The sequence below is a fragment of the Microtus oregoni genome, unplaced genomic scaffold (genome assembly GCF_018167655.1).
Source record: "Microtus oregoni isolate MIOR12 unplaced genomic scaffold, Mior012 000010F_ref0000083, whole genome shotgun sequence".
Classification (NCBI taxonomy): Eukaryota; Metazoa; Chordata; class Mammalia; order Rodentia; family Cricetidae; genus Microtus; species Microtus oregoni.
The window spans coordinates 42606326-42748718 of record NW_024543069.1 but is presented as its reverse complement, the minus strand read 5'-3'; the positions used below and the strand labels follow the sequence as shown (position 1 = coordinate 42748718).

The following is a 142393-nucleotide window of genomic DNA, read 5'->3' as shown; positions in this document are numbered from 1 at the left end:
TGCTCGCCCTGCTCAGCTGTGTACTGCTAGGTTGTTGGTTGACGTGCAAGCAGGAGCAAGTTGATCTGATAGATCACTTTGTGAATTAGAAAGGAAAGCGGTGCTGGGAAGTTATGCGTGCTCACAAAGTGTGCCTGCGTGAAACTGAACCAACTCTTAGACTTCCTGTGTCTCTGAATGTTTCATCGCGTATTTATAAGGACCCCCTCCAGGGTGGGTTTCTTTTTTTGGTGTTATTGTTACCTTAAACTTTAAATAATATGGTTTATATTGGATGCTGAGATGTTTTGATAAGAGTTTATCAAATTTGATAATGTAATGATAAATGTTTTTAAATGTGAACTATTTATCATAAATAACTGAATTGTGGTTTTTATATAACAGATGATGAACAGGGTCAAATTATGGCTCATCATTTAATTGATTATAAACTTGAGTGTATTTCCAACCCTTTTATTGCTTCAATTTTTATCATCATAGCAATAATTTTTATTTCTTAGGACTTTAGTGGAGTTAACGTCTGGTTTCCATTTATTCAACGTGGTTAATGTACTCAGTTTGTCCCACACTTTGGAGGCAGATGCAGGCGGGCAGAACAAGTGTTTCCCTCCCAGCGCTCTTGGCAGCCTCTGCATTATCTGTCTGGAAACACATTTCCTGCAGACCAGCTCTGATAGCTGTGCCCTGGGCTCAGTAGTTGGTGCTAGTGCAGGTCTTGACTTCTCTTTGGTTGACTTTTTTTTTCATTTTTAATTATGTGACTGTGGGGAATGTACTCGTGGGTGCAGGTGCTGGTTGAGGCCAAAAGAAGGCATTGGATCCTTAGGAGCTGGAGTTGCAGGCAGCGAGGAAGCCACCCAATATGACTGCTGAGAACTGACAGGACCAGTAAGCGTGCTTTAATCTCTCCAGCCCCAGGTTAATTTAAAAAAAAAATCTCATAAATAAGTAAATTATGGTGGGAAAAAAACACAGCCTTCATCACCACCTAAAAGGTAATGGTTCTATCTAGTTTGATTTAAAGAGAATTACTTTGTAGATATTCATTTTTGCTTTTGTTACTGTTTTGACATGGGGGTCTCAGGTACTCCTGGCTTTTCTCAAAACCACTATGTAGCCAAGGAGATCCTTGAACTTCCTGTCATCAGCCCCATCTCCTGGGTGCTGCAATTACAAGTGTGTACAACACACCAGGTATATTTGGGGCTGGGGATCAAAGCTGGGCCTTGTGTGTGCTAGGCAAGCCCTGTACCAACTACTGAGCTCTACCCTACTCTTTGATCCCGAGATTTCTAATATATGTTTAAGTGTATGATTTCTCTTCATTCACAAGCAAGTTGTATCAGTTACTTTGAGTTTTTGCAGTGATACTGTTCCAAGATCACCAAATAGTTCATACTTAGACCTTGCTTTGTATGCGATAATGTAAGGTGTTTGAGCCATCAGATACAGGTGTCCCTGCTTAATTTGGAGATTACACTTAACTTTATCTTTTGTTGTTGTTGTTGTTGCTGTTAGTATGGGTTCTGTTCTGAGACTGGGTCTCCCTGTGTAGACCAGGCTGCCCAGGAACTCAGAGATCCACCTGCCTCAGCATCCTGACTGCTGGGATAAAGGTGTCTGCCCACCTGCTGCTTTTCTCTTTCATAAGTGCTTCGTATGAGATTTGTTAGGATTGGATTTTTTAACTTTGTTTTGGCTTTGTGTTTTTGGAAATGGGTCACTGCTATAGCCCAGTGTTGCCGCAAACTTTTAATTCTGTCTCTCAGCTTCCCACATGCTGGGAGTAAAGGTAGGTGGTCCCATGCCTAGTTTGGGTTGTTTTTCTTCCCCCCTTTTATTTTTTGTATGTGGTGTTTTGCTTTTATGTGTGCCATATGCAAGAAGGCAGAAGAGGGTGTTGGACCCCGTGAGATTGCAGTCAGGTGCTTTTGAGCCACCACGTAGCATCCACGAATGGCGCTCAGATTCTAGGGAAGAGCAACCAGTGCTCTTAACTGCCCGGCCGTCCCTCTAGCTTTTGGTTGGTTTTACTATGTGTGTTTTAAAATGTTTTGATTTTGCTTTTGAGTTGGTTTCATGTAACCCAGACAGGCCTTGAACCTACTGTGTAACTGAGGATGATCTTGAACTCCTGAGCCTCCATAGTGCTGGGATCACAGGCATCAACCCCCATGTCTGGTATGCAGTGCTGGAGAAGGATCCCAGGGCCTCCTGAAGCTGGACCACCTGAGCTACACATCCTGTCCCTATGATGTGTTCTCGGTTGGCTGTAGGGAAAAGTATCTCTACCTCTTTGACAAAGCTGCCAACCAGGGGAAAGACATGAGACTAAAGGAAAGCGGCCTCTGGAAGAAAGAATCTGTCCAGTTCAAGGAAATAGAAGAGTTTTGAACCAAACTAGTGAAAACGAAGTTTGATTTGAAGCAAGTATTTGAGGCAAACATGGAACAGCCTAATTAGCCCACATAGAGGAAGGAAGAACAGTTGCTTTACATCGAGAAAGTATGTTTGCATTTAAAGGCATTTTCGATATAGATATTAAAATTTTGTTTTGGTTTATGAAATACTCAGAAAGCTTTTTGTCTAGTGAAAAAATTGGGTGATATTAAACAAGACATTTTTCAAAAGAAAATAGCGATAATGATTGGGGATGAATTTTAGAGCGGTACAGTAGAGGAAAATGGCCGCGGGAAACGCTGTGCTGTTATGAAGGCTGGAGCAGGGTCTATCGGCTGCCCTGTGGCTCAGCGGACGGTAACCAACACCATGAAGGACGTAGAGACGGGCCCTTTACGGGCAGCGTGCTTTCAAGCAACTGTGCTTGTTTCCTGCGGTCCTTAGAATTCATGCGGCCAGCCAGAACTGTGACAGTCTTCCCACGCTTTTCTTTTCTCAGCTCTTCAGCCAGTGGTGCCGACACCAGAAATGGCTCCGTCAACGCATGATCCACACGTTGTAAAACTCAGTCACTTGTGGGTTGTAGGCCTCGGCATCGTCCTTGTGGTGTGCTGCTTCCGGACCATGTGTGTGGTTCGCTCCTCAGACTGCTGTAGGCTTCCACTGTGGAGCAGACTGGCCTCCGTCTTTGTACTCGTTTGTAGTAGACGTGATGTGTCTACTGTTTAAAGAGTGATGATACTGTAGATGGCCCTCTGTTCTTGTGTGGATCCATTTTCACCCCTCACTTTTAGCCTTGGAATTGTTCTACACTGCATAAATATTGCTGTTTCCGCACACCCTCGTCAGTCCACACACGCCCATACGGGGGGATATTTTTCAAATGAGCATTCTTATCTACCAGATGTGCTATCCGGGTGACTTCAGATGCCCGGAAATTGCCCTGAATTGTCTGGGCTCTGCTCCTCCTCCACGAAGCAGGTGTCATCTGAAACCAGTGCAGGACAGTGTTTGGGGAGAGGAGTTCAGTGAGCGTTGGTGCTGGTGGCTGCTGTGGCTGACGGGTGTAAGGGGTCTGACTGGTGAGGAACATTAAAATGACATGAGGACTGCAATCATCATTAAGGTTTTCGGATCTTTTACTTTTGAGGTAACAGATTTTTGTTAAATTCTTAAAGATTTATCATTTTGTTTCAGCTGCAGGGCAGCCACAAAAGTTTGCTTCAGCCTAAAGTGGTCCCTGGTTACAGGTTGGAGGGCAGTGTAGCAGTGGGGACGAAGCCTAGCCTGCAGACAGTCCTTGTCAAGCGTGTGAGGCCCTGAGTTCAGTGCCGCTACTACTAATGAGCTTTTCTATGCAGTTGTGTCTTTTAAATTTTTAATGAAATTTTTCCGAAAACAGATAGTGTAACAAGTCCATTTCAACATGTTTGGGTCATGGGCAGTCCTAACATGGGCATGCCACCTATGTTTGGACCTTGATTTATTTTAAAGCAAATTATTTAGCTGGTAGTTATTTCAGGGTAAGGAATTTTAAAATATCACCACCTTCTACTTTTCCATTAGTAGTTTCTTAGTGTTGGTAACCAGTCAGTGTATAAACTACATTCCCTACACGTTTCAAGTCAGTATGTAGATAAACTACATATCTGTGCAAATCTCTTCACCTACACCTTAGGAAGGTGTTTGAGAAAGCTACCATGGCTTTAGTTTTTTATGTGCAGTTTCAAATTTATGGTAAAATTCTGATGTATAAAATATGTATCTGAATTTGGACATACTTGGAAAATTAATGAAATGTAACATAAGAAGCTAGCGTAAGAAGCTACTGTAAAGCAAAGGACAGGGTCAACAAGACAAAACAGCAGCCTACAGAATGGGAGAAGATCTTCACCGACCCCACATTGGACAGGGGGCTGATGTTTAAAATATACGAAGAACTTAAAAAATTGGTCATCAAAAGAACAAATAATCCAATAAAAAAGTGGGATACAGAACAAAACCAGAGAACTCTCAACAGATGAATCTAAAATGACTGAAAGACACTCAAGGAAATGTTCAATATCCTTAGCCATCAGAGAAATGCAAATCAAAACAACTCTGAGATTCCATTTTACACCTATCAGAATGGCCAAGATCAAAAACACTGATGACAGCCTATGCTGGAGAGGATGTGAGGTAAAGAGAACACTCCTGCCTTGCTGGTGGGAGTGCAAACTGGTGCAGCTGCTTTGGAAGTCAGTATGGCCATTTCTCAGAAAATTAGGAATCTATCTACCTCAAGACTTAGCAATACCACTTTTGGATATTCACAAAGGATGCTCAATCGTACCACAAGGACATGTGCTCAACTATGTTCATAGCAGCGTTGTTTGTCATAGCCAGAACCTGGAAACAACCTAAATGCGAACAAAGAATGGATAAAGAAGATGTGATAAACATTTATACAATGGGGTACTACATAGAAAAGAAAATAATAATGACATCTTGAAATTTGCAGGCAAATGGACGGATCTAGAAAACATATTGAGTGAGGTAACCCAGACTCAGAAAGACAAATATCATATATACTCACTCAATATGGATGTTAGATATAACGCAAAGAAAAACAAGCCTACAATTCACAATCCCAGAGAACCTAGACAACTAGGAGGACCCTGAAAGAGATAATCATGGCTCTAATCTATGTGGGAAGTAGAAAAAGACAAGATTTCCTGAGTAAATTGGGAGCATGGGGACCATGGGAGGAGAGAGGAGAAAAATATATAGCTCAATAAAAATAAAAATGCTTATGTGCAAAAAAAATCATAAATATGTGGTTTAAAAAAGTGTAATAGGTCAGCAAGCTTTGAACAAACAATATAATAGATCCAGAAAATAGAAAAGACTCTTAGATCCTTAGAATATTGTTTATGTGTGCACTATGTATGTGTGTGGGGAGGGTATGCATGCTGTGGCATATACCTGGAGGTCAGAGTACAACCGTGGAGAGTAAACTCAGGTCATCGGGCTTCTATCAAGAGCACCTCCACTCACTGAGCCCTGTTGCCGGCCCAGGGACTCTTAGATCTTAATAACCCAGTTTCTGCCAGGTGGTGGTGGTGTAAACCTTTAATCCCAATTCTCAGGAGGCAGAGGCAGGTGGTTTTTTATGAGTTCAAGACCAGCCTGGTCTGCAAGAGCTAGTTCCAGGACAGCCAGGGCTATTACACAGAGAAACCCTGTCTCAAAAAACCAAAAGAAAACAAATAAACAAACAAAAACCCAGTTTCCAAATAAATGAAGCGGACATTTCTCTAATGTTCTTTAGTCTCTAAGTGTCGAATTAGCCTAAGGAAAGTATTCATTAATATTATAATGTAAGCACGTCTGTGGAGAGCCTGCTTCCTTCCCAGCACTGCTCCTATCAGAGGAGGACAGGAGCTGAGTTTGGAGCTCAGTGACAGTACTTCACACATGTGTAGCCCTGGGTGTGATTCTGCTTTGAAAAGGGAGAAGGAGGAGAAGGAAAAGGACCATTGTTGCTGAGGCCATGTAGAAGTGAACCTCTGGACACTGGGGTGGGATTGTGAACTCTTATTGCACTGGCTTGAGGAAAAAGATGAGTTTCTCCTGAACACTGAAATACAGAATTAGCATGTAATCTAAGAATCAAGGAATACTCAAGAGCATGGAAAGCAACTGTTTCTCTAAAACCATATGGAAATACTATCACAGTAACTACAAAAGCAGAAGCAACGCAGGTATTAACTGACTGATGACAAGATACGTACCTACAGCGTTCAGTGGTGTTTGTCAACAGAAAGGAATGAAGTATATAAGACGCTAGTAACAAATTTCAAAGTCTTCTTTAAAAAAACCCTTAGCCTTCAGAGAGATGGAAAGTAAAGTTACTTTGAGCTTCTCACCCCCGTTCAAACCCCATCATAAAACAAACTGCAGTAAGTGTTGGTGAGGTGGTGGGGAAGCAAGAAAAGAACCCTTGTTCACTATTGGTGGGAGCGTCAGCTAGCACAGCCATTATGGAAATGTGTACAGAGGGTCCTCTAAAAAGCGAAAACAGAACTACCATGTGAGCTGTGTGCGTACCCTAGATACATACCCAAAGGACTCCATCCTACCACAGGAACCACCACAGTGTCTATTACAACAACAAGTCAACGGAGCCAGCCTAGACACACTGCACATATCACAGATGAATGGATAGCACTAGAAAGGGGACCATGAGAGGGCAACGGGAAGAGGGTGATAGACCATGTGATGTGACAAAGAAAAGGAACTACAGGGGCGGGATCGAGATGCTGTAATTACACTAACTACTTGGTGTGCGAATTAAAACAATGGAATTGTCTCCATGGGTGATCTTGAAAACATGGTAGGTGAGAAGAGCCAGTCTTAAAGGGGGGGAAAGACATGTTAGAGTAGGCAACGCCATGGAGAAGGATGTTGGCCTGGCACGCGTGGTGGAGAGTGAAGACCATCTGCTAACGGGCACAGGCTTATTTGGAGGATGGCGACATTCTGAAATTAGATAAATGTCCACCCTGAATTGTATGCTTTAGAAGGGCATGTAAATTGAATATCATTAGCTTTTTTTAAATGACAATATGTAGGATTGACGCACAAGGGGCCTCAATTTCCCCTTCAGAATGTTTCCTTTAAAAAAGACCTGACATTGTGATCTGAAGAAAGGAACTTGGTTGGTAAACGCCTGCAGTGGGAACCAGCTGATGAGCTCAAGTCTGGTACAGTACTTGTCTTCCGGTCTTTGGAAGAGGCTGGCCTGGGACAGGCTACAAGGAGCTGCCCAGTAGATGAGAGCCACTGCCCAGACATTTACCTGCACTCCGCTTAGGGGTCTCCCGGCTGCATCGCTATCGAACAACAAGGGAAGTGGTTGGTATTTCCTATGTCCTACTATTACCTGGGATTGAATGATAAACTGTCTTGATACCCTACAGTGTCTCCAAGAGAAGCCGTGAGGTCTGCATTAAGAGAGTTCTTTGAATTAACTTTGAATTTTCACGGCATTGTGATGTCTATGCGGGAGGGTTGATTCTGTATACTTCCAGAGCACAGCGTGGTAAATTAGAGTCCAGTCCGTTTTCTCTGCTGTAGGCAGGCCAGTCTGGCTGGCTCTATGCCAGCAAAAACCTGTACTCAAAAGCCGAGTGTCTTGTGGGAGTGAAGTACCCTTGAGTTCTAATTACTGAAAGGCAGCATTTCAACAAATTAGTTACATAATCCAACAGGGTTTTGTTTGCGCTTTAGGAATGGGTAGCATCTCGTGCAATAGGAGCAGCCTTGGGCCTGGCAGCACAGCTGGGTTTGTAAGGTGATGAACAGGCGGGAGCAAAGGAAGCACTGGAGCGGGAGCAGGCGGCTGAGCAGAGAGTTCTTTCAGGCCGCTCAGAGACCTCTCAAAGGCAGGCTGAAGCCGGTCAGTCTGTACGGCCTGCTGACTCAGACGCTCACTTGAACAATGCAGTGTGGGTTTGGTCTGGGGGTTGATTGTCGGGGCTGAGTGCAGAAGCCCAGAGCCAGAACTTTCAGGTGTCCTCTGTTCTACAAAAGCAGTGTTTTACAGCCATGGCAAAGATTCTGTTTCACTGCAGAGGAATGAGAAAATCACCGCAGTCAGTACTAAGGTTGGTTTCTACATTTCCCCAGATCCGTTCAGAAAGCCTGTTTCACTTGCGCACAGAGACAACAAACGGCTCAGGTTTTGATGACGCCTGGAGCCTTCTTCTGAGTTTCCTCGTTGGCACGGCACATTTAAGAATCTTTGGTTCTGAATGAGATCTCCACTTTGGCGAACATTTCCATAAAATAACAATGCATCCAGAGTTGGGTCCTTTTGAGACGATTTCTGCCGCTGAAAGCCTCTGGCTCTGCATTTCGCACGGGCAGATCTTCACGTCAGCACCCTCCCTGGCGACTTCTAAGGGGTGCAACAGCTCGCAGGGCTTTGCAGATAACTTCAAACTTTTGTTGAGATAGGTTCTTGCTTTGTGGCCCAAGCTGACATTGAATTTTCTATCTTCTTGCTTTATTTCTTAGTTAAGTTATAAGAGACTTTTAAAATAGGTTCTGGCTGAAGTCCTTTAAACAGATGTATTTTGTACGTAACGTTCGCATCTGATGTCCTTATGTGTGTGTACTGCTGGAATATCTACACTTTCTTCCTCTCTCCCACCCCTCACTCCTTCATTCCTTCCCTCTCTTCCTTCTCCCTCCCCCACTCCCTCCCCTGACCAAAAACTGATATAGTTCAATTGATAAGTTTTGTGATTTATAAGAAACTTTGGGCTAATTGAAGGTCGCTAAGACTCCCTCCTACTTTTCTATGTATTTTATAGTTTAGATCATTTGAGTTTCATAGCTCAATTTAAATTTGAATGTGATGTAAGGGTCTAGATTCCAGTTCCAGTTGATCAGGCTACCCCTCCATCTAATTATATTAATACCTCTGCCAATAGGACAGCAGCCCACTATGTGGGGTTTATTGTCCAACTCTCTGGTGTCTTATGATTCTGTCACGTTAAATAAGAACAGAAGTGGAGGCTGGGGAGATGGCTCGGTGGTTAAGAGCACTGACTGCTTTCCCAGAGGACCCATGTTCAATTCCCAGCACCCTCACAGCTGTCTGTAACGCCTTTTTAAGGGGGTCCGTCACTCTCACACAGACGCACATGCAGGCAAAACACCAATGCACATGAAATCAAAAGAAATAAGTCATAAAATAAGCAGAGATGTCTTTCCATACACTCTACTACAACCAGAGAGCAGCGTGTGCCTAACACCGAGTGGACAAGGGCAGGCGCACAGCGCTGTGTCTTATAACGAGGCGCTATCTGGTGCCTGGTATCAAAGTAATGCTGTTCCAGAAGCCCTGCAGTAAATCTATACATTTATATGAAGACCATTATCATTTTAGGAATAAAGAGAATTTTATCTCAGAAGCGTAACATGTATAACTTGCTTAGATCTTTACATTCTGCTAGCTGCAAATTTTATGACTCCCCTTATAAATACTGCACTGTTTCAAAATTATTTTTGTTGTCATTGTGAATGTTTTAATTTCATGTATGATTGTTTGTGAATAGTATGTAAAAATAAAACAGGTTTTCTCCACTTATCTTGGATCCTGTGATGTTGCTAAACACCTTTATACACCCTAGTCTTCAATGAATCCTTTACAATATATTACAGACGTCATTTTGCATTTGTGAAAGAAGACAGCTTCTTTTTAATTCATGTGGGTTTATCTTTTATTGTCTTATTTTACTAGCTAGTATAATGTTGAATAGGGGTGGTAAAGGGGCCTACCTTTTACCCAAAAGAGAAAACATCTATTTTTACTATTAAGTATGACAAGTACTTTGAATGCCAATTTTTCCTAGTTAATGAAAGATTTTTTTTCCCTGAGTGAGTTTTTAATGTCTATTTAGATAATTATTTCATCTGTTCTTTTTTTTTTCATATGTACCACACTGATGGACTGTTTTGGTTATCAAAACACTTGCATTCCTGGACCAAACACACTTGGTTGTGGTATCTTTTTTGTATATCTTATCAGTTTGCAAATATTTTTATTATTATATAATTTAATAAGATTCATTTTCTTAAAGTGTACAATTTCAACAGCTTTCCATATTTTCTTGAGGCCGCACAGTTATCTCTGCGGTTGAAATCTTTGAGCATTTCCTCGCAGGAAATGCTGCCTACTGTCCATCCCTCCACTGCCTTTCCCTCCGTTCCTAACAATGACTAATGCATTGTCTCTGCAGGTCCCTCATTCATGAACATTTCACATGAATGAGATCATAAACACGTGGTCTTTGGGAATTAGTTTATTTTGCTTAGTACAATGATGCTAAGGCTTATAGTGTTCTGTGGTAACATCAGTACTTCATTCTCTTTGATGACTAAATTATATTTCACTACAGATCTATATTGTTTATTTATCTGTCAACTGATCGATAATCTGAATTTTATTTTTGATATTGGAATGAATAATAGTGTGATCTACATTTATGTACAAGTGTTTGTTTAAATGTTTAGAAATATATTTAGGATTCTGTAGTCTAGTAAACATGTTCAACTTTTTAACTTTATTATTATTATTATTATTATTGGATTTTTGAGAAAGGGTTTCTCCATAGCTTTTTTGGTTCCTGTCCTGGAACTAGCTCTTGTAGTCCAGGCTGACCTCGAACTCACAGAGATCCTGCCTCTGCCTCCTGAGTGCTGGGATTAAAGGCGTGAGCCACCACCGCCCGGCTCTTTAACTTATTATTTTATATTTCATGTGCATTGGTGCTTTGCTTATGTGTGCCTGTCTGAGGATGTCACATCCCCTAGAACTGGAGGAACAGACAATTATGAGCTGCCGTGAGGGTGCTGGGTATTGAACGCGGGTCGTCTGAAAGAGCAGCCAGTGCTCCTTTCCACTGAGCCACCTCTCCAGCCTCTGTGTTCAGACTGTTTGTGACTCATGATGAAGCCACTAGTTTCATTGGACAACAGCCTTTCATGTGTAGGAGCCAGAGGCTGTAGATGCCAAGCTCCTTGTCCAGGGACTTGCTGTCTCTCTCTCGGAACTTTCTAAAGAACATCTCCAGCTTTCCTCTTAGCACTGCTTTCATGGTGTCCCAAAAGTTTGTGTCTGTTGTGTATTCATTTTCATTGAATTCTAGGAAGTCTTTTATTTCTTTCTTAATTTCTTCCTTGTCCCAGTGGTGATTCAGTTGAGATATACTCAGTTTCCATGAGATTGTAGGGTTTCTGTGTTTTGTGTTGCTGTTGAATTCTATCTAACTTTAAGTCATGATGATCTACTAACATACAGGTGCTTATTCCAGTTTTTTTTTTAATCTGTTGAGATTTGCTTTGTGACTGAGTATGTGGTCAATTTTAGGGAAGGTTTCATGAAGTGTTGAGAAGAAGGTATATCCTTTTGTGTTTGGGTGGAATGTTCAGTAGATCTTGGTTAAGCCCAGTTGAGTCATAACTTGTGTTAGTTCCTTTATTTCTCTGTTAATGTTCTGTCTGGCGAACCTGTCAACTAGTGAGAGTGGAGTGTTGAAGTCTCCCACTATTAGTGTGGTGTTCTATGTGTGATTTAAGCTTTTGTAGTGTTTATTTTTACATTTGTGGGTGCCCTTGTATTTGGGGCATAAATGTTTAGGATTGAGAATTCATCTTGATGATTTTTCCTGTGGAAAAAATATGAAATGTCCTTCTTCAATTTGAAACACTTCTAGTCCTAAGAACTTCAGGGGCTAGCTATCCTTTATAAAAGTTTCTAACGCAATGTGGTAGGTCCAGATGTATGGGAAATGAATGAGGTGCTCTGTTATTGAAAACTTTCTAGGTATTAGGCAGATACTTTATTATATGGTTTCATTTGGTCTATAAAACTTCTCTAAAGCATTTGTTCTAGAGGTTTCCCCATACGACAGAAGAAATTGATGCTTAAAAGAAACGAAACATTTAAAGGAGTGGGGGATGGCCCAAGCAGTAAGTGCTTGCTGTGTAAGCATTAGCGTCAGTCTTAGCACCTGAGTTTAGTTCCCCAGCAACCCACATAAAAAGCCAGGACTGGAGAAGTGGACACAGAGGTATCTTTGGGAGTTACTACCTAGGAGTCCAGTCAAATCTTTGTTGTCCAGATTCAGTGGAATACTTTAGTTTCCAAAAGTAAGGAAGAGGAAAAAACCTTGATAAAGACATCCAACCTTAATCCTCTGGCTTCTCCATGCATATGCCTGCACATTTGTGATGGTATATCTCCACACCCAAATAAGTGAGAAGTTTCAAATCGAAATCAGTATAGCCCTAGGAGTCCAAAGTACTTCAGTGAAAGATGAATAGTTTCATCAATGTATTGTTTTGAATGAGAAGCTTCCCCCATAGGTTTAGATGTTTGAATACTTGGTCTCCAGTTGATGGTGCTGTCTGAGTGGTTTATGAAGTATGAACTTTCTGGAAGAAGGCTCTGAGGTTTCAACAACTCAATTATTTTCCAAATTAGCTCTCTCTGCCTAATGTTTGTGGGTTAATATGTGAGCTCCCAGCTTGCTGGTTTGCTCCCATGCCTGCTGTCGGCTGCTGTGCTGTTTCTACCATCATGGACTCTTGCTTTGTAACTAAAACCAAAATAAACTCTTTTTCTGGGAAAAAAAAGGAATAAATGTCCTTCTTCATCTCTTTTGATTAATTTAATTTGAAATCTGTTTTGTTATATATTAGGATAGTTATACCTGCTTGCTTCTTTTGTCTATTTGATTGGATAGTCTTTTCCCAACACTTTATTCTGAGGTTATATGTATCTTTGAAGTTGAGGTATGTTTCTTATATGTAGCAGAAAGTTGGCTCCTGATATCATAAACATTCTGTTAGACTGTGCCTTTTTATAGGCAAATTGAGTCCATTGATATTAAGAAATATTAATGATCAGTGGTTGTTAATTCCTGGGTTTTTTTTGTTGTTGTTTTGTTTTGTTCTTGTTGTTGGTAGTGTGTGTGTTTCTCTTCTTTGGGATTTGTTGATAGGGGAGTATCTATTGTCTGTGTTTTTGTGAGTTCAGCTAACTTTCTTAAGTTGGAATTTCCTTTCTAGCACTTTCTGTAGGACTGGATTTGTGGATAGGTATTGTTTAAATCTAGTTTTGTCATGGAATATCTTGTTTTGTGTCTATGGTGATGGAAAGTTTTGCAGGTTGTAGTAGTCTGGCCTGGCATCCATGGTCTCTTAATGTCTGCATAATGTCTGTCCAAGACCTTTCGACCTTCAGAGTCTCCATTAAAAACTGGGATGTTATTCTGATAGGTCTACCTTTTATGTTACTTGACCTTTTTCCTTTGTAGTTCTTAATGTTTTTTCTTTATTCTGTGTATTTAGTGTTTTGATTATTATGTGCTGAGGGGACTTTTTTGGGTCTAGTCTATTTGGTGTTCTGTAAGTTTCTTATATCTTCATAGGCATTTCCTTCTTTAGGTTGGGAAAGTTTTCTTCTATGATTTAGTTGAATATATTTTCTGTGCCTTTGATCTGGTCTTCTTCTATCTCTACTATTCTTAGGTTTGGTCTTTTCATAGTATCTCAAATTTCCTAATGTTTTGTGTTATGACTTTGTTGGCTTTAACACTTTCTTTGACCACTGAATTAATTTCCTCTATCATACCTTCAATGCCAGAGATTCTCCTTCCATCTCTTGCATTCTGTTTATTATGCTTGCATCTGTAGTTTCTGTTCATTTACCCAGATATTCTATTTCCAGAATTCCCTTGGTTTGCATTTTCTTCATTGCCTCTAGTTCAGTTTTCAAGTCTTGATCTGTTCTCTTCACATGTTTGTGTCTTCTTAGTTTTCTTGGCTTACTTGACATTGATTTCTTCCAATTTTTGGTTTGTCTTTTCCTCGATTTCTTTAAGATATTTTTTCATTTCCTCCTTAAGGGCCTGTATCATCTTCATAAAGTTAGTTTTAAGTGTTGGGATGCTCAGGTCTTGCTGTTGTTAAATCACTACGTTCTTACGGTGCCATATTGCTCTTTGTTATTGAATGTCTTCTTGCGCTGTTGTCTACCCACCCCTTCTTCCAATTGGTGCAGGGAGCGCCTATGTGCAGGGAGCCAGTCCTGGGTTGGTGGACCAGTTCTGAGAACACGCAAAGAGTACGCAAGGAATGAGTGAGCCAGGCTTGATGGTCAGGAGAATCTTGCAGCTTGACTGACTAACAACCAGAGTGCTTCTTTATTTATACAGAATTCAGTAAACAGGGACAGATTCATGTTGTTCTAAAACATAGATTATATCATTTTTGTTATTGGACGTGTGTTTCACTTCCTCTTGCATAGTTTTTAGTCATCACTGATAAACCATGACAGAACAGAGTTACATTTCCAATCACTTTCCCTCAAGTTTTGACATCATTAATGAACAGAGTTATCATTTTTATTCATTGAGGCACATGATAGCCTGCTCTCAGGCTAGTAGCTGTTGTGGCTATAAGGACATTAGACCAAAACAAAATATTCAAGCCAACCCGGACATACTGCCATGTCCAAAGCAGTGTATTATTAACTCTTAATGGTTAGAGTGTCCAAGAAATATCCTCAGGCCAAAGCTGCTGCAGTATTATTCAAATTCTGGCATAATACAATGTTCATATTTATATCTTTATAAAATCTGTTTATAAGTCTAATCCTGGTTATTCTGTTATTCCTTGGTCATATGATACCATAGTGGTCTGTATGAGATAACTTTTCGAAGAAAGGAAGGTCCTGATGTCTCATGCTTTTATCATAATTTTTCTACATAATTCTTTGCCCATCAGTATAAGTCTCTGTGTAGGGCAGAGGTAACTTTAGCTAATCTTAATTTTGTTGCCTGAGTATGTAGTGGGAAGAGGCTTGCATGATTTGTGGCCAACTCCTCCAGCCCACTGAGTTTTGTTGACCTCTTAAAGTTTAGTTTTAATTATCTTGTTCCTCAGTAAGTACATGGACAGATGGAGAGATGGCTCAGCGGTTAAGAGCACTGGCTGCTCTTCCAGAGGTCCTGAGTTTACTTCCCAGCAACCACATGGTGGCTCACAACCATCTGTAATGAGATCTGGTGCCTCTTCTGGCCTGCAGGCATACATGGAGGCAGAACATTGTATACACAAGAAATAAATAAAATCTTAAAAAAAAGAATATCTCACAGCCTCATAAAGAGATCTCTGGCTTCTTTACACGTGTCACAACCTCCAAGGCCTTCAAGTAGATAAGGATATCTTTCTAAAAGCAGGTGGGGGGTAGTATGTTCAGGAATTTTCTCGTGAAGCTTATAAGCAGTACTTCTGGGAGAAGGCAAAAATGATTCATAAGTAATTTCCATCCATCCAAACTCCCCAAATTGTACAAATATTAAAAGATCCCCAAGTATGTAACAGGCGGAGATGAAAACCAAAGGTGGCATGGCAGCCATGATGCCGCTCGGCTTTGCTGGATCTTTGTCAAACAGCTTGCTTTTATGGCTTTTGCTGTTACCATCAGATATGGCTCTGCCACTTATGCCTCCAGGGGCCTCTCTTTGTCCAGTTGGTTCAGGAAGTGTCTGTCCTCTGGGAGTCAATGATAACCCCGTGTGTGGTTGGGTTTGGGGGGTGGGGTGGGACTTGTAGATTACAGGGTCCAATGGGAGTGGGTGGCGGTGGAGCAGTCTGCCAGCAAGGAATCTTACTTGTCTGGCTAGTGGGGCTGCAGTGGGTGGGTGGGGCACGAGATGTGCCCTGGGGCCTAGGGCCTAGGGATGGGGCTGTCCAGCCAGAAGACCAGTCACTCAATTCTTTGTCCAGTTGGTGCAGGCAGTGTCTGTTCCTTTGAGGGGTCACTGATGCTGTGGGGGGATGGTTGGGTTTATGGAGCAGAGTGGAGTGGAACTTGTAGATGACAGGGACCAATCAGGTGTTTTAGATAGGCAAAGTATCCAGCTTCACAGAGTTAAACAAATGCAACATAAAATAATACAACACATCTTTGCACCATTCAACAAATATTCCACAGCATAAATGAACATAACACATCTTAAAATAATATTCCACAAAATAGATTGATCCCCATATTCCTGAGGAACTGTCACACTGATTTCCATGGTGGCCGTTACAAGTTTGCATTCCATATTCTTGCCAGTATTTGTTGTTACAGATAAAGTTTGTAAGTAATTTTTATTTGCATTTTCCTGATGACTAAGGATGTTGGACATTTCTTTGTTTCTCAGCCATTTAAGTTCCTCTATGAAGAATTCTGTTTAGATCTGAACCCCATTTTAAAAAATATTTATTTTTATTTGCTTTTGTGTTTTGTCTGCATGTATATGAGGGTGTCAGATCATGGAGTTACAGACAGATGTGAGTTGTTATGTGGGTGCTGGGAATTGAACCCAGGTCTTCTGAAGGAGTAGTCAGTGCTCTCAACCTCTGAACCATCTCTTCAGTCCCCAGTTTTTAAATTGGGTAGTTTTCTTGATGTCTAGCTGAAAGACCCCAGTGGTGGGCAGTCTTTCAGGCTGAGGAGACCCTCCCAAGGAGCAGCGAGTCACTCTTCGGATGCAAATAGCAAGAGGCTTTATTAAGTACTTAAGTACACAGGTACCTGGGGCGACTTAGTCTCTCGGAAGACAAGCGCGCGCCTGCAGACTGGGGGAAGGTCTTTTTATAGGAAAGAGGGCAGCAGAAGCAGATTACAGAAGCAAATGCATCGTTAGTGGTCAGTTGGAATGAGGCAAGGGGCACAGGTGGTTTTTCCTCTCCCAGCACAGATGTATGGGAATAGATATCCTGTTAATTGATGTCCTGTCCTAATCTATGGATATAAAGATCCTGTCTTGCAGCCAGGGACCCTGACCTTACTCTGCACTTACAGTTGTTCGTCAAAAGCTTTGTGAAATGACGTTACAGCAGATAAGCTGGGATCTTTCATAGGGGGAGTTGTCTTCTTCTGTGAATTACTGACATTCTAAGTTGGGCACATGTGCTGACTATGCAAACGGGAGGTTCTCATTAGAGCAGGCCAGCTGCGGGTTCCTTATCGCTTGGGGCCAGGTGGCTGACCGGCTGACCGCAGATATCTCGCCTGGCTTCTCCGCCCTTGTTTTCAAGTCGAACTTCCCTGCTCTAATTACTTGCGTTGCTCCAAAGTTTAAGCCTTGCAAAATGGCATTACAGCTGCTTAGTGAGTGGGGGTCTTTCATAGCTTTTTGACTTCCTAATATATTTCAGATGTATAGCAGATGATAATCTTTTCACATTTGGTATGCTGCTGCTTTGTCCAAATGACAATGTCCTTTTTCATACAGAAGCTTTTCAGCTTCACGAGGTCCCATTTATTAATTACGTTAGTGCCTGCACTATCAGTGCTCTGTTCAGAAAGTCTTTTCCTGTGCCAATGGGCCCAAGGATATTCATCACTTTCCCTTCTATCAGGTTCAGTGTATGTGGTTTACGGTGAGTCTTTGGTACATTTAGAGTTGAGTTGTGTGCAGAGTGATAAGTATAAACCTATTTAGAGTCTTCTACATCAGCTATTTGTTGAAGAAGTTGTCTTTTATTTTCCCCAGTGTATATTTCTGGCTTATCAAAAATCAGGCGTCCACAGGGATTTATGTCTGGGTCTTCAGTTTGATAGACATGCCCGTTTTTGTGTCAATACCATGTTGCTTTTATTACTATAGCTCCATAGAGCAATTTGAATTAGAGATGGTTCAAGTTCCTACAATAGTTCTTTTGTTGTTTAGGATTTTTAAAAAATTCTTCTCTAATACAGTGCATCCTGATCATAGTTTCCTTTTCTCTCCCAGATTTATTCCTCCACTTCCCTTTAGATAAGAGTAGGCTCCCCAGGGATAGCAACTGAACACAGCATAGCAGGTTAAGACTAGGCACAATATCAGGGCTGGGTGAAGCAATCCAGCAGGAGGAAAACATCCCAAGTGCAGGTTAAAGAGTCAGAGACACACTCCATTCCCAGGGTTAGGAGTCCCACAAAAATACCAAGCTAACAATCATAACATATTCGCAGAGGACCTACCTAATGTAGACCCACGTAAGCTCTGTAGTTGCCTTTTCACTCTCTTGTGGGCCCCATGAGCCCAACTTTGTTGATTCCGTGGGCTGTTTGCCCCTGGTGTTCTCAATCCTCTGGCTCCTATAGTTCATCCTTCTGGGTGGAGGGGTTCCCAGAGTTCTGAGGGAAGGGACCCAATGGAGCTCCCCAATTTGGGATCTCTCTCCACATGTTTTTCTCTGTATCTGCTCCCATCAGCGGCCAGAGGAAGAATTTCTGATGAGCAGACAAGGCACGGATCTATGAGTACAGCAGGATGTCACCAGGAAACATTTTGTTGACTTTTTTCCTATCTTAGGTCTCTGGGATATCCAGCCTTTGTTACCTGGTCATCCAGGCAGTTTCAGGCCTGGGACTCAAATTAGACCAGTGATTTGTTTGGTCACTTCTACAAGTTCTGTGCCTCCATTGTCCTGAAACATCTCACAGGCAGGATAAATTGTAGGTCAAAGGTTTTGTGACTGGGTTAGTCTCACCATTGAAAGTTGTGTGCGTAGAGAATATGGCTGCCTGGTTCAGGTTCAGTATCCTTCATTAGTAGGAGTTCTCATGAGGGTGACCTTAATAGAATCCTGGGAGTTTTGACTGCCCTAGGTCTCTTCATTGACCACCAAATGTCCTCCAATTCCACTTCCCTCTCCCAGTCACTTCTCTCTCCATCCCTTCCCTCCCTGATGCCTCCTATTCCCATTCCTACCAGCCCCCAGTCCACCAATATATTTCCTCTTCCCAGAGAGATCCATACATCCTCCTCCTAGAGCCTTCTTGTTACTCAGCCTCTCTGGGTCTGTGGGTTGTAGCATCGTTATCATTTACCTAATAACTAGTATCTAGTACAAATTCTAATTGGTCTTATCTGGAGTCAGATATCAGGGTAAGTGCTGAATGAACAGAGAAGTAAAGGAGCCGGCAACTAGAGAGCCCTTTTACTTCTACCAAATCTTCAGACCAAAGTGAGCAAGATCCTGTCTCCAGAAGTGCTCCTGTCTCCTCCCACCTTATATTCCTTTCTCTTCCCAGTCATATCCCTTCCTGTGTCTACCTCCTTAGTGCTGGGAATAAAGGCATGTTGATGTGGGATTCCCTTCTGTATACTGTGAATACCATTTGCTAATAAAGGACTGCTTTGAACCAATAGCAGAGCAGAACTTAGGTAGGTGGGGAAAACTAAACAGAATGCTGGGAGAAAGGAGGTGGAGTCAGAGAGAAGCCATGGAGCCACAGCCAGAGACAGATGCTGGGAAACTTTACCCAGTAAACCACAGCCATGTGGCAATACACAGATTAATAGAAATGGGTTAAATTAATATGTAAGAGTTAACCAATAAGAAGCTAGAGCTAATGAAGCAAGAAGTGATTTAAATTATATGGTTTCTGTGTGATTATTTCAGGAATATGGGTGGCCAGGAACCAACAAGTGGCCTCCTTACTACAGCATATGCCTCCCAAGTACTGGGATTAAAGGTGTGAGCCATCGCTGCCACCAGTCTGTTTCTCTTTTAGACTGGATCAGCCTCGTGTAGCCCAGGGTGGCCTTGATCTCAAAGAGATCTATTTGCCTCTGCTTCCCAAATGCTGGGATTAAAAGGTGAGTACCACTACTGCCTGGCCTCTATGGCGAACCGGTGGCTACGTCTGCACTCTGATCTTCAGGAAAGTTTTATTTGTTAGATCACAAACAAAATATCCCTTATAAGTGAGTACATACCATGTTTATCTTTCTGAGTCTGGGTTGTCTCACTCAAGATTTGCCCCTCCAAGTTCCATTCATTTGCCTTCAAATTTCCTGGTGTCCTTGTTTCTAAGAGCTGAGTAATACTCCATTGTGTAAATATACCACAATTTCTTTATCTATTTCTCCATTGAGGGACATTTAGGTTGTTTCCAGGTTTTGCCTACTACAAATAAAGTGGCTAGGAACATAGTTGAGTAAGTGTCCTTGTGGTATGAATGATCATTTTTTGGGTATATGCCCAAAAGTGGTATAGCTGGGTCTTAAGGTAGATCAAGTCCCAATTTTCTGAGAACCCACCACATTGATTTCTGAAGTGGCAGTATAATTTTATATTCCCACCAACAATGGAGGAGTGTTCCCCTTGCTCCGGGCTCCACATCCTCTTCATCATGATCTGTCACTTGTGTTTTTGATCTTAGCCATTCTGACATGTTTAAGATGGAATCTCAGTGTTCCTTTACATTTCCATGAAGGCTAAGAGTATTGAATATTTCTTTAATATTCTTCTTTTGATATTTCTCTGTTGAGAATTCTTTGTTTAGGTCTGTACTTTATTTTTTATTTGAATTATTTAGTTTGTTGCTGTCTAGTTTTTGAGTTCTTTATATATTTTCGATATTAGCCCTCTGTCAGATGCGGGTTCGGTAAAACCTTTTCTCCATTTTGTAAGCTGCTACTTTGTTCTATTGTCAGTGTCCTTTGCCTTTACAGAAACTTCCCAGTTTCATGAGGTCCCATTTAATTGAGCTTAGAGTTTGTGCCATTGGTGTTCTCCTGTGCCAATGGCTCAAGGCTACTTCGTACTTTCTCTTCTATCAGTTTCAGTGTACCTCATTTTATGTTGAGATCTTTGATCAACTTGGACTTCTTTGTGTAAAGTGATAGATATGGATCTATTTGTATTTATCTACATGCCAACATCCATTTGACCAACACTGTTTGTTGAAGACACTTTCTTTTTTTCCATTGTATATTTCTGGCTTCTTTATCAAAAATCATAGGTGTATCAATTTATCTCTGGGTCTTTGATTAGATTCCATTGATCAACCAGTCTGTTCTTATGCCAGTACCATGGAGTTTTTAATATTATAGCTCTGTACTACAGTGATGGCGATGCCTCTGAAGGCTTTTTTTTTTAATTATAAAGGATTGTTTTGTTTCTTTTTTTGTCTTTTTTTTTCCCTTTATGAAGTTGCTTATTGTTCTTTCGAGGTCTGTAAAGAGTTGTGTGGGAATTTTGATTGCTTTGAATCTGTAGACTGCGTTTGGTAAGATGACCAGTTTTACTATGTTAATCCTACCAATCCATAAGCTTTCCATCTTCTGCTATCTTCTTCAATTTCCTTCTTCAACTTTATAAGTTTTTTTAATCATACAGGTCTTTCATTTGCTTGGTTAGAGTTACTCTAAGACATTTTTTTGTAGCAATTGTGAAGTGTTTGTTTCTTAGCCCTTTTATCTTTTGCATATAGGAGGGCTATTTTTTTTTTTTACCTTGTATCTAGCCACTTCAATGAATGTGTTTATCAGCTGTAGGAGTTCTCTGATATAGACTTTTTTGGGTCACTTATGTATTTTACCTTATTTATCAGCTGCAATACTTTGAAATCTTTCTTTCCAATTTTTATCTACTTGATCTCTTTAGTTGTTTTATTGCTCTAGCTAGAACTTCAAGTACTATATTGAATAGATGAGAGAGTGGAAAGCCTTGTCTCATTCCTGATTTAGTGGAAATGCTTTGAGTTTCTCTCCATTTAATTCGATATTAGCTATAGGCTTGCTGTCTGTGGCTTATATTATGATCAGGTATATTGCCTTGTATCCATCTTCTAATAGCTTCAATTTCTTTCTTCAATATCTTGAAGTATTTGTGTCTTTCACTTGCTTCATTAGTCAGTCCAAGGTACACTACTTGAGGCTATTGTGAAAGGTGTTGTTTCCCTGATTTCTTCTCCAATCCATTTGTCATGTGTATATATGGCTACTAATATTGATGAGTTTGTGTCTAACTACTTTGCTGAAAGTGTTATATCAGTTGTAGGAGTTTCCCAGGGTAATTTTAAGGTCACTTATATATACTATCATAGAATCTGCAAATAAAGATACATTGACTTCTTCCTTTCCCATTTGTATCCCCCTTTATCTCCTGCAGTTGTCTTATTGCTCTAGGAATGTTGTCTGAGTTTTTCTGTCCTGCTAGGTCCCCACAATCGTTAAGTCCCAAAGAAATCACACAGAGGTCTACATTAGTTATAAGCTGATTGGCCCATTAGCTCAGGCTTCTTATTAACTCTTACAACATATATTAGCCCATTATTCTTGTCTGTGTTAGCAACGTGGCTCGGTACCTTATTTGGCTGGGCAGTCACATCTTGTCTATATTCTGCCAATTTTATTTTAAATAAATGCTGGGCAGGAAGTATAGGCGGGACAAGCAGACAGAAAGTAGAGGAGGGTCAAGGAGAACAGGAGAATTCTGGGAAGAAGGAAGTCCTAGTGTGCAGTCCTGACCCAGCCACAGAAGAAGCAATAGGACATCTGGATTACAGACAGTTACTAGGCCTGGCTCTAATGTGGATTCTGGTGATCTCAACTCAGATACTCACACTTAAACAGTAAGTGCTTTTCACAAAGTGCCACATCTCTAACCCCACAGTTACTCTTTGTAAAAAGCATTATTTTATGCCAGGCATTGTGACACACACACCCTTCCTCAGGAGCCAGAAGCAGATGAGCTTCAAGGTCAGCCAGGCTACAGAGTAAAACCTTATGTCAAAAAGCAACCCCCACACCAATACAGCCAGTGAAAGCCATGATATTTCTATAGAATAATGGAGAATTAACTTGGGAAACTAACCTGAAGCAAGCTTGGCACTGCTGGTTATGATGAGAAGACAAAGGATGAATTCAAATAATGGAGAAGCACTCAAATATCGGACAATTTTTATTTGATAAATTTCATAAATGTGAAAAGACTAGGGATGTACAGTCAGTACGGTATGGTTATTGATGATCAGACACTGAAAGGATGACCCTAGATGCCACAGAGTCTGCGGCCAACACTCGACACTGCTGCCATGTCTCCAGCTACTCACTCCTCACAAGAATCTAGCACTTGTCACCACAAACATATTATCAGGGATGGTTTATTTTTGTGGAATATCATTTTTGATGCACCTAGTGTGCATCAAACAGCACTTTAGTAATGCATCAATTTTATGTAAATGATTCATTTTAAAATAGAAATAAAAATGCCTATAAAGGGAAGTAAAAATTAATACAACATATATCTCTTTGGTTGACTAATTTATACCTGCTTATATTCCAAACTGGACAGGGTATACAAAAATAAAGAAGATTCCTTTTCCCCCCAGGCTCCAAACTTACTTTGAGGATTCTGTTTTTAGTTGTAAAGTTTTGGTAGCTTTAATCTCTGTCCAACAAGAGTCTCAAGCATCTCAGAAAAGTTCAGTTCCTGAATATTGTGCAAGAGAAATAACCTCAGTCCATTAGTATTAACTAATGACAGGGCTAACCACAGGTTTTTCCATAGGGCGATTTGTGTAGTTACAAATCTCAGGATAGATTTGTCTCAGAATATTACTCGGGTTTAGGTCAACTCTGGGAGCTTTCCTGCATTCCAGATTTCAGACCCAAAGAAGAGGTAGAGGCAACAAAACCATAAACTGTGCATCTCTCCGACCCCACAGCAATCCTTGACAGCTGCAGTTCTCACTGGCTCACAGCTAACTCTGGGCAAGTCTGTGATGCTAAAGCCAGGTAGGGTGCTGACTGGCAACTGTGCCAACTAACTTGATGTTTGCCATTATTTCCAGGTCTAGCCTTCAGATCTGAGACCACTGGGAAACTAACAGTAACATTTGGCATTTACTGTCCTTTGATAGAGAAAAGAAGTTGGTTATTAGTATTGACCTATCCAAAGACGTGGACAGAAATATGCAAGGGGAGCTCTTCTGGCATTTTGTAGTAAACTTTTATCATATAAACAATAGCACCAGAATACTACAAAACCAAAAGCAAACCAAAGCCTCCACTGCATTATCACATTCTTAAGTGAATACAAGAAAACCATGTTTTCGAGAGTAGATAATATTCCTCCCTGAAAGCAGTTGTTCTGAGCTACAAAGCAGAATGAGTATACCAGTGGATGTCTTATTTGTTTACTGTGGTGTTGGGGATGGAATCGAGGACTTCAAACACGTTGGCCAAACATTCTACCACTAAGCTATCCCCCAACCTATCCACTGTTATGTGGAATATAGGCTGCAGGTGTAGGCTTATGCTGGCATTTGAGCGTCTCGTAAGCATGCATAAAGCCATGAATTTGATCCTCAGCACCACTAAAAAAAAAAAAAAGAGGGCTGAAGAGATGGCACAATGGTTAAGAGTACTAACTGCTCTTTCAGAGGACCCAGGTTCAATTCCCAGAACCCACACGGCAGCTCACAACTGTCTGTATCTCCAGTTTTAGGAAATTCAACACTCTCACAGACATACACAGGCAAAACACCAATCAATGCGTATAACATTTTAAAAAATTATTAAAAAAAGAATAAAAAAGGAAGTCTTCTTAACTAAATAAAAATGATATAAAAATAAAAATTACTACCACTCAATACTAGGCCACATGTTGGCCAGCTGAATGCTGGTCTTCTCATGGTGACTTTGTAGTACTCTGTCAATAATCAACACCATAAGACATGGAAGGCATACCCATTCAATGTCATTTTGTTGCATGTATGCTCTTTATTCTAAGGGATAAAACATCTATTATCTTTCTATCATCTATTCCACTGAAGGTATATGTAATATATCATCTCTAGAATATAAATAAGAGTATTTTCAGAACAGGTCATCATAAATATAATTCTGTAATGTCTAAGTTAAAAAGGGCTATTTATGAAAGTTAATATTCAGATAACATGGATAATAATCTTGCATTAGTTAAACAGATAAGCAAACAGCTAATCTGCAAACAGACAGTTCTCATTACTCTGCGATTCTTGCCTTCCCAGCACAGGCCCGAAGTCCCACCCACGTGAGGAGCAATGAGCGGAGAGCTGCAGGCCAATCTCAAGCAATCACCATCTTCTCAGAGGAACTGACAAAAACTCACTGTTCTGTTTTCTATGACCTCAGGTGCACACAGAATCACATGCTCAGAGCTAGATGCCAGTTCTCTAGTAATCATTCACAAATCTTAAAACACTACTTCTTTTTTTAAAATTTTTTTTAATTTTTTTTTAATTTTTTTATTTTTTTGGAAAATTTATTTATTTAGTATACAATGTTCTGTCTGTATGCCTACAGGCCAGAAGAGGGCGCCAGACCTCATTACAGATGGTTGTGAGCCACCATGTGGTTGCTGGGAATTGAACTCAGGACCTTTGGAAGAGCAGGCAATGCTCTTAACCACTGAGCCATCTCTCCAGCCCCCTTAAAACATTACTTCTACATAAAACAATTAATTCTCAGTGATAGATATCTGCAAACTAAAATTTGAGATTCAAGAAATTAAGAATAATATGTCCGATTAATCATCCATAGCATACTGATTTATTGCTGATAAAATTCTTTTTTGCTGACAAAATTTAGCATCTTAGACTTGTTTTATTTTCATTCAACAACCATACTATACAATGAGAATGTATAATTCACTTTATTGTGGCAGTCTGCTTTAAATTAGATAACATACAATAACCTAAAAATAACAAGATTCTTAACAAAAATCCTTTATTGTAAAGGCTGGTTTACAGAAAATCAAGAGTAATCCTAAGTGGGACATGGAAAGATTTTATGGCTTATACTTTAATTTGTATAATTCAATGTATTTGCAATATATAAACACTGTTCATCTTGTTTTTTTATTGATACATCTGAACTTTAGAACATTGTTATAAAATTATGAACAGACTCTTTGGAGAGGGAGCAGGTAATTGGGGAGGGGGTGAAATATATTAGCCAGTTGAAGCATGCAGAAGATAGGACAGATTCAGTAAATTAAATGTGAGACAATGGTATCTATCTACCCACTACAGACTTTACAAATGTGACTACAAAAATGTTAGCAAACACCAATTTGAAGTGTAGTAATGGCTTTACCTCTGACTTGGACATGAGATGTCAAACTCCCTGTGCCCTTCTTAGATTAGCTTCCCTGGCTGTGTTACAGTTTCATTAAAGAAGTCTGGGGTCGGTCCAAGCTTTCAACCAACACTGAAGAAGACAATGGTTAGAAATGTGTTCTCCATATTTGCTGTGACTTAAGAAGCACAAATGAATTAACTACACAGGTCACTAAAGGACCAAATTCCTTAATATTCACATTAACTTTTCCCATGAAAAGCTTCAAATATAATCTAATAAAAAAAATAGAGTTCTCAAGGCAAATCTTTAGCATAATTTACAGAAGCAGATTTAAATAGAAGAGTCCCAAACCATACTAATCCTAAAAATACACACACCCAGGAGTTACCCTTTTCTTCTATCTTGATATTAAAGTATAGTGGCTCCAGCAAAGGCTGTAATGCCACCAGAAGTCCCTTGAGTGGAAGGGACAAACCAAACAAAGAGACTGGAAGTATCTCTTTATTTCCAAATTTTAGTAAGATCACATTCAAATGAAAGAGAATGGAGAAGGCCTGTTTCCTGTGGAACTCCAAGAAGCTCTCAACTCCTCCAGAGATTTCAGACAGTAACTTCAGAGCCAGTGTGGCCTCTTATAGAATGACCCCAAATCTGAGGACAGGGGAACTTGTCCTTTAACAAGTAGATGAGTCCATTGGGGAGAGAGTCAAGATGCTCCTGTCATTGGTATAGAAAGGATCCGATGCACTCCACAACCTTAAAGTAACAACAACAGAAAAGTTTGGCTCACCATACTCACGGTTAGTTGAAAACAAACAAACAAACTAACAACAAACCAGAACTAAAATGTGGGAACAAAATACAATTTAAATTTTAAAATAATCACCGATTTATTTCTAAATGCTAAAGAGTTCTTCAAACTAGCACTGAACCCTACTCTAGATTATACAAATGCTGAGAAAAATTATGCTGTTTAGTTAGCTATCATACAGAAATTAGCCCAAATCTACACATTCACTTTCAGCACATTTCTATAGGTAGTAAACATAAGGCGCTTTTGAAATCTTAGTAACTCAGTATGTAGTAAGTATACTATTAAGAATTTGCTGGGCGATGGTGGCACACGCCTTTAATCCCAGCACTCGGGAGGCAGAGGCAGGTGGATCTCTGTGAGTTCGAGACCAGCCTGTCTACAGAGCTAGTTCCAGGACAGGCTCCAAAGCCACAGAGAAACCCTGTGTCGAAAAACAAAACAAAACAAAACAAACAAACAAAAAAAAAGAATTTATACACATCCAGGTGCTAGAGAGATGAATGCTGGGGAACTGATAAAGGGTCTGCAATGCAAACACAGAACTTAAGTTTGGAACCCCAGCAACTACATAAAAAGCCGAGCATGGCCGTGGGAGCCTGTGATGCCAGCACTGGGCAGAGATAAGCAGGTTCCACAGGCAAACTGTGGGTACTGGGTTCAGTTGTGACCCGTCTCAATAAACACTGGGAGGACAACTGTGGGAGGCACTGACATCTACCTCCGGGTTCACATTAACTTTCCCCACGGAAAGCTTCAAATAATAAAAAGTCTAATAAAAAATAGGTTTCTCAAGGCAAATCTTTAGCGGAAAAATTTACAGAAGCAGACTTAAATAGGAGAGTCTCAAACCACACTAATCCTAAAAATACACATACCCAGGAGTTACTCCAGTTACTCCTTTGTCTCTCTCTCTCTCTCTCTCTCACACACACACACACACACACACACACACACACACACACACACAAATAGCAAAAAGTAAAAAAAAAAAAAAGAACAGCAGCAACAAAACCCCATACATTCAGTTTTACTGAAAATCAAGTCAGCTTATATTTTGACATTACAGAAAAAAAAAAAACATTACCTACTAAAAGCCTAAGAATGAAGCATTCATATTATTGGTCACTTTTGGGTATAAATTCTACTCTAAGGATTTCAGCTTAATCAGCCTGAATGTCATAAATGGTTAGCATCAGAAGACACTTGTAGATTCTTTACTAATCTGAAGAATTAACTACTGGCTGACTGTCAAGGCCTTAGGCTAAGCAATTCAATATATAATATTCACTTGCAGATGTCACTTTGAATTAGCTGGAATTAACCTAAGATGAAGTAAAAACTCCACAAACAATCTGCCATGCTTAAAACACATGCCCTTAGCCCAAGGACAGCATCAAAATTACCAAGTAATTTTATAAAAACTGAAAGCGTGTAACTTTAAACACACAGCATGCACCTCCTGCCAGTGTCTCCACCTCCCCTAGACAGGGTTAAAGCTAGAAGTCCTGACTCGTTTGTATCCAGCATCTTGTTTCCCAATGACTGACTCTGCATATAACGTAAGCCTAAGTCAGTGACTGACAGAAAGTAAGCAGAGTGGAGACTAACAGTAGTCTCATCTTCATGGTACTTAGAGAAGCCTGGGACCCTCACCTTGACTTAAGGAGAGTCTTGTTTACAACTCTCTCAAACACTGAGAACTCAAGCGGGCAGGTATTAGGCAGCCAAAAATTAGAAAGTAAATAAAAGTGAGAATATGAATACGTCTCACTGAGTATATGGGAAACAGTATCCCTTTAATTCTAACTGCCTATACTCCAATGCAGTAGAATGTCCAATTCTAATCTGCAAGACACTAGCATTTGTTTTTCCTCTTTTCAAACACTGCTTACAGAGAAAAATTATCAGGCAATGTATCTTTTGTTTTTCATCTTTTCAAAGCACACAAATTTACAAAAATTTAACAAATTATTAAACATCTGAAACATCTAGGAACTAATAACCTCTTCCTTTCCCTCACCCCCCCCCCCTTCCAGGTCCACCAACAAGGTAGGCAAGTGCTTTGAAATTAACTCCACCCTATCCCTCTATTACTTTTGAATTTTGACACAAGGTCTGTCTAAGTCATTTAGGAAGGCCTTGAACTTGCAATCCTTCTGCCCCAGCCTCCCAAGTGCTAAGATTATCAGTGTATACTACTATGATGGTTAGTATTAAACCTTGGTCCTCTGGAAGAGCAACCAGTACTCTCAACCACAGACCCATCTCTCCAGCCCTGAGATTCTTATTGCAATAAGAAAGTTACCAAATATTTTGTTCTTTGAAAGAGAATAATACTTTCATAACACTTATAGAACATGTCCTCCATATCAGGTTCTGGTCGAGTTGTCAGAGGTGTTCCAGGCCCGGAAATAAGTTTACCCTGTTTCGCTGGGTAAAGCCAGCGGACTCACTGCTATCTGCAGTTGCAAGTCTTTCTGTCCTTTTACAGGACACTCATCTGCAGTGAAATGTCGCACCTGCTGATATGGTTGGGACTACACCTTCCTACGACTCGCTCCAGCATTCTTCCAACAGACGTGCACGGGGTCTCTCCTGGGAAACAGCACATGGAGTCCAAGCACTTGACACCTGAATGTGCTTCAGCAAGCTGCAGAAGAACATAAGTTAGTTATTTATAGATCTGGACTTCACAAAACCATTATGAAATCAGAACAAGCATTTCAAACAAAGTGACTGATACAAACATACATGGCTTACTACAATATGGAAAGTACAGAATTCTTTGGTGTACACTCATAAATTTAAACATTTAAAAGCCTTGTGTCCTAATCAGAAACCCAGTTAAATAATGGTATAAAGATGAGTAGATAGGTGTTTAAGTCTGTATAAATTTATTATTTTGTCACTTAATTTGCTATGGTCAATTTGGCTTATATCAACTACAACCCTAACTCATACTGCAGTTTGCTTAGGTGAAATGTTCCTGCAATTATGATTAAAGAACAAATGTCCAGCAACTGAGAACAGTGGAGTATAAACTATCGTGAAGACTGGAAATTATCTGGCAGGATGTACATCATCTGTTAAGAATAAGATCAACAATACTGTAAGAACTTCAGTAGTGTTTCTTATATGCCGGGAACAAATACCCAGCACACAGTGAGTCTCAGCTGCCCTTCAAGGTTTTAAGCTGTGCTGAACAACTCGAAGGTGCCATCCATGCTGATTATCAAGTTATCTTTTTAGTACGGAGTAGGTGGCACATGGATTGAAATCTGTCAAGCAAGTTACTAGGACTAATAAGATTTAAAGTTGAATTTAACAAATTTATAAGATTTATATTGATTCAGGAATAAATAGGCTCAGCAAGATAATTCAACCCCACACTACTAACATTAATTAATTATTAAAATGGTCTGACTGTGTGGCTCAATGAATCCCAACCCTCTTGTATTTTTTTCTTCTGTTTGTTCCTTCTGTCAGGATCTCATTAGGCAGCTGGAACTCAGTGAATAGACCAGGCTAGCCCTGATATCACAAAATCCATCTACCTCTATCTTTTGAGTGCAAATTAAAAGAACTTATTTGAATTTATTTTCCTTTATGTATACAATGTCCTCTATGAGGAAGGATAAAATAAATTTGGTCAAGTTCTCATTTACAGGGTTGGGAATCACCATGTGCCATGTGAGGCATGGTAAAAGAAGACACTGTGGAAACTCACAATGGACAGAGACACACATATGAAATGTAAATAACCTGATATTCTGAAAGCAAGCAAATGGTGGAGTCCTATAATATCCATGTATGGAGTCCCTGCTCAGTCCAAGTGGTGGGAGTAGGACAGGGTTTCTTGTTTTCCAAGTGCCTGGTCACACCCAAACCCTGGGCTCTGCTAAGCACTGAGAAAGCAAACCTCATATATTCTTTAATTAACACATTGTGGTTTAGGACTTAGTTTAATGCACTACTACTTTAATTGTGTTCTGTGAGATATTTACATAAACATTTCATTTTAAAAAGGAGAGGTGTTCCTTTGACCAAATAGGTAGCTTGAGAAACACTAACCCAACGAAGCTTCAAACAGACTTTAGTGTCACAAATGTGCTTAAGCCTCAGCTGGTGCAGCCTAAGCCCACCATTTTGATCATGTTCTTTCTCCTCCCCCAACTCCTCAAAGATCCTCCCCACCTCCCTACCCACCCAACTTCATGTTCTCTCTCTCCTTCCCTCTTTCTCAAAAAAAAAAAAAAAAAAAAACCCCCAAAAAAACAACACAACAAAAACCCAGTAGGGCAAAAAATACCAAAACAATACAAGTATACACATACACATGTACACACACACACACACACACAAACCATGGAATCCATTTTGTGTTGGCCAACTACTCAAGGAACTGCTCCATTACCCCTGCAATGTACCAGGAAGCACTCACTACCATAGAAGTACAATAGAGGAATTCGGGTAATGCCGGCTTAGGTAACAGGTTCTCATCAGTTTAGGCTTTGCTGACTCCTGTGCTCCCACACGATCATGCTGAGGTGAAGCACTGGACTCAAGCTTCTTTCCTGATGGGAGGATGTCCCCCCTCCCCCCCGCCGCCATAAGCTCCTCACCAGCCGAAGTGGGTGCTGTTCATCCTGTTAATGCTACTATCTCACTCCAATGGGAAGGAATCTCTCTGGATTCTGTTTACTGGTTTGCAGTATCCCTTGAATGGTAGAAACCCTGAAAGTCAACTGAGAAGGCACCATCGTAGTTCTGAGATGAAGCAACCCTGCACTCATCTAGTGAGGTGAGGGTAAGGGAAAGGGAAAGGTGAAAGGTCAGCACAGCAGTGTGAGGCACAGTGAGACTGGCGACTCAAGGCTACCCCGCAAAGACTGTCACCGGGTATGAACCAAGTGTTTCTGACCTGGGAGAGACAGAGTTAAGAAAATTTGGAGCATATTTAATCACAAGCATAGCATCATTTTTATCACAGGCTTAACAGTATTGGTACTAGAAGGAAAGGGTATTTAAAAAAAACCTAAAACTTGATCTTTGGCACTTTATTTAGGAAGTACCGAGCTATCCCAAGAACTGGAACTTCAAGCTTAATGTCCTACATTTTGCTCATAGCTGCTATTCAGCCAACTGACAAAGTCTCCCCGAAAGTCACAGCCACAGCCACTTGCATGCTAGTGTCCATCTATGTGCAACGTAACGTTAGAATTTGTATCTGGCTTTAGGAATCTGTCCTACACCACATAAACCTATGGCCAAATGTTAAATCCTACACATCCAAGAGAGCAAGTGTTTCAAAACTAGTATATATAATGCCCTTTTCAGGTTATCTAGTGAAAGAAATAAAAGCACCCTCCAAAGAAACAAAACAAACAGTAACGAGAAAAATTCAGATGCATTGTAAACACTGAATACTGCACAGCTCTCCACAGAAAGCCCTCCCCAGCAAACCACCATGCTTTATCACTTTGCTAGAGGGACATCACCTATCTCCATATCCAGGAAGAGCTCAGGGGAGAACCTAGAGTTACAGCAGCCAGTAGTTCATTCAATGTATTAAGAAGGGAGATATATATATTACGATTTATGGAATCACAAAAATTAATGGTGTGAGATCTCATCTGGTTGCACCAAGAATAAGCTCTGAGCATAGCAGACATCTGATCATTAATTAGTAGGTCACACTCTTCTGTTACACTTGATTCCAGGTTCCTAGGCAACATCCCTTGACTTCACCCCACGGATGCTCAACATGGCTATGGCTGCCTAGTGAAAAATATCCATTTTTATAGATTTTGACTTCTGATATAAATTCTGACTTATTATCCTTGCTTCCACATCAATGGAATTAATATATATATGTATAAACAAGCAACATATATATGTATATATACATATATATCTATATGTACCTTGTCTAGACTTAAGGTTTGTTTTTAGAGAAATGTTCTCTTTTTGATGTGAAATCAGATAAAAAAATTATTGCTGAATTTCAAATTTTGTTAAAAATCACAAATTTTCTAAAAAAAAAAAAACCGAGAGCGTTCTCTTTTCATAAGAGAGCTGGCGATCTTATTCCAAAACTCCTGGATCCAGAACCTGTTTCCAGCTTACAGTTTTCTTAGTCACCCTTCAGTTCTCCCCTCTAAGTGAAACAAACAACTCCAAAATGATAAAGCTTTGAAAGACATTTACAACATAAATGAAATATCTCCACGTTGTCTTGGGAGCTTTCTAGAGAGGTATTTCTATACATGTTGCCTCATTTCAACACAAAAATAAGCATATAATTAAAAACTACATTGACTGGGAGCTGAGGAGAGAGCACAGCAGGCAAAGAGTTTGCTGTGCAAGCATGAAGACTGCACTAGAACCCCAGCGCCCATAGAAATGGCCTGAGGGCAGCAGCTGTCTGTAACTCCAGCAATGGCAAAGTGGACAAGGGCGCCTTTTCCTAGAGTAAGCTGGCTGGCTAAATCAGTTGAAACAGATAAAATAGAGAGAGAGAGAGAGAGAGAGAGAGAGAGAGAGAGAGAAACAGACCCACCCTGCTGAATAAAGTAGAGACAGACTGAGGATAACCACCAGGATTGACGTGGGCCCTCCACACACGAACATGCCTAAACACCCCCAGACACATGCACACATACTCCACATATGCAAACACACCACAATATACAAAAATAAAAATATAAAAAAACTGTATTATTATATAAACATTTTAATAACTGACTTATTACTAGTTTCAGAGGAGACTGGAGAGCTCTTTTATATATATATATATAATATGTTTATTCAACTCGTTTTTTAAAAATATATGCTGGGAATTTAGGTTAATGGAGAGCATCAGTATTTGTTAAACATTAAAATTCCCCAATATAATGGAAAGAGTAAGTTCATATCTTAGGTGAAAAGAAGAAACTTGACTTATAAATTCCAGGGTCTCACGGATCCCAGGCTGACCTTGAACTCTTTCCTGACCCTTCTGACTCCACATCCTAAGTGTCAAGACTGAAGTACATGCCACCATGCCCAGTTTATGCAGTGGTGGGACTGCGCTCAAGGCTTTGTGCAGGCTAGGCAAGCACTCTACCAACTGAGCTACATCTTCAATCACCTAACTATAATCTCTTGAAACATAACAAAGTGAAAATTTAGAATTCATTTAAATTTCTTCTGAATTACTACTGCTACTGGTACTATTACTGATTGAGAACCAATTAACTGCCCTCACTGAGGGCTATTTGATAAAGGAATTTCACTTTAAGTCTCATGGAATAATTCATATTTTTCAAATTACTGTATATGTTCCTTGATCAGATTTATATTCTAAGTGCCTTTGTCTTCAGGTTTCTTGATTTGCTTATTCTAGATGAGCTACAGTATCTTCTTAAACAGAAATCACAATAAAATGACAATTAAGGAAAAAGAGAATGACTGGTGTAGTATTTATAAGTACTACAAACAAAAATGTTCATATCCTAATTATACCTCGAAGTAGCTTGGATTTATTGTTCAAAAGAGGAGCAACCTATTCCCATAAAAATCAATACTTTTAAGATTTACTTATTTCATATGAGTGTTTTGCCTGCATCTATGTATGTGTGTGTACCATGTACATGTCTAGGGATGGTTGTGAGTCACCATGTGGGTGCTAGGGACCAAACCTAGGTCCTCTGCAAGAACAGCAAGTATTCTTAACCACTGAGCCATCTGCAGCCCCAACAATTAATGTTTCTATAGAGATACAACTAGGAAAATATATGGAAAGACACCTCTGTTAAATGCCAGTTAATGGAAAGCCAGTCACTCAGTCTAAGCACACTTGCTCATTTGATTATTCAACTCCAAGAGAGGAGGACTTCAGTAATTCAGTGTCTCTATTAAAATGCATAAAAATTACACAATTACATCTTCAAAGGAGGTAATGATTTCAAAATGATGAGGTATGACATACTTTCAAAAAAAGTGGAAAGGAATAACTTCTGGACTGAGATAACAGGCTGTGAAAACACCGTACTATGACAGAATCTGAAGTGAAGTGTGATTTATCACTGTAGATCCCAAGAAACATGAATAAGAAATTCAGGATAAACATGAAAAATGAAGGGATACAAACAAGGAAAAGAACTAAGCCAAAACAACAGAAGAGGACCAGGGAAAAATCAGTACAGTGGAATGGAAATGTGATGCCCATTCTCCATGGTATACCCCAAACATGAGAATACAGTATAGGAGTCCCCAAGAAGGCCCAACAAAGTACTACCTAGTGCACGCAACAACTGTCCTGCTGGCTGCAAGCCTCAGCTAGCAGGTGCCTACTGTCCTCCCCTCTGTGCTGGCTTTCAGCAAATTCATATGCTGAGCCGACTGAACCCTTATCTTCTTCCATCTAGAAGGACAGAAAAGCAGTAAGTCTTATATTCAGAATAATACTCTCATAGCAGTTTAAAATCAAAGCAGTAGTTTGGTCTACAATCTGTGGGGCACAGATGTAAGTTCACACAACAGCACAGTTACTGTCACAGGACAGAGAGAGCCAAGAAGCTTCTTGGAGAATATAGCAAAGCATACCATATAAAGACAGTGCAAAGCTCTGAGAAGCACACAGCCTAGTAAAAGCCAAGTTTCCTTTGGTTAAATTCTATTTCTTCTGTAAAACTCAGTGTCACCAAGATTTAGCATTTGTTTTCTCATCTGCACTCTCATTAGGTCACTGCTCTACTTTTAACTGGACTGGAGAGCAGAAGGGTCACATGACCATAAACAGCAGCTGTAGAAAGAGGGCATAATTTACTTGTTAATAAAATTAAGTTGAAATATTTCTTTAGGGAATGTTAACTTACAAACATAGATTTAATTTTTTTATGTGTATGAGTGTTTTGCTTGCATGTATGAATGAGGCTGGTGCCTGTGGAGCCAGAAGAGGGTGTTGGATCCCCTGGAACTAGAGTTACAAATAGTTGAAACACCAGGTGAGTGCTGGGTACTGAACCCATGTCCTCTGAAAGAACAGCCATTGCTCTTAACCACTGAGCCCTCTTGATATCAAGCCCAGCAAAGGTCAACTTGTTTCTCTCTGGATTTGGCTTAGAATAGTATCTTCTTATTGTTTTTCTTTGCTGCTGATTTGAAGTGAACAGTGTAAAACATCCGTGTGCTCTGTAACGATCCTAGACTCCTAGGAAGGGGAACATGCGGAGATGCACATATTGCAACACACTAGAAGGAGCAGAGTGTGGCACCAGCGCTCAGGCCAGCTGTGAGGAGAGCAGTAGATTCTTCTTCAGTGACATCTCACCCAAAGGTCCTGTTTTTACGGCAATCTTTCCGACGAATGTTAATGTTACTAGTTTATTACAATATTATAATACCTGGGATCTCATTGCATTTTGCTTTTCTCATTCTTTTATGTCTAGTATTGCTTTTTAAAAAAGGGGTTGTTTTAAGACAAAATATGTAAAACTACAAATTCACAACAATATGATTAATCACAGTGTAAGTTATCATCCTTTAACAAGAGCTGGCCTATGTTCTTTTATATAATAAACTCTTCTATTGGCAGGCCTTTAATATAAAATAGATAGCCATTGATTATAGAAAATTAGCTATTCAAAAAAGTGAGGGATACATATTTGCGTCAACCAAAAGTAAAAATCAAACCTTCATTACAGATCTTATAAATATAAAAAATTATTTACCATTCATTTGCTATACATAATTATTGTAGCTATCATTCAAAGAAAAATATCTGAAAAAATTTAAAAGTAGGAATTAAAAACACAAAAAGGTTAGTAAAACTTTAAAACACCTTTTAAATTATAAACTCATATCACCTGACAGTTAAATGGTCTTATATCAAAGGTATTCATTTGATCAAGTGAATACACACAAATTAGAACTTTTGAGAATAAAAAATAATTTAAAATACACATAATTGTCAGACTGGTGGCATATGCTTTTAATCCCAGCATTCACGAAGCTGAGACAGGTACATCTCTGTGAGTTTGAAGCCAGCCTGGTGTACATAATGAATTCTAGTACAGCCAGACACCCTGTTTCAAAACAAACAAAAAGCAAACAAACGTATTTTTTTTGACATTTTATAATACCAAAAGTTCTAGGATTTCAGCTTGCATTTCCTTCCATTAAAAGACATCTTGAGGCTAGGTTTTTTTTTTTTTTTTTTTTTTTGGTAAACTTCCAAATTGGCATGGCTGTGGAGGTAAGAGTTAAATATAAGATATAAAATATATATTTCAACTTATAGATGCAGTAAAAAACAGCCAAGATGTAAGATACTTATGTAGCCACTGTAGTATACAAAGACACACACACACACACACACACACGCGTATTTATATTACAGATTAAGGCAAGACAAAAACATAAGCAACTCTTACAAGTTATTACAACTTAGGTTTAAACTTCGTGATGACTTTTTAAGTACCCGACATGCAGGAGCACACGCATGACTATGACAACATGCAGGAGCATACACGCATGACTATGACAAGCAGAAGCATTAGAATTATGCTAGAAAAAATAGGTGTGACATATGTAACAAGGTACAGTTCTCTGTCCTCATGTTTAATTTCCATCTGAATTTTCTTTTTGAAGAAGAATGAATGTCATTTTAAAATTTTAATATATGTATTAATTAAGGTCAAATTAGAGACAGAGCTGTGCTAACAAAAATACTTGACTCTTTATTGATGCATCTGCCCATCTTTTGAATATTATTTAATTGACCTTTGCATGCATAAGGGTTACAAGGATCTACTCCTACTCTACCTAAGTTTGCTCAGCTGATTCCTTGCCCTCGACAAAGGCTGCAGTGCGATGAACTCGTCACTTAAAGCAACTGTGTTGGAGTACATCTATAAGTGGACAGAAAAGGGATGGGACACACACAAGTCAGTGAGCTGTATTCATCATCCGGGAGACAGACACAGGACAAGCTTTGTAAATACCAAACACCTGTTCCCACAAGAGCAGAAAATATGCACGGTATGCACACAACTGGTATTGTAGAATGCATGCCTTAAAAAAATTCTTATTCTGAAGAAAAAAGCACTTAGAATAAATGCTGGCAGCACTCCCTTTGATGTGACTTTTCTTGTTATATCTGATAAGCAATGAGGCATCTGACAACTTAGTAGCCATTTCTGCATCATTTGAAATCAGAAGGGACAGTAGAAGCTGAAGTGAATACTGCTTACAGGAAAGGAGTAATATCACATTTGTGATATAAATGACATTTACTGTCACAGCATAAAAAGGAAAGAGAAGAAAAAACACAAAATGACAGCAACAGGCTAGAAGACCCATGAATAGAAGTAAAACTTTCCTTCCTTTGCCCAAATGAGAACAACCAGAAAAATCTCATTTATCATTGGATACTAATTTATATAGAAAAAAGGGAAAATTATTCTGACTTCACATATGATAATTTAGTGTAAATTCCCTTTTTAATAAATTTTAACTTATGTTAAAATAAATATATAGAATATTTTTAACATAAGTAATATCATACCTTTTGAATCAGTAGGCAATCCCTATGAAAATACACTTGAAACTTTCAAACCATAGAATTTAGGACAAATGCAAATAAATGTTACTATGTTGTTACTCAACCTTTTGGGGAAATATACTATAGATTACAGGGTGAGACAAACTATCCTCCATAAAAATCTAGAAAAGTGGAGCTGGAGCAAAGGTTAAGCACACACACTTCTCATGATGAGAAGCTGAGTTCAGTTCCCAGCACTCACTCTGGGTAGTTCACAACCACCTGGAACTCCATCTCCAGGAGATCCAACTCTCGCTTCTGGCCTCCACTGGCACCTGAAATCATGTGCGCATACCCCCATACATATACATACAATTGAAAATTAAAAACAAAATCTTTAATTTGAAAAGCCTAAAAAATACAATAAAAATTTTAAAGTAATACTTTGACTATATTTATGTCTAAAGATAAAAATAAGATAAATCCTTCAGATATAGAGTTAAATAACATATTGTAGAATGGAATTCTGTACCTGCTCATGCACATATACACACAGGCAGACACAAAAATCATGTAACTTTTCTCAGCACCATTCAGAAATCAGTATGACAAAGTAATATCTCATCCTCACCATTTTATACTGCACCAAATACACATTCACTAGAATTATATTGCCAAACTAATAAAATGATAAGTAAATGCTGAAGTGACCAATGGAACCATTTCTTTAGCACTTACTGTGCTTAAATATACTTTCATTTAATCCTTACTGCAAAGGAAATGAAGGATATTTCTATCATAATTTCACCAATGGTACTGGTCCCCAAATATCATATCCCTAAGCATTACCATACTTAATGTCTGCTGGAGTGTAATGACATGCTAGACACCTTAGTCATAGCTAGTCGATGTAATACTGTGGCATTTGAAGTGGATTTAGTACTATGATCATCTGGACATAACTTGATAGTTTGGTATTTAAATTATAATTACTAGCAGCCATAGAAAATTAATAGAAAAAATAAGAAAAAATTAAAACAACAGACTTAAAACTACTGGAGATGCTTTGCTATAGGAAGAGGTATTTTCCAACAGAAGCACTCTGTAATTGTAGTTACAGCGCTCTGTTCCCACAGGAGTACTGAGTATGAAAGTGCGTACCTGTGCCTTTTCTGTCCCTGTTGGATGAAGGTGTCGGTCAAACACTTTCTTCACAACATCAAGGAACAGACAAGTAACAACCATGAGGAGTATGGCAAACCACACCGGTCCACTTGACAGGAGCTGAATAAATACAAAGTACATATTCTGGGAGCCCAAAAATGGCCTGCAAAGAAAGATAGTAGACTCATTAAAAGCAAACACTGGCTATGCATAGTATCACATGCCAGTATTCAAAACACATGCAAGAGTAGGCAGAACCCTGGGTTTGAGGCCTACACACAGTGAGATGTTGTGTTAGAAACAAACAAGTGAAATAAAAATTTAACAAGTTAAATCAAGACATCAGCAAAACTTAAATAACTGAAAGTAACAATTTTAAGAGTGCCAGGAAAATTTTCTAAATTGAAACTGGAAAACTTAAATAAACTAATGAAATGGATTAAAATGTAAAATCCAGTTTAATTATTTTTAACAATTATAATTTTTATTAATAGGGGAATGGCAAGCTATTAACTAGATCACCCTAGTTTCCTGGCAAGTTATAAAAGGAATAATGAAGACTAGACTGATGTAGACTACAGAAGTAATGCGTGAGGAAATACTTTCTACTGACTACAAAGGAAACACCGGGACAGGTAAAGCGCTCGCTGTGCAATACAGACAACCTGAACTCTCCTGGAACCCAGGAAAGGTAAAACATGAGAACTGGTGCTGCAGAGTTGTCCTCTGATGTCCACATGGCTGTCATGACAACAATGGTGACGATGACAATGACGACAACCACCACCACCCTCCTGATTATCCAGATCTCAGACCGAATGCTAAGTTTTTCTTTAAACACACAGAGATGCTACATCATGGTATTATAAAGGTATCCTTTTTGGGTTTTTGTAATTATCAACTTCTAGAGACTATAGGGAATATAGAAACAATTAGGGCAAGGTTTACAGACAAACAATATGCATACGTGTGCTCTTTTGTGACCCTTTTATGGAAGGTAATGATCAGTCAATTCAAGTTGTTTGAGCTTACCTTTAAAAAGTTTTGCCTGGTAAGTGTACCTAAGGTATAATAGACACATGTAATGTATATGCTTTCCAAAAGAAAGGTACCAGTTGACCATCACTTACCAAAAAATCTTAGAGAAGCATAATTGTTAATCTTTCAAAAAGCCTACTAATGATCTACATTTAATGAAGATGAAGCATACTATTAACCTTTGAGAGAGATGCTATCAAAAAAAAGCTAATGGGTTTTTATGACATTATACACATGAGAAAATAATTTAAAAATAATATGATTAGTATAAAGAACATTACTAATGAAGTCAGACAGATGGCTTATGGCCTAGCTTTCTTCTGTTTTCATGTAGAAAAATGAGGACAATAGGATTATTATGAAGATCAATTCAAAGGAATGAACTTACCAGCATAGTTTCTAAGAACTATTAGGATCAGAATTTGGTCATCAAGGAACCCACCATAATAAATGTTCACTATAGTTAAATCAACATAATTAAGACATAGTGTAATCACTCACCAGAGAATCCCACCATAAAACAAAGAAAATATAAAATAAAATATAATAGATCCCCAAGTGACAAGATGGTTGATCCAGGTCCAGAAATGAGTTTCCAAAGCCATCTAAAAGAAAAAAAAATGTTTTAGCAATATAAAGTAATTTAGTTTAACTTCCAGATAAAACTTAAGAATTACACATATCAATTATAGATGTCTAGAAGGTCCTATCCCCATAGCACAGTTCCTTAGAAGGCACAAGAGTCTCATAGGAAATAGTGTAGTATTTTCCTTCTGAGGGAAAGCAGGATTAAATATCATGTAATGATATTACCTTAACTCCAAGGCACAAAATACACTGTGCTATTTTAGATGATATACAAAGAAGCAAAATTAGCAACTGAAACTATATGAAGCTTTCAAACAGAGAGAAGAATTTATAGCAATATTTAAATGAATGATTAAAATTAGTGAAACCATATACTGTAAAAAATCAAAAGGGAAACTATATATGAGATATACAGACAAAGTCTGCAGTTTCCTAATGTGGTGGCATACCTTTACTGTGACCGTAATCACCATGACTGTGAAGACCAGAGTACCAAACGTCCAGTTTCCAGACATCTAAACACAAGGAACAGAGTAATATGGTATATATATATATATATATATATATATATATATATATACACACACACACACACATATATATACATATACACACACATATATAAGCATGATATTAATTCCACTGTAAGATAAAAGTAATTTTACTCTTTATAAAAATTATCTGAATTATTTCATATATATATATATATATATGAACTCTGACAATATTAATAAAGTTACAAGAATGAAGACAACAATAATGAGGCTTTATTATGTATGGTAACTATTCTGGATAATGACCCTTTGGGTAATACCAGAAATCCAAAGATGGTTCAGAATTCAGAGCTGTGTATCAGATTGTTTTTACTTAGGATGATATAGTTGTGATTGCTTTATTCCTGTGCCCCTGCAAAAACGGTAATAAAACCTTGCTTGACCCACAGTTATTTTCTGAAACATTTCTAACCAGAAGTTAAAATAGGAAGTTTGCTATCATGTGTCTGGATAAAAAATCTTAGTAAGCAAAAAAAAAAAAAAAAAAAAAAAAAAAAAAGTCTTTAAACTTTAACCAGTACCTGAAAAAAAAAAAATGGCCAGTGGAACTATTCTTCAAATGATTCCATATAAAAAATGGAATTTATCTGTAAGTAATTCAGTCAGAAGTATTTTTTGGTCTTTATAGACCAACTTACAAAGTCCATCAAATGCAGAATCCCAAAGGAATATCATTATCTTATTTCTATATTAAGACCGTAAGTATGCACTTATATGAATTTAGTTTATGAAGCAGTGATAATCCTGACACTCATTTAGATTTATGTAAAAGGCTGACTTGTTCTTTAATGTACACATGTCTATAGTGATTACTTGACAAATTACTTAAGCTCCCTGACTCCTTACATCATTTGTAAAATGAGGGTAAATCTCACAGATGTTAGTAAAATTTAAAGTATCCAAAAAGGATAAAGTTTCTAGAACATAAAAAGTGAATGGTAAATATATATGATTAACAATGAAGGAGCAATTAGCATTCCTTTATTTGAGGGTACCTTGTCATCCACCAAGAAGATACAAAATGTAGAAATCCTATTGAATCAACGCTTATTTCTCAGTCTTTAAATATGCAGACTTGGAAATGCTAAAGTCAATGGTATCAGCTGGAATCCTCGAGTGGCAGTGCCTTCAGGAATATGGCGGCAGGGGGCAACTTTGACCTCCAGTAAGAAGTCCATTGTCCTAATCTGAGGGTCTGAGTTTACTTAAGACATGCTATGCTGTATTTCCCTAGAAAGAGGGCAGACAGCATTTTGCTTGTGTAAGTCACACTTGGTGACTTCTTCGGAGGGTGAGGAGTAAGCTCATAAAGACCAGCTTTCTGCACGTTGACATCCCATTCAACTACAGGTGAGGCAGAAAGCATTTGGGGGTCAGGCTATGGAGAAGTGATTTACACATTCATATTTATCAACATTTTAATATTTTTTAAGCATTCTCACTTTTTTTTACCTGGCCATTTCCAAGCAGAGATGTATCTTTCCCCACGAGAAAATAGGATCCAAAAAAGAAAATGAAGGCGTGGCTGAAACCCAGGATGGTCCAGTAAAGAAATGCTTTAATGCTCAAGAGACGGTTTTTACTAATGTCCCTACAATTATTTTTTAAAGAAAAAGGAACACATTAAGATTAATTTTTTAATCTTCTAGGCAATTAATTTAAACTGATAATTTAAATAGGATTTAAGATGACTAAAATTATCAGCATAAAGAATAAACCTAAATTTGCAAACAATCATTTCTAGTAATTTATAACAGCTGAGAGTTCATATAATGGATTCTAATACCTTTTCATTTGATAATAAAACACAACACAGGCACAATACTTCAGTGCGACTGTGAAAAACCTGATTATCTGTATCATAATCTGCTCCCATTAAGTCTCTGCCATGATGATCTCTTAGTGAGACAGAAGCTCAAGTCAGCACTAAGGTGCTCATTATTTTCGTGGAGAAGTTAACCGTTCTGGGAATAACAGACTGTCATGGGTTTCCTGGTAAACCAGAGCAAGCTACTCCACACCATAACTGGTTATGTTTCTGACTGGCAGCTCTATAGCCTCTACAACAGTTTATGAGGATCAGTGGCTGGGCCTGACAGACTCGACATCTCTAGGACCACTTAGTTTTGGGGGAGTTCTGAAAAAAGCTGCAAGTTGTTCTCCTTCACTTGCATTTAACACTAATAAATTATCTAATAGTAGAACATAAACAATTTTTAGGAACTCTTGATGCTATTAACAAGCGAGTAACTTCTCTTGTGTATATGGAGTAGAATACTGTGGACAACAGTCCAAGCGTTGAAGTGTTTACTCTTAAAAACACCAGAAACTTATTGAAAATTTCCCTTTAATATTGAAACACTGTAAGCCATGCAACAATTATGCTTTAGTATTTGTACCAAGATACTCCCTATACACATCGACATTGGGAAATACATACCGATAGAGGGTAGGCTTGCTCTGTAACACATGAGGGTCTATATGTTGTTCCAAAAGACTATATATGAGAACAGGCAGGGAAGTAAAACAGATATTGTACAAAGTCAGGTACACGCTGTCATACAATGTCTAAAAGAGAAATAAGTTGGAGGAATTTTGAGATTCTAAATTATTATTTCTATTACACATATAATAATGGAAAAATACTAAAAATATGTACCTTAATTTTTCAATTTATGCTAAAATCCATTTTAAAGAGTTTCAATTAATAAATGTGATTTGTTTTAGTATAGAACCTATACTGTTCCTAGATTTATATCTGTGGAACTGAAAAATTTCACTGATAAGTTTTCATAATGTAGTAATGTTGTAGTAATAAGAGCGGCGGGCTGCGTCCCTGCCACCCGGCTGCCCCCACGGCTAGCTTTACCCAAAATAATTACACGGAAACTGTATTCTTTTAAACACTGCTTGGCCCATTTCTATCTAGCCTCTTCTAGGCTAATTCTGATATCCCAATCAACCCATCTCTAATAATCTGTGTGCACTGGTTTTACCGGGAAAGATTCTAGCCTACGTCCATCCTGGGTTGGAGCTTCATCGCGTGTCTGACCGGGAGCGGGGCATGGCGTCTCTCTCTGAGGCGTCTTACTTTACTTCCTCTTCCTCCCAGCATTTTGTTCTGTTTATTCCACCCACCTAAGGGTGGGCCTATTAAATGGGCCTAGCAGTTTCTTTATTGCTTAACCAATGAAATCAACAGATTGATATATGACACTCCCACATCATAGTAAATTGGATCTCCATCTAAGAATTCCTCAGTTTGGTCAGTAGGATGCAGTTTTACAGTCCTCCTATAAGCATTCTAGGATCCTGGGGTGTCTCTATTGGGCTACACATCATTTTCCCACCTACCTTCATCTATACAGCCTGTAGTACTGAACCCCGCCGCCTTCCATGAAATCTTTTTTTTTTTTTTTTAAAGTGGCTTAAGTCTTCCATCTCTTCCTCTCAAGTGTTCTAGTTGCTGCTGCTGGTACTAATGCTTTAACTCTTTACTTAGGATCCACACAATGTTCCTACTGTCATTGTGCTGATGGGTTTTTGTCAACCTGATACAAACCAGACGTATCTGGGAGAAGGGAAGCTTAACTGAAAAAAATGCCTCCATAATGTTGACCTGTAGGCACTATTGCTCTGATTAAGGACTGATGTGGAAGAGTCCAGGCCACTCTGGGCGATGCCATCCCTGGGCAGGTGGTCCTGGATTGTCTAAGAAAGCAGGCTGAGTGAACAAGCCAACAAGCAGTGCTCCTCCACGGCCTGTGTTTCACTTCTTGCCACATGCTCCTACCTTGAGTTCCTGCCCTGACTTCCCTCAGGGATGGAGTACAGCCTGAGAACTGTAAGGTGAAATAAACACCGTCCTTCTCAAATTGCTTTTGGTTATGATGTTTATCATAGCAATACACACCTTAATGAAGACACTTATTAATACTATCTCTTTGAAAACCCAGTCAAAGTATATTTGGTTCCCATTGTCATATGATCTTAAAGTATTTAATTCAGGTAAGCTATTGCTAGTAATCAATGTCTATGAAGGCATTTAAAAGTTAAAGCTCTGTCTTGTAAATAGGGGAAAAAAGAAATTATGAAAAGGAATGATTTTTTTCCTTTTCTTTTTCTATTTTTTAGGTGCATAAAGTTTATTGAACAGACCATATAGAATTATTCCTCCCTAGAGGCATTCATAATCTTCTGTGGTTCATAACTGGGGTGTGTGCACACTCAGGGCCCTCAGTGATATCAATACCTTGATGAACTAAAGCTCTGGGAAGTTATAAAACTAATAGACCTCTTGGGAAGCTGGGGGGTCTCTTCCGGCCATTACAAATATGTGGAGACCATCAAGCTGGCAGAGCTGTATGTTACGGGAAATGTGCTACTGACAGGAGCTCCTGGATGTGTTAATAAGTGCTATGAAACTTGTCCCTGATAATAAAATGGGAAAAAATGAAAAACTGAGTGGGGAAAAAAGCATAATGCATGATCACTAAAACGTAAAAATCACGTAATAGGCGTGAAAGTACATTTTCACATTTACCTACTCAATACATAAAGTTATCAGAACATAAAATGTTTTCTCAAGCAAGTTAAAGACTGCTGCTTTCCACTTCAGAAAAGAAAAGGCAAATGAAAACAAGTCAATCTTTTGATTTTTTTTTGTTTTTTTTTCTTTTTGTTTTTGAGACATTGTTTCTCTGTAGCTTTGGAATCTGTTCTGGAACTAGCTCTTGTAGACTTGGTTGGCCTGGAACTCATAGAGTTACATCTGCCTCTACCTCCTGAGTGCTGAGATTAAAGGCGTGCACCACCATTGCCTGGAGGAACTAATGAATTTAATCATAACTGAAGATTGTGTAATGTAGTGATCATTTTAAGATACACAATGAGCTATGTGAAAGGGTGATTATGGAAAGCCAGTTTCTGAGGTGAGATTTATATAATCCCTGAACCAAATCACTAAGGCTATGCCCAAATTTTTAAGACTTCAGGATCAGGAATCAAACAAAACAAAACAAAACAAAGTGAACCTCTGTTAATTCTTTGTCACAGATAGTTTGTACAAGTAGTCAGTTATTAAGGTCGGGAAGTTACTAAGAGTATTTGATGGACCTAATACTTAGCATTACTGGAGGTGGCAATGATAACTCTGACCTGTCATCCTACCACTTGGGAAGTAGAGGCAAGAGGAGGACCACCTGTTCAAAATTATCCCTGACTACACAGTGAGAGGGCATCTGGGGTACATAAAACCTTGCACAAACAAACACACATACAAATAAATGAAGAGAGACTTTTTTTTAAAAAAAAGTCCACAATTAACATATATTTTGGTATTAATAGTAGTTTCAAATTAAAAGCCAGAATAAATATTATGACTGTTAGGTGAATTAAGTAAATATACCTACTTACTTATAGGTAAATAAAATAAATGAAGTCTGTTTAAATACTTGTCAAGATTTGAACAAATTACTTTTCTAAAAGGACAAACACAAACTTTTATTTTACTTACTTGCTGAGAAAACAAACAGTAGAACTGATATAAAAATTGGGGTGTGATAAAGCACACATTCTGAAAAACAAGACAAAATGGGAAGTAATTTAAATATTTACAACCAAAGAGAAAGAAGTCTTAAAATGGTTATTAAAGTATCTAGAAACAGAATCTCAGTTGACACTGTAAGATGTCTTTTCTCTAAAGACACATCCATGAAAACGAGAACACAGAATTCTCATTTTATTAAATCATGTCTAAAATCTGCTTAAGGAATCATATAGACATTATAACAAATATTCTTAGTTCCCACCAGTTCTAAGCAGTAAAAGTTATGTTTTTTTTTTTTTTTTTTTTTTTTTGGTTTTCGAGACAGGGTTTCTCTGTGGTTTTGGAGCCTGTCCTGGAACTAGCTCTTGTAGACCAGGCTGGTCTCGAACTCACAGAGATCCGCCTGCCTCTGCCTCCCGAGTGCTGGGATTAAAGGCGAGCGCCACCACCGCCCGGCTAAAAGTTATGTTTTTAAATTCTAATTTGTACCACAGATATTATAATATGTAATAGTTGCTCATATTTTAGGGCTATGAGAATTTGATATTGCTGATTAAGGCACGTAAGTGGCACTATTATAACATCTTTTTACCACAAGTGAATTTTTCTACCACAATATCTTTAATATCACAAGTGAAGCTAGAACAATAGGCTAGAAAAACTGTCACATCATCTCAAGGTAATATGACTTTTTATGTTCTATTAGTTTGCAACTATTAATTACACAACACATACAAGATATTCTAGTATGGTAAATGTTTATAAGCAAGGACTCAACACGGGTTCCACTGAATCTCATCTTTCTTGAAAGGGTCCAATGAGAGAACATTATTTCAATATTATAATCTGTTTTATTATACAAATAAACTCTCTGTAACTGAGAGGATGATATTATACATTAAACAGGGCTACCCTTGAAACAAAAAAGGTTAAGGAGCTCTGCTATGAATCCATGAAATTAGAGAGAGGTTCAATTAGATTTACTAGACCAACATAAAATAGCTTTAAGCAAATTACATTTTTTTTGCAGTTGAGTTTACAAAGGATACATTTAAGTGTAAATTTTGATACTTGATAAATTTATATACCATAAGATTAGAGAACTTTCTCAATTGTGTGTTTGTGAGCTCTCTCAGTTTTGACATTTTACTGTGTATGAGAGAGACGGGCAGACAAAGAGAGCGAGCAAGTTCACACCATGGCACATATTTAAAAGTCCGAGGACAACTCACAGGAGTTCTCTCCTTCTACCATGGGGTCCTGGGTTTGAACGCAGGGTATCAGGCTTGTTGACAAGAGCCTTCATCCACTGAGCCCTCTGACTGACCCAAAAATGCTCTAACAGCCCTCCCTTTCAAGCAACCCTACTCATGTCTTGGTGGAACAGACGACCACTGACCTGCAGTTGGAGCAATAATCTATTACAAAATAGTTATTTTTGTTTAAAGAAACTATTTTAAGAATAATTTGAATGTCTGTATCATTTCTTAAATTAGAATTTTAAGTTGAAATATCAACTAATCCTTATAATCCAATGAAACTCACCTTATAAAAAAAATACTGTACAAGGGTAGCTATTCTAATATAATAAAAATGACCATGAACAAACAGTAATTTGGAGAGGAATTTAAATCTAGCTACTGCATAGTCACTGTTCCTTGCAGCTTGTCTTCCTTCTTTACCCATGATTCCTGGAATAAAAAAGACAAAAAAGGGATGTTCACTAATAAACAATGTGTAATTTTCACAATATATATCACTCGGAACTATTTATACTTGCTGTAACGCTAAATACTTATATACAGCGGTTAGCTGCTATCCAAAAGGCTGTTCTACTTAAATATGCTTAATATAAAAGTCAATTATATACCAGGCATGTAACATCAATTTTCAAAGGATCAGAAGAAGATAATAATTCTGAAATGTTCAGATCTAGTGGGGCATTACAAAGTGCTAAACTTCTGATGAGCAGGCGGCTCTAGGACATCTTTAAATTTACCAGTTCAAAAGAATATTAAAAGATGAAAATTCAGGAATTTGAACCCAATAAAAATAAGCATATTTTTATGATTTTAAGCTATAGTGTATAAATGAATGTGTTTTTAAGTAAAAAATGGGTTTTCCTCTACATTTTCAATAAATAAAGTAAGTGAAGACTGTACACCCTGAAAGCAATGCATCATTTTACCTGGAAAATAAGTCTTCTTTTAACAAATATGCATTTTCAAAACATTTTATTTATATTTTAATGAGTGACCAACCATAATAAACATTCAAGTGTGTATGTTTGTACAGTGTTTGATTTGTTTTTATTTTTGTTTTCTTTTGTTTTTTTAAAAACCAACAGGTCTTATATACAAAACTACAAAACAAGGTGTTTTTTGCTCTCAAGAATAAAAACACTCTTTAAAAATTTAAATCCGGACTAGCTGAACATAGCAGACAATGAGGAATACTGAGAATTCAAGAACAATTGCAGTGGGTTTTTGACCCTACTGCACGTACTGGCTTTGTGGGAGCCTAGGCAGTTTGAATGCACACCTTACGAGACCTGGATAGAGGTGGGCAGTCCTTGGGCTTCCCACAGGTCAGGGAACCCTGATTGCTCTTCGAGCAGATGAGGGAGGGGGACTTGATCGGGGGAGGGGGAGGGAAATGGGAAGCGGTTGTGGGGACGAGGCAGAAATCCTTAATAAATAAATAAATTAAAAAAAAAGAATCAATAAAGAATTATGTTATTTTTTTAAAAAAAAATTACAGTGGGGACTGTGGTGGTGCACATTTTAACCCCAGAACTCAGGAAGCAGAGGCAGAGGCAAGTTGATCTCTGTGACTTTGAGGACAGCCTGGTTCACACAGAGCTCAAAGCCAGACAGGGCTGCATAGTGAGACCCAGTTAAAAGAACAAGTGTGAGTGTGAATGCTGGAGATACCTCTTCCAAAAGCACTGAAGTGAATGATATGCACACAGAATCTGTTATGTTCAGCCAAGATTGCTCAGGACAGTTCAGGACCACAGAGGCCAAGTGTCAAGGCAACAACACCAGAGACATGGAGGATGATGGGAGTTTTAAATCTATGTTTAGGTACAGAAGTGGATTATTATTAAGATAGAGGTGCACAACAAACTCACTTCCACATTAGAATTCCAAAAGAATTCAACCTCAAAGTACCCACCGTGTCACAGAAACCCAGGATACCCAAGCTGCAGAACTCTGGGATAACAGGCAGATAACCACAATACAGGTTATGACCCTCAGGGCCCAGTATGGCGTTTCGGTTCTCATAGTAGCCAACAGTATCTTGACTTCAAAGCACATCACTTGGCTTAATCCCTAGGAATAGGATCTGCTAGCTACAGCTAGATGTCATCAGCAGCCAGGCTCTTCTTCCTCTTGGGGAAAGGCAGGCTACAGAAAGTCAAGCCAGTGACTGGGTTGATGTTAGTAACACCTAACTACGATCCAGGTTGTTCAGAATGGGTGTGGGGATGGCTCACCTCCAGTGTTTCCAGGGCTGGGTTTTGTCACAACAGGTAGCTAAGCTGTGTGGGGACCAAGCTGCCTCTTGGCCTCAAAACTTACACCAAGAACAGGACTGACGGCAGTGCTGATGGTAGTGCAGAGACTTGAAAAGTTAGTATGAGCGAAAAAAGGAGAGAGCGTGTGCAGAGACTTGGTGATGCAAAATGAATATATTTTTTTTAATTTGGAGAGATGTATCACTCAATCCTGTGGCTTTGGTGAGAAAGTTTTCTGAGAGCAATGACAGCAAATAACGTTTTGTGTCAAAAGACATCCACATTGTTGGCAGACTTTGAGCTGTGTCCTTAGGAAACCCTCTTAGTTGGCTGTCTAAGGGAAACACTCTACTTCCCTCCCCGTGTCACCTGCTGTGAATGCTGCCTGGCCTGTGCTCCCTGTTACTGAGCTGGGAGTGTGGGAAGGAGAAGAACTGAAGCTGAGGAAGCGAATGTGGACTGAGCTTGCAGTGTGCTTTTGCAGAACTTGGAGGCAGAGTTCCCCAGGGAGCTCATAAAATGACAAAAAGGTCCTAACTGGACAGGCAAAGACAGTAATTAGTTACAACACCTAGAGAAAACCAGGTTTTAAAGCTTATATCACTGGAATTCTTTCATACTGTAAATTATATTTGACACATATAACTAATGTATCATTCACAAATGTGATTATCTGAATTTCATCTTACATTTGTTTATTATGTGTATGTATGCATGTACGTGTTTTTGAGATGAGCTACTCTGGCCTGGAACTTCACAGTCTGTCTCAGCATCAGAAGTCTCTGTAGTCAGCACTGAGATTACAGATATGATCTGTACATATCCTACTATACACAAAGCTTCTGTAAAGCAAAGGACATGGTCAACAAGACAAAATTACAGTCTACAGAATGGGAAAAAGATTTCACTAACCCCACATCAGAAAGAGGTCTGATCTCCAAAATATACAAAGAACTCAAGAAACTGGTCATCAAAAAAACAAATAATCTAATAAAAAATGGAGTGCAGAACTAAACAGAGAACTCTCAACAGAGGAATCTAAAATGGCTGAAAGACACTTAAGGAAATGTTCAACATCCTTAGCCATCAGAAAAATGTAAATCAAAACAACTCTGAGATTCCATCTTACACCTATAAGAATGACCAAGATCAAAAACACTGATGACAACTTATGCTGGAGAGGTTGTGGGGAAAAGGGAACACTTCTGCATTGCTGGTGGGAATGCAAGCTGGTACAACCCCTTTGGATGTCAGTGTGGGAATTTCTCAGAAAATTAGGAAACAACCTTCCTCAAGACCCAGTAATACTGCTTTTGGGTATATATCCAAAGGATGCTCAATCGTGCCACAAGGACATGTGCTCAACTATGTTCATAGCAGCATTGTTTGTCATAGCCAGAACCTGAAAACAACCTAAATGCCTCTTGACCAAAGAATGGATAAGAAAATGTGGCACATTTACACAATGGAGTACTACACAGCAGGAAAAAAAAATGACATCTTGAATTTTGCAGGCAAATGGATGGATCTAGAAAACATCACTTTTGAGTGAGGTAACCCAGACCCAGAAAGACAATTATCTTATGTACTCACTCATATTGGTTTTTTAAACATAAAACAAAGAAAACCAGCCCACAAAACACCATCCCAGAGAACCTAGACAACAACCAGGACCTTAAAAGAGACACACATAGATCTAATCTAGATGGGAAGTAGAAAAAGACAAGATCTTCTGAGTAAACTGGGAGCACGGGGACCTTGGGAGATGATTGAAGGGGAGGGGAGAAGCAGAGAGGGGAGCAGAGAAAAATGTAGAGCTCAGTAAAAATCAAAAAAAAAAAAAGTCAGAAAAGTACTAGAAATTTTGTTTTTATCAATGTTTGGTATAATTCTTTTCTCTAAAACTGTCCTCAAAATGTACAGAATAATTTTTGGATTTACATAAAAGTAATAATAAGTATAAAATAAGAATTTAAAACCTTGATAACAACCATGTCAGAATTCTAGAGTTAAAAGGATAAATAATGTGTGAGAGTTCTTTGTCAGATACAAAATGGGAGGTAAAAATAAAATTACTTCTATTATTAAGGAGAATAAGCAAAGAAAAAAATTCACTAATATGATGCTGCTTCCTTTAATAATTAAAATAATGTAAATAGTGGACTAAACAATAATTGGTTTCTTATGGGGATATACTATTATGTACTGTTATATTGTATTTGTTTTCATTCAAACACTAGACATTGTACTTCACAAAAAAAAAATCAAAACTACCAAATAATTATACCACTTTAAAATTCAAGGAAAAGTCAGTCACCTATGCCAACATGTGCTTCTTGTATCATGCTGACATCATTAGCACCATCACCAACAGCCAATGTTATCGGTTTCTCAGGTGAGATTTTTATCAGTCTTATTACCTGAAAAACAGACAATGAATTTATTCTTTGTGATAAGGTTTCACCTCTCTTGTATTTGGGTAACATCTTTCATCTAAGTTTAATAAAGTAGTATGGTGGTGAAGACATCTGAGTTCATGCTGGACAGTAACACTAAAGTAAGGTTCACTCTTCAAGTGGCATGGAGATTAAGGGTTTAGGAATGTCTTTCACAAGTGTTATAACAAAATCCATGTCGTTTTGCATTTTAAGAAAATTTTTAAAATGCACTCTAAAATCTTTAATAACTTATTTAAATAAATAACTATATTTCACTGAAGTATCAAAACAAAATTCTCAAGAAGGAAAATACTCTAAACAAAGAAAAGACACCTATTTAGTCTGTTTGGCTAAGTCTCAAGATTTAAAAATATATTAACTCAAGCGAAATTAAAACATGCTTCTCTGGAATTTTTTAAAAATATTTTTAAACCTGTGTGTGTGTGTGGGGGTGCACATGAGATGGGGGTCAGAGAAGAACTTTGTGAAGTTCTAGGTAGTGAATCAAGGTCACTGGACTTATCTGATAGTACCTTTATCTACTGACCCTTGGTCTGAGATTCTTGGGTGTGTTTTTATAACAGCAGAGACATGTCTATCCTATTTTAATCTCCACAGACTGGACATACAAGTACTATAACAAAATTCCATGAATCTAAATAAACCTGGATGTCTCTGTGCAAAACAACCAGTTCTTATATTTGTATTGTTAAGGACAGTATAAGATATTCCTTTAAAAAGTTTATGAGATTATATTTATTTGTTTGTGTATGCATGTGTTCTACATGTATGAGCACACCAAGAGAAGTCAAAGAACAACTTATGGGAGTCTGTTCTCTCTTTCTTCCATGTAAGGCCTGGGGCTGGAACTCAGGTAGTCAGGCTTAGCAGTAGGTACCTTTACCCGATGAGTGAGCCATCTTGTTGGCCTACCAAGTACAGTTTTTGAAGGAAACAGTCCTAAACCTCAAAATATTCCAAACTATAGGTTTACAAAAAAATTGTTTGAGTGGATTTTCGGTTGAATTCTAGGCATCTGAAATTTAAACATTTCTTGCATACAGCTTTACATATTTGGATGACAAAAGATAGATTGGATTTTAATTTTCCTAATTTATAACTTGACAGCTGCCTCCTCTCCTTCCTCCTTCTGTTCCTCCTCTTCTTGATACTTTGTTAGCCAAGGCTGGCCTCAAACTTTAATCCTCTTGCCTCAGCCTCTTGGATGCAAGGATGTACAGGTGTGTGCCAGTATGCAGAGGTTGGTAACTTTTAACAAAGAATTGTCTGGTTTGGTCTTTCCTTCCTTCCTTTCCTCCCCATTCCTTCCTTTGGAAACTATTTTCAAGGAACTTTTTATGACATATACTTACTTTTGCTTTCTGTAAAGGTGCCATGCGGCAACACAACACAGCTGAGCAGTTTCTGCAAACTTCCATAAACAGCTTTTCATGCTCTCTGAGTGCAAGAGATAAGCTGGTCCCATCTACTACCAGCCCATGCTGAATCACATGGTCTTCTGTAATTCTAGAAAAGAATACAATTATATTCTCTATGTCATACTCTGAAGCCAGATTACTTACTTAATAAAATAAGACTCTTATTGCAAGACAGACAGTTCAACCAGATGAATAATTTGTGTATAAGTGAACAAACTCAGTTGTAGTATCTGAAAGGTGATGAAATACAGCTTTTGAACAAAATGAGAAATGCATACTAATGTTTATAACACATTTACCAAAAAAATATATAGAAGACCTAAAGAAAACACAATTAATGAACGTTACATACTTATATAGTATTATCAAAACTCTATCTTCTTTATGATTTTCAGTATTTTTAAGTAGACATTAGTTTTTAAGTATTTTTACTATGTTTTATTTACTTATTGTTTATATATATATATATGTGTGTAGAGACAGAGGACAACGTGAAAGAGATGGTTTCTCTTGAGTCGCTGAACTCACATAGTCAGGCTTGGTAACTGGTACATTTACTCACTGAGTCATCTCACTGGTACAACATAACTTTTAATAACCAAGAAATAATTTCAGAAGGTATATATAAATTATCTTGAGCAGTTAATTTCTCCCTGACAATATTCTTAACTACTAACTCACCACAAAGGTGTTCACAGGCTCTCAAAGTTGAAGGGTCTAGTAATAGGAATAAATAATATAAAATTGTAAGCCTAAAGAAATGGGAACAGACCATCATCAGCTTTGGATTAACTTTCAACAATTGTTTCCTTAGCTTGTGACTGGCAGCTCAATAGCTCTCAGCAGCTAGGGGGTTAGGCTTTTTTTTTTAATATATGATAACCGCGCTGCCACTTACAACTGACAACTGCCGTGGACCAAAGTTAACTTTTAGTAGAAGTTTGTACATGATTCTTAGCATCCATCCCATCCTATAAACTCTGAGCAAAAGCTCCTCTGTGACTTTACATTTTGCATGATTTCATATCCTTCCCTGCTCTGGGAAACTGGTTGTGACAGAAAAAGCTGCTAAGTGGTTGCAAACACTATTAACTGTGAAGGAAATCTACAGGCCTATGTAAACTCAACTTAACTAAAACACTGTTATCAAAAATTGTAAATCTTAAATTGCAGTATGTCTCTGAGCTTGACTTCTAAGTTATAAAAATTTATTTTTCCATGCCTAATGCTTACTTCTTGTTATAAAAGGGGGCCCCAAACACATCCCATTGCCACAGTTTCAGAAGCCCACACTCAGGCTGTGGTCCTAGTTAACTGGTAAGCTTTTTGTGCCCTACAGTGACTTTTTTTTTTTTCTTTTGGAATAAGTTTGTTTCTGGTTTCATAGACTTTGGTGGTAAGTACCCCATTTTTTTGCATGCTTCTGACCCAACAAAAATAACAAGATTTCCAAGATGACGTGCCTTCTATATTTAAGCAAAGATTTGTCTAGAAGTTATACTGGTGGCAATAAAGAATGTGAGCTCTCAGCTTCCTGCTGCCATGCTATCCTTGCAATTATGGACTCTTACCCTCTGGAACCATCAACCCAAATAGCCTTATTCTCCTATATGGCACCTTGGTCATGATGCTTCATCACAGCAATGGAAAAGTAAATAGGAGAATGGGATGTTGCTATGAAGAACATGACCATGTTGGATTTTTGTTTGTTTGTTTTTGAAGGACTGTGAAAGACTTTGGAACTTGGGACTAGAAAAGCAGTTCAATGCTGTAGTCAGAGCTCAGAAGGCCTTCCTACTAGGAGCCTGGAAGATGGTTCTGCTGAAAGCAAAGCAGACTAAGTGTTGAATCAAGAGGCTCCAGATGGAAGCAAGGACTTTAACAGCAACGTGGCTAGAGGGTACACCTGTGTTATTTTGGCAAAGAAACTGGCTGCCTTCTGTCTGTGTCCTTAGAAAATATCTATGAATAAATTAAAAAGTAATGGACTAATTTCTTAGGTGGGGGAAATGTCAAGACTGAATAGCATTGAATCTGTAGTATGGTTATTAATGATAATGCATCTACAGATCAACAATGAAAAAGAGTCAAGTGGGGCAGAAAGGAACACAAAATGTAGAGTTTGGAGAAAAACATTAGGAAGCTTAATGTTACAACAAAGACATTTAATGGAAAAGAGGCTATAGTTATTAAGGAGATTGGTGTCATTAAGGAGAGGCGTGCTAGGCACCGAAATAAAGAGAAGGTGCCCTCAGGATGAGAACCCACCCAGGTAAGCTTCAAACCTATGAAAGATGCTTGAGGCACTTTCTGGTACTAAGAAGAAACTGAATAAGCAGCTGCTCTGTGATTCAAGGGAGTCAGGATCCACCTCAAGATGGCTTTGGAAGTTGGATTTGTAGTGCATGTTGTTATGATTATGCTGGGAGTGGATGGAGCTTGTCTCTTAAAGGGATAGGGTACTGACAGGGAAGGCCAGCATAATTATAACATATGTAGTGTTAACTTTAGAGGCACAATGCATTCAAGAGTGGAGGAGTTATAGATTCTTTCTCCATGGTTTCTGAGAGGTCCTGGGCCCAGACAAAATGTGGCCTTACTTGCAAGAAGGCCCTGAGAGGACAAGAGAATATGTGACTTCACTGCATGAAGCTGTGGAAGCAAAACCAACATTGCATAGGAGACTCCCAGATGTTGGAGGTACCAGAGACATAGGATATCTGCCAAGAAGAGATGTCTAAGAGGAACAGAAGCAACCCCAGAGAGAGATTTATGTTGTATGTAGCAAAGCTGAAAGCGTAGAGCCATCTAAGTCCTTTGAGATCAGAATAGTGTTACAGGATTAGGAGCTTGCCCTGCTGTGTTTCAGTCTTGATTTGATCCAGTATTTCCTCACTATGCCACACTCTTCCCTTTGGAATGTAAACGAATATTCTGCGCCACGTGCTAGAAGTATGTAATTTGCTTTCTGAGTTTTATAGGGGCTTACAATTAAAAAGTTTACCTTGAGTTTCAGAAGAGACTGGACTTGTAAAGAGTTCAGACTACGAAAGACTATAGGGACTTTTGAAGTGGGATGAAATGTATTTTGCATTGTTTATATGGGGATCAGGGAGTAGAATGTGGTAGTTTGAATACAAAATGTCCCCCAAAGGCTTGAAGATTAACGAACTGGGTCCCCAGATAGTAGCCTTATTTGGGGAGGTATAAGAGGAGCCAGCTTGCTCTATGGAGCACGTCATTGGAGACAAGTTAGAGAGGTTAATGATGTGCACCATTCCTTGTTTTCTCCTCCTTCACGCCTGCAGCAAAGGATAGGAGTACTTAGCTTCCTGCCTCGGCTGCCATGTTGTCCCCATCATTATGGATTCAGCCTGTGACACTGTAATACCAAAATATTGTAAGCCAAAATATCACCCCTCTCTCTGCCCCCCCCCCCCAAAAAAAAGAAAGAAAGAAAAGAAAAAGAAATTTTATTTGAGAAAATCATCCTGGTATTGTCCTGAAAATTTTCACTCTGTTAGCTAGCTTTCATCGTGCTAGAAAGTACCCCGTAGGCCAGTACAGGAGAAAAGCCTTTAGTGGTATTGCCCACCTGTATGCTATAAAACTGACATACCAGGGAAGACGTGTTCCTGTTAACATGACAGTTATGGGGGGTAACCAACCACTTTTGGATTAGAGTTGAAGTCTTCTCCACAAGAGGGAATTCATGCCTTGTACTGTGAACCTGGTCAAAAGTCCTCCACTTGAGTGGGGATGGTGGGATTGACACAGATATAGTAAGCACTCAGTGGTCACCTCTTCTCAGCACTATGGCCACTATGAGTTATGAGTGTCTGCATTAACTAACTTCTGACCACTGCAGAGAGAAGTTTCTATTTTCAAGGTTGAATGTAGTGTTAATCTGAGGGTGTAAACAGATATTTAGAAGGCAGTTTGACCTCCCTAGCTGAGGACATTTGGCCCAGCTATATACTACTATTAAGAGTAAGGCTGATCCAAGGCTCTCTCAGGGCCCTATTGAAAGGACAAAGGGAGCCCTAGTTCTGTGTCCTTGAGTGAGTTAAGGTTTTGTTTCCTGGGAACTTGGCTCCCTCCCCATAACCTGCAAGAGACTGGAGAGTTACCAATTCCATGGTCGCTGTGTGCTCAATCTGTGACACACTTGAGAAATCCTGTGTTCATCCCTTTTATGCAAGTTTTCTGCTGACCCTGTCCCAGCCTCCACCACTCTCCTTCCCCCATGCCCACAAACTGTATAGAAGAGGCGCACTTCTTAATAAACTTGCTTGGCATCAGACACAGCTTGTGAGAGACTTGACCTCAGCTTTCCTGTCTTCTCATCTCCTGGTCATCCCATTGCTGAAGAACAACCTGCTGGTCCAAGTCATATTGCTCCTACATTGATAGAGGACTTATTTCCCATACAAGTACACTACATGTTCATCCATGTTCATTGCTGCTCTATTCATAATAGCCAGGACATGGAAACAGTGTATATACCCATCAACTGATGAAAAATAATGAAAATGAGGTAACTATTTACAACGGAATCTTATTGATCTTTAAGAAAAATTAATTTTTCCTCTATGGAGAGTTCTCTTAAGATCTGTAACCCATTTTAAAATTGTATTGTTTGTTTGATATCTAGTTTCTTGAGTTATATATTTTGGATATTAGTTTCTATTGGTTGTGAAGTTGGTAAAAAAAAAAAAATCTTTTCTCATTCTGTAAGGTGTCACTTTATCCAGTTAATGGTGTCCTTTGCCTTACAGAAGCTTTTCAATATTAATTGTTGCTCTTAGTGCCTGTGCTACCAGTGTTTTGTTCAAAAAGTTGTCTCCTGTGGCAATGCATTCAAGTCTTCCCCACTTTCTCTTCTAACAGGTTCAGTGTATCTAACTTATGTTAAGGTCTCTAATCCATACACACAAAATCAAAATTTAAAAGTGTTTTTAAATTACAAATTAAATTAAAAAATTTTTTTAGCTATGGGTTAATGAAAGCAAGAAGTGGCAAGCTGGCCTGCAGACACTGCCTGCCATCTTACCTCCTGGCAAGCTGCCTCAACTGTTCAGCACATCCATTGTCTGACTTCTGGTTGATGAGTTCGAGGATATTCATAGCTCTATGAAAATGTCCGCATGATAAGCTCACACTAACAGCTGTTTCATGTTTGTCTCCTGTAAGCACCCATACTTTGATACCAGCCATTCTCAATGCTTCAATAGTTTCTCGAACTTTATCTTGTAGTCTAAAAAAAAAAAAAAAAAAAAAAATGGTAGAGAAAAATACTCCTGTAGCCTAGATTAAGTATAAGCTACGCAGTACAGATAAAGTATACTCTTTATAGGAATGTTACAGTACATCAACATGACTGAGATTTTCTTTCATTATTCAGGAAACAAGAATAAACTACTAGCAGCCATCTAGTTATAAGAAAACCAATGAGTTAAAATAGTCATCACAAACCCATCCTACTGGGAAGTGGTATTGGGAGGAGCCTGAATTGAGGCCTGGAGCATGCCAGGCAAGAAATGTGCCACTAGTAACTCTAAAATTTTAAGCAAAGATTTCCTCTCACCCCACCCAGTAACAGAAGGAGTTAAAGAGAGGTAAGCATGCAGCATACACAGAAGTCTAGGCATGACATCCTTAATTCAGGGCTTCTGCTTTTAGATGAGTCCCTACAGTTTTCCGTTTAAACATCACACTCTAAAATCTAATGAAAATCCCCATTTAAAATATTAATACCTTTGTAGATACAGGGGACAGAAGAAAACAACAGGTTTAATTTATAAAAATCCATTTGACTCAATAAAATTAAATTTAAGAAGCTAAAATTGATACAGATTCTGGGTTAAAAAAAGCAAACAAGTTGCAAGGCATTTATATGCTAATAAAGGAGAAAAATGTTTAAACAAATAATTTAATATAGCATCAAAAAGTTGGCAATAAACAGAATGTTCATAAAGAAGAACATTTTCAATCATCTTAGCTGTCAGAAAAGGCCTTCTTGGATGAGGGCTTGTTATGAGTACCTTATTCACAAATGCCCTGGAAAAGAAGAATCATCCAGGCAGAAGGCAAAGCCTTGCCAAGGAACAAAGGCATGAACACAACACTTTCAGTTAGAGGTATTCAGGAGCCCAACAGTCAGTGTGGCATTATTGAAGCATAGAGCAGATTGGACAGTAGTGGGTCAGGATGGAGAGATATGTGAACGTTTGATGATGGCACGGCACACTGACTAAGGAATAGTAAAACCGAAGAATAATACAAGTGTTCCCCGTATCTATTTCAAAGATCGAATGATGGAATAAAACAGCATTATTCTGAGTAGAAAAATGAAAGCTTTAGTTTCTACTTTGTTACAGAATGGTAATTAACAGTACTTATTTTACTATATTAGAAGCATTTGACAAAACGTTACAAAATGCTACTGCCCACTCCTGATACTTGCCTGTCTTCCACTGCTGTAGCTCCTAGCAGTATCAGGTCTTTCTCAATGTACTGGAAGGCATCAGCCAGCTTCTCTTCCCGTCGCTGCAAGGCAGTCCTGGCCTCAAACAGGCGCCTATCTATATCATCATACTCTTTAGCGGTAAACTGTCTATAAGCTATACATAGTGTCCGCAGTCCTTTCTAAAAGAAAAGAAGATAGGCACACACTTCTAAGAGCCAGATTCACAACCCGACTTTAAATACTGTCATTTTATCTTCACCTATGAACTGGAACTACACAAACTTAGGAATCTGTATTTGACTAGTGAAGTCTGTACTGACTACTTGATTACATGGGCCTCAAATTTTCTTAATCTTTGAAAATTAGTGCCTGAATCTAAATACTTCTATTTATTTTCCTTATAAAGGCCGAAAATAAATGTTCCAGCAATAAACTTGGAAACAGTGGATTTTAAAATACCATGACTATGTTTAGCAAATTTCTAAATAGTACCATTTCCTGATTTGTAAATAACTCTCATAATTAACATTTAAGGCTCCAACAGATACTAACATGTACTAATTAATTCCCTCTACAGTAAGTATATGTGGATACTACTCTAGATAGTAAAGTCTTTGCTGCTGGATATTACAGTGGATAGGTCACAGGCAACTGCAAACCAGCAACAGCAGTAGGTGAGTATGCAGCAGATACACAAGTCCAGGCATGAGACATCCTGAAGTTTTGATTTTGGATGAGTCTCCTATAGGTTTTCCTCATTAAATTAGAGTCATATTACATAAAATTAACTCTCTCAAATAGTGCTGCGCAGTGTTTTTAGTATACTTACAAAATTGTATGATCATTACCGCTACTGGAATTTTCACCCCCAACAGACTCCCTATCGCTTCTCTTCCCTTTGTCCAGTAGCCTTTGGCAACCACTCACCTGTTTTCTATGAATCTGCCTATCCTGGATGTGTATATAAATATAGTGTGTGGTCTCTCGTGGCTGGCTTCTCTAAGCAATCTTTCCAATGTTATCCTTGTTGCAGCATATATCAGACATCAGCACTTCCATTTCTCTTAATGACTAAATAACAATTTATTACAAGGCTCTATCATATTTTATCCATTCATCAGTTGGGCAGCTGGGCTTTTTCAAGCTTGGGCTATGAGCATCCATTCATTAGATCATGTGTGGATATATCTTTTTCTTTGGTGTACACCAGGTATATAACTAGGTCAGATTTTAACTTCATTTTTATCTTTTGAAAAGTTGCCAAATTGTTCAAAGGCTAATGATTTATACCATGTGTACAATCTCTAGTTTCTCCACACCCCTGGAATAAGTCCTATTCCTTTAGTAGGTCCCTTTCTGTCATTCTAGTATGTCCTCAACCACTGAGCCATACCCTCACTTTTTTTTCTTTAAAAGTCAGGATCTAATGATGTTGTCCTATTTGCTCTTCAATTTCTGGGCTCAAGCTTTTGTCTGGTTTCTGCCTTCATATCATTGGCCCAGGATAAACTGTGGACAAGGGGAAGGGAAGGAGAGGGAAGACAATGATGAGGAAAGGAAAAGAGAAAGAATAGAGACAAGCCATTCAGAGATGAAACCCAAGGATTTGTGCCTCACTCCAGGCGCCAAATACTCAATTTTTTTTTTTCAAATTTTAAGGATATAGTTTGAGTGGTACACACAGCCAGAAGTTCCTACAACATCAGGTTGGAAGAGAGTTACATGTTACCACATTAAAAATCAGTTTTTACAACAAGAATAAACAGTCAACATTTAATGCAAAAGAACTAAGAACTATAGAATTTCCAGAACATGGATGTTCTATTAAAGAGACAAAACCTCAACCATTTCACAAATATATTTTTAAAGTTTGTTTTTAATATTTTTATGCTTAAATAACAGCTATCTCTACTTACCAAAGCAAATTCATCTACATGAATTCTGGTTTTTGCTATTTCTCCACCTATACACTTAGGGAGAATTGAAGATTCTGCTCCTTTAGCAAATAAAATCTTCTCACCTGAAAGAAAAAAAAAATTTCCAGGAGAGAATTCTATAATGATATGTAAGCAATCAATGTTGTAAGTTGACAACAGGCTCCCTCATAAACATGTCTTCAGAATGGGCCTTACTTTTTATTCTTTGGTAATCAAGTTCTATATTAGGTAAACAAATATTCATAAAAGCTTAGATTGGTTACCTGAAGGTGCTTGAACAATTACACTCATTCTCCTACGATCTGAATCAAATTCCAGAATATGAAGCAATTTGTACCTGAAAATTAAGAAAGATAATCCTTAATTTTTAGAGTAATAATGTGACCATTTGGAAAGAATAAAAGATAAAATACGAGTTTAAAGTAAGAAACTAGAACTGCATTTTCATGAGGATAGGCTCTAAATAGTCCATAACAGTACGAGACATGAGGGAGATGACATCATGTACTCAACAACTAACATCTACTACACAGACTTTGGGTCTGTAATTAAATCCCACAGAAGCCAAGACGAAGACTACTAGAGAGATTAATATTCAAGAAGCTGCTGTGCAGCAGAGAAGAACTGGGACTCACATCTGCCCAGGTGACTGACTCGCCATCATTTCCTGTCCTAACACATCTCACCAGGTCTCCCTTTATGCAGTCTTTCAAGTTTGTCAGCAATGATTCTGAACTTGGGCAGGTGTGAGGGTGGAGGTCAGGCAGCAAATGCCTCTAGGGAACTGAGGGAAAACTTATGAGGATAACTGAGTGGGGCTTGACAATTTTTCCAGGAGAGAATTCTATAATGATATGTAAGCAATCAAAGTTCTAAGTTGACAACAGGTTCCCTCATGAAAGTAGCTTCAGAATGGGCCTGACTTCTTTAGTGTGAAAAAGCAGAGCAAGGACTGAGGTACACAAGCAACGAGCATGGGCTAACTTATCAGAGTAGAAAGAGGATGAGTAGACTGGTGTCCTGAATGCTTGAGCATAAGTTCATAGGCAGCACAAGGGAACTGGGGTGTGCTAGGGTGCAGCTTTATGGCACAGTGTTTGCTTAACATTCCTGAGACACTGGTTTTGATCCCCAGTACTACAAAAACAGGGATAAAAAAAAGCTTTCTTCATCCAATGACCTATGGAATCTCAACCTCAAGAGTGTTTAAATATATAAGCAAATTCAGTAAACAGTAAACTAAAGTACAGTATACGGTTGCAATTGTGATGAGATAGAATATAATAATGCCATTACTCTAGAGAAGTGGTTAGCAAGTGTTTTAGTAGAGAATCAGATAACTTTAGACTTTACAGGCCATATGTATCTCTCTGCTGTATATTAGGACTTATTCTTCCATGCAAGGCAAACTATATCCCCAGCCTTTCTTTTCCTTTCTCAATTTTGAGATAGGGTTTTACCAGATTTCCTGGGCTAGTCTCACTCTGTGGCCTATGCAGGTCTTTAACTTGTGACCATCTGGCTATCCTCCATTCTACCAGAGTCATTTTATTCTTTCTCCTTCTTTCCCTTATTGGAAGACACAAGTTTCTGTCTTGCCCAGTTCCACAGTCATTCAGTCCCAACAAAACATATTAATTATAAACTGTATGGCCTATTAGCTCAGGTTTATTATTTTTTTCCTTTTTGTTTGTGCTGAGACAGGGTTTCTCTGGAGCCTGTCCTGGAACTAGCTCTTGTAGACCAGGCTGGCCTCGAACTCACAGAGATCCACCTGCCTCTGCCTCTGCCTTCTGAGTGCTGAGATTAAAGGCTGCACCACCTCTGCCTGGCTCGGGCTTATTATTAACTAGCTCTTAGAACTTAAATTAACCCATAATTCTTATCTATGCTTAGCTATGTGGCTTGGTACCTTACTCAGTATGGCATTTTCATCTTGCTTTCACTGCGTCTGGATGGTAAAGTCTGCATCTGGGAAGAGTCCTTCCTCTTCCCAGAATTCTCCTTAGTCTTGTTATCCCTCTTATACTTTCTGCCTGGCTACTGACCAATCAGCATTTTATTAAACCAGTACAAGTGAAAAATCTTTACAGGGTCAAAGGGCTTTATCCCACACCCTTGCTCTCTTTTTCTTTCTTAAACAACTCTAAATGCAATACATCCTAGGCTATCCAAAAACAGACTGGAGGACAAAACTGGACTATAGGCCATAATTTGTTGATTCCTATCCTATAGTTATTATGGACTATAACATATTTGAAAGAATTTACCTTTCCAGTCTTCCAAGTACTTTAACCTCCATACTTTCTTCAGAAATGCCTATAAATATGATACCAGCTCTAGGAATAAGAGGAACAAAGAAATTATAATACTTAAAGGAAAATATTTCATATTTTACATTATACCTTTATAATTTGGCTTGAATGACGGTACATGAATTGAAAGTTTAAGGAGTATTTATGGTACTGCCTTTGAATAATATGACACTATTCTTAAGAACATGACAGGTCAGACTATATCCAAAATAATGCAAAATATTTTTACAAGTTTTTCAAGTAGAATTCATATTAAATACTTTTTAAAAGATCATTTAAAACAACCTTAAATTTACATTTGAGAACTTTATATGACATCTCTAATTTTCTAGCATTTATTTTAAGAGTATTCTTGGAGGATCAGAAAAATCAAGCTCAGTCACCTTGCTGCAGCCTCCACTAGAGCCTTTTCATCTGGTGAAGATGCATAGTACTCCAGCTGTGCAGGTGCTAGGTTGGACTGCCAGGGACCATCCCCAATGCCATCAGTTTGAACACTGCTGATCTGTACAGTATGGCAAAGACTGACTGCTTTAAAGAAGAGGTCATGTTCTTTCATCTGCAGAAACATAACATTCATGACCAAAGCACATTTCCAACACCATATAGGAAACCAGACATAAAACCTTGTGAGCTAAAACAAGAGTGCAAAGACCTGGAATGCTTGAGTAAGAGCTGCAAATTTTGCATTTCAATCTCATACTGTTTTAGGAGCCCTTGGTTAAGTGCATATTTTTAGACAGCCTACACAAACTGCAAGTTAGGGAGATGATGTCCTTGTGAAAAAGTAAGGCCTTAGGAAGAAAAAAATACATTTTTTCCCCCTCATTTTACTTCTAGGTAGTAATAACATTTACTAACTAGTGAGCTAAGGCATTGAAGATGCTCAATAATGACAAACTAAACTGGGCTGTAACTACGGTCTCAGAATAGTGTTTTGTGGTACTAAATCAAGACATCTATTTCAAATACATGCTTCTTGCTTCACTGATAGAAATTTCCTGTGTCCACCTATTGAAGAGAATTAATTCATATAAAACCCATAATTACTAATTCGAAAGTTGCTTACTAGTTCAGTTTCCCTTTCAGGACTGGTTCTAAAAGAAGAACTGGTTGTGACATGTGTTGAGTTGTTGAGATGCGATAAACTACCAAGGTAAGATAAGCTTTCTTCTGCAGAGTCTGGGGTTGGTCCTTCAGGTACAAGTTTACCATTGACTTCTTGGTATTTCATGCCATTAATTGAACATTCTCGAAACTGCATTTCATTTTCTGTCAGTGTCCCAGTTTTATCTGTAAACACATATTCCACCTAGAGAAAGAGAACAAAAAAAACTTTGTGATCATGGGTCAGTGTTGAACAAGAAAACTTTTTCCTGTTTTCTAAAGTCTAGTTTATTAACATCAATATACCAAAGCCAAGATTCTTACAATCTAAGAAGTTATTATTGACATAAAAATAAAACAAATAAAAATATATAAAATTTATACATACTTTTTGATATATGTTGATTTGCAGAGGTGACTGAGAATAAGGTTGAGAATTTCACATCTATCTCTCGGTTGAGCTACATTTAAAATAGTATGACTTGACACTTACACTGAAGTAAGGGTAGAAGGAATGCTTACTAACCTAGACAATAAACAGAGGCCAGGAGAGATGGTATAAAAACAGGAAAGAAAATAATGACAGCAACACAAAATGTTAGAGATGAGAAGTAGTTTATAAAGGACAGAGGAAGTTAATACTGAGGACAGGAAACAGAGTGAAAAAGATAAATGTTAAAAATGATGTGTTTCAAAAGGAATGCAAGACAAATTATATTACTGCTCTTGGGGGCTGATCCACGGAGATGAACTCTGAATGAGAAGCATACAACAGTGAAGTCTTGACAGCAAACTAGTGGTGAGGATTTGATTACTATAATGATGGGAGAAAAGTCTTTTAAAAAGAGAAACAGTGAAGCTGGAGAGAAGAACAATTGCTGCTCCAACAAGAAGAGTGACACCCATGCATGACAGCAACCCCAGCATTGAGGGAAACAGGGAAGATCGGTAGGGCTTGCTGACTGCCAACCAGCTGAAAAGTCCAAGCTCTAGGTTCATGGGGAAAGGCTTGTCTCAAAAGGAACAAAGTGGAGATTGATAGGGGAGGACCCTCTCTAGCCTCCATATGTACACACAGAGAAATGCACCCACAATCTCTCTCTCTCTCTCTCTCTCTCTCTCTCTCTCTCTCTCTCACACACACACACACACACATATTCAAAACAAAAATAAAAATACAAATAAAAAGTAGAAAGAGGCAGACATCACAAGAAAACAAAAGCAAAGCAAACTACAGACCATTATTTCTCATGAATATATATGCACATACATTTTCAGAATGTATAAAAAGGATTATATATCATAAGTATATGAGACATCTCAGAAATCCAATTATTACCTTGATGTGTACAAATTATCAGATTGATGTGTTATTTATTCTATTAATAAAATGACCATCTCAACAGACACAGAAAAATCACTTGATAAAAATCCAATACTCGGGCTGGAGAGATGGCTCAGTGGTTAAGAGCATTGCCTGCTCTTCCAAAGGTCCTGAGTTCAATTCCCAGCAACCACATGGTGGCTCACAACCATCTGTAAAGAGGTCTGGTGCCCTCTTCTGGCCTGCAGGCATACACACAGACAGAATATTGTATACATAATAAATAAATATTTTAAAAAAAAATCCAATACTCTTTATTATAAAAACACTTAACATACTATGATAAAAGCTTCTTCAAAACTTAGTAATATCATACTGAGTGATTTCTTCCTATCAGCAGAGATATAAGATAAGGCTGTCTGTTCTCATATGTTTTATTCAACATTGTACTAAAATTTCTAGTCAGGAAAAAGAAGTGAGTTATCTGATTGGGGAAAAAGAGACAAAGTTATCTCCATTTGCATATCAAATAAACTTACATATACATCATCCAAGGGAATTTACTTTAAAAAAATTTATTAGCACTAATAAATAAGTTTAATGAGATTCCAGGATAAAAGATCAACGTGCAAAATCAAAGAATTAAAGTGAGAAAATTGTTTTAACCAAGAAATAAAGAGTAATAAGAAACTGTACTTTAATGTCTATACTGTTGGGGACAATAAAGGTAACTACAATATTTGAGACATAGGAAATGTCTACTACATAAAATAATTTATTACACATAGGCCACTATCAGTCTACATATATAATTTTAGCTACAGGGAAGGCTGAGACAGGAAAGTCATTTGGCTCAGGTTTGTTTGTTAGTTTTGAGAAAGGGTCTCACTATGTAACTCTGGCTGTTTTGGAACTCATTATGGAGAATAGGCTGCCCTCGAACTCACAGAGATCCTCCTGCCTCTGCCTTGATTAAAGGTAGTGTAAGATGAGCTCAGAAGTTTAAACATAGATTGGGCATCAAGAAGTGGGGCCCCATCTCAAAAAGAAAACAAAAAAGGCAAATCCAAATTATACATGGGGACAGGGCAGGTAGATCCTAGATTAACTGACACCTTTGAATACAGAGAGAGAAAAAAATATATTTATGAAGACTTGTTTGAAGTATACAAAACTAAGCAAGGAAAGAAACAGCAATTAACTCCAGAGGAAATAAAATACATAAAGAAAACATAATTATAGTACTACAAAGAAAAACTAGGAAGAAAGGTGTTTGGAAACAATATTATGAGTCATAATGTAAATATTTATTGGATGTCAAATTGTAACAACACTAGAGTACGCAAAGTGGGCAAGGTTTTGGCTATGTGTACAAAATGGTGAAGTAATAGTTTCCCCCCGTTGTCCCTCCCCTCTTAAAAGATTTATTTATTTATTTTTGAGATAGGGTTCCCCTGTGCAACTGTCCTGGCACTCGCTCTGTAGACCAAGCTGGCCTCAAAGTCACAGAGATCCACCTGCCTCTGCCTCCCGAGTGCTAGGATTAAAGATGTGCACCACAACTGCCTGGCAACTTAATTTTTTTAATGATGCATATGCATGAGAGTGTGTGTGGGGATAGTGCACACGACTGCAGGTGCTTGTAGAGGTCAAGGGCATTGCATCTCCTGGAGCTGGTGTTAGCAGTATAGTTGTGAATCTGAACTCACACCCAATGTGAGTGCTAGGAGCTGAACTTCCCTAAAACTGTATGCTCTTGACAGCTAAATCATCTCTCTAGTCCCAGCTATAGCTTTATATTCTATAACTGATGCCTAAAAATTTTAAATCATGATAAAATATCATATAGACACACACTGGTAAATAGTGGAAAAAAGACGTTAGGACATAAAGTGGGAATAAGAATTAGCTGGAGGAAAGTAAAAGGTGTTTTGGCCTAAGTTTTATAGTATTTTCTATTATATTAGTATCTTTACATATAATTTTCTGAGAAAAACAAAATATCAGGATCATCTTCACCTGTCCAAGCTCTTCATTCAGGTCAGAAGTATTGACTTGAGCTTTCTGATCTGACTCTTCATGGTATAGATCAAGATCCCAGCCAATAAAAAACGATCCAAGAAATTTCTGCATCTCAACAGTCACATACAAAGAAATTGGAATGATGAAATTGTAGAGTACCAAAAAAGCAAGGAAATCAGAAATAAATCTCAGAATCTAGAAAAAAGAGAAATGATTATTAGATAACATACATGAGAATTATCAGAAGGTTCTTATCTAAGTAAACTATCAACTATTATTCTGAGGTAAACTAATATGAAATTCCTTGACTAAGTTGTTTTAATATTGCATTTCCTCTGTTTACTTATATTACTGGTTAAGGTAAAGGTTAAATTTCCACAGCACAATTTGTTCCATTTTGGAAGTCACCTGGCATGATGTGAACACAAAATTGTCATTATACTCTGTGCAGTGCGCTAGCCATCCTACCATGACTCTTCAAAGATCATGGGTGACTAAAATGTGAGTGTAACCTAGACATATGGGGACATAATTCCTCAGGAAAATTGTTAAAAAATAGAAACTGAAGAACACATACTACACAGACAATAGCACAGCAGAGCTGCCTTTCAAGATGTCCTCTGTTGAATATACATGGTACTGGTAACAGGATCCTATACTGATCTGCTTTGTTGTCTCCTGGATCAAGATGTTTTCTAATATGTCCATATTAATTTAAATGGAAATTTAAAGAATAATTATTTACCAAAATTGCAGGTTTAATTCTCTTGGTACATCAAGACTGTTACGACTTCTTCAATTATTCAAACATGAATGAAAACAAATATATTCTTTAATTCATTTATATGGTACAATAAATGATTTCTAAAGCCCTGAATTTGTAATACCGAAGTGGAATGCACATATTAATTTTTGTGATCTAATTATTCAAGCCATGCTACTAGAACACACAAAAAGTTTAGGCCTTAAACTAGGGAAAGTACACCACTGCTAACATGCTGATTGCTCTTCTGCAAAAGCATCCTGTCAATACCAATGCTGTGATGAGATCACTGTGGTCTTTCCCATCTAAGCATCAATAGTCCCCAAAGAGTTTCCTCAAAGTTGAATTATGAACAACACATAATACCTTACTACTGTTTCTTTGATGTTCTGTTTTTTGGTTATACCAAGGTTCATCCCATTTTTCTTCTGCTTGCCAGGTATATTTCAAGATAGTACTGATGATGGCCTCAGAAATAAGGATTATTAGATAAATTATTAAAAATGTGTTCATTGATCTAAAGTAAGAAAAAGAATAAAAACATATCAATATATCTTATGTTCATATGTTTACAAATTAATATTTGTATTGAGTATATAAGATTTTATTATAGCTGTTTTAAAGGACAGCCTTTATTTTTTGTAATGACCATTAAATAAAACATAATTACCAGAAAAACCCAGTTGTAAAGCCTATAAATCATAACAGCAAAGCAAGATCTATCCAAAAGTACCTTGGCAATACTTCTATCTTGGGGGTTACCAGCAAGTATCTAATTGGACCTCAGATCTGCTCAGCAGGAGGGAATTCATATCTGGTACTGTAAATATTGCCGTCTGTAGCTAGTGAGGTCATGAGCCCTAGAGAAGAATCTACTACTATCATTTTCGTAAGCCAGTGTAATTTCCAGCTTCATTCTGAATACCTATCCTTACATGCAAAGATAAGTGTAGTTCTCACTTCTCATTAAAGAAGCTTCCTCTGGCAGCAGAAGTCTACAACTGATCAAATGCTAAGAACAACTGACCATGAGAGAGCCAGCTCCAAGTGGTACACCTACAATACAACTCCTACATCTAAAGCTCAAGGAACATTGCAGAAGGTAGAAAATAATTTAAGAGCCAGAGGACCAGGACACCTGCTGTGAGATGGTGTTAGGTGACCGTTTACTTTGAGACTGAAATAGTCCATACTGCAAGGAAGCTCCTTAGGCAGGAAAGTAAACAACTCAGAAGACTTGAGAAAGTCCCTGAATCTGCCCAGACTCACTAGGCCTCTCCCTGCCAGAGTAAGCATTAAATGCTGAGAGTCCTTCTCAGAAGAGTAGCGCTGAGCTACAAAGAACACTCTCAGATAAGAACAGCTGCCTACAAGTTCAGACCAAATGAGTCACTTGGAAAGAGCACTTTTCAACCGGGTGAGCTCTCTGCATGCTATGCAGCGTGCTTCAGGTTTCCAGGTGGAAGCTGTCACCTATGCTGGGAAAGGCTTTGGTGATGCAGTGTTGAGTCTTTTCTGGTCCTATAAGTAACCCCAATAAAACTCATTGGCTCATCAAGTTGGATTTTGCTGGTTTTTGTACTTTGGTCTGTTGTGGGTTCCCTATCTGGGATGAGTAGACATGTGTGCTATATTTTCCCAGGAAAAGTTTTGTCACACCAAAGATGGTGTCTTCTATATGTCAGGGACCTACATCCATGAAATCTTAACAATATGGTTGCCTAAGCAAGATCTGAACAATGACAACACCAGTTGATATGCCAATATGGATGGGGAAACCTCACAAGGTCCCTCTCCTAGATAAAGAGCTATAAACAATTAATTATTGCCTGTGAAAAGAGAAAGAATCAGTCTTCTCTGGAGATGTGTCCCATTATATGCTATCCAATCTGAAGTAGTCAGCCCTAAACAGTAAGTTTTCTTAGCAAGTTGTATAAAAAAGAAATTAAAATGTCTTTTAGGACATTATCTCAGGTCAAACTGTGATTCTTGGCTCTGACACTAAAAATAATTCAGGACTAGCCAGTATAAAAGTAGAGCTGGAGATTTTATTAAAGATATTTATTAAAGACTTTACTAAAGTTAGACTTTAAACACAAGGGTGAAGACAAGAGTGTCCAGAAAGAAAGTCTTAGTATTATCTAATTTTTACTGTATATTAGTTTTAATTTCCAATTGAACTAGAAAGTCTAAAGAAGGAAGATGGTATCTCAAAAAACCTAACACATAACAGATGCACACTTTATATATATTTCTAGACTCAGTTTTCTCAAGCAGAAATCTGTTAATAGTTTCAAAGAGTCTTATGGTTCACAAGTGAGACTTTGGAATAGAAACAACTATAATACTAATACAATGGTGAATTTTAATAAATAATAAAACCCTGGCAAATTCCCATTATGATGATATTAACTCACTAATAATCCCTCCTCTGTGTCTATTACTATAACAAGCTTTCTATGTCATATTTCATATATCAAATGGACTCTTTCAGGTTTTGGTCTAGTCTTGTATACAGGTGATGCTCACCTGTGCATTGCTACAAGGCTGAGTAGTACTGCTGAAGCATACAGATTCGACTTTAAATTTAAAGTCTTAAATTTAAAAATAAATTTGTTATGAAGAGAAACATTTTATCACCAAAAACTTCAGAATACAATTATAGCATCTGATACATCTGCAAACTGATCTCTACACATAAGGCACAGGGAACATTGAACAAGGGTAAGAAAGTTCTAAGAGCTGTGGGACCAGGATGTCTGCTGCTAGATAGTCGCCCCAACACATGATAGGGAAAGTGTGAACTCTCAACAATACGCTGCTTGAACAAGACTACATAAGAACATCAGCTGACATTCCAACATGGATGAGGAAAGTTCCACATTGTTCTGCTCCTAGGTGAAGAGTTAGAGCTGGTCATCGGTTGTTGGGAGGGGAAAATCAGATTCTTATAGAGATGGGCTCCCATATAGGTTATCCAATCACAAATGGTTAGCCCCACACACATGTACATATGGGTGACACTAAATGAACTCAATAGGTAAATACATATATGTATAATTAAAGAAGATGCGTTCTCAATAATGAATCTTCATGTGCACCACATAGCTTCAACAACGGTCAACATGCTACCATTTTCAGTCCATTTACACTTTCTTCCACTCCAATTACCCATTTAATTTTTTGGTGGTTCTTTTATTTCATGAATAAAATTTTGTTTTTTTGTTTTGTTTTTTTTTGGTTTTTTCGAGACAAGGTTTCTCTGTGGTTTTGGAGCCTGTCCTGGAACTAGCTCTGTAGACCAGGCTGGTCTCGAACTCACAGAGATCTGCCTGCCTCTGCCTCCCGAGTGCTGGGATTACAGGCGTGCGGCACCACCGCCCCGCCCTCATGAATAAAATTTTAAAGAACTTCTTGATTTAATGTTTGAAACTGTAGACTCACAGAAAGCTGTAAAATCAGTACAAAGAGTTTCATCAACTCCTCCATGACTTTGCAAAGAAGCTAGGTAATAAGGAGTACTCTAAGAGGGACACATGGATTGCTCCAGGAAAGGAAAATAGATGATATCTCCTGTACAAATTGGGGGCAAGAGAGATGCAACTATGAAGGAACAGGATGATGGTGTTGGGGGAGGGACGGAAAGGGAGTAATGAAAGAGATACCTTGATAGAGGGAGCCATTATGGACTTAGGGAGAAACTTGGCATTAGGAAAATTCCAAAGAATTCACAAGAATGACCCCATCTAAGAGTCCTAGCAATAGTGGAGAGGGTACCTCATCTGACCTTCCCCTGTAATCAGATAGGTGTCTACCCTAACTGTCACCATAGAACCTTCATCCAGTAACTGATGGAAGTAGCTACAGAGATCCACAGTCAAGCACCAGGCCATGCTCTGGAGTCCAGTCGAAGAGAGGGAGGGGCGATTTTATTAGTGGGAGGGTGGTAGTCAAGATCATGACAGGGAAACCCACAGAGACAGCTGACCCGAGCTTGCAGGAGCTCAGGGATTCTAGACCGACAGCTGGGGAGCCTGCATAGGATCGAACTAGGTTCTCTGCATGTGGACGACAGTTGTGTAGCCTGCTATGTTTGCGGGACCCCTGACAGTGGGACCAGATCCATCCCTGGTGCATGAGCTGGCTTTTTAAAAGCACTTCCATATGGTGCCTTGCTCAGCCTTGATGCAGGAGGAAGGAGCTTGGTCCTGCCTCAACTGAATGTGCCAGGCTTTGTTGACTTCCATTGGGAGGCCTTACTCTTTCTGAGAAGTGGATAGAGTCTGGGTTAAGAGGAGGTAGGAGGGGAGGGGAGGAGGGGAAGGAGAAGGAACTGTATTTGGTATGTAAAATGAATAAAAAAATTTTAAAAAAGATAAAAAAGGAGTGAAGATAGGGATCAAACCCAGAGTCTTATGCTATGCAACATACTCTACCACTGAGCTACGTCCCCAATTCAATGGTGGCATCTTATTCAGCTGTAGCATATCAGAACTAGAGACATTACAGAGAATTAGATTTGATTAAGATTAACATTTACAAAAACCTCATCTTACTAGTGTAAAAGTAATCCCACTTACAGATTAACTGCCATTATGAAGAATTGTTCCATCGTCACTTTTAAAAATGCATTCATCTAAGGACCAGCATGGTAGCACATGCCTTTAACTCCAGCACTTGAAGGCAGAGGCAGGTGAATTTTTGTGAGTTCAAGATCAGCCTAGTCTGTAGAGTGAGTTCTAGGTTGTTGTAGAACATTACATTTTAAGGTGTGTTACTTTTGTTTATGCTCTGGAACATTTGTTTAATGATGCAAAGATGAGCTTGATTTAAAAAAAATTTACCTGTGGACAGGAGGCTGCATCAGCAACTAGCTGACAGGAGTGGTAGGGAGGAGCCAGGAGGAGAAGGGTTTTTAAGGAGGGGTGAGGAGAAGCATGAGAGGCTTTTGGAGAGACACAAGAAGAGAAGGTGAGCTACTTGCTATTCAGCTTCTCTGAGGAACAGAATTCCACCTCAAACCTTGAATTTTCAGTTCTTTAGAAGAACAGAGATTTAGGTAAGTTCCCTTCATAGCTTTGAAAGAGTTGGTGCCTGAGCTCAGGAACAGAATTCCCTCAAGCTGAGGCTCTCTAGGCCCAACCACTGCTGATAACAGCAAAGTTGCAGTTGTTGATTTGAACAGCCATGGATTAAAGGGCAGCAACAGGTCATACAGGGCTACATAGACACACTCTGCCTCAAAAAACTAAACAAAATTTAGATTTTCTATTTTATTGTATGAGTGTTTTGCATGCATGTTATGTATGCACACCACATGTGCGACTGGTGCTTGTGGAGGTTAGAAGAGGTCAGATCCCCTAGAACTGGAGCTATATAGATGATTGTGAGCCATAATGTGGGTGCCAGGAACCAAACCCAAGTCCTCTGCAAGGTCAACAAGTGTTCTTAACCACTAAGTCAACTCTCCAGCTTCCATCATTCTTTATATTGACTCACCCCATACCGAATCTGTCCCTTGGCAGCAATAATCTTTTACCCAACCTATATAGTTTTATAATTTTGAAAATGTTCCACAACTGGAAACATAGTATACAATCTTTGAATTTGACTTTTTCACCAAATGTAACTATTTTTGCAGCCTGTTCTGGCTGAGCATATACTATAAATCCTTGTTCTTGCTGAATAGTGCTCTATGACATAGCTGCACCAGATTTTCCTGTTCAACTATTACCCATGTATGCACAATGGGCTGTTTTCCAGATTTTTGCTGTTATAAATAAAGCTGTTAAATGAAACTGCCAAATTATCTCCCAAATGGGAATGTCATCATCTGACATTCTTCACAATAATGTGTGAGATCGAGTTCCTCTGCCTCCTCTTAGCACGTACTATTACTACTCTTTTAACCTTGTTCCTCCAACAGTGGGCTAACCTCACTGCGGTTGTGATATGATATTCTCCTAACAATGGTGCTGACTGAGCATCTGTCTGCTCACCTGCGACCTACAACTCCTTTCATGAAATGTGATTCATGTTTTTGATCACAGCTACCTAAATGTTTGTGTTACTGTTTGGTTGAAATGTGAGCTTTGCAAGCATTTCCCCCACTCTGTAACTTGTCTCCATACTTTCAAGATGGTTTGAGAACATTTTTAATATAGATGAGAACATTTTTAATTTAAGTAAAATTTAATTTATTAATCTTTTTATTTAGGAGTTATGCTTTTTTGCCTGCCTAACAATCATTTGTTTAGAGTGATCCTGACTTCTTCTAAAAGTCTTTACAATTCTGTTTCATATGTATTCAATCATCATTATTTTTGGATGCTGAAGACTGAGCCCATGGCATGGTGCATGCTTTCATATTGGCAAAAGCTCTCTACTCCCTCACCTTTATTAAAAAGTTCCCGCTGGGTATTATAAATAATGGATCCATAGCTTTTCATGTTCTTCAGAAGAGTGTTGACTTTTTGTTCTAGTGGGCAGTTGACTTTAAGTACCTAACATCACTGCAATTGGTCAAAGTAAAATCCTCTCTCTCTCTCAGCATTCTTTGGGTTCTACTGTTTGTTTCTTGCCAATTTGCACCTACAGAGTTTTATCAGCCATACAGGAAAATTTGGGCAGTTTTTATGTACACGCTTTCAGGCCCAGCCCATTACTTTCTATACTGGCTTACATATTTTCCCTTAGCTTTCTAGGTTCTCTTCTAGTTTTAAACTGTCCTCTGATATTTCAACTCAGTAAAGAAATAACACTTTCCCCATCTTATTTCTTCGACTACCCTCTATCCTTCCTCCCCCATTTGTTTTCAGGATTGGATTTACTGCCAGGTTTGACATGCTTTTGGTCACTTGCCTCAACTCATGATTTTCCTGTCTGCCTTCCAAGTATTAGGAGTACTGGAGTGGCCTCACTATGCATGGTCTGACATTATTTATGTACTTGGGTGTGTGTGCCTCTATGCGGGTTTGCATGCCTAAAAAGACAGGTGTGTGTTATGTAGAAGCTTAAGGTTGTTATCTTGTTTTGCCTTATATTTTGAGACAGGATTCCATACTAAACCCAGAGTTGACTATTTTTCCTACAATGGCTGACTGGCAAGCCTCTGGATCTTCCTGTCTCCACATAGCAGCAGGTTACAGGTACATACCACCACAGCCAGCTTTCTAAGAGGGCGGTGATAAGGATCGGAACTCAGGTCCTAATGCTTGTACAGCAAGTATTTTACTCAGAGCTACCTACATGCCTCATACCCTGCACTAATTTTAGTCATATTTTAACACTTACAGTCAATGCTAAGTATATACAAAACCAGAAGATATCATCTTTATCCAAAAAGAATATTACTTTGCATATGTAATATGAAATGCCCTTTTAAATGACTTATTTTTAATTTTATGTGCATGAGTGTTTTGCCTGCATGTGAATAACTGCACTGTGTATATACCTAATGCCCAAGAAGATACCTTAGAACTGGAGTTACAAATGGTTGTGAGCCACCATGTGGGTGCTGGGAACCAAACCTGGGTCCTCTGTAAGAGCAACAGTGCTCTTAACCACTGAGTCATCTCTGTAGCTCCTGAAATATCTATTTTTATATATGTTACACATATATGAGTAAGATATACATAAAATTACGTGAAAAGGGTTTTCTTACTTTTCTACTGCAGATCGTTTCTGTGACTTGCTCTTGTAATTTAATGCCATCTTCGTTTCCATTCCGGTGTACACAGCTACACCTATAAAATAAAACTGCTATTTTAAATGTACTTGCTAGCATGAAAGCTTCAGTGAAAAAGCACTGCCTGAGAGTTTGTATAATTTGAATTTTTCTTGAGTCTTTTACAGTTTTTCCAGACCTGCTAAGTCTAAAATTTTGCTGATCTAGACATTCAACCTCCATGGAGTCTCATTTCTCAGTTGCAACAGAGTTGAGACTAACGGAAGAAAGGGGTAGGAATAACAGATGACCACTGCATATGACGCTAAGGATGCTAATAACAGTAAAACCCTCCTGTTAAACTGGAAAATATGGATTGGGCTAAAAATCCAGAATGCCAGAATCTGGAGTCTACATGTCATTCCATAAGTACTGAAGAATAATATTCATGTCTTTCAGAGTAAATGAAGTAAGCGCAAAGAACTGCTATGTGAGACCCTGAGACGAGAGCACATGGTCTTAGTAGTGGGACTAACACTGCTGAATGAAACTAATTAGGCAAGACCAAACTTTAAATGTTCCTTCAAATTCCTACATAGAAGATTAAAGAAACAGGATAGGACAGACCAACTGTGCCCTTTTAATAAATATTTGACTTAGAATTTTTAAAATAAAAATTATTCTTTAAATTCAGGGGTAATAACTAAGATGAAAAAAGACACTAAAACCATGCAATTTGAAAAAATAAAACAGAATGAAATAATAGTGAAGAAGATGCTGAGCCAAACAGCAGACTCAGTTAAAAGCATTCAAATACACAATTGCTTCTAAAACTGCATAATTTGGAGCCCCATTTTAAAGTAACAAGAACAAAAAGTATTACCCTTAGGAAGTCATGTAAGATTCAGTGTCCCATGAGAAAACTACACTGTGGAGGTTTAGTCTGGTTTCTGATATCAGAACATTATTATAATTAAAAAAAATAGTTGCAAAATACATGTAACCATCTAACCATTTAACATGGATAGTTTAGTGGGGATAACATAGTCATAATTTTTTGAAGTCATCTTTTGAATCTATCTAGAGAATACTTTAATCACTTTAAAAAAATGCTGGGCCCATTAAATATCTATCCCACTTTCTACTCTCTAAGCCCTGGAAATCACCTGCTGTGTCATCACTAGGGTACACCCATGAGAGGTATTTCAAATCAAAGGGAGAATATAATCTGTGGCCTTTCTGCCTGGTCTCTACCAGGCAAAGGCACTACTACGCTTCCCCTAGAGAAATAAAGTTTGCCCCCAACAGGACCGGTTCAACATTCAGAACGCAGTAAGATCTTGTTGGATAGGTAAATATGTGAATGAAAGAGTCAGCGGTTATTAGCAGAACTGAAGGGGTGTGGACTACTCTACTACCAGGGCACTGAAAAGCGCTGACTTGTACCCATGTTATTGGAAGTCTACTAGAATCGTTTTCTTAGTGCTCAGCTTCACAAGTATCCACAAACACAGGAAGAGGAAGACTCTAGCACTACTCAAAAGGAGAGAGCAACAACAACAAAACACAATATTAAAAAAACTTTAAAAGAAAATTATCGTGTCTTACATTGAATAAAGTAATATTATGTAATCAAAGGACCATGAAATGCTGTTTTTAAAGCTATGTTTTACAGAGGTTGGGGATGCTGTCTAGTGCTATACAAACTGCATGCCTACTGTGTGTTAGACCCTGAGTTCAGTACCCAGCACCTCAGAAGTAACAGCAAAGCTTCATATAAAGCACCAATACAAAACATACAAACAATTAAAAAAACTTAAGTGTGTACAAACCAAAAATTTCTTTTGTATTTTTTAATCTGGCTCCACGAAGCAAGAGACTCTCTGGTCCCAGAGGTCTAAAGAAAAAAGAAACCCAAAAGGCACTAAATATTCAATTAAATTAAAAGGCATCTTCAGTCAGAGGTACTTAACCTATAGTTACAACAGTTTTCATATAAAATCAAAACCCTAGCTATTGGAATGCTACCTGGGTTAATGTCAGTTACTAGGACAACCAGCATCTGCTTTAGCATTTCAGTCATTTTAAGATCAATGGCAGGACTAAAGAGATAGCTCAGCAGTTGAGAAAGCTGGCTGATTTTGCGAGGATCTTGGTTTGATTCCCAGCACTGACATAGCAGCTCACAACCATCTGTAACTCCAGTTCTGATGGATCCGACATCCACTTCCGACCTCTATAGGGCACTAGGCACTTAAGTGGTGCTCAGATACATGCTGACAAAACAGCCATAAACATAAAAATAAAAAATTTAAAGTTTGCAATTTAAAAAGAAAACTAAAACTATAATAAACTTGCAAAGTCATCAATATCAAAAATTTAAAAACAAAATAAAATAATTAATCAATGATTTAAAAAAATTTAGCAGAACACAAAATCTAAATTTTGTTAGCAAAATTAACCATCAGTTTAAGAAAGAAAAACACAGAATTAAAATGCAGTGCAAACATAAAATTATGAGAGCTGTATAATATAAATACATGAGTTCTGCATAATTAAAATTATGTTAGGCTGTAAAATATAATGTACAAAATACGTTAATGTTTTGTAGGCAAGATCACAAAACACCAGCTGACTACTTGTACTGCACATGTCTCATGTACAGGCCTTCTTGCTGCTTGGATTCCTCTCCTTAAAAGAGATATAAAATGACAAGAAATAACTGCAAAGGAAATTGTATTTTCTTAATGATAGCAAGATGACTAAAAGTTTGTTATAGTCCTCTATTTTGTTGAGAGGTCTTAAGATTTCTGAAATATAAAAAAACTATTCAAATCAAACAAAACTTGGATCATTTATAAAAATATCAGCAAACCCAAATACTGTGGTGGAAAAATGCACTGAACCAGGAAGGTCAGAAACTTGGGACATGTTTTCCAAGTATGTTCACTAAAGAGTCCTGTTTGGTGACTCCTCATCTCTGCTACCCCAGAACTAGTGTGGCGGCTAACTACTCAGCGCCTACAAAACACATGTGTCACTGAAAATGCTTTCAACACTAAGCCACGTGCCCATTCAACACTCATTCCCTACTTCTTTCTACTCCCTAGCGTGGTGTTGGTTCCAGTAATGACATGAAAGGCATACAAAACTGGGATACCATGACAGCTTCCAAATCAAAACAATTCAATAGTTAACTGCTGCTGTTTCAGGAAAACACAGTTCATTCTTTCAGGCATGCAGGAGTGGGGGTTCTGTACTGCCAGGGTTCCTTTACCAGACACAATACTTTAGAACACAATTCAGATGATATACCCACAAAATTTTCACTATTTCAATGCAGAAATGAAAATAAAACTTAGTCACAGTTATTGATCAGGGATTGTGCGTGTGGTATTAAAGTTTATTGAAGGTGCTTCTATGATAATGTTTATTAAAATAAGAATCAGTGCTGGCACATGACATTTTGATGGCATATCTTGAAGATCTAATTTTAAAATACTCAACTCTTTTTGCTACTTATTTAATGTAGTCAGCACACAATGAATGTGTACCTACAAAAGAGTAGACAAAGTCATATTAAAATAAAAGTTTAATAGTTGATTCTATGATTGATTTTAAAGTAAGCCTTCAGGTCATAAGTTAAAATGTGATCTCATCCTATTAACAAATCTTTAAACGGACTCAAAGTCTCTTTCTTATTTAGATGCCAAATTATGTTGAGAAAACAGATCAAAACAACCAACCAACCAAAAAAGCTAAACAGAAGAAAGACTGTAACAGTTCAGAATTGGTCACTAAATACTATAATTGTACTCAGTACTAAGCCAACCACAGAATTTACATTTGCTAAACAGTATGTAAAACATGCATCTTTTAAAAAACTTTCTTGTAGGAAAACTGAATCCTGGACTTCACACATGGTACACTTGCTCTATGACGAACTGAACCCCAACTTACTTGACTTTAAGTGTTATGACTTAAATGTTTAAACATCTGAATTAAATCAGCAGTGTTTCATTTAAAGTTGCTATCAAGAACTATCAAAAAATACAAATATTTAAACCTAAACAATTGCTTCTATGTCATTATATAGAATGCATCATCTTCACGTGATGCTGCTAAAACCTACTAGCTGTTTTTATGCTTTCTCATGATATGCTGATTATTTACTTAATCCTCTTTAACTTTTGGTCTCTCTACCAGTTTCCAAAAGTAATTAGATAATGTGATTTATTCTTACCTTACAATTTCTTCCATTTGTTGAGTTATTATCATTCGTCCCATAAATCTGTGGGAAAATGTATCATATCACAAAGATAGGCAACATGAAATCAATGGATAAAATACATTTAGCACTGTCAGCCAAATGCAGTAAAATTCCTGTGTGCGTGTGCGTGTGCAGGGGTGCAGGAGATGTCCTCTGTGTGCGTGTGCAGGGGTGCAGGAGATGTCCTCTGTGTGCGTGTGCTTGTGCAGGGGTGCAGGAGATGTCCTCTGTGTGCGTGTGTGTGTGCAGGGGTGCAGGAGATGTCCTCTGTGTGCGTGTGTGTGTGCAGGGGTGCAGGAGATGTCCTCTGTGTGCGTGTGCAGGGGTGCAGCAGATGTCCTCTGTGTGCGTGTGCAGGGGTGTAGCAGATGTCCTCTGTGTGCGTGTGCAGGGGTGCAGGAGATGTCCTCTGTGTGCATGTGCAGGGGTGCAGGAGATGTCCTCTGTGTGCGTGTGCGTGTGCAGGGGTGCAGCAGATGTCCTCGGGCACTCTGGCACTGTCTTACTCCTCTAAGGCAGTTCTTCTCCAGACCTGATGCGGTCAGTCTTTTAAAGAGGCTACCAGCAACCTTCTATCCTATTGTCTCTGTCCCCATAGTACTGGGGTTACAAGCACAAGAGGCCACACCAGGCTTGTTGCTTGTTCGAGGCCACAAACTGAAGTCCTCATCATTGTGTTGCAAGCCACCACTGAGCCATCTTTCCAGGCCCTAATCAACCTTTTATGGAAATTTTGTTGTTATTATTTTGGTGCTGGGGACTAACGCTAGGTCTTACAGATGCTAGGAAAGCACAAACTAACTGAGCCACAGCTCCAGTACATCTTTGATATATACAAAGATGCTACACGGTAATTTTTTTAAAGTTAGACCTTAAGTTTTAAAAATTGATTATTGATTATTATTATTTATTATTTAATAAGTTTATTACTTACTATTATATATTTATTATTCTATCTGTGATTGAAGTAATTAATGAAATCTTCTCAAATTGACCATGTAACTATCACGTCACCATTTTTATTAATCTACTTATCATAACTTCTAAATTACTACATAAAAATGCTTACATGACTTAGCCAACAATGAATGTTTATATATTTCACTATAGTTTACCAAATAAAGTTCCCTGTGACCTACAGATCATTGGGCCCATATGAAATATTTATTTTATCCATTCAACAAATGTTCAATGAGCAACTACCATATATAAGATAAGCAGTGGAGGTAAAGTAGCAAGTTCAAACCTGTAGTAAAATCCCGAACTTCTTTAACTCTATAACCCTTTGTGGCTAAACTCTAGGGTGAATGGCCTGCTCCTATAGTGCACTTCCACAGTCTAGATTTTCAGCTCCAGTTTCCACATCTGAAAGTAGCACCAAGTATACAGCTGATTCAAGAGAACAACTACCTAAGTAATAGTAAAAACAAAACAAAACAAAACAAACCCTCTGGACAAAGCTTCAAGTTAATCTTTAGGTAAATACATTTCTAAAAAATTTTAATTTATTATTTTTTTGTGATATATATGGGTATTTTGCCGGCACATATGTCTACATACCACATACATGCATGCCTGATGCCCATGTGGTAGATAAATTTTAGCATTCCCTTCCAAATGTCTCCTCTACTGCCCTTCCCATTCCAGGCCAAATCTTTTATCTGCTGAAGAATTTGACTTTGTATTTCTTTCTGATTTCTCATTTTTACTTCAGGGAGAGTTGTTTTTAATTCTCCTTGTTCCAGAGAAGTTTATGTATCCTGACTCCAGCCTAGACTTTAAATTTAGATCCAAATCTGCCAGTGTTTCCCTGCACACCTTTAAAAACTGATATCTTAACCAGTTTTTGTTTGTTTTTTGTTACCAAGCCAAATCCAGAAAGGACTTTGTTTTCTTTTTCCATATGCTGTTAACCTTGTTTCTGACATTCTAGTATGTGTTCAGGCCACTTCTATGTTGTACCAAACCTTTTTGCAGTCCCTCATCCTTTCTTCAAATCTGTTTTTTTTCCAAAGTAAAAACAACTGCATAATTCTTATTTTCTGATCAGAAATATATATTATATACTGGCACACACATATATATTTTATAAACTGATTCAGATGAAATAAGATGACAAAAAATTAACATTTTGTTGATGAGGTTTTTTGTTGTTGTTGTTGTTTTTTAATCATAAAAACACAAGTTAGAGTCATCTGTGAAGAGAACCTCAACTAAGAAAATGCCTTCATCTGGCCTACAGCAAATCAGTGTAGCATTTTCTAGATTATGGATTGATGTGGGAGGGCCAAGCCCACTGTGAGCAGGTGGTACTTGGTTGTATAAAAAAGCAAACTGGCAAAGCTATGGAGAGCAAACCAGTAAACACTGTTCCTTCATGGTTCCTGCTCTCACTTCCCTGCATGGTGGACTATATAGACTGTAAGATAAAGTAACCCTTTCCTCTTCAAGTTGCTTTTGGTCATGTTGTTGAAAGCAACAGAGAAGCAAACAAAGTCAATAACCATTAGGAATCTCACTATTTAACACTGTTAATGTTTGGGAGTATATATGCATTCTAGACTTCACATACACACATTTGAGCCCTTATATTAAAACCACAACCAGGGTCACGATGTAAATGTTTTTGGTAACATTTTCCTCTTAATATGTCCTATAAGAAATATTTACTAGGCTGAGGAGATGGCTTAGTAGAGTTTGCTATCCAGCATGAGAATCAAGGTCCATCTTTAGTACCTAGATAAAAGCTGAGCGCAGCAGTGCACACCTGTAAACCTGATGAGACAGAGACAGGCAGAACTCTGGAGCTCACTGACCAGCAGTCAGTCCTGCCCAATCTATGAACTCCAGGTTCAGTAACAGATCCTGTCTCAATAGGAGACAAGAAATAAGGTGGAAAATGATTGAGGAAGGCATTGCACATTGACCTTTGATCTCTATAGGCACGCACAAAGGTGCACACAGCCAACATGCCCACATACATAAGCGCTCGCTCTCACACACACAATCTAATGTAAAATTTTAATTGGTACCTTTTGCTTAGAATTCTACTAAATTCTGCCTTTTGTTTTTCACTTTAATTTCAGGGCTCACAAATATTATTATCCAATCAGAGTTTCATTTTAAAGGCCAACAAGATGTCTCATGAATAAAGGCACTCGCTGCCAAGTCTGATAACCTGAGTTCCCCAACACTTACATGTTAGAAGGAGAGAACAGACTCCTGAAAGTAGTCCTTTGGCTTTCCTATACACACAGTGGCATGCATGTGCCCAAACACATAAGCACACAAAATATATAAAATGTCATAAAATTAAAAAAAAATTATTTTATGTTTATGGTTACAAAAACAAGGTCTTGTTAATAGAAGCTAAGCTTCTATTAGGATTTTTAATAAAAAATTAATAAATTTTATAAAATAATTTTATAAAAATAAATTTTATTATTAAAAATTTAATAAGATTCTATTAGAATCTTACTTCTAATAGAAGCTGTTAACTGAGAATAAACTCACCAAAGAATACCCCATACCTGTATAAGTCTGCTTCTGGCTGCTGGCATTCTATCACAGCTATGAGACTGTCCAGGTTGGCAACCGTTTGTAATACTGCTGTTTCTGGAACTGACACATGTGTCTGAAAAATCAAAGTTGAAGAGGATTAACGTGTGCCTAAGTATGACCTCAGGTATCAACTGCTTCAAATGTCTTCTAGATGAAATCATGGCCTAGACTGTAGATCACTCTGCTAAGGTAACAGAGGAGAATCAATGAGATATGAGCAGGGACAAATGGGTTGTTGCATTCACCTGTATATGGAATCCATTAGCAATCACAACTGTCTAAAGACTCATTACATCCTATTTAGTAGGAGAAATGTGAATTTTCACACCTCTTTATTAGCCTCTGAAAACTGGGCAAATTTATACTTGTTTCTCACTAAAAATACATTAAACTGGGCATGGTGGTTCATATCTATAATCTTAGTATTACCTGAAGTTTAAAGCCAGGCTGGGTTAAAAAAAAATAGGGAAAAATAGTATCAAAAGTATTAAAAAATTTTATTTTTCTTAAAACATTTTTCATTTCCACTTTCAACATGAACACAGCCAGGGTGAGATTGCCCTTAAATACATAACTTTTTTTTTTTTTTTACTTTTAAAAGTTATACTTGTTAAAATTTAAAACTTACTTGCATACATGTGTATGGAATCTGTGCAGATAAATATGCAGATGTCAGATGTGCATGTGTGTAAAGAGTCCAGAATTGACTTGGACTCTTCTTCAAACATCTTCAATCTTTCTATCTTCCTTCCTGAGATGGGGTCTCTCACCAAACATAAAGCTTACCATTTTGGTCAGACTAACTGGCTATCAAGCTCCAGGGATTCCCGTCTAAACCTCCCTAGTGCTGCTGGGTCACAAGCATGTGCTATTGTGCCTGGCTTTTTATTGAGTAGATGTTAGGATCCAAACTTAAGACGCCAGTATTGTGTAACAAGTGCTTTACCAACATAGCCATTGTCTCAATCCAACACCTTCTGAAATTTTTTTAAAAAGTTTCAGTAACTTAAAACAACAAAAACAGAACCACTTTATTAGGACAAACTTGATCACTTCACCAACAGAAAAAATATTATAAACATGAAATGTTATATCCACCCAGAACAATACTGACACATATATATGAGCAAACCTTCAGGTTCGTCTCTCCATCCAAACTGGCAGTTGTAACATGACATGAACCATCGAGTCGATCTGAGGACAGAAGCACCAAATCTGCAGGGAAAATTTCATCTTTGGCTATACGGACAATATCACCCACCTAGGAGATTAGGAGAGAAGGGATCACACATGCTTTAAAAGGCAAGGATTTGTTTTCATTAACTTTTTATGTAGTTTTTGAAATGTAGAAGACACTCAGGGGCTTGTTTTTGTTTTTTTTTTTTTTATTATTTTTGGTTTTTTCGAGACAAGGTTTCTCTGTGGTTTTGGAGCCTGTCCTGGAACTAGCTCTGTAGACCAGGCTGGTCTCGAACTCACAGAGAACCGCCTGCCTCTGCCTCCCGAGTGCTGGGATTACAGGCGTGTGCCACCACCGCCCGGCAGGGGCTTGAGCATGTGAAGTAAATACTCTGCCACTGATACACACACAGAGGATTTTATTTTATATATATATATATATATATATATATATATATATATAGACTAAAACTATGACACCAAATATAATTCTACACGATTTTCCATCTACATACCCGAATGTTTTTTGATCTAGTTTTCACAAGGCCACCACTTCTAACAACATAAACAGGAGCTCCATTTACTTCATTATCTGAGTTATGGCGTAACCAGTCTTCATATCCCTGTAAATAAGCACAGAAGAAAAATTACCCTATCAGAATATTTTTAAAGATACTTTATCAAATGAGAAAACAAATACCCCCCCACAATTTCCCTGAAACATTCACTAGAATTCTATTAGATTACTTAGATGCCTACAAAAATAATGACATTTCTGACATTATTCTTACCAGAAACATTATCTCTCTGTTTCCATTACATACATGTTCCTAGTGTTCTGAGATCTTGACCTTCCTTGTTTTCCTGTGAAGGTTTCTCCTGTTACCTTTTTGAGTTTTTCCAATAATCTTAGCAATAAAATTATTCTATTTATTTCTATGTGTTCAAATATATAAAATATGCTGGTAATTCTAAAATATCTTTTCTCCAACTCCTACTGCTTCTGGAGTCCAAAAGTGAATATTTAATTGCATTACTAATATCTCCACTTGAGGACTCAAAATATCTTTTTTTGATACTCTGACATAAAACATGTGTGTGTGTGTGTGTGTGTGTGTGTGTGTGTGTTTCCTAGTCATTTTCACCCTCACCCCTAGAAACCTTCCTCTCAACAAGCTCACTCCTGTGATGACTTTTTGTGTGTATGACCCATTCAGTTTAATTTTGGTTGCTGGCATGGGCATATGTGTGTGTGGGTGTCGGGTGGTATACATTTATCCTTTTATCTACAAATAAATGCCACCTTCAACCCTCATCAAAGAACTTCTCTTTATAACAGAGATCACTACAGAGAACCAAAATCAATCAAAATGCAAAGTTGTAGAGCCAGAACTCAACGGATGTACAGAATACCCACACACCTAACACTCAGGAAACATTGCAGAAGAGGAGGCAGAGAGTGTAAGAGTCAGATGTTCAGGGAACTTGGTTGACACTGTGTCTGCTAAGCAATACCAGAAGCTACACCCATGAAGTCTCATCAATATGACTGCCCAACCATGAGCTAAGCAAGGAAGACACCAATAAACATGCCAAATTGCATGCGGGAAAAGTCCATGAAGTCTCAAGCCTACACAAAGAACTACAGGCAACTGTTTAAAGCTTGCAGAGGAGAGGTAGTACTCTCCAGGAAGAGCACACCTGGTTGCTCAGTGCCAAACAGTCATCTCTGAAAACACACAAACAAGTACCATTACATGGACTCAAACAGGTTATATTTAGAAACAAACATATATAAATACACATATGCATGCAATAACAATTGATGAAAAAGAGGTCATGAATTTGAAGGACAGTTGGGAGGCATATATGTAGTAGGGTTTGGAGGGAGGAAAGGGAAGGATGAAATGTTGTAATTAAAATACAATCTTTAAAAAAATGGAAGAAAAAGAAAGGAAGTAAGAAAGAAAGATAGAGACACACACTTCCTCTCAGTATTCATTAACTCATATTTCCTTAGTCAAGTGTGGGGCTCATAAATATCTTAAGGATATTCAGAGCTGATTTTGGATACTATTGCATCCTAAAGTCCATATTGACAAATGCCCATGGCTAAACATACCAAAAGCCCAGGATGACATTCGTGACTTCTGTATTTTCCTAAAACTATTCAATCATTAAATGACTTTTATGGACAAATAATGTTTTAAGTCATACAGCATACATTCACTCAGCATTGTTGCAGGCAACAAACAGAAGCAAAACAAAACAAAAACCAACCAAACTTCAAATCTGAAGTTGATTTCTTTTCCTTTCTTAAAATATAGACCACAGAACTAATTATAATTTAAAATACAAAACTTTTTAAGCCCTGGCATGATGTGACAAGGGAAAAATTCCACATCTTACATCACATGTAAAACATTATTTTATATATGAAATATTAGAAACTAATGCATAAAATTACCTTCAGGGTAAGGACATAAAGTACAATAGGGGAACCCCCCACCCCAGAACATCACAGCTATTACTAAAAGAGAGGTTTTTTCCCCCATGTTAAAAATGGAAACACTATTACAATGGAGAGTTAAGTCTCTGTATGATTACAAACTACATGGTTTAAAATTGGAAAAATTAAATCAATTAAATGAAGAGATAATTAACTTAATCTGCAATGAAATAATGTTAATTATCATTTTCCTTATTGTTGGTTTGATAATTATTGGTTTATCTCTTAAAAAGTTGGTTGATACAAGCACAAAGACACAGGCCTTAGAAAAACTTATTAAAAGAGATCATAGAGCTATTCAGATCCAGACAGAGGAGTTTACAAGAGAACCAATTTCAGCCTTACATTATAAGGTTAGAGAGGAATAGCCTAAGGTTTTCAAACAACCAAACTTAATTTATCCAGTCACCTTATAAGAAATGACAAATGCCAAATATCTATAAGTCTGTCTAAGTGTTCACTGGAATTCTGTGGAAATGCTAGATTTAAGGAGATTCAAGGAAGCAATAGCCTCATATGGCATGAATTCACCTTTTGTGAAGCAGATGTTATACTAATAGTCAACTTAAAATAGAATTATTCCTCAAGAGTGGAGAGAATTGGTTATAGCAGCCTTGGAGCCTAGTCCTCATTTACGATGGAGGACCTGGTGGAAACATAAGGCTAAAACCATGGAACAACAAAGTAGGGCTAGAGGTATTGAAATTTCCCCAAGACCAACTTCTTGGAGAGGGAGATTATGCTAATGTACAAAGTTAATCTCTGTATCATGAGCACACCCTAGTTTTATGCCATCTAGCAGCTTTGAATGCTTGGGATAGAATTGAAGAGGTAGGAAAGAAAATTGAGTCATTCACTAAAGTGATATAGGGCCGAAAAGAAACCTTAGCTGATTCCTTATAAAGATTGACTTCAGCAGTAAATAGACTAATACCAAATTTAGAAGTCAGACAAATAATAATTGAATCTCTGGCTTTTGCAAATGCTAATTCACAATGCAAATGGATAATCAGGCTGTTAAAGGCAAGATCAGCACCCTTGGAGGAATAGATTATCTATACAATCAATATTGAATCTCATGACCATGATGATGCTTGGATAAGAGAGATGATTTATTTCCAGAGGTTTGAAGAAAAAAAAGGAAATGCCAAGTGTTTCAATGTCAGTAAACAAGGTCACCAAAAAAGGGATTGTAAACACGCATTCCTAGAAACAGTGTTTTTTCTAAGCATAATTCAAACAGAACTCTCTCTTTTGGATAATGCAGAAGGTGTGGCAAAGGCAGACATTGGACTAATGAATGCATATCAACAAGGGTCAGTCAAGGTAACCCTTTGCCATCAGAAAATGCTTTGAAGGGCCTCTCAAAGGTTCCCATGTCAAGTTTGGTTCCAATTTCCTGTCACTGTTGACCAGAGCAATTAAAGAACCTAATGCTTATTGTACAAAACCATACTGCTCTGGATAATAAAACAGCTTTACAAAATAAAAGTTTAGGAGAAACCATAAACCAAAATTGATAAAGGCCAGATTTAAACAAGAGAAACCTCTTAATGAGAAAAAATTGATAGTTCATCAAACGGTGAGACCATTAAATCTAAACTAACTTACATAACTTAACAAATTCTTTTCATTTGATCAGATGTAACTTGCCAAGAGGGAATCTCCCCCAAAATTAGGGTTGGAGAAGGGTTTTGTTTTTGTCTTTTCAAGAGAATGAAGGAATCCAGCTAAGGAATCTGAAGACCACTGGACAAATGAGACATGTGAAGAAAAAGAACAAATTATCTAAAAAAAATTTCCCAAGAAAAAGAGTATATTGACCTATTAGTGTATCACATTTTCAACAGAATAAAATGTCATAAATCTTCCCAATTGTTTGTTTCTGCTATTCCCTACAGACATATAATGCAAATGATCTTTATGGAGTCACAGTCCAATTAAAGATTAAAGCTGGCTTTGGAGTTGAAGTGTGACTCTCTCCTCTAAACCCAAGCATGCTTATTAAAGGAAAATCCAAAATCTTTGTCTCAAGTCAAAAGAGCCATCTGATATGGAACATAAGAAAGACAAAAATTTAGGGACTATTTTATTGCCACTAATCTCTTAATTCTTTGGCTGTATTTTGACTGTTTAAAGCTTTTCTTAGGGTATAAATATCTCAAAATTTATAAGATATTAACTTTTCATCATGATATTAATGGTCATATAGAGTATTAACTGATTCATCTTGTTTGTTTTCTGTACATGATTTTGAGTTTCAGTCTCTATCAGTTTTCTGCAGTGAACCATGACCATGCCTACATGCAACCTTTGAAGTCTCCAAAAGGAGGATGGGGCCACACAACAACAATTCTACCAGGACTACAATAACAGCACTAAGCTGAAAAATACCACTTAAAGATTGGCTTGGACTAAAAACTGCTCAGGACAATGTTGAGGCAGATAGTTGAGATGATCCATCCTCTCAATTCTAGCCAGGACTTGACAGACTTGACAAGTTCTGGACTTTCCCATTATGCAGAGACAAGACAAGAAATGATACAGTTACCTCTCCCAGGACTTGACAACCCCAATTTTTCTTCCAGAGTTCTCTAAAGATGCTGTTGTCCCAAGAGAGCAGAACATAAAATTTAAGAACACAACACCCATATTCCCAAGAGGTAGAGTGGTGGGTTTTGGTTTTTCATTGTGTTATGGATATCTGTCATTATTTGTGGTGGTTGGTTAGATGTTGTTGCTGGTAATGGTCAGGAAAAAAAGTTGAACATAGATTCAGGGTTCTTGTTTTGAAAAGAAAAAAGGAGGTATATAGATATGATAGGATAAAAGGTAGATTTTTTTAATCTACAATGAAAAGGAAAAGGTGGATATAGAAATAGGATAAAAAGGTAGACTTCAATATTGAAGCTACTTTTAAACCAAAAAAGTAACTTATAGTCATAAATATTTTACATTGATATGGATTTTTTATATTGATACAAATTTAAGATTTTTGTTAGAACATACTGTACATATGTTTCTGATCTGGTTCAATGTATTGTACCTATACAGCTCATTTAACAATGTAATGCAAATTTCTAGTCCTTGAAAGTTATTATTACCAACTATCTAGGATAATAAAGAAATACAGGTTAGTAATTAGTCACCTATTACAATCAAACTTGAAACCATGTCAGGAATGTTTTAAAGATCAAACAGAGATTTATTTTACATAGACAGATCATCTTCAAATACTTAAGAGATCTACAGAATATGGCACTTTAAAATGTTTTAATAACATAGGTTATTTTCTTTTTATTTTAATAACATGTCTGCTCCTGACAGTAGCAATCTACTTTAGAGAAGATGATGGGTATGGAAGAAACTCCATATGGAATTTACTTTGTGAAAAAAGTTAGCCACTGGGCAAGAAAGTACCCTTGCTTCAACTGCTGACAGAATGACAAGTTGGACAAGCAGGATACATGTAAGCGGAGACTGCTCTTACATTTCCTGGCTGCCCAGACCCGAATCATCACACAGAATCCTTTTCTGACCAGGAGAGTTTCTTAAAAAGCTAAGTAGTGTGGTTAGGATTACGGCTTTGCCTTTTGACTCCATCCGGTCCAACATGGCAGAGGTACATTCACCACCAGCTCTGCAAGCCATTCTCACTGCCCCAGCTCCAGGGACACAGTGAATTTATGTTGCCGCTATTAAACAAACAGTGGGTTTATGTTGCCGCTATTAAACAAACCCATTCAAGTGCTCTATAACAGAACTTCCAGAAAGAGCCAGAGCCATTTGTGCCACCAACATGAACCAGGGAGCTGTTTCTTAAAGGAGCCATGTAGTTTTTTGCTGCTAACACTGAGTCAGGAAGCCTTCTCTTAAAGGAAGTGCACCTCTGCTTGCCTCTAGCAAGTAGAGCCCACCCAAAGTCATACTTAACTTTGTTCTTTTATGTCTGGAATTCCTTCCCAAGCACTCTCAGGTTTTATGTGGATGCAGTTGGCCTGATGTTGGGCACCAATTTGTAGTTAATGAGTTTCACAATAGCATGGAATAGAGTAGTATAACAAAAGTTTATTTATTTGGGTATAAACTCAAAGTAATAGTAGTTATCTGCAGTCCTCGGTGTGTGCTGGGAACTGGAACCAAATCCAGAAGAAAAAGGGCCATGCAGGTTTTTCATCAGCACTTAATTAGTACATGAGACCACGTCTAAAGTGGGCTGGTATCTTAAAGGCTATTGGCTGAAGGTGTTCCCACAACAGATACAAGAGAAAGTGACGGCCAAACTTTGCCAAGATAAGGTAGGATAGCCCTTCAGAATACCCTGCTTCACACAAAAGTCTGTCAGATATGCTAGGCCTATAGGCCAAAGATGGATGCCCCAATGTTGCAGAGGAATTGTGACTATCCAGACAGCTAGTTGTTTCTGTCATTGCTCACATTTTTTTTGGAAGTTACTTGTTTGCACATCTTGCTTACTCAGTTAATATTACTTCCTTCTCAGGTGTCTGAGGAAGTTGAAGACTAGATTGCTATAATTTTCCTTGTTCACAGGTTCAGAAAAAAACATTCACTAAAGATGTGTAAAATATATAAGATTGAGAAACATCAAAAGATAGTTTTAGATGGTAATACAAGTTAGGTTAGAAAGCCAATTAGGTACAACCTTTTGAACTTACCAAAATAGGATATATATAGAGTATTTTCTCTAAATTTGTCAAATGTTTATGGACTAGACATTGCTGATGAATTTATTGCCTGTATATACTATATATCATTATTATACTTATTGTATATAGTTTTTCTTATATTCGTTATAACCTTTTTTATTTTAGACAAAAAAAGGGGAGAGAAATGTGGTGATATTTTGTCTGTGATCTAACAAATAAAGCTTGCCTGAAGATAGGAGTGTGGAGCTAGTCATAGAGGTCAGGCTGTGGTGGCACACACCTTTAATCTCAGGTAGAAGCAGACAGATCTCTGTGAGTTCAAGGCCACACTGGGCTACACTAGATTGATTCAGTCTAAAAGAGAAACAAAGCCAGGTAGTGCTGTCTCACACCATTAATCCTAGTACTTGAGAGTCACAGGTCTTTAATCCCAGCACTAGAAGAGGTGGAGAAGGAAGAAATATGTCTAGGCAGAGAGACAAATATAAGGTGGGAAGAGACAGGAGCTTAGTCCATTTAGTCTGATGATTCATGGAGACAGGATCTTTCCCACTTTGATCCTAGGATTTGGTAGAGGTAAAAAGTCCCTCTAGTGGCTGGCTCTTTTACTTCTCTGATCTTTCAGCATTTACTCCATTATCTGACTCTAGGTTTTTATTATTAAGACCAATTAGAATTCAAGCTACACAATGTATCTCACAATACATGATTAGAAAAGACACAATATACAATACAGCTGGAAAAAATTAAATTTGATAAGTGGTAATAGAGCATTTTCCTTACAAACCAGATTAAAGAGAAGAGAATAAGGAAACATTTACTTGGATAATTTCTCCAAATTTTGTCCAATAGATCCATAGTGATAGATACATAAACTTGAACAATATATGAATGCACCTGTGTATTTATTAAATGAGTAAAACTTAGAAACTCTTATTATATGAGTAAACATAGGTTTCTGAAATCTAGAAAGACCAATAGAGAGAAGAAAATGAATGAATTGTATCAGAACAAATATTCTCTTTGAACATTTGCATTTTACCCCCTTTGTCTTTACTGTCTGGCTTTTATTTAAACTTAGTACTCATCTGTAGCAACCATATTAACAGAAGTGTGAAGTGTTTGCTTCCTCCCTTTAGATTATATATATTTTTAACCAATTTTGGAAAGTGAAATGTGGTCAATTATCATTACTAAACTAATTTTACAAAGATGCATCCACCAAAATGTTTTCAACTTAGTTAATGGTATCATTTTCTAGTTAAATGCAGTCCACAGTTGGCCAAATATTTATTGAGAGTTAAGAATCAAAATTACTATATTTTCCTTTGCTTTAGTAAGTATTCAACAGGATTATTCATTCATTTATTCAGCAAATGTTTATCAAAGTCCCCACACATGAATGGTTTTGGTCTATCAGTCACTGAAAACACAAGGCAGTCTCTGCCTTGGCTGTGCTAAACATCTGAACAAAAAATAACAGAACACAAGTTCATGACAAATGATATGAACAGAGAATATTTAAAAAGGAAATGGAGAAAGGTAAATAGCCAGGAATAGTCAAAGCTTAATATTTGAAAAAAATCAGGGGCTGAGTTATGCAATTATGTGGAAGAACCTTTCAAGAAAGGTAGATGACAAGTCATAAAGCTGTGTAATAGAAGCATGCTTTCTGTGTTTGATGACCAGGTGAGGAGTGTGGTCAAAGATAGAGTAGCAGTAAAAAAAATGTAGGAAGCAGGAACTACACTGTGTATGTCTCCATTAATGACTAAAGACACTGACATTTGAAGAGAATTCCCTCTACAACTTTAAACAGAAGGGTAGCATGATCCAATGTTAAGAGCTCAATTCGGCTACTACAAGAAACAGGGAGGTTAAGAGTAGAAGTAAAAGATTATTGAGAGAATAACACAGTGGTCTAGGAAAGGGATGCTGGTTATTTAAACTAATTAGGTACATTTTAAAAGCAGAGGTAGAAGCAGTCAGGGAACTGTAGAACCATTAATAAGATAGGGAGCAGTAGGAGCAGAATGGCTTCACAGGGGAAAACAGTTCTATGTAAGATTCTTGTGAGGTTTCAAATGGAAGTATACAAATGAGTGTGTGTGTGTGTGTGTGTGTGTGTGTGTGTGTGTGTATTTATATGGTTCTAATAGTTTTAGGTTGTAAACTTGAGAACATCAACATAGAGACTGACCAGAAATCACCTAGTGAAAATATACAAGACAAGGCCAAAGGACAAATGTATGTTACTCTGATGAAATAAATGACACTTGTAAAACTAAGAAAATATGTAACTGAAGTGATTCAGATGTTTACTGAATAACACAAACAAATCTTAGTCTCCAATAGGAGAAAAAGAAAGAGAAATCAAATTTGGTGAGAGCTAAGGCTACTATTCTGACATACTAGTTATATGACATAATTGATAATCTACAGACATTTATCCTTTATTTTTCAACAAAAATAAAATAGTGTTGGTGGAATGGCTCAAGAGGTAAAGGCACCTGCTACTAAGCCTCATGACTTAGGCTCAGTACTTGGGATCTACATGGTGGTAGGAGAAAGAATTGACTCCCGTGAGTTGTCCTCTGGCCTTCACCAGCAAATTATGGCGCGCGCGCGCGCGCACACACACACACACACACACACACACACACACAATGTACTTAATTTTATATAAACAGATAGAGAAAAGTAAACGTAATTAAGTAATACACTTCATCCCAGAACCGCAAATTATTTGTTAATTTTATTTCTCCATCACTCAACATGTTATCCTTAAATATTATAAAACAGAAGATTTAGGTAAGACAACATAATGAACTCTCTGTCTAGTAGAAGGAAATCATTTCTGTATCACGAGACCATGGCTAGATGTTTTTGAGAAGTGATAGCAATATCAGTTTGACATTTCAAGGGATTTATTTCTTAATTAGCATGTTGATCCAATATTCTATTTTTATTTTCCTAAATCTTAATGTCAACTTATAATCTGGTTGAAATTATTTTCATTAGGGTACTAGGACACACAAAAAATAATTATCAAGGAAAACCATAAAATTTAGGGAAGTTCCTGTCAAAAACAAATGTTCCATTCTATAAACTTACTTCCTTTGAACTATACTTCTTTTTAAACTTCACTAAAATCACAAAATGATTATACTAATTTACTTCTTAAATTAGCCTATATATATATATATATTAGAAGTATATAGATTAGCCTATATATAGGCTAATTTAAAAATACACACACATATATACATATATATGTTATATCACATATATATGTGTGTGTGTGTGTATTTTTAGATTGATACCTATGTCAAGACAATAATATATTTTAAATACTGAAATCATTCATGAGTCACAAGGTACCTGAAGTATAATTTTTATGTACTAAATAAATCTGATGCTTTGTTGTATAAATTGTTTTCACAATAATGTTAATTTGGAGTGGGACTACTTAAGGTTTCTGAATGAATTTTGGAAGAACAAAGGCAAGAAGTATTACATACCTGTTTTATGGCAGTTACTGTTATCACAAAGAATAATGGGAGTCCACTGGTAATTGGACTGGTAGGTGTGTCAATCATAAGCTAGATTTAGAGAAAGAATGAAGAACATTACATATTTATATTATACATGATATAGCTAATATATCATACTATTGTACAATGTATATAGTTTGGTTTACAACTTTGCTCTCTTGACTACTTCACAGGTGTGGTAAAATCTTTCAACCGTACATTCTCATATACTACTACACTGACCTCAGTTACTCTGCTTTACTGTTGTTTTGGTTTTTGAGATAGGATTTTGCTATATGCATCCCTGCAAATCTGAACTACTGTTGATCCTCTTGTCTTTGATGCTCAAGTGCTCGGATATAATCATGTACCACCATGTGTAGACACATTGCTTTAACAGTTCTTAAGATCTTCAGTGTTTGCCTATGATGGGTCTTTCTTTATTTCATGTTTCTTTGTACATCATACTATATGCTGAAAAGTCTGCTTGCAATTTTAACCCAAGATTTAGGATAAATGGACCCTAGAAAAGAGAACTAGAAGTGGAACATGGAAAATGATTGTTCCTACAAGTGATTTTGTTATACACAGATGAATCAGAAGACGAGAGCTAGGAAAATGGTGCTGCAATTATGATGTAATCACATAATGAAGTCTCTACAAGTTGCTGAAGAATACTTACAGTAATTACACAGGTTAGTAAGAACACAAATCTTATGATTTATTAATTTCCCTTGACTTTGAATTGGCTAATTGAATTTGCTCTATTCTATATACATGTTGATCTTAGCAATTTGAAAACTGCATACATGGCGTGTGAATATAGTTAGCATAGTTTCATTTTCCCAAGAAAACCACTAGATGCGCTAGTGATAATTAAAAGTTCCTTCTCCATTCATGAAGAAAAGCATTTTAAACTAAATGTTTCCTAAAGCTTTAAAATGGTTACCTGAGTAATTTTAACTTTTCTTTTGAAAGTCTAGGCTCTACTGATAGACCATTTTAGAGCAAAAACAAACTTTTAACATTGAAGATAAATTCTAAGGTTTTATCAGAAAAATAATAACTGTAAGGAAGTGATAATCACAATATTTAAAAATTGACTTACACTTGAGCTTCAATTTACATTTTGAAATATATATGTATATATATACATATGAAAAGAAAAGCAAAAATATTTAGATTAAGAAGCTACTGAACAATTTATGAAAAACTTGTAATTAAGCCCAGAAAAGTACTCTTGTAAATACTTAAGAATTAAGAAAAAAAAAGAATTAAGAATAATTGATTAACTATGGTAGTAAACATCTATAATTCCAGAGGTGCAGACACAGATAGTGAGCTCATAGCCAGTCTAGGCTACATAGTAAGATTCTAAGGTACATTGTAAGCATTACAGCTCAGATGGAAAGGTATGCTGGCAGCTGAGAGCCAAGGAATATCAAAAAGTCATGCTGCAAAACAAACCTCACACAAGAGATTTACTGGAAGGGCAAAAAATTATGAGAGTGGTTGTCTCTGTTCAGGAGAGTAACAGTGGAGTAGTTACTGAACAAGATACGGGCCGTATACAGTTTCCTGGGAAGGGGGCGGGACTTTTTATGGTAGAGCTGCCCTGTGGCCTGGACACTTGTATGGCTTGAGGGCTTACATCTCCTTTAGAGCTGTAGGTATCCTTGGCAGCTGAAGCCAAGGATACCTTTCTATCAGAGTTGTAACACTTAGGCACGCATGCAAACACACATATGGACGAAGAAAAAAAAGAAATGAAGGGAGAGGGAAATATTAAAATAAATTTTAAATATAAATACAATTTATTGGGCTGAGGTTTTGCTATGTTGTTAAATTAGCATCAAACTTCTGGATACAAGCAATCTTCATCTGCCTCAGACTCTTGAGTATCTGTGACTGTAGACTCATGCCATATATGATTAAAATAAAATTTAAATAAACACACACACACAATCTTGTATGATGACAATTCCACAGGCAGACATGTGCAAATGACGCACTACATGGCAACAGCCAAAACATGTATACTCCAAGGCAGGTGTCTGAAAATCACAAGTAACATTCCTTGACTAGGTTACAGTTTTCGGTACTATGGCACACTAGTAAAGAAACAAAATGAAACTGATCCTAAGATTTATAGCATATGTTTTAGAAATCTAGATTTGATTTAGATAATTTATTAGTGAATACAATGGTGAAGTTACAGGATAAAAATAAATCCCACAGTCAAACAACTAAGAATACAATGTATTTTTCCCTATTGTAAAATATATGCTTAGGCAGTGAGTTTATAAGTAATCCACTGAGTGATAAAACTTACCTGAACCAAAAATATAATAAGAAAATAAAAGTTTGCCACTCTTCTGAATTGTTCAAATAAATTTTTTGGAACAAAATTCCATACAGTATACTAGGGAAAAAAGAAAAGAGAAATCAATAAAAAAAATATTCAAAAACAGTATGTACTACATAGATGCAATTATAAGAAAAGTATAATTGGATTTACAAATCTCTTAGGCAAATTAATATAACTTGATGCTACAAAAACTATCTGGTTTCTATAATTTAAGACTTTTATGCTACTTTCTTTTACCCCTTTTAATTTATTGGCAATTTTAGTATACTTTTAAAAATGAGATATGAAACCCTTTAATTTTGCATCCAGTTTTTGATTTGTTTTGTCTTGTTTTTCAAGACAGGGTTTCTCTGTAGCTTCTAGAACCTATCCTGGAATTGGCTCTGTGAACCAGGATTGCCTTGAACTCATAGAGATCTGCCTGCCTCTGCTTCCTGAGGGCTAGGTTTAAAGGCATGCGCCACCACTGCCTGGCTAGTTGTTGGTTTTTTTTAGAAACTAGAGATAATGTCATAACACTTTAACAATACATTTTGGATTTGGTTACATAAAAGTGAAGTAAAAAAGATGAAGAAGCATTGGCAGAAATGCTAACAAAACTAAAAGCATTTTATTTTACTATCAGTGTCAGAACCAAATGAAATGGCCTAGTCAATTATTCTCTTTTTACATGAAATATAGAAAAATGACCTAGAATGTGAAATAATTAGACACCTGGTGTAGGAGGTTCTTCTATCTATGTGTTGCTTTCATTGGTTAATTAATTAAAAAAAAACTGCTTGGCCTGATAGGGCAGAACATAGGTAGGCAGGGTAGACATAACTGAATTCTCGAAGGAAGAAAGCAGGGTTAGAGATTGCCGCCATGGAGCCAGCCACCAGGTCAGACATGCTGAATCTTACCCAGTAAGCCACGACCTCATGGTAAAATACAGATTATTAGAAATGGGTTGAATCAAGATGTTAGAGTTAGCCAATAAGAGGCTAGAGCTAATGGCTAGGCAGTGATTTAAATGAATAGTTTTCTGTGTGGTTATTTTGGGGGGTAAGCTAGCTGGGCAGCAGGACATGGCCCACTCCTTCCTACAACAACAAGCAATCAATGGGATAAACAACCAAAACAATTTATGAAGGATGCAAAACTGCCACAAAGTCCTAAGAGCAAGACAGCTGAGTATAATGGTCAAAAGCAAAGATGGATGAGAGTAAAAATCCTGTGACTCAAAGTTGTAACATTTGTTGGCTAAACTTAGACTTAATCTCTGTTCTATGTATCCTGTGTCTGGCTCCCCAGCACTGGGATTGCAAGTGCAACTCAACTCTACTTTATGTGGGTGCTACAGATCCAAACTCAGGGTTCTCAAGCTTTTGGCAAGTCCATTACTGATTGAGTAAAGTCCAGGCATAATTTAAGTCCTGATCAATCAGGCTCTTCTGGTTAATCCCAGCTGGAGTAAAAAGCAACTGTTCTATAGGGGTCAGAGTGTCTCCACAGAAATTTCTTGATCACTTTATTGAATGTACAAAACTTTCTAAGAATTAAGTTGGCAATGCCCTGTGTTTTCAAATGTCTATGTAGACTATGATACTAACAATATTTTTCCTCCTATAACTTTAAAGTAAACAATGATATAAATTGGCAGTAGGCAAATGGTTTCAAGATAGTTCCTTTAAAGGGAATGGACTGAAGGTTACACAGTTAAGAGTGTGTATACTGCTCTGAGGACTTAATTCTCAGCACCAAAGTCAGGTGGTTCACAGCTGCCTGTAAATCCAGCTCTAAGAGCTGAAGCCTCTGGTCTCCACAGGCACTTGCACTCATATGCCTATATTCACACAGAGACATACACAAATAACAATAATAAATTATTTTAAAATTTTATGTAGAAGAGTCTTTTATATATGTGTGGACAACCATATGTGCCCGTTACGCGCAGAGTGCAGAAGGCATCAGGTCCCCTAGCACTGGATTACAGACAGTTGAAAGCTGTCGTGTGGATGCTGGAATTATGGCCACTGAATTAAGATATATCATTATCCAAGCTGGGCATAGAGGCACATACATTTAGGCCAGCAGTTCTCAACCTGTGGGTTACAACCTCTTTGGGGTCAACTGACCCTTTCACAGGGGTCTCATATAAGATAGCCTTCATATTAGATATCTACATTATGATTCATAACAGTAGCAAATTATAGTTACAAAGTTGCAAGAAAATAACTTTATGGTTGGGGGTCACCACAACATAAAGAGTTGCTTGCAGCACTAGGAAGGTTGAGAACCACTGCTTCCCAGCTCTCAGGGGTAGGCACATTTCTGTGAGTTCAAGGCCAGTCTGGTCTACACAGTGAGATCCAGGATAAACAGGACTACATATTGACACCCTGTCCAAAAAAAAAAAAGCAAACAAACAAATAAGATTTATCATTATACATCTCCAACATATCAGATACACTAAGATGCTTAAAAGTAAAATAAAGAGATTAAGAGTTAAATATCAACAGTTGTAGTCAAAGATAAAATACATAAATGAATATATAACACAAAAGAAAAAGCAGCAAAGGTTCTTGTGGTTTTGTAGAAAGTGTCTCAGAGAACAATACAGGACTCAAAACAAGAAGTATATCATGCCAGCCTCACTGAAGCTTGAGAGAACAGCGTCACCAAACATCTACACTTTTAACTGACACAAACTCAACATTTTTAAAGACAAATCTACACCCTTTTGTCATTAGATTTTTGTATTTTAAAAGCCACAACAAAAGCAAGAAATCTAGCCAAGCTTCAATGGTAAAAGAGTTCACTGAACTGAGACAGCCAGCAATACAGTTACGAGGTTCCAGAAACAATTGAGACACAATAGTAGGGAAGCAATATAAGGAGACGTTGACTTATGCTAAAATGTTTTAAAGAGAGTGCTTATTTAAACACACTTCTGAAACTTTGGTCAAAAACATCAAACCTAAATGGCTGCAAAAGAAAACAGCCATATAAAAGCACTTATTTAATCACAGCATTTTTTGAGACTCTCAGTTTCCAACAGCAGCTAAAATGTTTTATGTGGACCTGTGAAGTCCTAGCAGATGAGAATTTTAAATATTAGAATTTAACAGAACTTAGAGGATCCGATCTGAAAGCCTCCTCCTTGAAGACTAGCTTCCATAGTATTGGAAGGTGCTATGCAAGCTGCCAACAGAGGGAAGCAACCAGTAATCCCACCCAGCTGTGATGCCTATTAGTCACAACAATGACCCACATTATAATACTCCTAAAAGTTTATCTTTATCAGTGGTAAATCCATATTTATATCTATATCAGTTGCAATCATATTTTATCAGTAACCACCATCTCTCTAGTTGGATGTAAGACCCACTCAATTGGAGAGAAGTCATGTCTGGTACTGAAAACCTACCCAGGGTTAGAGAGGTCATGAATCTTAAAGGAGAACACAATACTACCACTTCTCTAAACCAACATAATTCCTAACTGTATCCTAAATTCTTTTCTTTGTTTCCACGAATAAGTGTAGCTCTCACCCACTATCAAGGAAGCTTCTCTTTGCAATAGACAGAGATCACTGCAAAAAGCCACAGTTAGTCAAACTGCAGAAAGCTGATTATGGGGTTCCCGGTTCCAATGGATATATCTATAACACAGTTCCTGAACCTAAGACTCAGAAAATAACATAGAACAGGGGGTAAAACGGCTGTAAGAGCCAAAAAACCAGGAAATCGGTTGTGAGACTGTGACAGGGAAATATGACCCAAAATACCTCAACAGTATAGATACTTAAACAAGACCAGAACAAAGCCGGGGGTAGTGGCGCACGCCTTTAATCCCAGCACTCGGGAGGCAGAGGCAGGCGGATCTCTGTGAGTTTGAGGCCAGCCTGGTCTACAAGAGCTAGTTCCAGGACAGGCTCCAAAGCTACAGAGAAACCCTGTCTCGAAAAAAAAAAAATACCAACAAACATGCTAACACACAAGGAGGAAATCTCAGTGGGCTTTTCACCTGGACAAAGGCAGGTAACTGAGGAGAGCTAAGAGCAGTAGAACTAGTCTTCCCCAGGGTCAGTCATGGAGTCACAAACATACAAGCAACATTAAATGGACTCAACAGGTTGTACTTATACATGTAAAAGTAACAAAGAAAAATGGGTTATAAATTTGAGGCAGAGTGACAGCTGGGAGTGGGACGTTAGAGGAGTTGGGGAGGGGAATGGGAAGAGGGAAATGACTAAAATTAAATTTAAACACAGAAATTAGACTTAAAAATTAGGCTATTTTAAAACCTATAAAATGTTCAAAATATAGATGAGAATGGGAACACCACACAAATGATCTACTATGTTAGCATCATCAAATACACAGACATAATGTGACAGCAGAAAGAAAAGGACAGAGAAGAGGGATTGTTGAGCTAAGGTAACATCCAAGAAAAGATAAAATCAGTGTTTGAGGAAAAGCATTAGCATTGTAGAATATTATTTTAAGATGTGCTACATTTGTTTTTGCTGGGGAACATTTGTTTAATGATGAAAAGATGCATTGCATTCTTTTATGTTGCTTTGTTTAACTCTGTGAAGTTGTTATTTTGCCTGTCTAAAGCACCTTATGGTCTAATCAAGAGCTGGATGGCCAATAGTGAGGCAGGAGAAAGGAGAGGCGGGGCTAGTAGGCAGGTAGAATAAACAGAAGGAAAAATCTGGGAGAAGGGAGATCAAGGAATGAGAAAAGGAGGAAAGGCGGATTCCAGAGCCAGCTATGGAGTAAGAGTGAAAGGAAGAATACAGAAGTAAGAGAAGGATAAAAAAAGCCCAGAGGCAAAAGGTAGTCAGGGTAATTTAAGTTAAGAAAAGCTGACAAAAAACAATTCAAGCGAAGGCTGGGCATTCATAACTAAGAATAAGCCACTGTGAGTGATTTATTTGAGTGCTGGATGGTGCCCCCCCCAAAAGCCAAAAGAGTAAAACACCACAGAACAATGACAGGTAAGCATTCTAACAAATGAGCTACGAATATATTCCCAGATCCATATCTACAGTGTTATAATAAAATTGTTTATCCTTACCTTAGATGAAATGATCCGGTTATCTATAAATTTCTGAGGTGTGTAAAGGCCATTCTGAGGAAATCTGTTGGCTATGTAAATAGTTCTTGTGTCACTTTGATGTGGTGGGTCAAAACCCTAGGACCAAACAACAGAAAAAGAATACTAGTCAACAGGCCGGTTGGTATATTTTACTATTGGTTTAAATAACTGATCAGATTATACATATTATTGGCTGTAAACTGCACGTCAGCTGAATCCCCTTAAGGACTACAATAAAGCCACCAGTGCTTTTCTTCAAAGGTGAACAGGCACATTACCTTCAGAAATAAATGAACTAAGTCATACCTTCAGTAAGGAAAAACAGTTTAGACTCTCAAATATGCTACAAGAAAAAAAATCAGGTATGAGAGCTATGGAAGCTTTCTTTACTGCATTCCTTGTTTTTCATTCCCGTGAGTACCTTGCTTTCTGCTGTGACAGATTCTTACTGACAGAAAGAGAAATATGTCTAGCTTATTTGACTACCATGCCTGATAGCCTGATAGATTATTTTTAGCCTCTTCTATACCCAGAGATCAACTTAGTTTCAAAAAGTTTTACTCTCAAAAGACTACGATTCATGTGATGGACTATGCCACCCAACTTTTTCTTTATACTAGTTAACAGGTAGGATTTCCTGAAATATAGATAGAAATATGTTTATAATATTTCTTGAGGAACAGATACTCTGCCTTCAAATTCAGAAGACTATCTGTGTTGGTTTGTGTTTTGTTGACTTGGCACAAGCTAGAGATAACTGGGAGGAGGGAAACTCATCTAACAAAATGCCTCCATCAGACTGACCTGTAGGTAAGTCTATGGGTTATTTTCTGGATAAATTATTGATGTCCCAGTGTGAGAGAGAGATTGAGAGCAAGCCACAGGGAGTAAGCCAGTAAGCATCACACGTTCCTCCATGGCCTCTGACTCAGTTCCTGCCGTGAGCTTCCTGCCATGACTTCCCTTCATAAACGATGGGCTATATACCCATCTTTTCTTGCCAAGTTGCTTTTGGTCATGGTGTTTATCACAGCAATAAAAAGCAATTAGCATACCATCCCTGCAAACACAGTAGTAAAATAATCTTAACAGAGGGTCTTAGTTACTTATCTATAGTTTTGGTAAGACAGTGTGGCCAAGGAAGGTAATTTTCAAAAGAAAGTATTTCATTTGGAGCTTGTTGAGAGGGTTAGAGCCCATGATGGCAGAGCAAAAGCAGGGTGGCAGAAAGCTGAGAGCTCACGTTTTGTCTGCAGGTTGGGAGCAGAAAGAGAGAGAGTGCTAACTGGGAATGAAGTGTGCATTTTAAACTTCGAAGCCAGGACCCCAGTGACACACCTGCTCTAGGCCACACCTCCTACAAACAGTTCCACCAACTGGGGACCAAAACATTGATTAACATTGGCAAGGAACTAGTGTATCAACTCCCTTTAAATTTTCATTAAAGAATTTAAAGTTTAGGGGGGGCAGGGAGAGGAAGAGGCTCTAGAACAGTGGTTCTCAACCTGTGGGCCAAAACCACTTTGGGGGCTGAACAACCCATTCACAGGAGTCACCTGAGACCACTGGAAAACATAGATTTTTGCATTATGTTACATAACAGTAGCAAAATTGCAGTTATGAAGTAGCAGTGAAAATAATTTTATGGCTGGTGGTCACCACAGCATGAGGAATGCAACATTAGAAAGTGGTTCTGGGACATCCAGGGCTACATGGAGAAACTGCCTCAAAAAAAAAATAGAACATAACTCAAATAATACTCAAATAACTATAGGCATAGCTAGAAAAGAAAAACCATCATCTATAGCTATAAATATTTATTAAAAGTCTTTGAAATTCATTTGATTTTTACTTTGTGTATTCCCATAGGGGAGGGTGTCAGCATGTCATGCTATGCACACGGAGGTCAGCAGACATGGGGGGGCTTTATCAAGGAAGAAAAAATACAGTATTATAAAAGGAGAAAGGGGAAGGGGGAAATGGAACAGGAAAGATGAAATGGCTTGAGGGATGGAAAGACAGGGTAGAAGAGGGAATATAGGGAGAAATAACTGACCCGGAAGGACTTTTGAAAAAGTCACATAGAAACCTATCATTGTGGAAGCTTCTAGTTTAAACTGAGTGACTCTATAGTGACTAAACAATAATCAGATCGCATCCATTACTAAGTGAAGCTCCTAGTACTAGGAATGAGTTACCTTTCTGAGTTGTCAACCACCTCCTGCAATTACAGGCTATTGCCAATGCTATTTGTTACTCCCAAGAACTTGACAGTAAAACCTACTGCTGAGCCGGGCGGTGGTGGCGCACGCCTTTAATCCCAGCACTAGGGAGGCAGAGGCAGGCGGATCTCTGTGAGTTCGAGACCAGCCTGGTCTCGAGCTAGTTCCAGGACAGGAACCAAAAGCTATGGAGAAACCCTGTCTCGAAAAATCAAAAAAACAAAAAACAAAAAAACCTACTGCTAAAAATACCATAAACTTGAGTTATAAAACATGTATATGTTCAGCTGGCACTCAACTGGAAACGTATCTCTACTGACTAGAGTTCATAGTGCTGCACACTACCAGAAGAGAAAAGTAATCAACAGTCCTATCCAGCTATGAACACTGAGAACTACAGTCACAACCTGCATGGCAAGATATGCCCACTGACGTAACAGTACTGTGACTGTTCTGGGAGTAACCTACTGAATTAGCTTTTTTTTTTTAAATTTATTTATTTATTAAGGATTTCTGCCTCCTCCCCGCCACGGCCTCCCATTTCCCTCCCCCTCCCCCCGATCAAGTCCCCCTCCCTCATCAGCTCGAAGAGCAATCAGGGTTCCCTGACCTGTGGGGAGTCCAAGGACCGCCCTTGTGCAACCACTCTGGAAAGCAGTGTGGCGGTTTCTCAGGAAATTCAGGATCAACCTACCCCTGGACCCAGCAATACCACTCTTGGGAATATACCCAAGAGAGGCCCTATCATACAACAAAAGTATATGCTCAACTATGTTCATAGCAGCATTGTTTGTAATAGCCAGAACCTGGAAACAACCTAGATGTCCTTCAATGGAAGAATGGATGAAGAAAGTATGGAATATATACATATTAGAGTATTACTCAGCAGTAAAAAACAAGGACTTCTTGAATTTTGCATACAAATGGATGGAAATAGAAAACACTATCCTGAGTGAGGTAAGCCAGACCCAAAAAGAGGGACATGGGATGTACTCACTCATATTTGGTTTCTAGCCATAAATAAAGGACATTGAGCTTATAATTCGCGATCCTAGAGAAGCTAAATAAGAAGTTGAATCCAAAGACAAACATATAGGCATTCTCCTGAATTAGCTTTAAAGCCTGCTCCATGAGATATGAGAAACTCTTAGTGAGGCCAAGAACCTGTGGCTTGATAGATCATGAGCCGGAGGGGAAAACCTACTACTAACCTGCTAAATGGACATGCCAATAAATGACTCTTAATGACTTGTAGCCATCTCCATGAATCCCTGTCCTCCCACCCCCCAACTGAGAGGCTTCTTCTTGCAATATACAGCAATTAGCACAGAGACCCAAAAGTGGTCAACATGTAGAGAACAAAAGACTTCAGAGTGCTCAGCCCTGACTGGATGTCTGTATAAAACCTTTCTCCTCAAGGTTCAAGGATCTAAGTATAAGAGGTTGGACAGATTTTAAGAGCCAGAGGTGTTAGATGACTTCAAATAAACTTTTCCAGATACAACAAGGCAGATATACAAATTCATAGCAACTGTGAAAATATAAATACAAGACCTGCATGAGATCAAGCTAGAGAAAACAGAATCTCAGTATGGAGGAGGTGAGTTAGACGTGAATTCACACCCTTCCCTAAAGAGCCATCTGCATTTGATTGTTGCCAAGGGAGGGAAAATAGGTTTGCTTCCATGGTGTGACACCTGGTGTACTGGCCTTGCTCTGGGGAAGGCCTTTAAACCCAGGAGCAGTCAGCCAACACAAATTGGCCTCACCCATTTCTTCAGAGGGAGAAAAACAAAAGGAAGGAGAGAAAGAGAGAGCAAAGGGGGAGAGGATGAGGGAAGAGGGAGGAAATATGAATGCATGCTCTGAAAGTTGGTGGGTAGGGAGGAAAGGGAGGATCTGGGAGGAGTTAAGGGAATGAATTTGAGCAAAATATATTATATGAAATTCTCGGGGGCTGGAGAGATGGCTCAGTGGTTAAGGGCACTGACTGCTCTTCCAGAGGTCCTGAGTTCAATTCCCAGCAACCACATGGTGGCTCACAACCATCTGTAATGAGATCTGGCGCCCTCCTCTGGCGTGTGGGCATATATGGAGGCAGAATGTTGTATACATAACAAATAAATAAATCTTTAAAAAAAAAGAAATTCTCGAAGAATTAATAAAAAAAAACTTTATTAGAAAAAGAAAGTATATGGGGAGTGAGAAGTAATCTGGAGAACAGGCTAGGACACAGATGAAAAGAAGGTAAGCAGAGCCCTGGGGAGGCTGCAAACAGAGGTATTACAGGCAGGACTAACATGTGAGATCTCTCTGGCTGGCTACTAACTGACAAACAGACCACAGGGCCACGGGGAAGCACTGCAGCAATCAAGGGAAGAGGCCTTAGCCTGGAGTGTGTGTGTGTGGGGGGGGGGTGCTGGGCTGGCAGGGAGAGCAGAGAAAGAAGCAAGACTGCTTTAGCCTGGGGGGGAAGAGGGGGGGGAGAGAATGGGTTTGGTTCATCCTTTTCAGAAAGAAAGACAAAAGCATGACTTGCTTCCTTAAAAATTAGAAGTGCACATATTCTTTTCATATTTCATATCACAGGCAAAGCATTTTAAGTGACAAGTAAAAACTACACAAGTTCAGGATATACAATATGATATGCTGAAGCAAGATGTTTTTAAAATTCATTTGATCTCTATAACTTCTTCTCCTTAGACACTAGCACAAGAAAAAGGCAGTATACTTTAAAGAACTGCTTTCTAAAATTTGAGACTAGAAGGAAAGAGAGGAAAATGGAAATACATAGAATATTACAGTAGTCATATACTTAAGATTTCTTTTCTTTGGAGATAGAAACATAATTATGGGTAATAATGTCTAATGTTTGATTTAAAATTAGTCAGGAAGTAGAGACAGTATGCGAGGGGACCCAGTAACACTGGCTCGAGCTAATAATTACCAAGTTGGTTAAAGGATAAATGGGGTCTCATATGTCATTTTCTGTATTTTTATATATACTTGAAATTTTTCCTAATACAGACCATAAGTAGCATATCATGAATGCCTGCTTCACATAAGCATTAACTGCATATGCACTGCATGCATACATATAATATGTTTTGTTCATAACCTTCGTAAAATATCGGAGAATGACTGAGTTAATGTATTATGAACATTATCCTATTTATTCCTTTCTTGGTGGTATTTTACTTCCAAATGAAATATGGAAATTTGGCCTATGATGTAAATTTTCCTAAAGAGAATTTTCTGCACAGGTTAACTCAGACAGAATGTAGTACTACTGTGGTCCATATGTAGATTCAACCAACTGAGAACTTAAACTGGGCACGGTGATACGTGACTGAAATCCCAGGATTTGGGAGGTTGACAGGGAAGAAAGTGAGTTCCAGTAGCCTGGGCAACACAAGCCAAGACCTTGTCTCAAAAACAAAACAAACCAATAAAAACAAAAATACCCACTAAAACAAATAATCAAACAAATGGTGTCTCTGCTGAATACACAGTCTCTCATTTTTTTTATGTTTTCCATACTTTATTCTTACTCTATAATCCTAGAATTTATATATAAACCTGGAACTCTCAATCTGCCTGCCTCAGCCTCCCAATCTCTGAAATGATAGACGTACTACACCTACGTTAGACTTTGTTCTTGCTGCTGTGCTGTTCCCTAAATAATTCACTATAACATTTGTGCTGCACTTCCACTGAAACTATAGAGATAACTTTAAGTGAGCTAGTCAGCATTAAAAAACAACAGCATCCTAAATGTCTCACACAGCCATTTTCAAGTGATAAGAAGCCAGCAAAAGAAACTTGTAGGACTTATTCACAACACTGGGGAAAGCTTACTTGATCCATTATAACCATATATACAGAAGAATTAAAAGTAAACATACACTTACAATCCCCAAACTAAAGTAAAAATAAGCCATAATATCTCCCATACTGATAAAATAAATACACATTTCTTATACTGAATTTGATAAAGAGATTCCAGGGGAAAAAGCAAAGCAAAGAACGGCATCTACTCTGTACATGAACTCATTTTTTAAAAGTTTTACATTTTGAAAAATAAGGTATTCCTTATTTAGATAATTCTGGAAACAAACTAAAGAACAAACACATGAATAAAATCAAGAAGTCCTTAGAACTGAAAATTTTCTTAAATTTATTTATGAGAGAGGCTACAGTTACCGCAATGTAATAAAACAGAAATACCCAAATATGTTATTTCCTTAGCTTTCATATTTAAAGGCTAATAAAAGTAAACATGTAACAATTTAATAAAATATATTTTCATATTTATATATCTCAACATAATTTCAATTAAAATTATTATGTGATATTTAATCCTAATTTCTTCAACAAATTAGGTTTTCAAAGGCCAGTATGTACTTACAAACACACATCACAAGTCATATTTTTTAAGTCTTTCATAGTCACACGTGAATACTAGTATGGACAACATGAACCTAAAAGGCATTTAATGACAATAACGGCCCTCACCAGGCTCTGATGTGAGGTCCCTGAGTGAGCCTGGGAAGACTTAGACACCTCGAACACTTAACCTTGACCAAAAGAAAACCTTCAGTCTTACGAACACACTTTCATAATTACTACATTCAGGAGATCGAACAGGAAGGCCATGAGTTAAGACCAGCCTAGGATATTGTAGTGGTATTTCATTTGTATTTTAATAAATTAAAGCTTGCCTGAAGATTAGAGAGTAAAACAGCCCCACTGGTCAGCTTTACAGACCAGGCAGTGGAGACACACATCTTTAATCCCAGTAGCCCTACTAATTTGCCACAGAAACTGGGCGGTGCATGTCTTTAATTCCAGCGTTGCACACCTTTAATTCCAGCCCTAGAGAGGAAGCCAGCTCACAGACTCAAGTCTCATGCAGGATCGCCATTTTTGGACTGAAGTTGAGGTAAGAGCCAGTGGCTGGCTGCTTTGTTTTCCTGGTCATCAGGTTAAACCACAATTTCTGTCTCTGAATTTTTATTAATCGTACTTCATTTGGCAATCAACTTTTGGGATGCACATTTATAAAAAAGCAGTTTGCCTGGAGGCTTTTTAGCCATAGGCACAGGCCAGAGCCTAACACAAACCTAGCCACCCAAATTCAGAAGAAAAACCAGCACTCCCAGATCTCCTCTGCCTCGGCTTAGCTTCCATGTAAAGATAGAAAATACACAGAGAATCTGGACACTATATGTCATTGTGATATCTTTGAATTACTTGACTGCTGAGGAAGGAGCAACAGCTGCTGAAAGTCATTTAATTATAATGTTGTTGGATTGATCCAACCTATATATTTTGAAAATGCCTTGACTTCAAAATTTAAGTCAAAGGGTATGTTACTTTGGAGAAGAGATTTTGATTTTGTTTCCAAAGGAAATAAGAGGCTATGGATTCATTTTGGGTTAAGAAAAATAAGGTTTGATCAAGGAAGACCTCCTAAAAAATCTCCAACAGAAGCGGATGGCTCACATGAGCCAACATTTTAGAGCACCTCTGTTGCAGTTTCCTCTGAGATTTTTGTTTGTTTGTTTTTTGTTTTGTTTTTCAAGACAGGGTTTCTCTGTAGCACTGGAACTTGTCCTGGAACTAGCTCTTGTACATCAAGCTGGCCTCGAACTCACAGAGATCCACCTGCCTCTACCTCCCAAATTCTGGGATTAAAGGCATGTGCCACCACCATCCGGCTTCCTCTGAGTTCTCTCTCTTTTTTAAAACAAACAAACAAACAAACAAAAAACTTTCTCATCAGAGGTTAGATAGTTCAATAGCCCAAGAGACCTAGGATAGAAAGCAAACATGACCACAACCAGAAAAATAAAATAAAATAAAGCCAATGAAATGATTCCTAATGATACTTCTGGGTTGAAGCTTGGCATAATTCTTTATCAGAGAGGCTTCATTCAGCAACTGATGGGAACAGATGCAGAGATCCATGGTCAAACATTAGGCAGAGCTTGGGGCATCCTGTAGAAGAGGTGGAGGAAGAATTGTAGGAGCCAGAAGTGTCAAGGACACAATAAAACCCAGAGAATCAACTAACCAGGGGTCATAGAGACTGAACTGACAATCAGGGAGCCTGTAGAGGTCTGACCTAGGCCCTCTGTGTATATGTTATGGTTATGTAGCTTGGTGTTCTTGTGGATGGATCCCCTAACAGTGGGAACAGGCAAATGCTATCTCTGACTCTTTTGCCTGCTTTGGGGACCCTTTCCCTCCTGCTGGGTTGTGTCATCCAGTCTTAATATGAAGGATGTGCCTAGTCTTCTGGCAACTTGAAATGCCATGTTTGGTTAATATTCCCAGGAGGCCTGTCCTTTTAGGAAGGGAAATGGAGGAGTGGATTTAGGAGAAAAGAGAGGCTGGGGGGTGTAATCAGGGCTTTTTCTTTTAGGCCACCAATCAGCTACCAAATCATAACATGGAGACTTATTAGTAGTTCTGAATGCTCAGCCTAGCTTAGCCTTTTCTGGTTAGCTCTTTTAACTTAAATTAACCTGTTTTTCTTTATCTACCTTTTGCCTCAGGGCTTCTTTCTTTTCTTTCCTTCTTACTTTCACTGCATCTCCCTTCTGGCTGGCTAACAGCTGCCTAGCTTCTGGCCTCATTCTCCACCTCCTGTGGGATTCCCCTCTGTATGCTATGAATATGTTTTATTACCACTGGTTATTAAAGAAGCTGCTAAATGGCTTAATTCCAAACAGATACAGAGAAAAAGTAGGCAGCATCAGGGAAAAGCCTTGTAGCTGCCAAAGGAGAAAGACACCAACCAGAACCTTACTGGTAGGCTATAGCCTCATGATGATTCACAGATTAATAGAAATAGGTTAATTTAAGATGTATGAGTTAACTAGAAATATGCTTAAGCTATTGGCCAAACAGTGTTGTAATTAATATAGTTTCTGTGTTATTATTCGGGTCTGGGTGGCCGAGAATGAATGAGCAGTCTCTGCCTACATCCTCCTATTTATTCTTTCTGCCTACCAGCCCCACCTATCCTTTCTCTGCCTAGTTATTGACTGTTCAGCTCTGTATTAGACCAATCAGGTGCCTTAGGCAGGCAAGGTGAAACAAATGCAACACATCTTTACATAATTTAACAAATGTAACATAAACAAAAGTAACACACTTTTACACAGTTAAAGTAATATTTTGCAGCATAAACAAATCTTTGCCCAGTTAAAATAATATTTCACAACAGGGGGAAGGACTGGGAGGAGAGAAAGGAGGGGAAACAACTGTAGTCAGGATGTAACATATGAGAATAAACAATAACAAATAAAAAAAACCTTTATTAAAAAATTAAAAAAATAAAGATACAGACTTAATGTGCTCCATAGAAACCAAAGTTACTTTTGATGTCATATATAGTGGTACTAGTAAAAATAAAACATGAGCAATAGATACAAGCCACATATGTTACTTTTAAACTTAAGATAGCCACATTTTAAAAATAAACAATTTTTTTATTATAGTTGGGGAGTGGGTACATGTTACCACACAAATGTAAAAGTCAGAGGACAAACTTCCAGGAGACAATTCTCCTTGTACCAAGTGAATCCCAGAGTTTATCAAACTGAGCACATCAGGCTTGGTGGCAAGTATCTTTTCCTGCTAAGTCATCTGACTATCACAGAAATAGATATAATTGAGATATGTCACATTTTTTCTGTCCTTATAAACCATTATGTTTTATAGTTTAAATTTCAACCAAACCACATTTCAAGTATATTAGATAGAATTATTATGCAGGATAAACCTTTTTTCAATTTTATTCAATTAAAGAACATTTGGCCATTAGGTATGGTGCAGGGAAAGTTAACAGAGGGAAGCTTAATTGTGTTTACAGGCAAAAGGAAAAGAGAAAGGACACATACTCTTGTAATAACTGACCGGGACTATAAAGAATTATGAAGAAAAGCAGTATCAAAACCACAAGGGAACTGGTAAACTTGGAAAAAGAGGGCGTCACTTTCTCTGACAGCAGAAAGAAAGGAAGAATTAAGCACAGATACAAGCAAGCATGGAGAAACACTAGATAATAAAATCGAGGGAGCTTTGGCTAAGAGCTTGCCAATGTTCTCAGTGAAGCCGAAGACAATAACCAGTACAAATCTGAAGGGGCCTTAACGAACAATTTAAGAACTCCACCCTACCCCAGCTCACAATTCTCCTTCCTCCACCTCCAGATGTTGGGATTACAGCCTCCATCACCAGGTACAGAAACACCTACCTGCAGGTTGTGCTTGTGTGTACTCACAGTCATTTTCTGTATTCTGGGTCAGTGAGACTTAAGTTTTGTCACTATATTGCGAAATACAGAAATAATATTATTTCCTCCTCAATTCATAAAACACACTCCACACTAAGCCTACACTCAACATAGGATGCTGAGAATGTCATGAGTAGAAGCCTCATCATGGCTTCCACATCCATCGCCAGGTTTAGCATATACCTACACAGCAGCTCTGTGAAAACATGAGCTATGTTGTCCTATAAAGAACCCTTATACTATCTATTTCCTGACAAGGACTTTTGTTTAAAAGTAGAAATCAGCATTGTATGCATAAATATGCTATTGAAAACATTCTTCTCAGCCAGGCAGTGGTGGTGCATGCCTTTAATCCCAGCACTTGGGAGGCAGAGGTAGGAGGATCTTTGTGAGTTCAACGCCAGCCTGGTCTATAGAGTGAGTTTCAGGACAGTCAGGGCTACACAGAGAAACCCTGTCTTGAAAAACAAAACAAAACAAAAAAAAAAAAAAGAAAACATTCTCTGACATAAATTTAAAATTTTAATGACTGCATGTGGTCAACAGCTACCACTAGCATGCATAAAGTGGTTTGACTGCCAGTACTGGCAAGATAATAATTACTAACAATGATAATAATAATATACCAGGCACCTAAAGGTCCTATGTTATTATAACTGAGATGCTGTTAATAATATAATAGTTATTGAAAAATGTTATTGAAAAAGGATACACTATGAACACAAAATATACCAGAAATATGTAATAACACAATAACTTTTAGCATAAATAATTTGAAAATTGGTGTGAAATAATAATATGAAATTCACTATTTTCATTAAGGGAAAATACCAGATTTTGTCATGATTTTTCATCATGTCAGGCAGAAAAATATTTTATAGAGGTAAGAAATCAATCATTTTTCAATTGCAAATAAATAAGTAGAACATAGAATTGTCTCTGTAATAAAATGACAGAAAGGTAAGTGAGATGTCTCAGGAGGCAAATGAGAGTGCCACCAAGCCTGAGGACCTGAGTTGTACTCCTGGGACCCACAGGTTAGGAAAGAAATGTCTCCCACAAGTTGTCCTGACTTACTTATTTACACACACAATAAGCAGTAATAAGAAATTTAAAAACAAAACTATCCTTTTTGGTTCAAGTATTAGTTGAAGTCAGGATTCATATAGTGTTCTGTAAATGCAAAACAATCTGTTCTTCTGATTTATCGATTTCCTCAAATTTTTCCATTTATAAAGTTTACAATTAACCTCCTGCTTGTGACTCAACCCAGGGAGCACTTATTAGAATAATCTAGACTTTTTGAACTGAATTATGGGTGTAGCAACTAGAATGGCCATTTATTACTGAGTCGGTGTAAAATATTTTCACTACTCTGTACACACTGTCCTAAATTTGTCATTTAAGTAATTACACAAACTTAGCCTGCAATGCAAAGTCCTGCTTTGGCACAGGTCTTGAAGACCTGACTGTCTTCAAAAAAAAACCAGAGACAGGCAGCTAAACATCAGAGATAGCGTTTTTTTGTTTTAATGCAGGGTAACTTGTTCAACTTGTTTTGTTATTCAGTCCAGTAAGACAGCTGATTTGTAAATGATCACAGAGCTTCTGGTTCTTCCTTCGGCTGTGAACATTTAAAGGCATATTCCCCAACATTACCAGATTTCTGTCGAGCTAACACAAGTACCTCACCCTGAGACACTCTGTCTTATCATACTGGGAAATACTTGAAGAGACCCACTTAAAAATGATCTTCCTGCAACACAAAACATCAGACAAACTGTGTTAAGCCAGGCGATCACACGAAGTCTGGGAAATCAAAAGGCACATGGATTTGGAATAATTATCTTCCGTACTGTACTTCCGGCTTACCGAAAGGAAATCAAGGCAGCCAACAGAGTGGATCAAATGACATCATTAGTTTGGATTCCCAATAAACCTGGAATACTTCAATTTGCAACAGTTGCTAAAAATAAAGCCCCACCATTTGTAGGAGGGAGTGGCAGGCAGTTCTAGGGTTATTTCTGAGACTGCTTTATTTAAGAAGGATTGCCCACTGTAAAATAAACAAGAGACTTGACTGAAATACATACTTGTTAGTTTTTACTTGAAAAGCTGTTCCAGCGCAGGGGAAGAGAAGTATGAATATTTTGGTCTCAAAGCAGTAAGTTTCTGCCTCGCTAAGATGTATCACTGCCTTGAAATCTGCAGTTGATGTGGCATTGAAATTTTAAAAGTATATAGGTTAGCGTTCCTCGCACTGAACTGACTGATGTCTAGTCTGTCACCGTGGCCTACGCGTTGTATTTCCTGGGCTGCAGGTGCCAGGAGGCATGAGAGGTTTTCATCCGTGAATCATTTCTGGGAAAGGTGACCATTTTTAGACACTTAAGTCACCCTGAGGTTTTCTCTTTCTTGCTCCAGGTAACCCAGTAACGTTCAAGAGTCAACTACCCAATGGTTCCAGCCCCGTGCATTCTAACCGCCTTGAGGAGGGGTGACAGAGTCACAGAGAAGTTGCAGGGGTGTGCGGTGAGGACCTTCCGGCGCTCCTCCCTCCTAGGCCCAGGGCTGGCTTCCGCCAGGAGGCCGAGAGGACTCAGACCTCCTCGGAACCTGCACGAGCCTAGTTCTGGGTCTAGAAGGGCCGCCTGACCCCTGCCCCGCGCCGCTGCCTCAGTCTCCCCGGGACCCGCGCCGCTCGCGACCCGCAGCGGCCGCAGGCAGCAGCGCATCCCCGAGCGGCGGGGAGCCCGGGCCGAGTGAGAGACGCGCGCCCCCGCCGCGGCCTAGCCCGCGCCGCCCGGCCCCAGCCCTCACTCACCAGCTGCTGCCGGACCCAGCGCCACATGCCCCCGCCGTCGCCGACGCCGTCGTGGCCCGCCGGACGCGGGGCCCAGCGGCAGCAGGTGGAGGAGGTCGCCGAGTCTGACCGGAGCAGGCGAGCCCCTCCGGCTGAAGTTCCGCTCGCAGGCGTCTCACTACCCGAGTCGGGTCCCCATCCCGTCACCCCGGCCCGGGGGTCCTACAGGCGCGGCCTGGCTGCCAACCGCGCTCCGTGAAGCTGAGCTTCCCGCTGCGCCGCGGCCACCTTCATCTCTGACCGTTGTCACCCGAAGCACCGCCGCCCCCACAGCGCCGCCCCGCCCTCGCCGCCATGGCCCCGCCCCCAAACCCCGCGCCCCGCCCTCGCGGGCCATGGCCCCGCCCCCACGTCCCACCCCTTTTCACCGTGGCCCCGCCCCGAAGCTTTGCGTCCCAGCCTCACCTGCCGTGGCCCAGCCCCCATGCGTTGCGTCCCACCCTCGCCCGCCGTGGCCCCGCCCCCAAGCCTTGCTTTCCTCCCCCCCCCCAGCCCGCCGTGGCCCCGCCCCCAAGCCTTGCTTTCCTCCCCCCCACCCCCCCCCCCACTCTCGCCCGCCGTGGCCCCGCCCCCAAACCTTGCGTCCCAGCCTCACCTGCCGTGGGCCCTCCCTCTACGCTCTCTCTTCGCGGTCCTCCTTTCGCCGTTTCCGGGAGGGTTTGCCTTTCTCCTTTTGGGTACCTGGTGTGTGACGAAAGCATGGTCGCGAGCGCAGCTGCGCCCGCCGGCGCTCGGAGCCTTTCCCGAGTCCCGGTCAGCCGGCGGGCGAGGCTGCCGCACTCCTCTCACCCGGGAGTTGAGCAGGCAGTTCTCCGGCTCTGCCCTGTTGCAGGTCTGTCCCCCAACACGCATCCGCACCAGAGAATGGGACCAGAAGGTTCGTTTCCAGAAACCATGAAATTGTCACAGGCTTTCTTTTGGGAGATAAATATGATCAAAATAAATTGTATAAAATTCTCAAAGAATTGGTGGAAATATTATTTCAAGAAAAATGTCAAAGGCATGTAATTGCTTCACACATAACTCAGGAGTGACCGCAGCTGGTTTTTCATACCCGGAGAAAGGTTGAGATTTCTCTTTGAGAATCCAGCCTGCGCCTTGGTTTCTGGGGGTATTCCTGAGGTCCTGTCCTGCTGAGCTAAACTGCAAAGGATACTACAAAAGCTTTCTGTGGAAAGCTAATTCCCCCTAATCGCCACACATGTAATGAAAACTACCCTGGAAGTGACTTCGCTAACAAGGCTGTGGGTAACTGGTAAGAAGGAACAGACAAGCAACTAGAACGAGTTTATGCTGTTCAAGCGCAGCTACCTGGACGTCTTCTGTCCATGTGTCTACACAACGTGCTTTCTTTTTTCCCAAGTCAAAATACTTCAGCATCAGACGTTTGTAAACTGAAAAATAACACTGAATTAATAACACCTTAATCTAAGCTACCTTGATTAGACAAATCAATCGGTTTCAGCAGGAATTCCTTATATAACCCGGCTCTAACCTTTCTTTCCAGTATCTATGGCCTATAATATTATTCAACTTCAAAAGAGAAAAAGTAACCTTATTTTTGTTCCAATGACTGAGCCTTACTTTATCAAAGCAGCATGAAGTACGGGTGTGTTTATTAAAGAGAATAGGTGATAGTTCTGTTCCTAAGAGCGTACCAGAACCTACTGCATCAAAGTCTACCGCATATTCTAATTTATCCATCAGTTCTTTGAAGTACATGTTATCACCGTCGTGTGAATGGAGAAATGGAAACTCAGGTTAAATAATATGGCAAAGTTGTGATTCAGATTATGGATCGCCAGGCAATAGAACATGTGTTTTTAAACTGTATCCCCAACAAGCTTATTTTTCATATTTCATTTCCAAGAGATTTGGTTATAAATTAGGCCTGGAAATTCTTATGTGTATGCCACCAAAATTGGCCTGGACGACCCGTGAACCAGCTATCTAGAGATACTGTATGTGTCATTGTTGACCTGGGTTCCAATTTTCTAAAGTAGAAGTAGGCAAGGGGGTGGGAAATCAGGAAGGAGTTGATTCTAGGTGTTATGAGGCAACACGGTAGAGCAACTCAAGCATGTGAAGGCCATAATGAAAGTTCAGTTCTCAGGCACGAAAAAACCCAGCAATATAGCAGCATTTTGCTCTGAACATTTTCTACCAGGACCGTAAACCAGGAGAGTATTTTTATACTATAGTTATTATTCTTTTTTTAAAGTTCTAAATTCAATATTTTATTTTTACTATTATCAAATTTTTGTAAATATAATATAATGATAGGAAAATATGTAATTGTTCTTTATGAGCTTTTTTATTTTATTTATTTATTAAAAAAATTTCCACCTCCTCCCCTCCTCCCATTTCCCTCCCACTCCCCCCACTTCCTCTTGCCCTCCCTCTCTGGTCCTAAGAGCAGTCAGGGTTTCCTGCCCTGTGGGAAGTCTGGTGGTAAAAATCCTCTACATGTATAATTATCGGTGGCTTTTTTTTTCATTTAATTTATTTATTGAATGTTGCAGGGCGGGGGCCACTTGTTTGTCCCTGCCGCCCCGGCTAGCTTAGCCCTGAAATAACTATGCAGAAACTGTATTATTTAAAACACTGCTCGGCCCATTAGCTCTAACTTCTTATTGGCCAACTCTTACATCTTAATTTAACCCATCTCCATTAACCTGTGTATCACCACGAGGTCGTGGCCTACCAGCAAAGTTTTCAGCACATCTCTAGCAGCGGATCCATGGCGTCTCTCTGACTCTGCCCTTTCCCCCAGTATTCAGTCCAGTCCCCCTCTGCCTAAGTTCTTCCCTATCAACAGGCCAAGGCAGTTTCTTTATTCATTGATGGTGATCACAACACACAGAGGGGACTCCCACATCAAGTGGAGGTAGGAGTGTGTGCCATGGTGGGTGTGTGGAGGGCAGAGAAAAATTTTCAGAGATCAGTTCTTTTCCCCCACCGTGTGGGGCCCAGGGATTGAGCTCAGGACATCAGGCTTGGCAGTAGGTGCCTCTATTGCTGAGCCATCTTGCTAACCCTTATAGGTATTTTGTTGTTATTTGTTTCTTTTTAAAACATCAATTAATTAATTAATTAAAACATTGGGAAATATAGGACAATATAAGTAATATCTGCTGTGTGAAATCTTGATTTCAGTAGTATGTGTATACATATACACACATGCCTTCACACAATACAAAATGGAATTTCATCCTGTTGCTAGTGGTTGGGAAGGTTTGGGGGTGGGGGCACACAACTGAAGAAGGCAGGCATCAGGTATAAAATGAAAATGTCTGGAGTTAGTAGTATTCATTTATTCCACAGCTGTTTCTTCAGTGTTCCAGCATCAGATGGTTGTGTGAAGACCACCTAAAACTGTGAATGGCACAAAGCCCACGTTAGAGTGACCCCTCTGCTCTGGGTGAGTTTATAGTCCAGATGGAAAGAGAAGTCACAGGAGCAAGTCAGTCAAGGAACCATCAGTCCTGAAGTACTACCCTGATGATTAGCCAATGATTCCAGAAAACCGATGCAAGCACTAGCAGTTGGGGAGGGTTTCAGGAAAAAGCTATCACAGATCATTTACTTATTTATCTAGAGCCGGGCAGGCGGTGGTGGCACACCCCTTTAATCCCAGCACTTGGGAGGCAGAGGCAGGCAGATCTCTGTGAGTTCGAGACCAGCCTGGTCTACAAGAGCTAGTTCCAGGACAGGCTCCAAAGCTACAGAGAAACCCTGTCTCGAAAAACTAATTACTTATATATCTAGGACTCTAGGCAAGCATTTTACCACTGGACCACATCTGAATTTAAACTGAATTTGAAATGGGAGAATAAAGTAGGGATAAGAGCTTCTCAGGTTGCCGTGTGGAGGGAGCCTGCTCTCTAATCTTCTCTTGTCTACTCTAGCTCTCCCAGAGCCCGCGTGCAAATGAGACAGAGTTGTAGGTGACAAGAAGGGAGCAGCTGGATGCTCAGGATAAGGTCTTCCGGTCCTCTTCAACCGCTTCTGAGGTGGAAACAGCCAATGAGCCCAGCTGAGGTGATGATGTTTTGCAAGTAGGCAAAGTTGAGCGCCCCAAGATGGCAGTCGCTCAACTCACTCAGAACAATGAGGAAATCCCGGAGTCTTCTAAATAAGAAGACAGGGAATTTTCTCTAGAGTGTTGATGCACAAACATTTTATGGGGTATACTGGAGGCGGAGAGGGAGGCCCGACAGGAAACTACGCACTGCCAGAATGAAGCACTGCATAGAAAGTGCTGGACTGGCAAAGGGTCAGAAATAAAGCTGGCTGCTGTGCAGGAGTGTCCTGGAAACCTGAAACTTGAGCGATTCCAATGAGGTGACAGACACTCCAAGACAGTGATTATCAGTGTCATTTAACGGCCACTACATTAATGATAAATATGGTTCCTTCATATTCATGTGCAAAATTATGTGCTAGCTATGTTTGTTAGATGTGTTCATTCTCAGGGGAAAAAAATGCCAAATATCTTCTAACTTGGTATGACAAGCATTCTTAGGTATAACAGACAAAGATATTCTTGTACAGATTTTCTTGGTTGTGAGCTTGTTAGGTTGAAAGTCAGCGTTAATTCATTTTGGTACTCATGGTGTCTAAAGAATATCCAATCTGTTCAGGGAATCAGTAGACCAATGACTGAGTAATCAAGGAAAAAATTATCTAGATTCATAATATCAAAACAATATAGAGTAAAGCATAGCAAGTGACGTAAGTAGATCCCAAGCTATGGGAGACCAATGGTCTCCATCCTTTAAGGTCAAGGGCAATTTCTACAGTGTGCCTCCCTGAATCTTCTTGGGTCATTCTTCCATGAAGGACACTGAGCCTACCTAGTATGTTGCCTCAATTATTTCTATATTAACAGATTCTTTAATATGCTAGGAAATCTTTTTAAATCTTACTTTTGAAAAGGGAAACTTATAGTTTTCCTTGAAATCACAAATCCAAGTTTGACAGATGGTTCTGAGAGTAAAGGTACTGATGACCTGACTTGAATCCCAAGAGCCCACATAAAGGAAAAAGAGAACTGACCACTGCGAAGTGCCCTCTAACCTCCAGGCATGCATCGTGGTTCAAGTGTGCTCACACCGCACACACACATATACACACACACACATACACACACACACACACACACACACACTAAATAAATAAATAAATAAATATGCAAATAAGAAAGAGATTATAAAATAGTCCACTTGGAAATAAATTCTCTCGGACTAATAATTTTTCAAGAGTTCTAGACCAGACTCTGCACAGAGATAAAAGGAATGAGGCAAACTTTTCTGGACCTGCCTAGGGTTAGACACATTGTGATGCTCCAGGACAGCGTGCACTACTAGTTTTCTTTCCATGTGCTGTGCATCAGTTTCCTCTGAGATCGAAGCATTATACCCTGGAAGCCCTTTAGGACAGATGGTAAGCAACTCAAAATAGCTTCAGGGAGTCCCTGAAACTAACTAGATTCACTAGGCCCCTCCCTCCCAAGAGTAAGCAAAAAGGACTGCTGGGAGTCACTCTCGGACAAGCTGAGGCTGAAACTAGACACCTGGAAGAGGCTTAGGCCAGCTGAGGCGCCTGGGAAGGACAGTCTCTACTCTGCTGAGGTCCCTGCAGACTGTGTAGTGTGCTCCAGGTCCCAGCTTTGTGTGCTTTTTCTTATGCTGGGGTAGACTTTGGTGATGCAGCTGTCCTTGAGTTATTTCTGCTTCTCTAAGTAAACCTTCATCCATACTTCTGTAAGTAACCCCAATAAAAGTCACTGATTCACCAGATCGGACTTCCGTAGTACTTTGGTCTTTCCTGGCCTCCCTATCTGGGGTGAGGTGGTGTGTGTGTTACATTTTCTCAGGAGAAGTATTGCCATATGACACCCTGAGAAGTCCTCAGAAATCTGTAATGAGCTATGAGCTATGAACTCAGTTTCAACTTTTTGGACTATTTGTGTAAATATCTAACTGAGATTCAAAGCCACTATGAGAATTAGAATTCATAAAAATGACTTCTTAAAAGGCAAGAAAACAGGAAAACAAATGTATTTCTACTTCATTTCTTCCTAACTTTAAGTTGCCCTTTAATAACTTGATTTAAATTTTGGACTCACTGGCTATGGCATTCTATGATTTATTCAAACAAAGGAAAACCAAAAACAGAATGAAAAAAGCCCTAGTGACTTTGGTTTCTGCACGTTTGCTTAGAGAAGGAACTATGGTGAGTTTCTAACAACAGTTCCCGTGGAATTAAATTAAATGCAGCAAAAGGGGAATTTGTAATTTGTTGAGACTGCCTCCAGCACTTAATTTTCAGCTATCACAGTTGAGGCCACCAAACAATCTTCCGAAGGCAGCGCTTCTGCAACAGCTTGTTATTCGGGCATCACAAGGCACTTTTTTTTTTTTTTGCCTCAATTTACATAGTTTTTGGTTTTGGGTTTTATGTTTTTTTTGTTTGTTTTTTTTTGTTTTTTGTTTTTTGTTTTTCGAGACAGGGTTTCTCTGTGGTTTTGGAGCCTGTCCTGGAACTAGCTCTTGTAGACCAGGCTGGCCTTGAACTCACAGAGATCTGCCTGCCTCTGCCTCCCAAGTGCTGGGATTAAAGGCGTGCACTACCACCGACCGGCTTTTTTTGTTTTTATTTTTTGTTTTTGGTTTTTGTTTGTCTGGGTTTTTTTTTTTTATTAAAATGACTCATCAAGTAAAAGTTTTCTAGCAATTGTTACATAGTTTTTTTTTTTTCTGGGCTAAAATTGTTTTCTAAGGAAAAATATTTTGAATAAGTACACAAATATCTTCAGCTGCCTTAAATTTTACCAAACAGTACTATACTTTACTATACCTGTAGTTCACCCACTGGAGCAAATGAATTTGCTCTGCTTTGCCAGACTTAAATACTCAGTTGAAAGAAGAGGTGTTGATGGAGGATTTCCTGGACATGATACCCTATATCTCAAGATCTAGGTCTTACTTTTAGGTCTTAGAAACGCTATTGAAATGCACTCTTTGCTACTCTTGTGGTTCTTCCTGTTACTGTCACAGGCCTGCAGCACGGAGTCACACAGAGTCCTAAGTACAGGGACTGTAAGAGAAGTGGCCCGAGGATCCCATAACTGTGTATGTGGCGGGGTGGAAGGGATGATGAAAATATTCCCTTTTCTCAACTGTCCTCATACCAGATACCTGCAGAAATTCATTGACGACACAAAGAACTACACCACTATTTGAGTAACTTGTTTGTTTTGCAATCTTGTGGGTATCTTGAATTTTGTAAGTCAGTGTGCTTCCTGTCATTGCTGTTTTGGTGGTTTGTAACTACAGTGACGACTCAGATGGTGTACATTTGTAATTTGTTACCTCAATTTATTGCTTTGCCTGCTCTCGGCTTTCGTTTGATCGACGATTGCCTTTATTTGTGGTTTGCGGCACTACTCACATTTAATAAGTGACCTTCAATCTTCCTGAATAGAAAGAACAAAGGAAAATCCAACCGACATTTACGAGTACAGATGATAAAGATTGGTCTTCAGATTAGAGAGCCCTGGATCATGAAGTCTAAAGATCACATGATTCCATTTGTTTCTGTCATAATTACAAGCTTTTCCTTCTTTACAATAACTCTAAGTGTTAATTTATAAGAATAATGTTATGAGAAGACAGTTGATTAAAAGAAAACAAAATGATGAGTTAAGCCTGTAGCTAGGAAAGGAAGACCATGAAGGGAGAAAATGTGAGGGGGGGGAAAGTGAGTCACAGTTTACACCCTCAAGGTTTCGAGGAAGATGAGTCGGATGTTGGGAATTAGGAAATACTAGTTGGTTCATAAAGACTTCTGTCTGAGAACAGGAAGAGCAACTATTTGTTGACGGGCTTAAACTGAATATCTAGCTTTGGCTACAGTTTATCAGTGAGAAGTAAGTGTGTGTGTGTGTGTGTGTGTGTGTGTGTGTGTGTTGCATGTGTGGGGCATCTTTCAAATCAAAGTATGATGCCTGGATCCTCTGTGGCCCTGGACGATAAGCAGATAGCCAGCTGATTCCTTACTGCTCAGGGGTGGGAGGTGAGGTGGGATTAGAAGGTGTGAGCTGAGGACTGTGCTGGGATGGTTTAGACTAAAGGAGACTTCGGTGCTAGAGCAAGAAAACTGTAAGCAGGAGGAGAAGCCATGAGAGAGAGAGAGGAGAGTGAGAGATGAGACATATCTCCATAGAAAGAGTCGTTACACAGCAGTGGACCAGGGTAAGAGCAGGAGAAACCCTTGGGCATAGCAATTGCCTGAAATCAGCCTGACAAACTGTCTGTGCCTGCCTGCCTGTGGCTGAGTCCTGGCACGGCTCTCACCTGAGGAAAGATCTTCGATAGACCGCATGAGATCATCTTTAGAATTGTCTCTTTACAGAACGGGGAGAGACAGCTGGCCCCATGAGTCTCCACTCTTGGCTCAAACACCTTCAGTTGTTTCTGGTGCTGCACGCATCCTCTGGAAATCTGTTCTATTATCCCCTCCCTTCTTACTCAGCTAAGTGTCAGCTTCAGTGACTCCTTCAGAGAAGGTCAGGATTCTGAACAGAGTTGGATTAAAGCATGCATAAGCTCCGAGGACTTATGTGCTTAAGATTCTGTGCTTAGAAGTTGCCTTTGCCCAACCTAGGGAAAATAATACAAAACTCCTCTTTGTTTCTTGGAAGAATATATAACAGGTTGCACATTTATTTGGAGTGGCTCTTTCTAGATTCTCCTCTGATTCGAATACTCTCGTTATCTCTCCTGTATAAATTGTCTTAAATCCTTTTTAGTCTCCTTTTCTGAGGCTTTCTTTGATGTAGCCCCAGGCAAGTACTGAGGCTTCCCATCAGGTTGCTGTACACTGTCACCCATTAAGCATCTCCGTAGTCCTCGGTGTGCATCCTTGGACTGCACACAGTGCATGTGTACTGTGAGCTCAGTTTCCTGTCTTCCTCCCTGAAAAGATTCGATAGAGCAGGGATTGTGTGACATTTATCAAGAGCTCAGATATTTGGCAGCTTTATGAAAAGAAAAAAACTTTTAAGTGACCAGTGGAGAAGTAAAGAAATCCCCTGAAATGGTAAACTGGATGTTCACACAGAGAGTAAGAGAAGTTGGCACACTAGGAAAGACCAGATGGAACAAGGCATCTTCCTATAAGATATTAATTTGATGAAAGACTTCACAGAGTTCTTTGTTCTTAAATTTTTATTACATATTCATTGACTCTATCTCTCTGCGTGTGTGCGTGTGTGTGTGCGCACACCCACAAGTGGAGGTCAAAGGACACCTGGAGGGAGTTAGTTCTCCACTTGCAAAGTAGGCTCCAGGGACTGAACTGAGGTCTCCAGGGTTGGCAGTAAGCGCTTCCACCTGCTGAACCTTCTCACCAGCACTATAGACCATCTACGGTCACACTTCTGATGAGAGTAATTGGTTTCTCTTCAGATATCTACTAGTAGAATATAATGGAAAGTTGTCATTGTAATCAGTCTATAATTGACATTTTCATAAGACTTATTTGTAAAATTCTTTTCTATTCAGGTCCAGTGTTGGGAATCCACTGTGGTTCTGCTCTATTCTGTTCCGGTGTCCGGAATCCACCCTCTCTCTCCATTGCCGTTCTGCTCTATTCAGTTCCGGTGTCCGGAATCCACCCTCTCTCCACTGTCGTTCTTCTTGTCACCACTTGCTCACCCAACAAATGAATGCCAAGAGTTTAGCAAATGCGGGTCATTGTGCGTGCATTCCTCGGGTGAATAATCCCGTTAACCTTGCTTTCAAGTTCATAGTTCAGGATCAGTGGGTTCTAAGTTGTAGTGAGGTAGAAGCAGTAAGTTCTGTTGTGCTGTCGCATGGTAGGGTGAGAATGCATAACAGGAATATACATTTACAAACCCTTGAGAGAAATTTTTGGAGTTTTCATCATACAGAAATGGTAGATTTGATCTGATTTAAACATTATCCAATGTATTCATGCATTAATACGTTATTTGGTACTTCATTATTATGTATGTATTTTATACATCATTTAAAAATATTTTAAGTTTAAGTTTATAATTAAAAGCCTGAAAGGCCATTACTTCAGAATTTGATTATTAACCTCCAAATATTTTTATGCCTGCCATCTTGGATATGGTAAAAAAAAAATGCTGCCAGAAAATGCTCAGAAAGTATTCCTACATGTAGGAAATTGTAAGTACAGAAGGCAAAGAAGATCAATTTAGAATCCTTAGATCTATTTCCTCTAACTTAAGACCTGCCGTTCATTAACCACCTCCTCAATTGTTCAGCTCAGATGTGGTGACTCTGTGTGGGCTGGGGCTTCTTAGTAACGAGCACCTATGCACCCAATGACACCGCAAGAAGGGACATCCTGTCTGCAGGACAGGAGATAGCACCTTATCTGCACAAAGCAAGCGTAGCAGGGCTAGGACTGCAGTTCAACGGTAGGGTTCTTACCTTTGATGTGTTAAGTCACAGGGTGCAAGCTCTGGTACCTTCAAAACAAAACAAAGCAACAAGGACAAAACCAAATCACAGAAAAGCTGAGAGTTTTTGATGATCCTCTAAGTATGTGTATGTGTATGCTTTCACCAACAGGAGAAAACGTGGACAAGTAATGTGTACATATTTCATATTTATCTCACTTCATTTGTAAATAATGTCCTACTAATTTTTTAGTATTTCATACATTTCATGTGTATTAATGTTTTACCTATATGTATTATATCCACGACGTGCATGCCTGGTGACTAAGGAAGACTCTTCTGTCCTTATTACACTGTCCTCTCCTTTGGGAACCTGGGAAGTGTCTTTTTAAGAAATGTCCAAATCGTGGACATTCTGCTCTTTTTAGAGCCAGTCACTGAAAGGTCCACTTGCTTTAGTAACCAGGGAGATACGATCAAGGTGGTGAGCGCCTGCTTCTTTCCTGTGGAAGGCCGCCATGTTTGTATGAGCATAGCCATGCTTTTAACACATTTATTGAGCACCTGCTGTTTGCTGGGAACTGCTTGCTGTGCCATTCAAGAAGGATGAGGCAAGTGAAGGCAAAGTGCCCCTGAGGACGCAGCTGGTTTCTGGGCACCATTCTTATGCATCCCACATATTGACATCCTGCAGCCGAAATGGGCTCTGAGAGGCAACCTGCTCACTAGTAAGAGCGACTTTGGAATTTACCAGTGAATTTGATATTTATAGAATATGTGAAGAAGATGGGAGAAATCACTGTGTCAGAGTTCTGTTCAGACTTGAGACTGTGAAACCATGTCCGATTTAGTAAACTTCTTAGAAAATTACATATTAAATCAGAAGCAGATATCATTATTTTAAATGAAAATGTCAGGAGTGGGGGGGGCATCATTAAACTCTTTCTCTCATTGTCACTGAGTAAAAAACCCCACAAGCAGTCAGGCTTCCCGATAGTGTCCTGAAGAGCATAGGCCTAGGCATAGGAGAACATGTGCTGAATCTTCTGTGTAGTGCTACTGTGTTACAGTGCCAAACATCTCCAAACAAACCAGAGCTGGAAACCCCACATTTCTTCATTTTCTTCAGTGTACCAATTAGCAGGGCCTTGAGTTTCTTTCTCCACCTCCCCCTGCCCCCCGTATTTATATTTTTGTGGTCGGCCATATCTCTTTACCATGCTTCCTGTTTGTAATATCCGTCAATGGCAGGCCGTTTTTCTTTCTTTAAAATCCCTTTGAGCATCTATCTCAGTGTTGATTTTTATCTTGACATTCAAACGGAAAACTTATTCTCCCCCGACCCCCGCTTCTTCAGAGGTATTTCTTTAATCTACGTTCTTTTTTTTTTTTAATTTTTAGTGGTAAGTTCTCCTCAAAAACAACCTTTATTTACTGCGTTCCTTAACAATTTCATATGTATGTATAGAACATTGTTGAGTCTCCTCCCTATTCTGATCTCCTTCCTGTCCCTATTTCCCCTCACATTCCAGTCCCATCTCCCCATCTTTTCCTTTTATTTTGAGGCCTATTGCATTTAACTAGGACCATCAGGTTTAAAACTAACCCCTGGAGCCCAGCGTTGTGGGTCCACGACAGAAGACAATGACTTGCCCTCCTCCAGAAGCCATCATTAGCCCGTGATTCAGCAGTGAGAGAAGGGTTAGGGCTCCATCATGCTCGACGTATGCAGTCTTAGCGGGCCCTTTGCAGACGGCCACAGCTGCTGTGGAACCGTGACTACACCGGCAGTCACATCTCCAGCAGATAGCTGTTCTAGCTTTCGTCCTATTTCTGTGATAAAGCCCTGCCCAAAAACAACTTGGAGAGGAAAGGCTTTATTTGGCACACATGTCTTGATCACGGCTGGTCATTCCGAGAAGTCAGGGTCGGAACTCAAACAGGAGCAGAAGTAGAACGCACGGAGCAAATCTGCTTCCTGGTTTTCTCTTAGGCTTGTGTTCAACTACCTTTCCTGTATGTTCTGGGTCCACCTTCCCAGGAATGGCACCGACAGTGGACTGAGCCCTCCCACATCAATTAACAATCCGGAAAACGCCACCCACATATGCCTACTGGCCAATCGGATGGAGGCATTTTCTCAGTTCCGTTCTGTGGGCCCAAGTGACTCTAGTTTGTATCAGCTTGGCCGAAATTAGCCAGCCCAATAGCGATTCACTGCCCTTCTCTTATCTTCAGCTCCCACGTCATTTCTCGCTTCTGCAGTGATGCCTAAAATTTACAGGGGATGGGATTAATGTCCTGTTTGGAGTTGAGCACACAACACTTATTCTCAGTACATTAAATGGTCATGTAGACACATTGCGTTCGCCACTGTTCATTGCAAAGAGAAGCTTCTCCGATTAACTCTAGCAGGAGTATTGCCCATGTACGTAAGCATAAATATTTAGAAAGTCGTTTGACGCTATGTCAATTTAGCTAAACAACTCTTGGGACCTAAGCGCACCTCAACCGTGAGGTTTTGACTGAGTGCCAGCCATAAATTCTCCCCCTCGTGGAATAGGTTTCAAATCCAATCAAAGAGTTGTGCAGCTCATAGTTGGTTACACTCTTAAGAGTTAGGCTCTGTTGTACCAGTGGGCACATCTAGACAAGATGGTACAGGTTGGTAATAGAGCTAGCAAGGCTCACAACTTGGTAAGACCATTGATTGCTTTTCTACCCCAGCAGCCTGCATAGCACCTTCCACCACTGTGAAAGCTAACCAGCAAGGAAGCAGCTCCCAGCTCAGTTCCAGCGTGATTTCTTTGCATCTTAAAAAAGCAAGGTGTGTGTTGTCTTCATCAGTAGGTCTTAGCATCCAGTTCTGGTGGGCCACCAAGAGGAATAGCAAGACCTTATAATATTTTGGGATCTTTTATTTAAAGACAGGGTCTCACTGTGTAGTTCTGGATGGCTTCAAACCCCTGTCAGTCTTCCTTCCTCTGCTTCTGAATGCTAAGATTACAGGAATGCAACACCATGCCCAGCTCCATGTATAGTTTTCCCCGGTGTACTATACATCAAAAGTATGACTAAAAATTTGGCTGTTTGTTATTTTGACGTCATTTCTAATCTCACATTGGAAGTGGAAGTTTTGAGGCGCATGAAAATAGAATACACCAGTCACATGCTTAAAACGAGAGCTTCCTAATGCCCAAGTACTATCCAGCTTCGTTGTTTCCTTCAGACACTGCCAAGCAGAGTGATAAACAATAAATGGTCTATAGAGACCTTGCCACAAGAATGCTGGCACAGTTCCTTTTGTATTTAATGGTCAAATGGGAATCTGAGTGCTGCTTCAATGGTGTTTTTAGACAAGATCAACATTTTATTTATTTTTTTTTGTTTTTAACATTCTTATTTTTTACTTTTAGCTTTTTTATTTTAAACATTTTTATCTTTGAAACTAAGACCTTTTAAACAGCTGTGCATAATATCATTACTACAGGAAGCAGATATTATGCTTGTAGTCACCTTGTAGCGGTAAAATTTTACAGATCCAAGTCCCTCCCCCCCCATAATTTCTCATTTATTCCTGGACATGAGTGACCTTTAAATAAAGTAGTTTTCCTCCACAACACAGGTGTGCCCCATCCAGTCACTCGGAAACAGTTCTAGATCAAGGTCAATGGCTCTAGGCAGAGGCGAATAGAGATGATCAGTACACACACAGTCTCTACAACCCACAGCCATTTGTCTGTTTTTTTTCAACATATGAATTGCCCATGATGTCAGTGTCAAAAAGATCAACATTTTAATTGGTGGAATAAAGCAGGTTGCACTGTACAGTTTGGATAAGCCTGTCCAATAAGTGTGAGACTTGCATAGAAGACAATGGAAGGGAAAGACCTCGCAACAGGAGGAAGTTCTCCAGTAGACTGCCTTAGGAATTTATGGTATCACCTTGCTCTCTGCTGACTGGTTCATACTGTAGACTTGTACTTACCAGTCTCAAAAATTACATAAACCAATCCCTTATAATAAATTTCTTTGGCTAAATGATAGATAGACAGATAGCAGATGACAGGAAGATATACAAATGATAGATAATGGTTGGATAGATAATAAATAATAGGTGATAGAAAGATGATTCATGCATTCCCTCTGGAGAACCCTAAATAATATGAATTGATTTCAAGATACAGATTTCAAGTAGAAAGAAGGAATAGTCAAAATACCACAGAACTTTACAACACTCACAGACATTTTACACGAATGTGGTCTTTATCCCCCCGTGAATCATATTCCTAAAATAACATGCTTCTAAAAATCACAGAGAGATGATTCGACCTGCTATATTTTTGTCTTGCAGAAAAGATCAAACGAAGTGGGTTTTAGCTTTGCCATAACCAGCTTCTTTCTGTGTCATTTTCTGGGAAATTTAGACTTCACTTGTACTCATTTATGGAATGAAATTAATTACTTTATTCATTCAAATCACATTGGCAGGCCCCATGCTAGACACTGCACTTAGGCCCTGACTCTATGAAACTTTCCTGGGAGACAGACAAGTGAAAACCATCACCTGCTTGCTGTACTCGAGGCACACCCCAAGTTTAAAAGGCAGAAAGCATCAGTGTTTAACTCTACGGAAGAATAAGGAAGAGCAGGTCTCCCTGTAGGGCAGGGTGCATGTTGGATCGGCACAAAGGAATCTAGCCTTTTCCCCCTGCTGCTTACTCTTCTCTGTCTGGTTCCAGAATTAATAATGATTTTACCTTAACACCCACAAGACACTCATGTGTTCCTAGGCAATTTCATGTTTCCCTTCCTTCTCTTTTGCAGAGTCTTGGAAGGGTTGGCCAGAGACGGCATGAATAGCCCAAATGCACTTGCACCCTTTGCTCTTACGAATTCCACATTACTCATGTGTCTTTAATTCCAGTAGCAAACTTGCAAAGAATAATTTACTTCTCCATTGGATTTCCACACTCGATTGTGGAGCATGAAATTGTAGCAAGCTCTCCTACTTCCCTCTTCGCTGGACTAGCTTTCCTTGTGAGCCATCCCTGGGAAGTCACATTTAAAGCCTGCTCTTCATTGTCACTAATGAAATTAGTTGATGTTGTATAGCCCCTTTATGTCTATATGATCAATCAAAAACAAATTTACTTGCTTCAGTGCATATAAAAACTTAGTGCTCTTAAACTGGACTCCTAGGGTGAATTCTAATTTTCAAAAAAAAAAAAAAAAAGGCTTTCTGTCCCTACTTCTTTTTCTTTCTATCACAGAATGACTTTACTAGGAAAGCAGATATTTTGAGTCAAGACAGATATGTAACTAAATGTGAAGGGCTCTACTGACAACAGCATACTCCTGTTACTCTGTAGGGGAGTGTATAACAACAGTGTAATGGAGTGTCTTACTGTTCGGAAGGTGTAACAGCTTGAGGATTGGCAAGGCGGCATATGACCAAATTCAGACTGTCTTATGTGGGGGTCAGTAGCCAAGGGTGATTTGATTTGAAGAGATAGAGTGTACAATTCCTAGTTGGCAGTATTTTAGGGACTACAAAACAGAGATGTGTTTTTGAAGAAAGGCATACCACATTGAGACCCTGGAAAGAAGGTCAGCCAGGAGACAGTGAGGTTCCTCAAGCTTGCTGAGGTTCTGAGCTGGATTCCAGTCCCACAGCGAGTCTTACAGAGGGGTGACCAGTTAGCAAGGGCAGGCTATGAACCTAGTCAGCTCCAATGATGCTCAATAGAATCGTGGCTTCTTGGTGTATCTGGGGACCCCATCAGCAGGTGCTCGGAGGAGCAGATACTCCTCACTCCCACAGGAAAGGCAGGTAAGCTCTAGGAAGGAAAGGGCAAAGTTTCCAGTCAATAATGGTCGAAGTCACAGCTAGAGACCATGGCTGATAATTAGAGACCGAGAAGGGAGGCACAATGAATAACCACCTATGGGAGAAGCTGTTAATGTATTCTATACTTCCATGTAAGGGTTCCATGATTTCTTGGCCAGAATTCAGGCACATGGTCATAACCATCTTTAAGAAAGGCTGAGAAATACTATCCAGATAAAAATAGAAGTTCTGGGGTTGGAGAGATGACTCACAGAGATGAAAGGTGAAATCTCAAAGTAGTTTTGATTTGCTTTTTCCTGATGGCTAAGAATGTTGAACATTTCTTTGAGTGCTTCTCAGCTATTTGTGTTTTCTCTTTAGAGAATGCTCTGTTTAGATCCGCACCTGATTTTTTTATTTGTTTTCTTTTTTTTTTATTGCGAAAAGAAGAAAAAAAAACATAAACAAAAAACAAGTTTCCACCTCCTCCCAGCCTCCCATTTCCCTTCCCCTCCTCCCACCCTTCTCCCCCTCCTCCCACCCTTCTCCCCCTCCTCCCACCCTTCTCCCCCTCCCCTCACTCCTCTCCCCCTCCCTCTCCAGTCCACAGAGCAGTCCGGGTTCCCTGCCCTGTGTTAAGTCCTAGGTCCTCCCCCCTCCGTCCATATCTAGGAAGGTGAACATCCAAACTGGCTAGGCTCCCACAAAGCCTGGGGAGAGAAAAGGTTTATTTGTTTTCTTGATGTCCAGTTTTTAAAAAGTTCTTTATATATTTTAGAAAAAAGTGAAATAGTTCATGAATTTGCATGTCCTTTTTGCACAGAGGCCATGCTAATCATCTTTGTATCGTTCCAACTTTAGTAGGCATGCTACCAAAGCAAACACAGGTTTCTTTTTATTTTGAGTAAAAATTGTTCTAAGAAGAAGGAGATCTCATTCAGGGTCAGCTAACATTTTCCGTCACAATCGCCATCTTTCATGTGAAAGCACTGCCTTGGAAACCCTGCTCGACAGGGCAGTGCATGTGCAATCCCAGCAAGCGGGAAGACCAAAGGTCGTACTCTGCAGAACAGAGATCTTCATGTCACGATCAGAGCACGAGGGCCTCAGAACAGCGAGAGTAAGGCAGTTTGTTGTGAGCTGTGCAAAGAACAACCTTTGTCGTTCTGGACACAGGTCCTTTCTCCGCTTCCTCATTGGCTGAGTAATCAGGAGGGTTCAAGCCCGCCTGCTATCAAGGTCTTATCTCTCTGTCTGCTTTTTTACATTTATCTTTTTCTCAAAAACAAACGAAAGAAAACAAAAACCCGTGAGTAGGTTCATCTCTACACTTTCTACACTGCTTGTTTTAAATCTTACCTGTAGGCCCATATTTCTATATGGCATGGCAGCCAAGTCATCAAGCCATAGGCCACACTTGAGATGGGTCACATATCCTGCCAGGCAGGCTGTCGCTAACCTAACAAAAGGTCAGGATGTTTTTATTCTTTCTTTGTAATAACATACAGAGCAGACAGATAGTTGTGGACATGACAAAAGGCCATTCACCTGGTTACCTAGGAGACAGAATGCTAATGTATTTCACTGTCAGGTAAGTTATGGTATTAAGAATATTTGGAGAATAAACGAAAAAATTCTTCAGGATGTGAACTCAGGATTTCATGAGAGACCACTGAGAATCTCTCTCCTGATAAAGCCATGTGAGTTGTGTCTTTATTCCTGTGTCTCCACGCTGATCCAGAGAAAAACAGTTTATGTTAGGGTCCAGTTGAGAGAAATAATTGAGGGTCTGCATTAGCACCGGACCCCGACACTTACGGAACACTTAACCTCCTGGTTAGAGTGAGCTGTTGCCACCATTCTGTGGATATGGATATGGGGATATGGGTTTTCCACACACAGTGTCTACACCAAGCTTCTGTTTTGGAATTTCCTGTAGGAGCTAGAACCCCAGATTCTCAGTCCCACCTTGTGCTGAGAAATAATGTTATTTCTCAGAATTATTTTAAATAAATTTAAGGAGGATGTATTAGTGTCTGAATTTCTAGGTATGCTTTAGACTTTCTTAAAATGTTGGATAGTGTTCCTCTTTACTAATCACCCTCTGTCCACTTTTTCGTTTTTGTTTTCTTTTCTTTTCTTTCTTTTTTTTTTTTTTTTTGGTATTTTCAGACACAGCCTCACTGTGTAACCAAGGATGGGTTCAAACCTAAAATCTTCTGCTTTAGCCTCCTGATTTCTGGTTTTGGTAATGACAGACACTTACCATCACACCCTGATTTCCATGTTCATTTATTAAAAGATTTTATTTAATATTTATTTAATATTTGTCTGTTATGTGTATGCATGCATATGTCTGTGGGTCTGTGTGCATGGGCGTGCAGGTGCCGGTGGAGAGTAGAAGAGGGTGTCAGTTTCTCTGGAGCTGAACTTACAGGGAGTTGTGAGCAGCCACCTGACATGGGAGCTAGGAAGTGAACTCACGTCCCCTGAGTAAGCACTCACTCTTAACCCCATCCCCTCCATAGTCCTTGTACCTTTAAAACTACACTTGTTGATGTGCGCTGTCATATTAGCTACACAGAAAGGCCAAATCTTAAGTTCTAGTCGAGAGCCACTGAAATTCTCTCCTCATCCTAACCCAAAATTATTTGATATATTTTTTTTTTTGGTTTTTTTTCCAGACAGGGTTTCTCTGTGGCTTTGGAGCCTGTCCTGGAACTAGCTCTTGTAGACCAGGCTGGTCTCGAACTCACAGAGATCCGCCTGTCTCTGCCCCCGAGTGCTGGGATTAAAGGCGCACACCACCATCGCCTGGCTATTTGATATTTTTTTAAATGAAATTTAAGTCAGCAACTAAAATGGAAGTTTAAAAAATGATTCTAGCATAATATAATGCAGAGACAAAACAATTTGATACTTACGCTGAAGAATAAAATTAGGAAATATGAAAGTCTAGATCTTTTCTAGGGCTAAGCTCTTATTTTTCTACAGGAGCTGATAACGTTGCCTGGATACTAAGAGACAGTCTACATCCCAACATTTAATAGTTTAAAACCCAGCTGAGGTAGTTGGAAGGATACATTGGCATGACTTAGCATGATGTTTCAAATAGGGGAGAATACATGTGTTCAGGATCAAATCTGCAGTGGAACTGAGATGCAACACGGGCAAGATCTGCTAAAAATGCCTCAGATTCATTGCATTTGATTTGAATTAGTTTTGATCATTGATCAGTCAGAAGTTTTTTAACTGTTGCCAAGCTTTTTGTAGCCATGAAGATCCACAGTTTGATGAGGGTGGGTGAGCTGGCTCCGTGGGTATGGGTACTTAAGGCTGTATCCGAAGCCCCATGGTGGAAAGCTGACTCCTGTGATGGGTATTCTTGGTTGTCAACTTGATCACATCTGAAATTAACTAAAACCCAAGTGGCTGGGCACACCTGTGAGGGGCTTTTTCTTAATTAAAGCATTTGAAGTAGAAAGACCTCCCTCTAATCCAGATCTTTGGGGTGGGAAGATCCACTTTCAGTCTGGCCCACACCTTCTGCTGGTAGCCTATGCAAAGGACATGGAAAAAGGAAGCTTGTGCTCTCTTTGCTCTTGGTCGATTCCTTCACTGCCATTAAAACCTACTTCTTTGGGATTCTGAAGTATACTGAAGACCAGTTGAGACATCTACCTTCATGGACTGAACAACTACTGGATTCTTGAACCTTCTATTAGTGGGCAGCCATTGTTGGGTTAACTGGACCAAAAGCTTGTTAGACATACTCTTTCTTTCTTTCCTGGAACTCACACTGTAGATCAGACTGTCTGTCCTTGAACTCACAGAGATCTGCCTGCCTCTGGCTTCCGAGTGCTGGGATTAGTGCCACCACTGCCGATTACTATACTCATCCTATGTAGAGAGATCCACTCAATGTCTCCTGTTCTTCTAGAGAACCCAGACTAATACAACTCCCAGGAAAGCTTTCCTCTGCTCCCCACACACATGCCATGGCACATGAATACATACACACATATAATAAACAAAGAAATAAAAACTAAAAAACAATTACTTTATTTAAAAATGAGTCTAGAAAGAGAAAGTTTTTGTCTCTTTTTAGGGCCATAAAAAGTGAACTCATTTTTTTCCCTACAATTAAGTAGAGACTATTATCTGTATCTCCATTTTACATCAAGATAAAAGAATTACTAAATATTAAAGATTATAGGTTTCTTCAAGCATCCCCATACTTCTTGGAATTCAACATTTTAATTTATTTATACCTCCCTTTTCACTTTCTCTCTGTGTGTGTTTTGTGCATGTCCATGCATGTGTGGAGGTCAGAAGACAACTGGGGGGAGTTGGTTCTTTTCTTTCACCATGTGGTTTCTGAGGATGGCATTAAGATTACCAGTAAGATTATTAGGCTTGGCAGCAAGCTCCTTTAGACAGTAAGCTGCCTTGCTGCCCTTCCTCCCTCTGTACCAAAGCTCTGACCTGGGGTTTTATATATTTATAAAACCTGTTACATTACAAAACTCCAAAGCATTCATTATAAGCCAATAGGAACCAAGATTTATTGAGTGCCTATTATATAATATCAAAGTGTGTATGCCATTTCTGATCCTTATTTTTAAAAAGGCCACTAGGTGCTTTAATGATAATTAACCCCTTTGCATCCTTTACAGTCACTACAACTAAGATTTGGCACATATCAGTAGGGACATAATGATTGACACATGGTAACAGTCAATAAATACTAGTTTCCTGTCTTACATTCAGTAGAATTTTGGAGGACTTTGGCTCAACTCCAGTGTTCAATTTTTGTATTTTTTCCCCCTTTCAGATTCATTTAATCAACTGAAGGAAATCTTTTGGCTCCTGGTAAAACTGCCTTTTCCAGCTTTGTATTAGCTATAAATGTTGGTCCTTAAAGTCATTCAAAAGAGTCCTAAAGGATTAAAGATAGAGGACTTCATTTTTTCAAAGCTCCAGACTATCCTGAATCATGCTTTTAAAAATGTTACTTTGTTGTTGTTGTTATTACTATTACAGTTGGAGCTGGTTCCAGGAAAGAAGGACTATTTCCATAAGAAGACTGGCACCTGGAAGCTGAGTTTTACCTCTAGCTGAAGGCTACAAAAAGTGCAGCTCTAAAGTTTTACATGTAATGTTTCTCTTGTGGTCATTGTAACTTAGCTCAGCTAAAGGAAAGGGAAAGAAAGAGGCCCCTGGCTAATTAGTAGTAAGGCTACTAATGGCAGCTGTCATTCTCTCCTGAGATCTAGTATGGGAAAGCAACTATTTGGGGGACATGATTTAGTAAATGGACATTTGAGCTTTGCACCTTGTCATTTAGGATGAGCCACTGTAACTCAGACCCTTCTAGCACTAGCTTGAAATTCTGTCCAGGCTCCTTGGCCTTGCACTTCTCTACACTAGGGTGCACTAATGGAACTGGTCTCAGTGGTTCTAGAACTTAGCAGCAGATGCTGGTACCTGCAGACAGTCCTGCTCAAGAAGGGAAGATGGGGCGAATTTTGCATTTGTCCTCTTAAAGGGTAAAAACCAGCCTGATATGTTTTGTGACTCTTGGGACTGAACCAAGGTCTCTAACTCTAAATCAGAGGGCAGACAGACAGACACACACACACACACACATGTTTTTAGAGGTAAAATCATGATGCTCATACAAATAAACATATATCAAATATTTTATTCAACTTATTAATTAATAACACAACCAATAAAAAGTTACAAGTAGGGCTGGAGAAATGGCTCAGCGGTTAAGAGCACTGACTGCTCTTCCAGAGGACCGGGGTTCAATTTCCAGCACCCACATGGCAGCTCACAACTGTCTGAAAATCCAGTTCCAGGGGATCTGACACCTTCACACCAATGCACATAAAGATAAATAAATCATTAAAAAAAATTTTAAAAAGTTACAAGTACTACAGAGTGATGGGGAATCTCCTTCAGCCAATGACCTTTAAGAGACTGGACTAGCTTGGGGCATGACCTTTTGGGTACCCAGAGAAAACTGCCAGCCTGCCCAGCGCTCTCTCTCTCTCTCTTTCTCTCTCTCTCTCTCTCTCTCTCTCGTTCTCATCATGTTCCCAACGTGCTTCACACGTTGAGGTTGGACTTCCTGTTCCTGTTCGATGAGTTTTCACCTTTCAATAAAGAATAATATTGGAATCTTTTAGAGTTAGCTTGCGATTATCTGACTTGTGTCCCCTCCCCCATCCCTTTTATGCATTCAGCTACAACAGAGGAAGAGTAGTACCCACAGATCAAGAATAGATCTGTATTCCACAAGCTAATACAGCTTATAAAGGCAGTCTTTTATGTTACCATATTATATACGAAGCCGTGACTGTCTCCCAGAGACATAAAAAGTGCCAGGCCTTACAGAATCATATAAGTTGTACGAGATAAAATATTCTATGTCTTATCCTCCCTCTCTCTCTCTCCCTCCCCCTCTCTCTCTGTCTGTCTCTCTCTGTCTCTGTCTCCCTCCCTCTCTCTGTCTCTGTCTCTGTCTCTCTCTCTCTCTCTCTCTCACACACACACACACATTTTGATCCATTTCAAAATCATTCACATTTTATAAGCCAACACAGTAATGTGTTTTTATGAATTTTCAACATCAAATATTTTATCCATATTTTTTTTCTCTTTTACTTTCGCTTTGGAACACTCCCCTTCATGTCTTGGAGCAGTCATCAGTGCTCTGAACTCAGGCGAAGATCCAGCTGAGCTGTAAACAGTTGTAGTAAGATTTACCTAGAAGAGTTTACACAGTTTACAGCTGGCTGGCTCTTATCAAGGTTCCTGTCCACCTCAACGCTGATCTACGTGCTAATTCTTCAGTTAAAAGAGAACAGGGCTAGAAGTCTTACCTTGGCTGTGTGTCCCACAGCACCAAGTACGGAGTCAATAGGCTGAGAAGTCTGAGGGCTAAAGTTATGTTTTATGTTTAAATTACCGTGCCCTAGAGCTCTATAAAACAACACGCCTCTCACCTGTAAGCCCCACTTGCCCAAGGACAGGTAACTTCCTGGAATGCTGGGGGCTGTTGCTCAAGTAAGATAACAAGCCGTGTTTTTAGCTTCTGTCCATAAGCTTCGTTGCTCTAACTGTGCAGGATGTGATTGGTCACACACAGGCGGGTCGTGTTTAGTCGGGAAGTAGGTCACTATGTATATTTGCCCCCATTGGATGAAGGTGGGAAGTGCATAGCTTTGTGGGCTTTGCCCTTATAAGCCCCAGACTAATGTAATTTGTAGTCACACTCTGGGAATCCCAGGTATGGACCTGGCCAGCATCCATCAGCCAGTATTTAATAAACCTTGTTTCAAATTTGGTTACAAATTGTGGTAGTGGTCTTATTTTCACTAGGTGGGATAAACATAAGCAACATGTTCCACAATATGAGGAGCCAGAGAATAGTCTTGTTAAAAGTTTC

At 38.8% G+C, this 142393-nt stretch overlaps 1 protein-coding gene and 1 non-coding gene across 5 annotated transcripts; both read right to left on the bottom strand.

The window, feature by feature from the left end:
* Positions 1–25409: 25409 nt before the first annotated feature.
* Atp11b (ATPase phospholipid transporting 11B (putative)) lies at positions 25410–118911 on the bottom strand. Of its 4 annotated transcripts, none has more exons than XM_041658978.1 (31): positions 118613–118911; positions 105241–105357; positions 100138–100227; positions 97794–97874; positions 87612–87719; positions 87050–87178; positions 85887–85990; positions 82330–82377; positions 79919–79983; positions 78084–78165; positions 70787–70937; positions 69655–69852; positions 66274–66516; positions 65588–65763; positions 65160–65228; positions 63153–63226; positions 62869–62972; positions 60950–61131; positions 59537–59740; positions 54418–54571; positions 52924–53026; positions 48632–48777; positions 47054–47113; positions 43979–44106; positions 42991–43129; positions 41434–41499; positions 40898–41001; positions 39356–39521; positions 37477–37562; positions 29190–29320; positions 25410–26612 (listed from the first exon to the last, which is right to left on the bottom strand). In XM_041658978.1, the coding sequence occupies exons 1-30, from the start codon at positions 118637–118639 to the stop codon at positions 29218–29220; spliced, it is 3507 nt and encodes a 1168-aa protein (XP_041514912.1). In that variant the 5' UTR covers positions 118640–118911; the 3' UTR covers positions 25410–26612; positions 29190–29217. The 4 variants fall into 4 exon arrangements, with proteins under 4 accessions (XP_041514912.1, XP_041514909.1, XP_041514914.1 ...); XM_041658979.1 differs by lacking the exon at positions 25410–26612 and adding an exon at positions 34949–35074; XM_041658975.1 differs by lacking the exon at positions 37477–37562.
* A 16804-nt stretch (positions 118912–135715) lies between these two features.
* On the bottom strand, positions 135716–135818 carry LOC121453078. Its single transcript, XR_005974954.1, has one exon. It is a non-coding gene; the product is annotated as a U6 spliceosomal RNA (small nuclear RNA).
* Positions 135819–142393: the final 6575 nt, after the last annotated feature.

Bases quoted from the DNA above. Each gene is read 5' to 3' on its own strand.
- Atp11b (XM_041658975.1), bottom strand. From the start codon at position 118,639: ATGTGGCGCTGGGTCCGGCAGCAGCTG. The intron at 79,984-82,329 runs GTAAGAATAAAT...TTTTTTCTTTAG, and splicing joins CAAATGGAAGAAATTGTAAG to ACCTCTGGGACCAGAGAGTC. The intron at 44,107-47,053 runs GTAAGTAAAATA...TTTCTCTTTTAG, and splicing joins ACTGTTTGTTTTCTCAGCAA to ACATTGTATGACAGCGTGTA.